We start from the raw sequence: 144,179 nt of genomic DNA on the forward strand, positions 1-144,179 counted from the left end.
TGGGCCGACCGACCAGCGGTATGGTTCGCCCAGGCAGAGGCACAATTTCATTTGGCAGGAATTAAGGCAGACATGACAAAATTCAGTCATGTCATCAGCATAATTGACCAACGACTAATCGGAGAGATTGAAGACATTATCATGAGCCCGCCGGAACATGATAAGTATAAAATATTAAAAGAAGAATTGATCCGGCGGCTTTCTGTCTCCGAGCAGCAGCGGGTTGAGCGTCTGTTAAGCAGTGAGGAACTCGGTACCCGAAAGCCCTCTGCTTTCCTCCGCCACCTACAGTCTCTTGCAGGCTCATCTAAAGATGACAGCATCTTAAGGCAGTTATGGATGAGACGGCTACCAGGGCAAGTCCAAGCGATTTTGACTGCTCAGTCCGATATCAGCTTAGACAAACTGGCAGAGCTACAAAATAATGGAAGTCACTCCTGGTCCACAACAAGCATGTCAGGTAACTAATAATTCGGGACAGCCTGATCTCAATGCTGTAATGGCCCGCCTCGAGCAGCTCACACAGCAGGTTGCTGCCATGACTACAAGAGGGCAGCGTGGCAGATCCCGGAACAGGTCATCCTCGCGCAGCAGAAGCCGAACCAACTCCCCGGCTAGCGGCGCGAGTCGGCTGTGCTGGTACCATAAAAAATTTAATACAAGAGCTACCAAATGCAACCCGCCTTGCAACTGGAACAACTCGGAAAACTCGAACAGCGGTCAGTAATGGCGGGCTCTGACTGCTCCACGGAATCACTCAGCCGCCGCCTTTTCGTCACCGATAAGGTAACAAAACACCAGTTCTTGATTGACACAGGGTCAGACTTGTGCTGCTATCCATACCGCTGGCTCAGGGAGCAGCGGAGCCCTACAGAGTGGGACCTTAGAGCAGCGAATGGCAGTACAATTTTGACCTACGGAACAGTCCATCTTAGACTTGATTTTGGACTGCGGCGCGACTTCACCTGGCAGTTTGTGGTGGCAGAAGTTAATTCAGCCATCATCGGTTCAGATTTTTTGGCCCATTACCATCTTCTACCAGATTGCTACACTCAACGCCTTGTGGACGGTAAGACTGGACTTAAGGCCATTTGCTCAACTGCTACTGTCACGCAGCCTAGCATCAAATCTATCAGTCTACGGGACTCTCCTTTTGCACAAGTGCTCGCTGAGTTCCCTGACATCACTAAGCCTCCTGGATTCCAGCGGTTAGTCAAGCACAACACTGTGCACCATATTAGGACCACCGAAGGCCCACCCATCTCCTGCCGTCCCCGACGCTTGGCACCTCAGAAGCTATCTGCTGCCAAGACCGAACTAGAGGACATGGTGCGGACTGGGGTGGCTCGGCCATCCGAGAGTGCTTGGTCCTCTCCCTTGCACATGACAACTAAGAAAGACCAGTCTTGGCGTCCCTGCGGGGATTATCGCGCCCTGAACGCGAGGACCATTCCCGACCGCTATCCAGTGCGCCACATCAACGACTACGCGAATAACCTCGCTGGTGCTACCATCTTTAGCACCCTTGATCTGGTGAAAGCCTATCACCAGATCCCAGTAGCTGAGGACGACATACCCAAGACCGCCATCGTCACCCCGTTTGGCCTCTTCGAATACCCTTTCATGACATTTGGGTTACGAAATGCCGGTCAAACCTTTCAAAGGTTTATCGATGAGGTCACACGGGGTCTCGATTTTGTTTTTCCATATATAGATGACATCCTCGTCTACTCAGCTGACGAGACTCTACACAAGGAACATCTGCGTATCCTATTCAAGCGGTTGCAGGAGTATGGGCTCGTTCTTAACCCTTCCAAGTGTGTTTTAGGCGCAAGGGAAGTAGTGTTCCTGGGATACCACGTGAGTGCTGAAGGCACTCGCCCTCCTCAGGACCGCATTCAAGCTCTCATTGACTTTCCTCCTCCAAAGGACGTCCAAGGCGTGCGTCGTTTCCTCGGCATGATGAATTACTATCGCCGTTTTATTCCCCACGCCGCGAAATGTCAAGCGCCTCTCGTAGATGCAGTAGTCGCCATCAATGGTAAGGGTGCCAAACCATTTCCATGGACACCCGAGCTTCTGGCGCACTTCGAGGCGTGCAAGTCAAGCTTGTCCAACGCTACCCTACTCCAACACCCGGTCAACGACGCACCTCTGGGACTTTTCACGGATGCCTCCAGCGTCCACGTCGGATCCTGCATCCAGCAGTTCGTGAACAACCAATGGTGCCCTCTTGCCTTTTTCAGCAAAAAGTTGACCCCCCAGCAAGCTGAGTGGCCAGCATACTACCGAGAACTCTTCGCGGTGTACGAAAGCGTACAACACTTCCGCCATATTCTCGAGGTCCAACATGTGACCATCTATACTAGGGCTTCCAAATACCGGACTTCTTTCAATACCGGTATTAATACCGTAATTGTCTGCATCAATACCGGGATCCCGGGATCCCGGTATTGACTATGAATCGCTTAAAATTTTTGAGTTTTATTAAAAAAGCCAACAGCCAGCCAGTTGTTTTTGTTGGCTCAGAAATCCAAACTCAAGGTTTGTCAGCGAGCCATGGAACGTAGTATTCTGAGCGTGAAATTAACCGATCGCATTAAAAATACAATACTACGTTCCAAAACTGGAATAACTGATGTGGCTGAAACTGCCGCCAAGCTCAAATGGGATTGGGCAGGACACGTCAGCCGTATGCCAGAAGACCTGTGGGCCAAAACAGCCACCCGTTGGGTACCACAAATTGTAAGGCGTCACGGTAGACCTCGTCGGAGATGGCGGGACGAGCTTGACGCTTTTGACAGAGACTGGTGGGAGACTTCTGAGGATAGGGATACGTGGAAGAATAAGAGGGAGGCCTTTGCCCAACAGTGGGACAATATGGGCTCATAATAATAATAATATTAAAAAAAGTCTCACTGTACACCAGATATGTATGGCCTTAGCTTAGGATATTAAACAATATTCGCCATCTGCAATAATTATCATTTCACTCTCCAGGTTGGCAATCATTAATCCGCCTTGTTGACTTGGCCAGTCACATTTTCAGTTCAACATAATAAACCAGCCAATATATATTCAAATGTGCCACCAAAAATTCTACAATTACTACAATTTATTTCTTTCTACTTTTTGATATAATTTTAAGAACTAATTATATTAATATTATATCCTGAACATCAGAATTCATCACCAAATATTTATCTAACGCATATGCACAGATCTTGTTTCATTTAAATGATCTTCTTTAATTAAATGGGCAAGTAATCTTCTTGATACAGCCGAATTTGATAATTTTAATGGATTTTGAACGTTATAATCGGCACATTTTCCTTGTTTTTGAAAATACCGGGATCCCGGTATTGCATTAAAAAATACCGGTATTGAAAAATGCGTTTAAACAGACGGGATCCCGGTATTTCGGGATCCCGGGATCCCGGTATTGGAAGCCCTAATCTATACTGACCACAAGCCGCTGTTGTACGCTTTCGTACAACGCAGAGAAAAACTCCCGCCATCGCAACTGAACCAGCTATCGTTTATTGGCCAGTTTACAACGGACATCCGCTACATAAAAGGAGAGGACAACGTTGTAGCCGATGCGATGTCGCGGATCGAGGCCGTCTCGTTAGAAGAAGATTACGAGGCCCTCGCTAAAGCACAACTAGAGGACCAAGAGCTTGCCGACTTACGTCAAGGTAACTCCAGCCTTCAGCTCTCACGCATCGCTGTACCTGGCACAGACGTCTACATCTTTTGCGACGTCTCCACTGGTAAGCCTCGCCCTTATCTGACCCCTTCTTTTCGTCGTGCGGTGTTTGACAAGTTGCACAACTTGAGTCACCCCGGCGTCAGAGCCACCACACGACTGTTGGTAAGTCGTTATGTATGGCCCTCCATGCGGAAGGACTGTCGTAGATGGGCCCAGTCTTGCCTTGCGTGCCAGCGCAGTAAGGTTTCAAGGCATACCTCGTCACCTCTAGGTACGTTCGAGCAACCATCTGGACGTTTCATGCATGTTCACATCGATATCGTTGGTCCCCTTCCTGTTTGTGACGACTATCGTTATTGTCTCACAGCCATCGACAGGGTTTCCAGGTGGCCAGAGGTGTGGCCGATGCGTTCCATCACTGCCGATGAGGTGGCCGATACTTTCGTCCAGGGATGGATATCCCGCTTCGGTGTCCCTACTACAATAACTACTGACCAGGGCACGCAGTTTGAGTCTGATCTTTTCAGACGTTTAATGCAGACTTGCGCCACCAAGCGCATTCGTACAACCGCGTACCATCCCTGCGCGAACGGAATGATCGAGCGCGTGCACCGCCAGCTCAAGGCCGCACTTATGTGCCACTCTGGCTCCTGGACGCGCGCTCTACCACTCGTCCTACTCGGCATGCGTACCGCCTACAAGGAAGACTTGAAGGCCACAGCTGCTGAGATGGTATATGGCGAATCTCTCCGCCTACCCGGTGAGATGTTAGTCTCGGCGCCGGACGAAAGCAGACTCGACGATCCCGCTGATTTCGTCGTCCAGCTGCGACGCAAAATGTCGTCTTTTCGCCCAGCTCCAGTTTCTCGCCACTCGACTCGTCCCATCTTTGTCTCTAAAAATTTGCCTACAGCAACACACGTGTTCCTACGTGACGACACCGTACGACGCTCATTGCAACCTCCTTATACAGGTCCTTTTGCCGTAGTGAGGCGTTCCACGGACGGGAAAACCCTGACCCTGGACATTAAGAACAAAGAGGTTGTAGTGAGCGTCGATCGTGTCAAACCAGCTTTCGTGGACTCAGATGAAATCCTTAGTTCTGGTACACCTGCTCCAGCGGCTCTGCAGCCTCAGGACGTACCTCAGGCGCAGCCGGCTAAGCCCGCTCCTCCTATTACTATACCTGCGGATACCACAAGCAATTCACGACCTTACACCACACGGTCAGGTCGTAACGTTAGGTTTAAGGACAGCGACGAATACTGTTATTTTTAAATTGTAGTTTTACTAACGTCATTGTTTGTTATCTTTCTCCGTGGGGGGGTGGTGTGGCGTGTGAACACCTAGCTCAAATAGTTTATCTCAGGCTGGCAACACCACCCCCTACACGCCATATTGAATACTGAGACTAGCACCGGCGTACACGCCGCTCTCTGATCTTTTATTTCTAATTGTTTAAATTAAGTACTACACCGTAATCTTATTATGTGAAACGTGCAAGGATATTACACGAAGTATACAAAGTGACTGCAGTTCTCATTCATCTCCCACGTCATCCCTGCCCGGTGACGGGAAAGTCTAATAAAACATGGTCTTCTATTCCCAGAGTGACACGGGCCTACGTCACAATAACATTGCCACTTTATTTCAACATAACATGTTACATGGGTACATTATACCTATGGTTAATAAGTTAAAATATTTCTTTATAATTTTATAATTTACATTTATAATGTATTTTATCTTAAATTTTACAATAACACGTCATTTTTAATTATTCGTTAGCAATATCTTCCGATTCACGAAAGAAATTTCAGACGTTCGGGTAATTCTGTTTACATTACTGGCAACACAGGATAGCGCTGTCACATTTGACAATTCGGATCTAGATAACTTCATGCCCTGACCGTCATCCTTGTCGAACGCGTGTTAATTGTTATTTCCTTCTCGCTCAGTGTCAGCAGTCGCAGTGTTTTCCAAACTCTTCACGTCGTAAGCTTGGTAATTAATGTGTAACTGTGAATTAGTTTTTTAAACGTTTGTCTTGTATAGATAAATAAAGTTTAATTTAATACATTAGATTTGTTTTATTTTACTATGTTTCTACATGAATAACTTAAAATTAATGCCATTAAAATAATTTTCACCGTTGGTTAAAATTCTCCCACATTTTAAAGTTTGAGAACCTGTAAACAGCATGATGACGTAGGCCCGTGTCAGTTAGGTCATACGCGAATCTCGGAATAGAGTACCAGGCGGAGTATATTATTATACCATGATTTAAAGTAAGTAAACAAGATTACCTACTTTGAGAAGAGTACTGTGTTGTGTCCCGCTGAGTTTCTTGCCGGTCCCATATTCGGATAACCATTTCATTAGATATGCTACTTCTAACTCTTCCTCATTCACTAGCTACAATCACTGCAATAATAAATAAAATTATAATATCCTGTCTTTCCCGATGCCTGGAAAATGGCATTAGTAACGCCTCTTCCCAAAAAAGTAACGTCAGTAGTTTTAAAGATTTGCGACCAATAAGCATTTGTATATACACAGTTATCTGCTTTTCTTGAAAAACAAGAAGTTCTTCCTGTTCTACAATCTGGGTTTCGTAAATCGCATAGCACGGCAACTGCACTTCTTGATGTAGTAGACAATATACTATCTGCACAAGATAATTATGGGCAGGGGAACTACCTATAATGGCACTTCTTGATTTCTCTCGTGCCTTTGATGCCATAAATACAAACTTATTGTTATCCAAAATTTAATTTGTTTTTAAAAGTTTTTAAGATTTTATGTTTAAATGCTGTTTAAATACATTAGATCTATGTTCAAATGTACCATTAACGTGATGTTTGTGATGTTAAATAAAGTTTTTCTATGTCTATGGATACCCTCCTCAATTTGAGCCTCCTCAATCGCACAGCAATGCTTTAGTTGTACTCGTATGTGTATTGGTCAAACTGCATGTGATTAGGGCTATCGCTATAGGGACCGTGCGCGTTGAAGGGTCTGCCACATTGACGTATTATATCTATGGACTGGCCTTACGGGCACTAAAAATGGTACTAGTTCAGCGGTGTGACTCACCAATTCAAGCCAATCGCGCAGCCTAACGCAGCTAGTTGCGACCAATCGCGCGCGTGATGCGAACTCATCAACCAATCGCGTGCGTGATGCGAACTCATCAACCAATCGCGTGCGTGATGCGAACTCATCAACCAATCGCGTTGTAGCGGTGTCACACCGCTGTACTGGCCCCATTCTTATTGCCCGTAAGGCCAGTCCTGAGATTTTATAAGTCAATGGTCTGCCATCTTTTGCCCTGAATCGGAAACATATGTGCACATGTACATTGCCAAAGCAAGTGCTACCATCTACCGTTCTCGTAGGCACGTTTCATTGTGCGTAATAGGTTCTGCCATCTTGTCGGCTACATCGGAAGCGTAAACGACACAATTACGCCACGCGCCAAAAATAAATTTATATTTTATACTTTTTAGCGCATTTAAATAAAAGCTTGTTTTTAAATAAGTTTTTTTACTTTTAATTACATGTAGGTAATGTTTTTGATGGGTTGGTTTATTTTCAGGTTGTCGCAACTGTCTGTAGTAATTTTGGTGCAGTTTGATACAACCGATTAAAGAATGACTCACGCTACAACGACCCGGGTGGCCGAGGCGTTTTCCATAGAAAGCATCACGTCAGCAGTCAGCACCGATCATCCATCATAGAAAACGAAGTGTTGGGGGCTTCGGCCTTGCCCCGGACCGAACGGAATCAACAACTACTAGAAGTAGCGCAGGTCGGTCTTAAATGATGCTTTAACCCAGCGGTCGGCAACAGTGGATGTCATAGCTGTCATATACTATTTTGTTAAGGCAGCGTTACACTGTGTCTATTAAGGTGGCTTTATCCTACCTCCAAAAATCTAAAAGTCCTCAACTCCGTGTATCTTCCACTGAGTTACGAAGACAAATGGGGCATTATTTATGAAAAGGGACCTTATTGTCGATGGCGCTTACGACGCACAGAGTCGCGCGGCATTGTATTTATATCGGAGCATTGTTAATAATGGCGTAAGCGCCATCGACAATAAGGTCCCTTTTCATCACAAATGGTGTCTCACTTCTCATGCTCAAAAAGTGCACCTTTATGTCGTGCGTAGACGACATAAAATCGCATTTTATGCTCTAGAGCATAAAGTAAAATCATCTATTACGACCCTTATTGACTTAGCAATAAAGTCCAAATTCTGCCATACAAACTGCCAGCCCTGCCGGCGCGCCCCCGACCGGCGCTCTCCCGATCGGCGTGCCCCGCGCCTCTGACCGGCCCAAGAACAATTTTCTTTAGTCTTGAATAAATACGTTAAAATAAACTAAAATATTTGATTTTTTGTATATTTTCCCCGCAATCGAAGTGAAAAGCAGAGTGTACAACAAGGGCATAAATGTCCATTTTTACCCTCGTCTACTATTTTGGTCTTCGCTTCGCTCAGACCAAAAAATTGCCTCGGGTATAAATGGGTCACTTTATGCCCTTGTTGTACAATCTACTATTTCAAGTAAACGCAAGAGTACATATAGTATACTTTTAGTAACATATTGGGATTTATTTATAGTCATTCCACCCAGAATGGAATGGAATGAGGAGCTCTTCAACTTCAAACTAGCAAAATATCTTGCAAATCTAACGAAAAAAATCGGCCCTAATGTAGGGAACGTGCGCGTTGGAGGGCCTGCCATATTTTGGCCTGAATCGGAAACATATGTGCACATGTACATTGCCAAAGCAAGTGCTACCATCTACCGTTCTCGTAGGTACGTTTCCTTGTGCATAGTACGTTCTGCCATCTTGTGGGCTACATCGGAAGCATAAATGTCACATTTACGCCTGGCGCCTAAAATCTGACGGCTCCTATGCTGCCCCTATAGTTCATGCACGCCCTAATAATATTGCAATTTAAGGTGCTGATAGGGGAGAGGGGAGAATGCATAAAAAATAGCATAACCGTATTTAAATAAACCAATCACAATGCTAGCTAAAATTCATAATTGGAAGGCAGACACCGGTACCGGTCTGAGTGCTTTCCGGTGTAAGTAGCGGCAAACGTCAAAACTCGCGCTAACTGCATTCTATGATCCAGAGCTTCCGGTTAAGGGGAAGTGGGAAATTATTACAGATTTTATTGATAAAAGATGCGTGAATTGCAAGAAATTGTACATATAAAGAAACCAATTCGAAAAATATTAAATTTAACAATCGCGATGTATTCATTTAGGTTTAGGTATTCATTCATAATGGAAATATAAACAAACAATAAAATTAAAAACTAGGCTAAAAAATAAACTAAATATACTTACATAAAAAATTTGCCTAGATGATACAGTAGCACCTCTTATCTTTTTACTGAGGTGTGCCAATAAAGAGTATTCTAACTACATATTATCATCTGGTAGGCTAGAAACCTTTCTGCAATTCAAAAATAGCAGTATTTTTTAGGTCAAGCAGTTGGCCATAAATTCGACTAAAAATCTTTTACAACTGCTTCGCCTTAAAAGCTCCATCGCCAGTCACATTACCTAGTAATTAATATGGATTAAATCCGTCCCCCATATGTTATTGCACTGAAAGTCGTAACCGACACGTTTTATCTAAACACATATTATCTCATTACACAGTAAGCATGAAGTCTAGACTTGGTTTATGAATTTTTTATCAAGATCTGATTTTAGAATTGAGTTATTCAATTTGTAACAGTATATATATATTTAGTATTTGTAACATTATGGACGCAACTGTATAGACAGAAGACAGTTCTGGTTGGGTTATCCGTAGATGGTCTAAAACGCAAAATGACTAGTGAGTTGTTTTGCCTAAATCGCAATTAGTCTATATCGCAAACGGTCTAGAACGCAAAATGCTCGAATTATTTTTTCCGTTTTATCTTAACTTTATAGCGATGTCGACGGAGCCCCGCTTCCGCGGGGCTCCTATTCTTTGCTGTTTGGCCATTTGAAGATACCTAACGAACCTAACCTACCTATGTAAAATGTGGTGATATAAAAATTGGGCATTTTGCGTTCTAGACCGTTTGCGATGTAGACTAATTGCGATTTAGGCAAAACAACACACTAGTCATTCTGCGTTTTAGACCATCTGCGGATAACCCAAAAAACATTTCTTGAATTTGAAAGCTGAAGTAGACAGAGTTAGACCAAGAAAAGTCTGCAACGATTTTGTAGCACACGCAGTGTTATTTTAAACGTCAAACTTCTATGAAATTATGACGTATAAATAACACTAGGCTTGCACTGCGTGTGCTAACGAAATCGTTGCAGACTTCTCGTGGTCTAGCTCTAGATACGGCGATATAGGTATACCGAAATACTATATAGCTTCTGCCCGCGAATTCATCTGCGTTCCACAGTAAAAGAGATAATCTCTCGATCTCCGAGATAAAAACTATCCTATCCTTTCCCAAGACTCAAGCAATCTCCATACCAAAGCTCATCTAAATCGGTTAACGGTTTAAGCGTTCATAATACAAGCTTCATTGAGTTAAAATAAAAGGTCTTCTATAATATATGTATAGCGCAACTTTATTTCATTGTTTTCATAACTGCACATAGGCAGCCATATTGGCGACGCCACATCTGTTGAAGCCCCTCCGTATCCTGAAAATAATAAAGATGGTAATTTTACTTAAACATTTTCGTTGTTTTTGTTGCTACTGAATTGATGGTGAGTGCCCGAGGTCCCAATAATATCTATTTATTATTTGACGTTGACAGTATTAAAAGAACCTCACCTCATATACCCATCCTCCCCCCAATTCTTCCCCCACCAGTTGAGCAGTATCCAGTACTCCTGGGTGTACCCAACGAGTAACATGGCATGGTTAAGTTGCCACGGCGTACAGAACAGATCGTCGTACACGCCACCCCTGGAATAAACCAGATTTTGATTAGACTGCAATCTTCTTTCTACAGATTTATACCACTTTATAGTCTGGTGATTAATAAACATAGGTACCAGACCTGCGGGCGCAGCAAGGTTCCATTTTTATCGCTTGTCGATATGCCCGTTCCTTTCACACTTACATACTTGTTAGAACGTGACAGGCATGGTGACAAGCGATAAAAATGGAACCGTGCTGCGCCCGCTGCTAGCTTGAGTTGCGCTTTCGCGCGCGACTCATTACTTCTTGCACGACTTCAAGTATGAACTCGCGCGCGAGAACGCAACTCATACGAGACGGTCAGAAGTTCATCTGCGATTTAATCATTATCCATTAGGTCATACATCTGGGGGCCCTGGTGCCGTGTGACGTTGTAATAATATCCAGAGCTGATTAGGCTAGGCGTATGCCGAGATGAAGGCGACGCATTTCACGCAGAGCAAAATTTTGTAAAGTATGGAATGTCCTAACGATGCAGCGTGCGTGGCGATCTATACTTTACAAAATCTACTCTGCGCTGCGCTGCGTGGACTGCGTCGCCTGCGTCTCAGCATACTATTAGCCTTAATGATGCCACGGAGAGTGGTCAAAAGAAATCCTCGCAGAATAAACTGCTTTCGTATCAATTTTGTCTTCTCTAAGGTTTCGAGAAGTAATCAATAAGTAAGTAATTAGTAGTGCAAAAGACATGAGTCAGCCATTAGACTTCTCCCCTTCTTCTTCCTCGCGTTATCCCGGCATTTTGCCACGGCTCATGAGAGCTTGACAACTAATCCCAAGGATTGATGTAGGCACTAGTTTTTACGAAAGCGACTGCCATCTGACCTTCCAACCCAGAGGGGAAACTAGGTCTTATTGGGAAAAGCAACTTGTAAATATCAAATGATATTTCGTACATAAGTTCCGAAAAACTCATTGGTACGAGCCCGGGTTTGAACCCGCGACCAGTCGGACGCTCTTACCGCTAGGCCACCAGCGCTTCCACACACATACAGCACACAGTCAGCCATACTTATAGAGTTGGAACGTAAACGGCGCAGCATTGACAGCAACGGCAAGGGGCCCGATGGCAGCCAGGGCTAGTTCCATCGCGTCTTCGTCGCCGGCCGGCAGGAGAGCCCAGCGCCGCGGCCTGGCCCGCACGAGCAGTCTACTGTAGTGGCAGCGGCTTTTCTGGAACAGAATTAGGTCTTAGAGACATTAATACTGGGCAAAGACGGGCGATCCTTCAAGCGTCAAGGTTGCACCGTGACAATTGCAGGCCAATTTTATAAATATAAGTATTAAATAAAAATAAACACTTGGCCTCGATAAATATTGATTTTGTTTATCTATAAACATTTTTGTTTCATATGAAAAAGAGCAAATAAGCATACATTCAACTCAAAAACTGGATGACAGGTTAAGATGCCACTTTTTGAGAATTACTCTATAGTAGATGATGATACGGTAGATGTAGTAGATGAGTCAATCTCCTTTGCCATTAGAGCACAAACCTTTCCCTTATAAGGGTAGTACTTCTCCATGATGAGTCCTTCTCTGGCGACGTATCGCATGGCCGCATTCAGGGAACCCCCGTCGCAGCCCTCGTTGCCGTCGGGGTAGCTGCAGTCGATTATTTGTTGGGGGCTGAAAATAAAAACATGACCACAGAATAAATAATAGTACTAATAGGTAGGTTCACTCTCTAATAAAACGCGTATTACGACAGATATGACCGCTAGGTGGCGCAAGCGCGAGCAGGCGTCCGTTCCGTAGCGGTGTGCGGCAACTACTGCTAGACACCAAAATTGGTGTGGGCCGCATGTACTTGTTAGACCCGACGAAATCGCGGAGTGAGCCACGCCTGACATGACCATTATATGTTTTTTAAAATTAAAAAATTAAAATTCATTTATTTCGAGTAACGAGGACTCATAATCACAATAATATACAATTACATTAAAATTACATTAAACAAAATAAATAACATTAACATACACTATATATTCTAAATACTACTCACAGCACAACAAAAATTATTTTAAAACATGCCGGTCGCAACAATGCCGCATGTAGGGGCAGTCGACTCTGTCGGCAATCATGGCCAGGACGGCATTGGGGCTAGCTCGCACCCTACGGACCAAGGCGGCACCGCGCGCGCGCATGCTCGCGGAGAAACACGCCGTGCGCGCCTCCGCGAACATGCCCGACGCGCTGCAGTAGCGAGGCAGCCCCATCAGCGCCCTGAACGCATTGTTAAACTGCACACGGAGGGTGTTGTAGGCTTTCTGAGTGTAGTTCGCCCACAGGCTGCACGTGTACAGAGACGTGCAGTACGCTCTAAAAAGCGTTACTTTCACGTCCCAGGAACACCTTGCAAACCTCCGGGCGATCATGTTAGCTCTAACACATAAAGCCCTCCGCTCACGCTCGATGTCAGCACTGTCCTTGAGGTCGGTCGTAACGATATGGCCAAGATACAGTGGAAACTGGATAAGTGGAATCGCAAGGGACCGGCTGTTTAGTCCCGCTTATCCAGGTTTTCCATTTATCCAGTTTTCCACTAAACCAGGTTCAAATAAAACATTTTCTCACTTACAGAGGCTCTCGCTAACAGAGGTTGTGGATGCTAGTAATGTCGCTTATAGAGGTCACGTATGGTATGATCAAGACTTAAATAATCATCTTTTATTAAATATGTATGTAGATATGTATGTATTAACAAAAATAGGTATGTAATCCTGACTTTAAAAAAAGCAATACTGTAAATAATCCACAGTACCTACTCGTATACAATTTTCAAAATTACAAAAACTAAATCACTTATAATATTTATTTATGCACGAGAAACCAGTATGGTTAAATAAATCAATGTACCGATTGTACTTTAATGCAAAAAAAACTGAACGATGTGTGATCTCATACAAAATACGTAGTTAAAACACGAACCATAATGAACGAAACAAACTACCCTCCTTGTGACGGTTTATTAAAAATACAAATTTTATAACGCCGAGCTATTCCACTCATAGAGGTTTCGGAGACGGCTGCTTCCAGTTACAGAGGTAAAAATAAGAAATTTTCGAAAAAATGGATTCCGCTTATAGAGGTCCCAAAATTCCACTTATAGAGGTAATTCGTTGCCAAGGGACTGGAACCGAGAACTTGGGTCCACTTAAAGAGGTTTTCCACTAACCCAGGTTCCACTTATCCAGTTTCCACTGTATTTAAATTGTTGTACTCTTTCCAGAGGTACGCCATTCAGATATATAGGGGGCACGTCCAATACTCGTTTAGACCCAACCTCAAAGACCATATACTGGCTTTTAACAGCATTGTACATTAAACCGTGGTCACTAACGTACTCCTCACAGGTTTTAAGTAAGGTGCGAAGGCCACACATTGACGCGCTCAGCAGGACCATATCGTCTGCATAACTCAAGTTATTTACGCAAATACCATCCACATGACAGCCGATATGCCGACTGCTGAGCTCGACAATAAGTGCATTCATGTACAAGTTGAAGAGTGAGGGAGACGTTAGACCTCCCTGTCTCATACCACACTCCAGCCTGTACTCCTCCGACATCTCTCCTGCCCATCTGACGCTGTTGACCTGGTGTCCGTACCAGTGCCTGAAAATGTTAACTAGTTCCTGAGGCAAATTAATGCTCTCAAGCTTTCTCCATAAACGCTCGTAGGACACCATGTCAAACGCTTTGGATAAATCCAAAAAACAAGCGTAGACAGGGGTTTTACGGTCCGTGTAGTATCTGATGACATGCTTAAGCGACAGTATTGCACTTTCAGTAGACAACCGAGGTCTGAAACCAAATTGGTTATCATGGAGAGAATTTTATCTAACTGCATATTAAGCATGCCATCAAACACCTTGGCAATGATGGTCGCAAGAGAGATAGGCCTGTAGTTGTTTGTATCTGACATGTCTCCAGTTTTGTTTTTCACTACAGGTACAACTACAGTCCTCATAAGGTCGGGGGGAAGATACGAGTGACTCACGCATAAAGAAAATAACATTGCAAGAACTCTAGAAATGTGCGGCCCGGCATGTTGGAGGTGTTCAACACTGAGGCCATCATGGCCAGGGGACTTGCCTCTCGTTATTGAATGAATCACTTTGGCTACTTCTTTCGCTGTAAATCTCACCAGTGTCCCCTCCAATTTGGCCTCAGTGCCAAATGAACTCACCTCGGTACGTGCTAGTGCTTGGACATGAAAGTGCTTTCTAAAAACGTCCGCGATGTCCTTTGGCTTACTTATTCCATTGACGCTCGCCGGGAGGCCAGGCCGAACGTTTACCTTATTTGTACCCTGCCAGAAACCCTTAAAATTACCTCTGTCATGTTGTTTAGCAAGAGCATCCATTTTTATTTGGTCCTGATGATCCTGGCACCATTTTAATCGGGATTTGAAATTCTCCTACTTTCAACCATCTCATTGTATATGTACCCAGAGTTAGGCTTTCCGTAGAATACCCATTCAGCAAACTTGGACCTAGCCACGCGATGAGCGCCACTCACGTGTTTGTTCCATCCCATGATACTCGGACCTTTTTTACGCCCCCTAGATGTATTACGTCCAAGCACAGCAGACTCACTTAATGCGCCCACAATGTTAGCATATAGTCGGTCAATAACGCGGTGGTGACCAGGATCGTGACAATAATGGTCCGCACATATAGTAAAGTCATCACTAAAATCTACATTTCGGAAACGCTTATGACATTCCCGACTATACAACTTTATATCATCGTCTGTTTTATTCCCCCATACTACCTTATTATAGTTATTACTAATTATATTACTATTTAATTGTTTAGGTTGTAGTATTTTTAAATTACACTCGATAATAAGGGGAAAATGATCAGACCATAAACAATTATATTTAATATAAACATTATGAACAGCTGACGCAGCGGACTGCGTGACAAGACAATGATCTAACCACCTACATGACCCACAAGCCTCGCTTACAAAGGTGTAGGTATCGGAGTCCGAACCCAATATATCCACGTCAATGCACGCCCAGCACTGTTCATTGCAAAAATCGGTAAGTTCATTATAAAATAGTTCTTGTGGATGCGCGTTAAAATCACCCAAAATAAATACAGAGTCAACGTTATGGTCATTTATAATGGCACTTACCGCACTGAGACATTCCGTAAAGTCCGGCAAATTTACTAACGCGTTTGTTGGCATATATACGCTCATCACTATTATGGGTCGATCAGCTGTTTCAATTTTAATCGCGCACACACGATTGTTGTCACACTTTATTACCGACACATTCCGAAAAACACTTGTTTTCCACAACAGGGCCACTCCTCCAAACGGCCTTCCACGCAATATTCCCACAGACGTATCCACCGCAGATGTACCTGTACCTGTGTAGGTACCCAAATCCGTCATCGATTGTACTCAAGTACGGTAAATCATCCGGGAGAATCCAGGTCTCTTGAAGGGCTATTAAATCACACGTTCTGCATAACTCTCTGATACCGTCCACGGACCGCTTAACACTTTTACAATTAAAACTAGCGAAGGTGTAACTGCTTTGCATGTTATCTGTTTCCATTGTTATTTGTTTACAACGCCGTCTACAGAGCTAACTCCGTTCGAGTTTTTATATTAAAAGTTAACAAAACGCCTAAAGATAACTCCACGGGGCCATAAACTCTGATCCAAGTATACGTCCAACTTATTTTGTGGTACAAACATTTTAAAAGCAATATGATCCCTTTTAGTGTTCATATTTATCTCCTGCATTTGCACCGTATCCTGAGTCTTTGAAAATATGTATTTAATTATGTCTTCCTTTGTAGTACTCTTGTTGACGTTTGAAATAAATATCGCAGTCGATCGATTTGCCGCTTTAAAATTGCACTCTAAATCCCTCGCTATACCGGCTTTGCCTTGAAAACGATACTTAGGTCTCGGTTTTCTGTGATAAGTGACCTTTTTCCACTCCGAAACCTCGTCATTTGTAGTTTCAGTTCGTTTATTCGTAGAATCATTGTTGTTTGTATTAGCGCATAGATCTAGCGTGGTTGTATCAACTGATAACGTTTTGTTTAGGCCGGTCTCGCTCGGCGTTAGCACATGACTCATCGCGCTGCCGTTATCGTTACCAGCTGACCGTTGCTGCATACTCGATTCAAAAACCAGTTTTTGCGCACCTACCTCCAACATTTTACTGCAATTTGGTTGTTGATGTACGTATGTTTCTTGCGTCTTATCATTACAGGATTTGTTTACAAGCGTCGAATTATGCAATAAACCCATTGGTCCACTATCCATCGTATTAGAAGCCCAGGCTCCTCTTTTATTATTGACTTTGCATACTGACTGGGGTAGCAGAGATCCGTTTTTGATTTCCATCAACTCTATTTGTAAGTCGTTCAGTTGATTTCGAGTGACATAGTTTGCTTTAATTTCGTCTATCTGAGCCTGTACACGTACAAGATCTTTTAAAAGTTTAGTGCAATCCAGATGGTCAAATAAAACCGGCGGTAATTTTTCCAACTGCCGGGCCACAAATACAGGGATGTCGTCTGGTTCAGTAGATTTAAACAAATTCACTATATCAGCCAAATCACGCTCCTCCTTTCCTTTATTTTTTCGGGTGACTTTTCTCGTACCCGCGGAGACTGCATCAAATAGCAGTGTCTTCGATTTCTTGATTTCATCGCTCGTGAAAGCCGACGTACATATCCGCATCAGTGTCACATCGTCAATCACCGAAACTTTATTCTGCACATACGCGAGAAGTTCGTCCACCACAAGACGACACGAATTACATTTAAGTATGTTCGACATTTTAAATTATCACGACACAATGGGAGCGCCGTAAGCGAAAGTGCACACCCACCCTTAACGGATGCGCGCGCGCGACTCTTTTTGTAGGGTTAGGGTCTTTAAAGGGTTTTTCCAATTGGCCTGATGACAAATTTTGAAATCCCTTTTATTATTATCGGTACACTTGTACTGATTCCGAAAAACACAATATTTCAGCTATACTCATAAGATTTAACATAAATAATTGCATTTTTTTATAGCTAGTTTAAACCTCGCGCGACAACGCCTCGCAAGCCATTTGTGACGTCATTAATTAGTTGGTGGAAGGGTGATAGACATTGTTTACATACTTACAGTTACGAATTTTCCCTTGAATCCGAATCATATTGTAAATTCAGCACCATATATTATGATTAGGGATGATAAATACATTACAAACATTAATCACAATAACTCATTTTATACAAAAACTCTCACACGGTTGCAATTTAAGATGAATTATTTAGATACATGCAAATTCTGAGTGAAAATCACCGAGCGCCGGTTTTACTTTTTCATTTTTCATTTTTTCTGGTTACGTCAGCCAACATGGCAATGATAGTTCCATTCAGCCAAATAATTAAAAAAGTTTTTTGGTGAAATATTATATTATTTAGCATTTTATTTATTTAATAACAAATAAATATTTACTTTACATCGTGTAATAATATTTTCTGGACGTAATAAATGTTTAGTGGCGAAATAACATTTTTTTGAACCTCCAAACTCTTTGGTGAGGATGTATGGATTACGGTCAATGAGGTTGTCTATGCTGCTCTAAGAAATACGTCATGGATTGATGACGTCACTCCTTAGGTCGCTTCTGATTGGCGTTTCAGTCAAAATGGCTGATTGGAGAATTTTGCAATTTTATTTTATTGAATATATTAATAATCCTAATGTTTATACTGAGATTGGGCCATGTTTTAGAACCATATTAACATATATGTTTCTTTGAAACTATTATTTCCATGATTCTTTGTTACTGTCATCAGGCCAATTGTACGTACCTTTTCACTTGATGTAGGTATAATGAAGCAAGGGACTACATTGAATGGCGGCAAGAGACCGAGGACTTGAAACCCAGCCGACCAATCACAACTGACTTAAACTCCATGCCCTGCCAACCGACCAATCACCTCACCTCAGCTCGCTCCAGTCACCATGCCGCTTGTAAAGTTGCGCTTGCAGCGCATGCGCGACAGCAAACGCGTAGCACGCGCCGCACGCGTGCTGTTGCTCCCGCGCAGGCTTAAAGCCCGCCGCGCGCCAGTCTACCTGCCAATCAATCATAAATAATTGTGTTCAGACTCCTGAAGATTATCTTTGTCTCCGAGTTTAGTTCGCAGAGAACTATTATGATATGCAGGGTAACGATTATCAATTGAAAATACTTAAATGAAAATTAGTTATAGGTCTGGTCTGTTATAGCCTGTCCGATTCCTAGCAAAACGGACACTATACCGTATGCAGGTACCATTTTTTTTTTCTACAGCTCATACAATCTCAAAAGTACAAAAACAAGTTTAATTGCATTAATTGCATGTAAAAAATACGCAAGTAAGTATAACGGGTTAGCACTGATTGACTAGCACGTTATCTTTTCGCAGACTAGCAAAGTAATATTTTGGTTTTAATTTTTTTTAAACAAGTTTACCCTTTTCGACGCAGTGTCAAACACAAAAGCTGTCACGCTGACGCCACGTCACCGAAATGTCAAAACTGAAATTGAACTTTATGCATATGCACGTAAGTCTATGTTGCTCTGTGGTCTTTGACCGATTAATTGGTCTTTGGTGTTGAACCTACGGTGCGCATATATCGGTCATTGGCAAAAGTTGACGTTTGACAATTCAGTGGCCGTAAAACATGTGGCGCACTACAGCGCCATCTGTTTTGGATGTCAAACTAAGGGGCACGTTTTTTCCTTAGACTTTACCTCTCTATTACAATCAATTCTCTTTGGCTTGATGTAGGATATTCGCCGGTCGTAACAGCGCCATCTACCTAGATATTGGGTAAACACATCAGACGTTTTATACAGAATGATTTGTCTGTTTATCGGTTCACAAACCTGCCTAGGCGCTCTCTTGTGGGCATGTTTATGGAAATCTCGTCTGAGAGGGTCGTGCGCAGGATCGAAGAGGTGCGGAGTCTTTTTCAGTTTCAGGATCTTTGTGGCAAATTCTACTGGAGCCTGGAATTACAGAGGATATCATCAGGATATCATATTTATAGGATTTTAAAATATAAAATAGGGTAAGAAAAAGAAGGATGTAGGTAATTATTGTTTTGCTCGGGGTCCAACGAACACTAATTATGACGATGTTCATCTTACCCCTTATCACCTCATATGGGGCATTATCTATGAAAAGGGACCTTATTGTCGATGGCGCTTACGCCGCGCGACGCTCGTGCTCGTGCTCGTGCGGCGTAAGCGCCATCGACAATAAGGTCCCGATAACGACACATATAAGTATGTTGGACTGGTGGGGAGTTTACAACATTGAATTTCTTCCTGCATGCATCAATGAAGAGTTACTTACGAAGTTTTCTCAGCCAATAATCAAATAGCGAATATGTAGGTACCTATCAGAAGATATTTCGTATACTTATTCCTAAATATCGCGGACTCACTGTTTCAAACAAAAAACACTTGGTCCAGTTGCGAATAATTATTTAAAAAAAATCCCCATGATTTGAGGAACCTTTCTTTCAAAGTTCTCGAAAGTATATTTTGATTATTGGTATCGGTACTTACAAAATCTCCAAAATGATTGAGGTGCAGCGAGTAACTATGTTTTCCAGAGATATATCCTTGATTATGCGAAACGACTCTTCGTAAATTCTGCCGCCATTTCTGTAGTGCCGCCATCTCGTGGTGGGGGGACTCAAACTCCTTATTGTATACTGCCTATAAAACGGCTAATATGATAATGACGAGCAAAAGTTAAACTTAATGTGGTTCGGTCTCCATACAAAAAACAATTGCGTTTTATTAAGTCATTACACACTATCTACTAGATAAATATGTGCACATTTATCTAGTTTCGAATATTCGTTTGCGCTAAATTGGTAGAAAAACATTGTTAAATACAAAAATCACGCAAAAAACGTTATGTTTTTTATTACGTAACATCAAAAATAACGTTTTTCGCGTAATTTCTGTAAATAAATATTTTTTTAGGGTTCCGTACCCAAAGGGTAAAAACTTGACCCTATTACTAAGGGGTTGTGCACAAATCACGCGAGGTGTTTTCGGCTACTTTTTGACCCCTCCCTCCCCCTTGGTGATATTTGGTGAGGTTTTCGGGTACCCCCTAATTGTGATTTGTGCACAAGCCCTAAGACTCCGCTTTCCGTCTGTCCGTCCGTCCGTCTGTCTATCTGTCACCAGGCTGTATTTCACGAACCGTGATAGCTAGGCAGTTTAAACTTTCACAAATGATGTATTTAAATTCTGTTGGCGCTATAACAACAAATCGTCCTCTTCCCCTCTTCTCCCACTTAACTGATGACATCTGCCTTAATCCTCTGATATTTTTCACTGTAGCTATAGGAATATGGTGTTAATTAGTTTGTAATATTTCCGCTCAATTGTAAAACATGCTGTGTACACTTGTTTTGGATCTCGTGCTAGATTTAAGCCATAATGTGCAATTGTATTACTTACCCATGATATTGTACGATGTCTGTTTAGTGTACCTAATAAAGTAAAATAAAATAAAAATAAATATGTACCTACTAAAAACAGAATATAATAAATATTAAAATGGGGCTCCCATACAACAAACGTGATTTTTTTGCCGTTTTTTGCGTAATGGTATATACGGAACCCTTCGTGCGCGAGTCCGATTCGCACTTGGCCGGCTTTTTTTATCAATTTAGGGCAAACGAATATTTGGACTTCCAGCCTCTCGGACAGTAGTAGTAGTAGTAGTAATCACTTTATTGTACACAACACAGGTTTACAAAAATAAATTACAGTAATGGAAGTACAAAGGCGAACTTATCCCTATAAGGGATCTCTTCCAGCTAACCTGACAGCCAGACAGCTGCTTAAAAAATAAAGCATGGCTTACCTTGTATTCATGCCAATGTGATTCAGGAACTTCGTGGCTTGTCAAAAGACCACCCACAATATGCTCACGAACGTAACTAGAACTGTAGTCTCCATCTCCACAACCACTTACATTGACAGTCTTTAAGAATTCTCCATAACTGTCCGTCCTATGAAGAAAACTTATAGCATTGTTTAAAAATACATCCGTATGACTATCCACACATTTCTTGTGTCTATTATTGAGTATGAATTTTATTTTTTGCACAGTGTCGTTTAAATGTAACTCTGATTGGATTAAAGATAGCTGAAGAACGATTATAAGTAAATTGTACATATTTATTTTAAATCTAAGTACGAGTTGAACAAACCAAAGTTGAGTTGAGTTATAAACTTAGTTGTCTCAATGAATATGTAAGATACCTAATGAATTTGTACAATCAAGTGTAATTTGATAATGCTTGATGCAGCATAAGGTTTTCACGTGTCAGGTCTAACTTACCGTTTACGTAGAATATTTACACATTACTATGTTTATTACTCACGATGGTGGCTACCAAGCGCACTAACCGCCATTCCCGCCAAGATAGCTTGCAATTGCAGAGGACACATGAGCGTTACCGAATCTTATAGTTCGTTTTTTTGCATTAGAAAGAAGGTAAGCGATCTTGACATATCTTTTAACGGGTACGTATTGCAATGTCTAAAATTAAAAAAACTAACGTTAAATAACCTACGTCCAAAATCACTAAAATCTAAATACGTAATGATTAAATACCAAAAGCTAAAAATGTCTAATGGTATGTTTGGTTTTACTTCAGCGTAACCTGTTTGGCAGAAATCATTTTCAATGAATGTTTAATTTGCAGAATACTTCAGTTTGCATAGTATACAACTCACCACATACAATATTTGCAAGTCCGAATCTTAAGTAGACTATTGTTAACCTGGCCGATTTTTGTAAACCTTAAACAAACAAATCCGATTCGGAGCACCCCACTATCCACGTGGTCTTGTCTGTCCTACCCCTAGAGTGTATGTCAAAAGCCGGAGGCGCGGAGGGGAAGCAGCCCTCGCCCGCCTTCGCAGCTTCGGCTTGCTGGTCGCCTTCGGCGACCAGCCTCAGCCGCTCCGGCTCGCATTAGTGCCTGCGCTTTGATACGCAAGGGCGAAAGGGCTGCTTTGCCCGCAGCGCCGGAGCAGATGCGGAGTGCGAAGATATGACGGCGCGTCGGAGCCATCCAGAGCTTCAATATCAAGTCGGAATGCGCATCTGCTCCGGCGCTGCGGGCAAAGCAGCCCTTTCGCCCTTGCGTATCAAAAGCCTTCGCAGCTTCGGCTTGCTGGTCGCCTTCGGCGACCAGCCTCAGCCGCTGCGGCTCCCATTGTGCTCTGCGCTTTGCTACGGCGGGCGAGGGTTGCTTCCCCTGCGCGCCTCCGGCTTTTGACATACACTCTAGGGGTAGGACAGATAAGACCACGTGGATAGTGGGGTGCTCCGATTCGGATCTACCTTTGATTCGGATTTTGGTTAATTAAGGCTTTTTTTTTAATTTTTACGTATCAATGAATATCTCATCGTTGTGCAATCTAGTGGGTGACTAACAACTAACAGAAAATAATTCAACTTTGTTCAATCTACCCTCTTTTACGCTCGCGGAACCTACCCTACTACTTCGTACAAATAGCTAGCAAATGAATCATTTTAGGTATTTTGACCATAGGGTATTTCAAATGTTGGTGTATCAAATTTAGGTGACATATCTTTTGGTATTTCAAACATTAGATATTTAGTCCAATAGGTATTTTAAGCTTAGGTAATTCGTAGGTGGGTGTTACTTGCTTAGGTATTTAAAATCATGAGGTATTTAGATTTTAGGTATTTTGAACGTAGGTTATTTAACGTTAGTTTTTTTTAATTTTAAACATTGTAATACGTACCCCTTTTAACTGAAAAACGCTTTTTAAAAATCAGTAACTATTACCAAAGAGAATAGATAGTATAGAGGGGTCCTGTCATAGTAAATTTTGTAGTCACAGTAAATTTACTGCCATCTATCGACACACGACTAAAACTCAAAATGAAAACGTATAAAATTATCAATAAAATGTATATATATGGATAAATCATTTATTATTTTTATATCATTTTGACCCATGTTCATTCACTGACATCTATGTGTTAAAATTGTTAAATATGAAACGGTGTCGTCACGCCATCTAGCCGACCATAGGCCAAAGGTGTGTGCGCCATCTATCCGAGAATGACTTTTTCTTGATTTCCGAGGTAAGTTTTTTCCTTAGACTTTATTCATCTTATACGGAGTTACATATGTCTTTGCTAATAGCAATTTGCTTATGAAAGCAGAAGAATATTAATGATCGTATTAGATTCATAATTCACGTCTGGTCTCATAGGAAATATACTAAGGGCTTTGCCCACAAACTGTGAGATCGCGGGCTCTGAGGACGCCAAAAATGCTTTATAATTGCTTGCCCAGGCAAACAATTTCCAGACAACCCAAATTCACAAAGGAGTTGGGATAATGTTTACTGTGATTTAACTTACAATACTCTCCTAAACAACTGTACAGGTCCAGACCGCGCGAGGCTTTTGGCGGTCGGAGCCCGGGAAGCCGGTTACTGGCTACATGCCCATCCTTCGCCCAATACTGGTGCTTTCCTGGATCCGGCCTCCCTTAGACTGGCGACTGGTTTGCGACTCGTGTCTTTGGTTCCTTGGAGCTTGGGACGGATGTTGGTGTGGGATGCTACCTGCGTAGACACACTGGCACCGTCCCACCTCCAACGGACTACTGTAAAAGCGGGCGGAGCGGCGGAAAGCGCCGAAATTCTAAAACGTAACAAATATAAGAGCCTCGGTAGAGAGTACCATTTTGTACCATTTGGAGTTGAAACTCTAGGTCCATGGGGTCCCAGCGCGCATAAGTTGTTCGCAGAAATCGCGAAGCGTCTGGTTGACGTAACTGGTGACCGAAGAGCTGGCGGCTACCTCGCACAACGTATCATTGCATTGCGATACAGCGAGGAAATGCCGCCAGCATCCTTGGTACAATGCCTCAAGGGCCTATTTTAGATTTAAGCTAGTTATTAATTTCGTTTAGTAGTACCTCTGTATATATATTGTACGTAAATAAATGATTTTGAACATTGTACATATTTGCCGTGACTTATTTTTAAAACGTGTTTTTCAATTAAAAGACACATCAAGATTGTTTACCTTTTTTGTAATGCTAAAAAAACGAACCATAAGAAATTTACAAAAAATCTGTGTTTAAAAATAGTGAATAGAATCAGGCGTTACTTTGCGGAAATCCATACTAATTAAAACCAAAATATTACTTTGCTAATCCGCGAAAAGATAACGTGCTAGTCAATCAGTGCTAACCCGTTATACTTACTTGCGTATTTTTACATGCAATTAATATTCCCACCCTCCCACCTCCTATATTTATTTGCGTATTTATTTTTGCGGTGGGAGGGTGGGAATATTAATTGCATGTAAAAATACGCAAGTAAGTATAACGGGTTAGCACTGATTGACTAGCACGTTATCTTTTCGCGGATTAGCAAAGTAATATTTTGGTTTTAATTAATCTGTGTTTATAATGCAGATGTGCAAGTTTGCGGAAAGTTTATATTTAAATAAGTAGTTGGAAAATATATCGGGTATTTCAGGAAAATTTCGTAAATAAGGAAAATTTCATATTGAAAACGCTAAATTTCGATCCTCATACAAAAATATGAGAAGTTCTGATATTATTCAATGTGGAAATTTCGCAATTTTGGAAACATTCCGACGGCATATATCGGTAGTTGATACATTCAATGAGGCAAAAATGTGTATGCAAAAATGAATTATCGTATTAGATATGTAAAATCTGTGCTTTATGCTCACAACTAATGTAGATGGCGCTGTACAGCTCCTTACATTATGCCAAAGAGAATTGAGTATAGAAGCGTATTGTCAAAAGTAAATTTTGTAGTCATAAATAGTAAATTTACTGCCATCTTTTGACACAGGATTAAAACTTTTAGAACGCCATTTGTTCTTTCACTAATATATCTTTCGTTGGTTAGGATGGTACCTACCTAATATACTTTTGATTTGGTTGAATGGTCGATCGGTTGCCTCTGATTCGAAATAAATACCTAGTAATATATATAGTTACTTGATTTTTATTCACAATTGTATTGGTTTTTCTAATTTTATTAGCTACTAGCCAATTTACAATCGCAAAGTCTCACTCAGTAGATACCTTCCTCTAATGATGCGCGGCATCGCTCTTCGGAAGCAATTCTGAGGGCCAACCGCGAACCACGTTCGACGTGTTGCCTCTCTGTCGCACTTGTAAATTCGTACGTAAGTATGATAGGGAGGCAACACGTCGAACATGGTTCGCGGTAGGCCCTCTGTTCTTCAGTGTGGTCACAGTCAGTACACGTTGTTTTAGCCTCTCCATCGCATGTCAGCGTTTAATTTTGTTTCTGACTAGTTTTACTGAACTGGTTTTCCATTCGACAAATTTTCATCAAATTCTCTTAACGGTTCCTTTTTCGTAGCATTATCTTCAGTGTCTGTGAGCTGTGCGGTGTTTTTTTTATCTACACCATTCGGCTTCTCATTCAAAAGGACTGACTCCCTAACGTGAGCCTCAAGATCCGGGAGCGGAGCCCCCCTGAAGTGTTCCTCAATCTGCTGCAAAGTCCGTCCGCTCGTCTCCGGCAGCAGCACCCACGCCACAGCCAGACACGCCGCTATAACCCCAGAGTACACAGCGTATGTTCCTTCCAGACCCATGGAAGATAGCAGACCAGGAAATGTCTTCAGAACTATAAGTACAGACAGACACTGCGTTACTAACCCGAAACTTCCTGCTAGACCCCTGTTCTGCAATGGGAATACCTCACCAGCGATCACGGCCGGCAGCGGCTGCATTCCCAACGACAGAGCCATCATTTGAACGCTGACCAATATACCAGGGATCCACAAAGAATCGAAGGGCAAATAACCGTTGGTTCTAGCGAACACGTAAACACCCATCAGCAGCTGGCTACCACCATTGAGAGCTCCTATAATAAACAGCAATTTTCTTCTCCTTACTTTGTTAATTAGATAAATAGCCGCACCACCTGCCAACAGTCTCAGGAAGTCTAAAGCCACCATCCAGAAATTGGCGTTAACTTCGGGACCCATGAGCAATCCTAGAACCGTTACCGCGTATACCCCCATAATTGGTCCACCGGATAAATTCTGCATAATAAATAAGGCAGACACCAAGAAAACTGGCTTGAAGAATTCTTTCTTCTTGACAACCGTGATAATTTGTCGGAATTTATTGTTTTGATTAGTTTCTTGCGGATCTAAATGCTTTAGTGTTTGTATCAACTTGTCTAGTTCCGGTATTTCATCGTCTCCTCTCAACCATATGAAGTTCTTTCTGCACCTATCGTATTGTCCTCGAGTCGCCAGCCAACTTGGAGACTCTGGTGAATATATAGTCAAGAGAAGGCTGATGAAAGGGAAGGATAAGCAGCAGAGGGCAGTTATTTGGTAGCTGAGGAGTGATCCGGTGAGATGAACGAAGCATAAACCAACGGCTAGTGCGAGGGTGGTGGTGGAAAGGAATCCAGCTCGGTAGAGCGGGCTGGAGCACTCGCCGATGAAGATGGAGCGGACTGGCATGTACATGCCAAACGAGAAGCCTTGGAGCATCCTGCCTATTAGCAGACACTGGAAAAGATTAAGCGAATTGAAAAATTTGTTACTTCTCATACCACAAGTGTAAGACAAAGTATATTTTTAACAAGTAACTGGCAATTTCTTTTTATGATACTCTTTTATTGCTGACTGTTCTCGAGTACTGCTTGAGCCTTTCTAATGAGCCTAAACTCAATGTCTTTTTCTATCGAGGAGTTCCTTTGGGTTGGTGTTACCGACTGCATCAGCAGATCACCTCCATTTTAGAATATTATTGCATTGTCACCGGAATTACGACAATCCATCAACTGAATCAGATACCGGGAAGTGGTACAAATTTAGTTCAGTTGGTTTAGTTCAGATAAGTACATACTGTATACGCAATGAAGCTAAATAAGTGTGTAAAAATATCGAATATTAGTCGTTATGGAACCTCCAGGATAGGATAAGTGACAATCATATACATATAATAGTGGCATAAAGAGTAAAGACACCACATCACTTCTCCTTCGCCCACTACTTTCATTATAACAGTTAATGTTCTTACATTCAGCTTATTTCAAATAGCTAATTCTTCCACCTAGAGGGAATCCCTGTCAGATTGGTAGAACAGGGGGCTTGGCCAAGCTGACAATCGTACAAAATCAAACGTAAATGAATAGAAAAAAATCGGGACGATAGATGTTACGAAAAGTCACGTGACTAATCAGTAGCGGCGGCTTCATACAACCCGATTCCCACCGGCTTGCCTAAAATTTATTGCTACATATATATCCATAACGAAAACACTACGTATTACCTTGTAATCGATAACACGATTTACTAAAGCTTCACTATTGATTAAATTTCAACTAATCATAGCGGGCGCGCGGGCGACTAAGTTTAAGCTTGAGTATTCATTCATGAGCCACCACACACATACGAAAACTCACGCACACGCTCATAAAGTTCGCTAAAGAAAGTCCGCGTATTTACGCATCAAAATAACACGGTTTTGTATCGAGTTATTCATTTAAATAAAAACCTTAAACGTAACATGATAAGGTTTATATTGGAAAAATGCACGCACACAGTCAAAGTCCGCGAGTGGCGAAGTGCTGTACACCATGCTTCATTTGAATTTAAACCTTAAATACAAATAGGTAAGATTTATATTGGAGTGTAATGTTTCACAATTTTGAATCGAGTCGCGTTTGCCGCTCGTGTGGTTAATGTTGCCGTACCAAAAAATTGAATTGAATTAATGGGTAAATTTTTTTTGTATTTTGCTATCATTTTTCAAAAATTTTCAAAAAACCTTTAAAAAAAGAAATTTTATTACAAAATCTAAGAATATTATGGAGTCGCAAGTTTAGTTAAGGTAATTTGATAACGAGGGTTTCTTCGAAGAAAGTACTGTTTATAAATTTGTAGTAATAGGTTTTGGAAGTCCGTAGGTCGTGGGTGAAAATGGAATAATATTATGACAACACTTCCGTTCCGGTTATTGCCAAGATTTGTTGTTATTGTTGTTTTTATTAGAGTTTTATAGGTTTTAATGAGATTTTACTTAGTTGTGTGCATATATGTGACGTCCCACGGTCAAAGGTACCTTATGGCGGGTATGGAGTTATGCATACCCCAGTAATCTACAATAGATAAGCTATCGATAACACAAAAGATCAACCTTCTAGGTTGCGTAGTTACAGAGATATGATTTTTTGAAAATAATGTTGTGAAATGAGCAACTTTACGATAGAGAAGTTTTAAGTTTAGCCGCCTAAAAAACTATGTTCCTGAAGTAAGTTACATAGTTGACTACAAATAATAATACCTTATATATCTGAGATTTAAAAAATATTGCGACTTGTTCTGTAATGCAAATAGAAACTTTTGATATCGACTGATTTATGTGTATACTAACCAATCTCTTGAAAATAAAGTTTTATTTCATTTTCACGATTGATTGCAATGAGCTCTCAAGATTTAAATTTTATCTATTAGAAAACGACACTGACAGACAGTTTAAGCAAAAAACAATACCGATTTAGAGGTGAAAATGTATTTTCTGACTTTTTCATATAAAATCACAAAATTGAATATTTTTACTTTTAATGTGACACACAATCAATTTTTCTGAGCACATATGAAAGAAATTCTGTCATTCAAATGAAATAAATCCTAAAACCCCAACTAAATACTATATTTAACCCCTTATGCCACTTTAAACTTACATAACAATAACAGTATTTGCTCCATACATTTACAAAAAGGTACCTTATGGAAATAAATCTAATACTACATCACTACAAAATATCAATCATATTACAGTTTATCTTTTATGAATAGAAAATATTAATTTACATTAAACTGCCCCAAATTTAATTAGTTCTTCGTCATAATAATCTTAAAAAAGACCAATAATTTGTATGTAATGAAAAGGTACCTTGTGATTAAGTTACATGATGAGGCATGATGATGATGATGGAACAGTTAGGATAAACTAATAATATTTTGGGGTTAACCTGGTATAAATCGTCTATTTCTTATCAATAATATATTTCGGTTGCTATTGAAGATAAGCGGCATTGAGGTTCAATGACCTCAGATATTCCATAAGGTAATGCGTCGGGTATTGGCATTTTTCAGCAAACCAATGGCTGATTTACTGCATGCGACCAAACCAAATGAAGATTATTCTAGTTAAGAAAGACTTGACGAGAGTAACTTTGGTATAATAGCAGGCTACTTGGATTTGTGATGTCGGTCGATGTACGGTTATAATATTTGCGAGGCCCCCCAACCAGAACTGAAATTATCAAATTAGTTTTGCAGAATGCTAATACAGTTCTCTACCAAACTTCTTTTCCCGTATTGACTAGTTTTTTTGGGAATTTTCAATCTTTTTTCCATAAGGTACCTTTTCTACTAAACTCTGAGACGACATTACTAGGCTTATAACTAACTTATAACAAAAATAAAAACAGGTAAACAAAGGTTACGCATTAAGGTTTCAGATCACACAATAAAAAAAAATTGAGCATTTTTTCACCTCTTTACAAAACATTTCATATCTCCGAAACTAGAAACCCTCATAAGGTACCTTTTCCCGTGGAACGTCACATATTTATATATAAAGACTAAAGCAGTGAATTTTTTAGTGTTATTAGTGTTGCGTATTGTTCGTGCAGGTGTTTCAAGGTCAGTCCTTGTTTTTAACAAGCTTTTATTAGGACGATCTGTATGTAACTAATGTAATGGAATCTAAGGTAACTAATTTAAACATCTTCCAAGGATCGTAGCGTCATGAAAATTGGCAGCTGTATGTAGTTCTGCTGACAATACAATAATATCATACTGTCGAACTGATCTGATGATGGAGACAGGAGGTCGCCATAAGAACTCTGTGATGAAACAACGCAACCTAATTGTGTTAGGGGTTTTCAGAATTGTCTCGATGAGTATTAGTTGTCTGTCGTAAGAAAAGTATAGTCAGCGATAAAAGCTTGTACCAAAATTGAAATTTTTGCAAAAAACTTATTAGTTAGGATTGTTAGGAATTTAGGAGTAGGAATCCGCTTTTGTCATACACGACATAGTTACACTGTTTATGTGACGTCAGTGATGACAAGTATGGCAAAGGTGGTTATACACTAACTGCAAAAGAACGAACTCAAGGACACACCTAGCGCTTTACTTTACCTTCGCTTATCATGAAAAAATAAGTACATAATGTAGGTGTTTCATGTAGGTGTTTTTTTTTTTGCTCCGAGTTGTCTAGCGAAAAATTCCACGCGCCGCCACTGTGACTATTTCCATATGTTTAAGTTTCGATTGGAGTTTTCTATCAAGATTGTCAGCTTGGCTGGACCCACAGGAAACCTCGCTCTGTCTAGTGTAATCTGGCCGTCCAGAAGTAATGAGAGCTGCGTTATCGAGGGCAGACGTTAAGGGTGTCACCAGCTGATGTGCTTGGGGGTGGGGGTAGTTAATGTTAATATGGCCGACGACCAAAGGGAGGAGGGGGGCATACATTTAGTTACAAATTTTATCCTCTAGGCTAGGGGGCGACGCCCTTGACAGACGTGGAAACATAATCTCAGGGATACCCATTCCGTCCCGTGCATACCTCATAGCTAGTAGCGAGAGTGAGGGTGAACCAGCTCAGAATTAGGATCAGGATCACACAGTAGATTGCCACTTTGCGTCCCGCGCGCGTCATAATCGATGGGACCAAGAAATTGCCGACGATCATAGGAATTGACCCCACAGAAGCTGAAAGTAGTAAAAACCAAAAGTCAAATCGGTATAGGTATCGGTATGTATCGGTGTAGGTGTAGCTGCAGAAAGAGGTGACCCCCCCCCCCCTGCATACAATCAGTATATGCCGGGGGGGTCACGTCTCTCGTTTCTGCAGCAGACTGTACATATGTAAACGAGCACATGGAACTGACGAGCACATGGATCGGCTTCGCACGGGTTAGCAAATTATACACGTAAACCTTCATCAAGAATCACTCTAAGTATTGCTAGGTGAAAACCACATGAAAATCCATTCAGTAGATCCGTTTTTGAGTTTATCGCGAACATACAAACACACAAAAAGACAGACGCGGCGGGGGACTTTGTTTTATAAGGTGTAAGTGAAAGTACCTAGCCAAGATGCCTGGTTCTCAGTCATGCTGATGAGCGACCCTGGGCCCTGCAGCTGCGGTAACACGATCCCTGGGAAGCCGAAGAAGGCACCGCAGCCGATCATGTTGATACTCACTCCTGCAGTCACCAGGCACTGAGGAAAACGGATTGCTGTTCTAAAATGTGTACTGCGTAAAAAACCGGACAAGTGTGAGTCGGACTCGCCCACTGAGGGTTCCGTACTTTTTAATATTTGTTGTTATAGCGGCAACATAAATACATGATCTGTGAAAATTTCAACTGTCTATCGCGGTTCATGAGATACAGCCTGGTGACAGACAGACAAACAGACGGACAGTGGAGTCTTAGTAATAGGGTCCCATTTTTTACCCTTTGGGTACGGAACCCTAAAAAGGCATGGTCAAGGCGGAAACAGTCTGCCAAATAGGCGATATCTCGTGTTGAAATTAGGTTGAGTGAGCCACTGTACCCGGCCTGTTTTTACCGAGCCACTGTTCCCTCCTTGACCCTACGTTCGTTTGTTTACATGATTTAAGAGTCACACAAACGTGAGATCCTTAAACTTTCTATCCGTCCAAACCACTGTTTTTAATTTATCATAATTATGTATGGTAATAAAAACTTACTTGTTTCATAAATGGAGTAGACCTACTTTTCTTGTCCGTCATTTTGAAATTTTCAGATTTTTTCCAGTCTGCACTCGTAATTCTTCAAATATACTTTAATATTTTATTATTATAAATACAACTCACGCACTTATACATACTTTAACTATAGTCTAATGAAGTATAAATATTGAGAGTAGATATGTTGATAACAGTTCTTTAGATAGATCTGTTAGATACAGAGCAACCTTGGCTGTATCTCTGGTTGATAGCATTACTTACACAGACATGCAGGGCCGTCTTAAACTATGCTGGGGCCCTTGGGCACATAAGAATTTGGGGCCCTTATTTTGGAAAGTAAAGAAAGCTAATTAAACTAACATTTTTCTACTATGATCTTCTATTTATTATGGGTACTGTTACTGCCTGTCCTTCGGGGCCCCCTGAGGATGGGGGCCCTGGGCACGGGCCCCGTGTGCCCTTTTGGTAAGGTACTGCATGCACATTGCACAGACGTTTACAAAGAGCTCGAAGTTACCACCCCTAGGTGCGAATTTACTTAGTAAAATGCTACGATTCGAGCATCACAACTAAGTTGTATTCTACGCCATTTTATACTAAAATACACGCGCCAATAGAGTTTCAACCTTAGCAATACGATTTAAGGTTCAATTAGATCTTTAGGGAAATGTCACTTCTTCACAAATGAATCATCAAAGCTGGATTAATTGGAATATGTGTGGATTTTTTGGAAAAATCTTCGAAAGCCTGACCAGGAATAAATGATCACGCGCCATGTTGCGGAATTTCACTGGAACTATTTTTTTCATACTCGTACTATACTGAATTGTCATCCTATAGATGAGAATAACAGCGCCCTCCTGACAATGATCATGATCAGATTACGGTCAGACTTCATACTCTGTATCTTTAGGTATTTAAATAAAAGTAAACACATAATTTTTATAAACAAATAACTACATTTTCGGGTAGTTACGACATTTATTGGTTGACCAACCAAATACAAAACCGCCTTGTCCTGTCACTGAACGACCTGACTTTAACCTACATTATTTCATCATGTAATGTTTTCAACTACCCGCAACTGGCTGAACCCTTTATAAGGCAGAGACGATTTTGGAAACCACTTAGTTAATAAACATTTACGGAGAAGAACATCCTCTTCTTTATTTAACTATAATGATATTATATAGCGAGTATATCAGGCTTTCTTTCCTCATTCATACTTTTTCGGTCAGTATTTAATTTTAGTGTAATTAATTAATTTATAGTATGTGGTCAATTTGTGCACTATGCCTGTCAAGGGAAGCAAGCTATCGTCATTGTTTCCATTATACTATTAAAAATATACACGTCGCTGTATCTAATAATTTGAATTATAGCTCTTGCAATTCACGATGGCGAGTGGCGAGACTCTTATTGGTATGATGACAAGGTCTAATTTTGATAAATCCACTCTCCATCGTGAATTGCAATAACTGGACTACGTTGTTTGTAGTGTCAGGAAGGTGTATCATTTGCCACTTAAGATTAATAAAATTATAAAAGGTTACATGCTACATCGATAAGTATTGTAATTAGAACTTTTTGCGGAAGTCTGTTTCTAACTCCTTGATAGAAAGAGACTTCCGCTTGTAAATTGTATCGTGAAACGGGCCACAGATTATATTTTTTTCAGTGATATTCGTATATTAATCCTACCCACTACAAGATACACAATAATGTTCGATTTACCGTATGTAGTCAATTAAACGCCAGTCTGTACAGAGCACGTTATGTTTGTAATGTCAATGTCAATGAATAGGTGTATTGGAAACAGATCATCTGAAAACTCAAGTGCACTAACAGGCTGAGTGCATATATTGACCACATGTTTTTCTTAATGATTTCGTTTTTTTTTTGCCGTAGATGTGTTCCCCAGTGCATTACAAACATGGTAGTGTATTTAACTTTCGCGTAGCATATCTGTATAACTGGGGCCTTATAAAGGGTTAAGGAGGCATTTGAGTTTAGATTTTGTTTACTTTTATTTAAATACCTAAAGATACCGACCATAGATTGTTCCGGCCTGGAAAAGGGTTAAAGGGTAACATAAAAACTTCAATAAGTATTATTTGACTTTATTACGATCTACAATTTTTATAAATTTTATCTTTTTTTTAATTTATTCGTAATTTAGCCTATTTACAGTGATTCCAAGGTGGGACTGGTGTGAAAATATAATGTCTTTTGAATGAATGACGTTTTAATGAACTATATAATTGGAACAGATATATTTTAAGGCATTAAAATCAAAATAAGGTCAATTTAGGGAAAGATATAATATGAAATTTATTATAAAAGACGGTCATATGACTCTTGTTGTCTTCGCCATATTGACCTATATTAACATCCAATTATATAGTACATTAAAACTGTTTTAAAATTGATGCATGTGGATTTTATACGCGAAAATGACATAGCTGTCAAAAACCTTAAATATACAATTCTTAGCCTGACAGATTTTATTTAATTCCGATAACCGTAGGTATAGACAACCAATTTGACTCCCAGACCACTATAGAACCTTGTCGCTTTAATTACTAGATACATATATACATGACATACATATGACATCTGTTCATCACTCGTTTTTGGCGCTCCAATATCAAGTCCAATATCAAGTCAGATTTTTGGCGCGAGGCTTAAAAGTGAAGTTTATGCTTCCGATATAGCCCACAAGATGGCAGAACCTACTATGCACAAGAAAACTTACGAGAACTAGATGGTAGCACTTGCTTTGACAATGTACATGTTTATGTTTCCGATTCAGGCCACAAGATGGCAGACCCTGCAACACGCACGGTCCCTAATGTCTCTATACTGCCCGCCTAAGCTAAAAGGACGTATTTTCAATGAAAATTGAATACAAATACCGCTTTTTAGCTTAGGAGGGCAGTATAAGCAATTGATTCAATATGACATGGTTCTACAGTGGCCTTGGAAGCAAAGTGGTTGACTGTACACATAGTGTTACAATTCATTTCAAAAGTGCGGGTAGTAGTCAATTTGAGTAAATCTGTCAGATTAAAATAACAATTTATAATTTAGACACATTTATAAGTAGAAAAGCGAATTACAAAACGAATCAGATCTAATTATAATAGAAAAAATATAATTTCCTAGAATTCGTATAAAATGTCAATGTTTATTTATGTCAATTTCATATTTTTATATTTTTTTAGTCAGTATGTTTATATATTTTTTTTGTTTTAATGAAAAATCTGGTTGCACTTTAACTTGGCCAAAATGTGTCGAAGTCTAGTCAAAGGTCCCACTTTGTCGGTTACCATAAGGACGAGATTTGCTTGTATCTTATACGAATAACCTGTAAAGGCATCCTTATGGCAAGCGAAAAAGTGGGAGTTTTTGCTTGGAAACGACACAAATGACTAGGATAATTCGCCAGTAACTAGCCACTGTTAGGAATTGGCCACAATGGCCACCCTAAACTAAAAATGAATTCTATTCACCTATAAACAGAATTCATTTTAGTATAATGTAGGTAGCTAGTTATTGAAGGCTGGCCAGTTATTGAAACCTTATACTAAAATGAATTCTGTTTATCGGTGAACAGAATTCATTTTTAGTTTAGGGTGGCCAATTACTAACAGTGGCCAGTTACTGGCAAATTACCCTATTATATTATAATTAATGATGTCTGATATACCTATTTAATGACAGGTAATTAAAGAATAAGCTATAATTATATTAGTGTATCAACATAATTGTATATTCATACCACAGCGAAATATACCTACATAAAGGCCACAAGGTTATAGATTCAAAACATAAAATTGCGAATAGGGTAATTCGCCAGTAACCGGCCACCGGCCAATAACTGGCCACCCTAAACTAAAAATGAATTCTATTCAGCTATAAACAGAATTCATTTTAGTATAATGCGGCTAATTATTGAAGGCTGGCCAGTTATTGAAACCTTATACTAAAATGAATTCTGTTTATAGGTGAATATAATTCATTTTTAGTTTAGGGTGGCCAGTTACTAACAGGTGGCCAGTTACTGGCGATTACCCTAGAACATTTAATTCCACACATTAATACTATTCTGGAACAACCAATAACAGAAACGCTTCATATTTAAGTATTAAAGTCAAAAATATTCTTAAAAGTATAAGAAGAATGATATAGTTAGACCAAGACAAGTCTGCAACGATTTTGATAGCACACGCAGTGCAAGTGTTATTTTAAACGTACAACTTCTATGACATTATGACGTATTATAACACTTGCACTGCGTATGCTATCAATATCGTTGCAGACTTTTCTTGGTCTAACCTTATAGTATTTTTGAAATAGCTTGGGTCCAATGTCAGCTGTCATCTCAATACATATTTTGCATAGATAGATAGAATACTCTTGATTCGCACACCTCAGAAAAAGGTACAGCTTAATGAAAAACAATAGGGGATATTACTGCAATGTTCTGCCGCCAGAGTGCAGCACTACCGACTCAGTAAATTCATAGACTAACTTATACATACTGTGCCTTAAACTGTTTTTGACAAGTTTTCAGAGACAATAAAATATGACATTGATGCATCAAGGCGGTTTGTTAACAAGGGCCTACCGGTACCGGTAAAAGCGAAAATAAAAATTTAGTTATCTGCCTCTTTATCGCTCGAATATGCAAGAGTGATAGAGAGATTAGATAACGAAATTTCGATTTTCTTGTTTCGCGGTAGGCCATGTGTCAATGTGGTTTGTTTACTGTATGTGCCACAAAGGTGCCACCTACGCAGAGCTTTGCCTAATATTGCCTATTAATTACATAAAGATAGAGGCAGACAGCAGGCGACCTAATCGCTAAAAAGCGATCTCTTCCAGACAACCTTACACATATTTTGTATTTTAAGGTTATAAATTGTATGGAAATGACGGCTGTCACCGTACCCAAGCTATGTGTAAAATACTATAGTGTGGTATCACATAGACAAGACAGAAACCCACACACCCACAACACATATTGGTCCGTGCTACATACTTTATATATAAAATATACACCTAATTGTCCGTCTACCACAGTATATTGCACAAATATATTTTGATGGTGTATTCTAGTTTATTAGTATACTTACTAAATCTAATTTCAATTGTGAAGTTTTGTAAAAAAGAATATTATGCCCTGCATATGTGAAAATACGAAAAATTTATTACGTATAATAGAAAAAAAAATACTTTTCGAAATGAATACATCAAAATTCGTAGATGGAATTTAACTCTAATAGATATTATGCTTTTTTGCATTGTCCCGGCCAGACTTAATTTTAAATTAAGTTTACAAAAAATGTAAATAAAAATGTACGTACTCGTACGTATAAAGTCAGCGACAACATTGCCCACTTGTTTTACCTTTGCCCACTCAAACTTTAATAAAATACAATTTTAACATAAATGTGTGATCAACGTGATAGAACATACATTAGAAAGAGAGATGCTTTGTCACATCTTCATAATGGGGTTACAATATAGTCATTCTTTCTAAACCGTGTACGCTGTAGTGAATTGTAGGGCATAATTGTTATGCATCGTATTTTATCGGAAACGTTCGTATTTGTCAGAATGCTAGTCCAGTCAAACTCAGTACCTACTTTTTGTCCGAAACTGACTGAAATAGCAAGACACGTTCGTACGTTTCCGTGAAAATACGATGAAAAATAATTATGTACTCCATCTGGCACTTTAGTGGGCAAAGTTGACACCAAAATATTAACATTTAACATACTAAAAAAATACAAAATAATGAATAATTAGAATCAATCTGTGACGTTCCACGGCAAAAGGTACCTTATGGCGGCTGGCGCTTACGTCGCATAGCGCCGCAATAATATTGGAGCGACGTTAATAATAGCGTAAGCGGCAACCGCCATAAGGTACCTTTACCCGTGGGACGTCACAATTCTAAGCTAACTTTACACCGAAAAACAAAATGTAAGTGCCATTATAACCGTCAAATTTTCATGGTTTTAAATTCGACGAATCGTGATACTCCTACACTCTGTTACTGCAAAGTCTGTTAGTTAATTTGGTTCGACTCTCATACATTCTAGACAGTACAGTCAAAGTTAACACAAAAAAAATGTAAGTTTGGCATGAACCATGGTATAATAATATACTCCGCCTGGTACTCTCTTCCGACCACGTGACTGACACGAGCCTACGTCATCATGCGACAGCGCTATATAATAGTATGCAATAGCGCTATACAAAGTGGCAATGTTATTGTGACGTAGGCTTGTGTCACTCTGGGAAGAGAAGACCATGTTTTATTAGACTATGGCATGAACGAAAACCGGTATATATTTGTGCATCATACCGATCGCCGACGTCACTGTGGCTAGAGCTATAAGCTAATATATCATTTTGTGTATCTTGAGGATCTTGCCTAGGCGCTGCTTCGCCGTCTTCATACCCTTTTTCAGTCTTGAATCTATAAAAGACAATATAAATTTAAACAATTATTAGTAGTAGCAAAGACATATGTATCTTCGTATAAGACGAATAAAGTCTAAGGAAAAAACGTGCCTCGGAATTCAAGTAAAAGTCATTCTCGGATAGATGGCGCACACACCTTTGGCCTATGCTCGGCTAGATGGCGTGACGACACCGTGTCATATTTAACCATTTTAACACATATATCAGTGAATGAACATGGATCAAAATGATATAAAAATAATAAAATCATTTATCCATATATATACATTTTTTGATAACTTTATACGTTTTCATTTTGAGTTTTAGTCGTGTGTCGATAGATGGCAGTAAATTTACAGTGACTACAAAATTTACAATGACAGGACCCCTCTATACTATCTATTCTTTTTGGTAGTAGTCAACCGGGACAAAAGCGTGGTTATGCATTTATAATATTCTAATCAAAGGAACAAGATGCACTGACGACCTGGTAAAGGTCGCGGGAGTCCGCTGGATGCGGGTGGCGCAAGACCGGTCATTGTGGCACTCTTTGGGGGAGGCCTATGTCCAGCAGTGGACGTCCTCTGGCTGATATGATGATGATGAATCAAAGGAACGGCTATAGGGGATAGGTAATTCAAAATATTCAATACCTACCTTCAGCGTATTTATTCATGTTTACAAATAAAAATAGATATACTTCATTGCTTACTCTTGTTATTTGGCGTATTGTGTACCGGCGGCGGGGGCCGCCTACTTTTTGTGGCCAGCACCGCTCGTTTCGCGTTCTGAAACAATAATTCGATGAAATTCAATTTAGGGTTTTTCGTCAGTAACTGGCCACCGGCCAATAACTGGCCACCCTACACTAAAAATGTATCATATTCACCTATAAACAGAATTCATTTTAGTATAGGGTTTCAATAACTGGCCAGCCTTCAATAACTAATAGCTACCTTATACTAAAATGAATTATGTTTATAGGTGAATAGAATTCATTTTTAGTTTAGGGTGGCTAGTTACTAACAGGTGGCCAGTTACTGGCGAATTACCCTAGATTAAAGGTAAGTATTTTGTATTATTTTAGGTATATTTTTAATTGCAAGGTTTTTTGAAGCATATAATTTATTTTATATTGGAATTTGTAACTTAGGATTTAGGATGTTATGGCTGGCTACGTCGCATCGGTATGACGTAATTATACGATTTATATAATTAAAAATCTCATTCCCCTGGCCATACATATTCGCAAATTCGTAGGAGATTCCGCATTATTAGCGTCTCATTTTTGGCGATTGCGTAACCCGTGCTAAGTTTCATCTAAAACCAAAACTGCTTAGCGGAATCTCTTGGGAATTTGCGAACGGGTATATAGCCAGGGGAATGAGGTTGTTGAGGAACAAATGGACTCGTCAGAAGATCAGCACTGACTCTCGGGTCGGCATTATGCTGAGCGAGCCCATTTCGTGGTAAACAATATGTGAATCTGTTTTAAATGTAGATTTCCTTATAATGTTACTTTTGTATGTACATACATATGTTAGTTTATCACGATATAAATGAAAAAAAAAAGAATGACCCTGTGTCCTTGTACAGGCCATGTGTGATAGCGACACAGGGTACAATCAGCTGCAGAGAAAAGTGACCCCCCACTTTTACTCTGACTGTACCCTGTGTGCATAGAAGTTTGTATGTAAAGGTGGTACCTTTTTCTTCTTCGTTACACTCTTGACAGAGTGGCTGTGGCCATTATGTAGACTTTTGAGCGACTCGTTTAACGACACGTCGCCATTCCTTCCATAGAGCTGCTTTCCGTGAGCATTCGCTTACTGTGGCCGACACACCGGCTTTGATTAGGTCGGTCCGTCTCATTGGCGATTCCTCTAGACCCGTCACCTCCCACTCTTCCTTGCACAACTCGACGTTCTATGGATGTTCCGCCTCGCCGAGATGCGTGTTCAAAGACGTTGAGGATCAGAGTTTTGAACGTAGAAAGCAACCGTTCTAAAGCCTACTTGCACCATCCTATTAACCCGGGGTTAAACGGTTAAACCGTTAATCCTGTGTCAAATTGTACCGGTAATAGGGTGATTCACTTTTGTATGGAGAAAAAAAAGTTGTAATATTTTTCCTGACTTTGCTCACCAATGGAGTCTCCCCACACTAAAAACTATCTATTTCAATTTTCAAAAGAATCGAATAACGTTTAGAGGTTGCACAAGTTGAAAAGGTAGAGTGAGAACCCCATACATTGCGTGAAAATGAACTATGTTCTAAAATGACAAAATATAATGAACTGATACTAAAATCGAATGAGAAAACTGAATTTTGCGTCTAAAACACGATAAAAGCACTTTTCCTTTGGAAACAGGTGGAAAAACTGAAAAATCTTAATTAGAACATTTATCTAGTAACCAAAATCGAAGTTTACTACTAATTTTAAAATTTATTTATATGTAGAAGGTTCAGTATCACACTACTCTCCGTTTTGATGGTAGCCGCTTAAACCATTTTCTACCCTCCGATGTAGAGTCGTTGGTTATTTGAAAAATCTTTGTTGATGTTGTGCAACCTCTAAATGTTGACCGATTTTAATTTTTTTTTAACGTATAATATTTTTTTATCAGTTAGAACAAGAATTCGAGCAAAGTCAGATGAAAATCGAAAATTCGGAAAAATGAAACACCCTAACCGGTAACCATGGGAACTCCAGGTTTAACCGGTTAATCCCGGGTTAGTGGAATGGTGCAGGTGGGGCTAAAGGTGCTAAGCGATTAGTGTTGTTGAGTGTACCTGGTCTCTCCGCTGCTGCGCGACGGCGACGGCGGGCGCGGGCTGGTGCGCGGCGGCGTGTAGTGCCGCGCGCACACACTCGCGCCGCACGCCCGCGCGCGCCGGCCCGCGCAGCCGCGGCACCAGCCGCCCCAGCCGCGCGCGCGGCGACCACGACTCGTCCCTGGGATAACAAGAAAGCGTTATTGTTGAGACGAGGAAGGTGATCGCTAGCTTGAGGGCTCATTTAGACGATGCGAATTTTATTACATTGCGGATTTTGATCGATCTGTTGAATCGAACGTAACCGACAGTCCGCAATGTAACTAAAATCGCATGCGAGTTCGCGCGCCGTCTAAATCAGCCCCCTCGAATGTCCTCCTGGTTAGGAAGAAAAAAAAAGAATCAAAAAGTTATTCAATTTTAATTTAGGTACATTGCAAATTAAAAAAATAAACTCCCTTAGGAGTACAGTAGTGTACGCAAAGGACCTGATCGCCGACGAGAGTGATGTTATCTTTAGGTATTTCAATAAAATTAAATAAACAATTTGTACATCTTCTAGCTGATTTGTTAGTGCACGACACCTTGCATTTTGAGACTATGCGCTGAAACTTGGCACAGTTGATTGTTAGCTGGTCTTGAGCAGATACAGACCGGGAGCCGTCGAGAGCCACCTCTCATTTAGTGGGGGGGAGGGGGGAAAGATCGACGCTGCGGCGCTTCACTTGGAGCAACATTTCTCTAAAACTATACCTATTAAGGCATGTAATACATCATTTTCGGATAAATTGAGGATGAAGAATCTATTTTAAGAACAAAAACAATGCACTTACTAACAAAAAAAAGAATAAAGTAGAAAAGACTACAAAACGTAGTTTTTATTTTTTTATAATCACCAATTTTCTTTTAAAATGTAGCAGGAATCTGAAAACAAAAAATACAGTCGTAAAGCTACACTTAATACGTTTAAAAAAATATATAGTTTATTATACTAAACTGTTGATAAATGGGAGATAAAAAATAATATATAGCGTGAGTCAGACAAATCACGGACGCGATACAAAATATTATTAAGGTGAGAAGGTTACTTATAATTTGTTCTACATTCGTTCATTTTTTTTAGTTTTTCGTAAATAACTCGTAAACGGTAGCCCACAGCAATAAAATATCTTTTACGTAAATAATCTGTTTCAGATTTCTTATAATATAAGTGCTACTTTTTTTCGCTAGGATCAATATAAAAAAAAATATTGAAGGGAGAAAATAAATTCTAAGGTCCCCTTTTTTAGTAATTCGTAAATAACTGGCCAATAGCAAAAAATGTTTTGTTACATTAACAATTTAGATAAAGTTTCCTACAAAAAAGGTTATTCAAACTTTTTCGCTAGGATCAATATTTAAAAAGGGGACCTTAGATTTTATTTTCTCTCTTTGATTTCATTTTTAATATTCATCCTAGCGAAAAAGTTTGAATGCTCTTTTTTGTAGGAAATTTTATGCACATTATTCATGTAATAAAATATTGTGGGCTACCGTTTACGAGTTATTTACGAAAAACTAAAAAAAAATAAATGATTGTAGAACAAATTATAAGTAACCTTCTCACCTTCATATGAGATCACTCTGACCCACGCTTAATATTATTTTTTATCTCCCATTTATCAACAGATTTGTATAATAAACCATATATTTTTTAAACGTAATAAATGTAGCTTACGACAAATTTTTTTGTTTAATTCAGACTCCTGCAACGCTTTAAAAAAAAAATGGTAATTATAAAAAAATCAAAAATACGTTTTTTAGTCTTTTCTACTTTATGCTTTTTTTTTTGTTAGAAAGTGCATTGTTTTTGTTCTAAAAATAGATTTTTCATCCTTAATTTATCCGAAAATGATATATCATATGCCCTAATAGGTATAGTTTTAGAGATATGTTGCTCCAAGTGAAGCGCAGCAGCGTCGAACGTCCCCCCCTCCCCCCCCCCCACTAAATGAGAGGTGGCTCTCGATGTCTCCCGGTCTGTATCTGCTCAAGACCAGCTAAGAACCAACTGTGCCAAGTTTCAGCGCATAGTCTCAAAGTGCAAGGTCCCCATACAACGGTGTGCACTAACAAACCAGCTATTCGGGTAGTTCTAACATTTATTAGTTAACCAACCAAATACAAAAACACCTGATTCACTGAACGACTTCACTTTAACATACATTATTTGATCATGTAATGTTTGCATCTACCCTCAACTGGCTTAAAAAGCCATTTGAGGGTAGATTTTGTTTACTTTTATTTAAATACCTAAAGATACAGACTATAGGTATCCGCTTAAGGCTGGAGTGTCACGCGGACCGTCCGTGCGGATCGGTCCGCACCGCCAAATTGTATGAGAAAGCTGTTCGTAACGGACCGGACGACAGTCCGCGCGGCCCCGTCAGCTTTACTCTGAAACGCTCCCTGAACTTAATACATATTGGTCCGGTGCGGAGTGATCCGCACGGACGGTCCGCGTGACACTAAAACAAGCCTAATATAATACGAAGCCGACGAAACCATTTCGAGCGGGTCAAATAGTGTTCGACTAAAGAACGAATCGAATTATTATAATAAATATTTAGTTTTTTTTTTCTAAGAAAAAGTAGCCAAGCCCTCCGATGACTGAAGTGAGGTGGGTGATGGGTGGCTGAATATTTCAGCTTATAACTCACCACCGTAACCGAAATGGTAAAAACAGGACCCTTATAGCTACGTCATGTCCATCTGTCCATCCACCCGTTTGTCCGTATGTCACAGCCATTTATCTTAAAACTTATAAAATACATATATATATTTGAATGAAATTTTGAACATATAGTTCATTTTTTTTAGCATTAGCATTGGTTTTGATTAGAAAGAAGGTAAGCGAACTTGACATATCTTTTAATTGAAAAACGCTTTTTAAAAATCAGTAACTATTACTTATGAAAGCAGAAGAATATAAATGATCGTGTTAGATTCATAATTGTTACATACTTGCCGTGACTTATTTTTAAAACGTGTTTTTCAATTTAAAGACACATCAAGCATCCATTATTTCTAATGCTAAAAAAAACGAACTATAGGTGTATTTTGTCTATGTTTTTTAAAGCATCCATGTAACAAAAAGTGTCAAAACGAAAAAATTCATAAGTATTTATTTATACATTACATATATCGTTAACGTTTCTAAAAACAATGAAATGAATATTTTTAAAAAGTCGTCCAGACTAATGTCCCGTACATAATCAACCTTGCCGGACTTGAAAATATACTTACTTATCCCCCTTAGACCTAGAATCCACCCTGTTTCTGGAGTTCCGCCGCCGCCGAGACGACGACCAATCCTCGTCTTCGTCGGAGCTCATCTCCAACGATGGGTACACTGTAAACAATATACACGGTTAATAAAGCTTTATTTCCAACTCTTTCGCCCTTCAGGCTGCTCGTCTTTGGAATGATCTCCCTCTTCCCTTAAGGCAAGCACAGAGCAAATTTTCTTTTAAAAGCAAGTTACGTAAACACCTCTCTAACTCGCTTAAAGATAAATGATCCGCATTTTACTTGTATTCTTGGGTACATAAACATAATATAACATATTTATTTATATATGTATGTATGCATGTTTGTATATATGTAGGTTTATATTGCTATTATCTTTATATGTGTAATTTATAATTAGAATATTGTTTAGAATAACCTGATTTGTGATTCATAATTCTTCTCGTTGTCTACAATCCTGCACTAAGTACAAGTTTTCTGTTTGACCCAATGGTTGACTGGTAGAGAATGCCTCAAGGCATTAAGTTCGCCATTTGTACATTTTGTTATCGTGCAATAAAGTTTAAATAAATAAAATAAATAAAGGTTTCCTCATTATTATATTATATAAGCCTATACGGCGTCCCACTGCTGGGCAAAGGCCTCCCCCCTCGATTTCCATTCGTCTCGGCAAAGAGAATAGATAGTATAGAGGGGTCCTGTCATACTAAATTTTGTAGTCACAGTAAATTTACTGCCATCTATCGACACACGACTAAAACTCAAAATGAAAACGTATAAAATTATCAAAAAAAAGTATATATATGAATAAATGATTTTATTATTTTTATATCATTTTGACCCATGTTCATTCACTGATATCTATGTGTTAAAATTGTTAAATATGAAACGGTGTCGTCAACGCCATCTAGCCGAGCATAGGCCAAAGGTGTGTGCGCCATCTATCCGAGAATGACTTTTTCTTGATTTCCGAGGCACGTTTTTTCCTTAGACTTTATTCATCTTATACGAAGTTACATGTCTTTGGTCTCGGTTTTGAGCAATCTCCGGCTAGTCTCAGGTCGTCCCGCCATCTCCGTCTGGGCCTACCAGATCCTCGCCCGTCTTGCGGCTCCCATACCGTGGTTATCTTGGCCCACCTCTGTGGGTGCATGCGGCAGACATGGCCGACCCAGTCCCATTTCAGCTTTTCAGGTTTTTCATCATTATTTCACAATTTTTTATGGTTCCATACCCAAAGGGTAACAACGGGACCCTATTACTAAGACTCCACTGTCCGTTCGTCTGGTCTGTCCGTCTGTCTGTCTGTCACCAGACTGTATCTCATGAACCGTGATAGCTAGACAGTTAAAATTTTCACAGATGATGCATTTCTGTTGCCGCTAACAACAAATACTAAAAACAATAAAATAAATGTAATTATTTAAGTGGGGCTCCCATACAACAAACGTGATTTTTGAACGAAGTTAAGCAACGTCGGGCGGGGTCAGTACTTGGATGGGTGACCGTTTTTATAGATAATGGAACGGGACCCTTCGTTTGCGAGTCCGACTCGCACTTGGCCGGTTTTGTTTTTTACTAGATATGTAGCTATATTTAATTTAACTTGACCAGTTAAATGTTTAATATGAGAAACTGAATCAATGTTTTAAGCATATGTTTTAAGATGAGACTGTTTACCTTCCCCGGCACTCTAGACCAGCGGTCGGCAACCTTTTAGCAGCCAAGGGCCACATAGTAGTTAACAAAGTTGACGCGGGCCGCAGTTTGGTAATATTTGTGACTTTAGCAGACATTATCGTTTGTCAATATTACATACAAAATAGCCAGGGAGGCTCGCGGGGCGCTGGTTGCCGACCGCTGCTCTAGACGGAGTTTAGAGCAATTATTTCATGAAACCGATGCTGCCAAAAATACGGGGTTGCGGGAGACGAGGCGAGCGAGGTCCCGTGGTCTTGGTATTGGTCCGTTCAAAGACACGGACGTCACACAAAGACACTTTCGACTCGAAAATGGAGTAAAACTACCGTATTTGTGGCAGAGGGGGTAGAGGTACTATGCTCAGTCTGGAGGATGCCTTGTCTGTGCTTACCATATTCCTCGTCTCGATGCACCTCCTTGATGACGTCTTCGTCGTCCAGGGGGTCTTCAACGCGCGGCGCGGGCTTGCGGACTCGCTTCTTGCCAGTCTTAGTAATAGGGTCCCGTTGTTACCCTTCGGGTACGGAACTTAATAAAAGAGGCAATATTCCTCACACTTACCATATTCCTCGTCTCGATGCACCTCCTTGATGACGTCTTCGTCGTCCAGGGGGTCTTCGACGCGCGGCGCGGGCTTGCGGACTCGCTTATTGCCAGTCTTAGTAATAGGGTCCCGTTGTTACCCTTCGGGTACGGAACTTAATAAAAGAGGCAATATTCCTCACACTTACCATATTCCTCGTCTCGATGCACCTCCTTGATGACGTCTTCGTCGTCCAGAGGGTCTTCGACGCGCGGCGCGGGCTTGCGAACTCGCTTATTGCCAGTCTTAGTAATAGGGTCCCGTTGTTACCCTTCGGGTACGGAACTCTAATAAAAGAGGCAATATTCCTCACACTTACCATATTCCTCGTCTCGATGCACCTCCTTGATGACGTCTTCGTCGTCCAGGGGGTCTTCAACGCGCGGCGCGGGCTTGCGGACTCGCTTATTGCCAGTCTTAGTAATAGGGTCCCGTTGTTACCCTTCGGGTACGGAACTCTAATAAAAGAGGCAATATTCCTCACACTTACCATATTCCTCGTCTCGATGCACCTCCTTGATGACGTCTTCGTCGTCCAGGGGGGTCTTCAACGCGCGGCGCGGGCTTGCGGACTCGCTTCTTGCCAGTCTTAGTAATAGGGTCCCGTTGTTACCCTTCGGGTACGGAACTCTAATAAAAGAGGCAATATTCCTCACACTTACCATATTCCTCGTCTCGATGCACCTCCTTGATGACGTCTTCGTCGTCCAGGGGGTCTTCGACGCGCGGCGCGGGCTTGCGGACTCGCTTATTGCCGCGCGCGCTCGCGCTGTTGATATATTAAATAACAATTAGCATTAAGCCGCAGGGCTTACCGTAGCATTAAGGGGCCCACTGATTAACAGTCCGCCGGACGGTATCGGCCTGTCAGTTAGAACAACATTTTGACAGTTCCGGACAACTGACAGGCCGATACCGTCCGGCGGACTGTTAATCAGTGGGCCCTTTTACGCTGAGTGGGGGTCCTATTTAACGGTCATGTGTCGATGTATAATTTGTAATTTAACTGGTTGGTTGTCGTAAATAAATGTATTTTCTTTCTTTCAATTTATCCGTATTGCTAAATTGACTTGAAAGTGCAAATTGAGGGGTGAGGGGAGGGGGGAGGGATCTAAAGAATGCTGTTCTTGTATCGTTGCTTGTGGGCGAGTTTTTTTTAACTTTTTAAGGTTAAATAATATTTTGAAACAATAATTTCCTCGTAGGTGATGTGAAAAGCAGTAATTATGTGTCACATTACTGTACGACGGTACATGAGTAAATGTAATGACTAATGACATATGTCAAAAGGTCACATTCAATACCGAACTGACCTCGTATCTAAGCATAAGCGTTAACGGTACATGAACCTAAAATACATGTGTTTGTGTAATGTAGTACATAGTTAGAAGAGTGGAAAAATAGTTCTTTATTTTATATATAAAATATGTTTCATTAGTGCCTGCCATATTTTTAGTCATTCGGACACGATTATGTCGATTATAATGGTTGCCCCTAAACAGGAGATTTGTGAAAATTAATTCCACCTTGGGCTGGGCGTTAACACTTGAATCCCGCACTACGATCAGGATTCTATTTAATTTAATTATAGAACCCTTCACTTCGTTCAGGATTCTATTTAGACCTAAGCCGTATACAACGTTTCCCAAAATTCAACGATAAGCTGGCACCAGAAGATGGACCTGGGGCCTATTGCATAACAAACTACAACTAATATTACAAGCGGAACTCCTTTTCTAATTTCACTTATTAAATAAGGAGTTCCGCTTGTAATATTAGTTGTAGTTTGTTATGCAATAGGCCCCTGCTCATGACTACTCGAGGAAAAATAATAAAAAAAAATGAAAAGAAAAAATAATTGAAAAATTGTAGACATGGGGCTGATTGCATAACAAACTACAACTAATATTACAAGCGGAACTCCTTTTCTAATTTCACTTATTAAATAAGGAGTTCCGCTTGTAATATTAGTTGTAGTTTGTTATGCAATCGGCCCCTGGTCGTTAAACATACCACTAGGAGTGTCGATTTCAATTTTTTTGTAATCCCATAATAAATTGAGAATTTTTTTTTCTCTTTTTTTTCCTCGAGTAGTCCTGAGCAGGTCCATCTTCTGGTGCCAGCTTAACGTTGAATTTTGGGACACGTGGTATAGGTACAGTGAAGTCCGGTTAGTACGACTTCGCATATAACAACCAACCGCTTTAAGCGACATAAGTATAGGCACATGTTTGGTTTTAGCACAGTCAATAAAACAATACAGTCATTAGATGAAGCCGTCTAGACAGGGCGATCGTGCGGGGTGCGAAGGGCGAGGAGGATACCTTTGTATGAAAAGGTTTACTTTAGTCTTAACCGTGTTAACGATGGTACAGTAAGCTGCAGAAGTTAAGTGGACACATTGCAAAGAAATTTGTTTGCAGGGGGGTCCCCTGCAAACAAATTTCTTTGCAATGTGTCCACTTAACTTCTGCAGCTTACTGTTCGTATACTTAGTTACCAATTAGCATGGCACGTTGGGCGGACAGAATAACGTCAGTGACAAACACCACATTGCAGGCTAGCATGCACTGGGCCCAGGAGGCTTGGAGATCACTGGTGAAGTGTCCACAACCGTCACGTCTCAGCCATGAGGTTACGACAAGGAAGAAGGGAAACAGTTCGAACGCCTTAGCGCTGTCTAGGAACCAACTGCGCAACTTGGTAAGGGTGCTTACTGGGCATTGCGGCCTAAATAAGCACATGCACACTATGGGGAAACGTGAGATAGGGCGGTGCAGACTCTGCATGGAGGCAGAGGAGACGCCCTTGCACATCCTCACAGTGCCCTTGACTAATGCGTACTCGTGACTTAATCCTGGGCGGACACATATTGCGCCCGGAGGAGTTAAAGTCTCTCGAGAACAAAAAGATCCTGCAGCTATTTGAAGTTGCAGGTTTGGATCGAGAGTTGTAGTAGGTGGCGATCACAATAGTTCAGGGATGGTCGCAGTGATACATAGGCTTTGGAGCCTTATATAGCCCCTAACCTAGTCGAGGGAACAAGAAGTAGAGGCAGAGCTCCAACTCGCTGGACGGATCCTCTCCTGGAGGCAATTAATAGTGGCACACAGTCCGCACTTCATCAGGCTCAGAACAGAGCAGCCTGGAGACTTCTTATAGATAGAGCTACTTATGGTGGTCACGACCCTCAGCTGTGAGGATAGCGACGAAGAAGAAGAAGATAGCCCCTAACACGAAGAAGAAGAAGAAGAAGAGAATTAGTTACCTCTCCGTGGGTGCCTCCGGCTCGTCACTGGCCAGTCCGAACGTCCGAGGTGGCGCTTCATATCGCTCGCTAATACTTAGCATCCCCGCCACTGCTACCGCCGCGTCTTCCCTGAAACATATTGTTTTTGTAATACTGAAACTAGATTGATTAATGAGACTTTCAAAAAAGTCAAGTGTCGGCGGCTAAAAGATAGACATAATTATTTTTGTAAATAAAATAATATATGTATGTATATAATCAATGTATAGCCGTCGTATGGTTTTTGAATTAGAAAGATGTGCCCAAGCCTACTGGGGACTGCCAGCTTAAAGTGTTGGGTCTAAGGGTGGTATTCCATCTGTCCAATTTCTTAGTCTAATCACAGAATAACTAATAGTACTACCGTACAGAAAATTCACTCCTTCACAAAAGTCAGATTTAGGTATAAAATTATACCTTACTCGCCGCCTCCAACAAAATTGAAACTTATAACCGCGCACGGACCGTGAATCTTCTTTGCGCGAGCGCCACGTGACACGACTATCGTGCGAGCCGAGCGGCCTGCACTGCCATACACCTACCCGGGAGGAGCGCCGGCCAAATGTACCTAAACTGCGTAGTGACACCCCCCTGGTCTAATGTCATTGCCTTTCACTCTCTTATTAAAGCAAAACGTGATACGCAATACAGATTGGACAAAGAAATTGAATAGGTGGAATACTACCCTATGACCCCTGTTAAACAGGGGGTATTACTGCAATATTCTGCCGCCAGAGTGCAGCACTAGCACAAACTGTAAACCATAGAGTAACTTAATACATACTATGCCTTAAACAGTTTTTTGACAAGTTTTCACTGATAATAAAATATGACATTGATGCATCAAGGCGGTTTGATTACAAATAGCCTATCGAGAAAAAAATTGGTATTTCGTTATCTGCCTCTTTATAGATCAAATACGCAAGAGTGATAGATAGGTTAATAACGAAATTTAGATTTTCTTGTTTCACGGTAGTCCCCCAGATTGTGCTAGTGGAGTGCCCCCTACGTAAAGTTTTGCGTAATATTCCCTATTTGGAAAATGTTACGTTATTATTAGGGTTCCGTACCTCAAAAGGAAAAAACGGAACCCTTATAGAATCACTCTTGCGTCTGTCTGTCCGTCTGTCACAGGCTATTTTCTCGGAAACTACTGGACCAATTAAGTTGAAATTTGGTACACATATGTAAATTAATGACCCAAAGATGGATATGTTTTTTTTTATAATTTTAAAATATATAGGTTCGAAGTTATTTAAGAAAATAACCAAAAAATAACCATTCCCCCCTTTATCTCCGAAACTACTGGGTCTAAAATTTTGAAAAAAATACACAAAATAGTTCTTTACCTATAGATGACAGGAAAACCTATTAGAAATGTGCAGTCAAGCGTGAGTCGAACTTATGTACGGAACCCTAGAAACGCGAGTCCGACTCGCACTTGGCCGATTTTATTAAGAACGGGTCACTCACGTATTTTAAGTCGATAAAGGCTTGACATGTTTCACTCCGTACCGAGGAGTGTCTGGCGGAGCTTGCGTTGACGGTGACGGACCGGGTAGTATTTGATAATTAGTGTGTTTTGAGTATAGTGTCGCATGCACCGGAATGGCGAGAAACTACCCTCGTTTATGGCATTATTGTCAAACGACGGGTTTGATGACACTCCTCGGTACGGAGTGAAACTTGTCGAGCGTTATTCGACTTAAATTACGTGAGTGAGCCATTCTTAATATATTGAATATGTCTGTCTCACGGAAGTTTTGTTATGTTACGTTATTTCTAGTTTATTTAATCGTATGGCAAGATTCGAGTCGCTTAAAGTATTATATCCAATATCTTGGCCCATAGGGCTGCGTCTTCACTAGGAGCGAGCAAGTCTTCATGGTTGCCATGGTTATTTCTAGTAAAACTTACGTGGTGTGGTCGGGAGGGTCCTCCTCCGCTAGTACGGAGGCCTGGATGAGGGACTCGATGCCATTAGCAGGCCGTGGAGGGGCCACGGCTGGTGCTCGGTATGAGTTGGATTCTGTAAATAAAAGTTATTTTAGGGTGGTATTCCATTTATCCAATATCTTTGTCTAATGTCTACGCCTCACTCTCTCATTAAGCAAAGTGTGAGACAAAATACACATTGGACAAAGAAATTGGACAGATGGAATACCACCTATAAACATGACATCTATTTAGGTGCACACAACCTAAGTTTGAGAATTTTACCAGTATCCGACCCCGACCTAAGCGCTGCTGTCCTTACTATACTTACGTTGGTACGGTTTGGGGCGATAATTTCATCCTGACTAACTGCACTACACTAACTGCAGTCATCAAAATTCCTGGGTACTTCCAAAACACCCTTCCTTCCAAACTTCCTTGTTTTGTGTCATAGAACCAGGTCTTATGCTACAAGTCTGGAAATAAATCCTCAAAGCACAATAATAATAATAACTCCAGGGCCGACTTCGACCACGGCGACTGCTGTCAACTCCGTTGCTGTCGCTGGTGTGTTCGCAAGTGGCTGATGTAGCCGATCTTGTAAAAGTACAATAAAACAGAGATAGATATAGTAAACTCACGTTGGTTGTAAGGTTTGGGTCGGTGTTTGCGCCGGCGGGGTGTGGGTGTTTCGTCGATATACAAGTCCCCGTCCTCGTAGTCGTATGTGTGCGACACGCGGCGCCGCACGGGACGCTCTGAGCGGCGCACGGGCGTTGGGGCTGCGGGCTTTTGCTCTTCTATCACCTGCAGATGAAAAACGCTTGTTAAGTGTAACAAGCCCTTGATAATCGTTTGTCCTTATCCCTTATTTTGATATTTGTGATTGTTAGAAAAGGACAAAATTTAACAAAGATTCGCTAAGTTTTTATGATTACGGGGGTTAGAATTTACGGCGAAAGATAAAGATATAAGGGTCTGGCTGTCACTCTGAACTTTACTCGGATGTACCTTTCTAAATCACCGTCGCAGGATATTAATGTACGAATTGTTACCTATGTGTCAAGCGACTACACTATCGACTAGATTGTCGGCAACAAGCGGCCCGCGAACCTCTCTTGCGGCCCGCGAGCCCTCCTGGCTATTTTGTATGTAATATTGTCAAACAACAACGTCTGATAAAGTCACACATGTTAACAAAGTGCGGCCCGCGTCAACTTCCTAAACTACTATGTGGCCCTTGGCTGCTAAAAGGTTGCCGACCGCTGGACTAGAAGATCGACGCTAACTGATCCCCGTAGCATCTTTCATTATTAATGAATAAAGTATATAAGACGCTTTAAAACTGCGTATTGCGTTATCGATTATTTCAAAAATGAAAAAAAAAAAAACGTTTATTACCAGAACACAAAAACAGTACAGTAGTGAAAGAAACAGAACAGTATGGTAACTTAAAACTAAAGTATGATACATTTTTAGTGTTTGGTAAAAGGATACCAGTCTCAACATATGCTAGGTGAGCTGGTGATGCTCAACGTTGATTTTCAGACTATCCTTTTGCCAGGCCAAAGAGAACAGAGTCTATAGAGACGGATTGTCAAAGTAAATTATGTAGCCACTGTAAATTTACAGCCATCTTTCGGCAGAACATAAAACTGTTAGAACGCCATTTGATTTTGATCCTTATTCTTTCACAGATATGTGTTAACTTATTAAATATTAATATAAACGCCATCTACTCGACTATAGGCCAAAGGTATGGTGCAATATATGTTTTCGAGCGATGGCGCCATAACCTTCAGCCTATGCTCGAGTAGATGGCGTTAATATTAATATTTAACAAGTTAACACATATCAGTGAAAGAATAAGGACCAAAGTCAAATGGCGTTCAGTGTTAATATTCTGTCGAAAGATGGCAGTAAATGAACTGTAGCTACATAATTTTCCATGACAGTAACTCTCTACTTCAAATTCTCTTTTGCCAGGCTATATATCCTAATTTCTAATTTCAAAGTACATAAATTAATGGGGTTGGCCGGTGGAAGTTTTTAGCAGATGGCGCCATCATAGCTTGCCCCGTCAATCCCTAGAATTATGTCAAATATTTGTTTTTTTAATACCCTGGATGCCAGCTCTTTAAGCCAAATCTCATAGAAAAAGGGGCAAGCTATGATGGCGCCATCTAGGCAAACCTTTGACAGTTGCCAACCCCATTGTGCGTCGGTAAACTTACATAGTTATTGGCGGGATATTGCTGCGCTATGGCAGCGTCGTATGAAGGTAGCGCGTGGTAACCATTCATGTCGGGTACCATGGGCGCGTAGCTCGCCGCCTGCTGTCAATTTATATTTAAGTACATGATTATTAGAGATGCAACGGATAGTTGTTTGGCCGGATACCGGATATTCGGCCTGACCATCGGCCGAATATTCGGTATCCGGCCGCCGAATATTCGGCCGGCGGAATTATACCTACATTTCGGTTTTTCAGGTGCGCATTATGCAGGTTTTGACCTGTTTCGTAGTGAACGTTCGCGCAGCGCGCAAGTGAGTGCAGTGTTGGACATTCAAGAATAAAATCATTATTTGAATAAGAATTCGTAGGAATAAAATCACCTCGATTTTATTCCCGTCAAAAATATTCAAATAATTTTGGTCGGGAATAATTCGTATGAGAAAAATTTGAATGAGAATAACTTATTCTTAATCAAATAAATATAATCATGATTTTTAATGGAAATAATATTCCACGAATAAAAATGTAGTCCGGGTGTATAGGTACTAATTACGTATAGTTAGGCAGATGTAATAGTAGTTAGTCTCTTGTCTAATTTATACCTATTTTATGGAATAAAATCTTACAAATTGACAGTCGCATAACGCATAGTTTCAGTAACCGTATTATTTTTAATTTACTAACCAAATCATTAGGTTCAATTTAGCTGGTCTAGGGGCCTAGCCAAGATGCCAATCGTTTCCGCTCCGACAACGAAGCGCTTTGTCTCTATCACTCTTACATATTAGTGCGATAGAGAGACAGAGATAGCGTTTCGTTGTCGTAGCGCAAACGATTGGCATGTTGGCTACGCTCCCAATGTGCCTAGCCAAGTTGCCAATTTTTGTTTTTATTTTAATAACCAAATCATTAGGTAAATTTTGCTGTTCTGGGGGCTAGCCAACATGCCAATCGCTTGCGCTCCGACAACGAAGCGCTTTCTGTCTCTATCACTCTTACATATTAGTGCGATAGAGAGACAGAGATAGCGTTTCGTTGTCGTACTGCAAACGATTGGCATGTTGGCTATGCACCCAAGGTGCCTAGCCAAGATGACAATTTTTGTTTTTAATTTAATAACCAAATCTTTGGGTACAATTTAGCTGTTCGTTTGCGCTCCGACAACGAAGCGCTCTCTCTGTCTCTCTATCGCACTAATATGTAAGAGTGATAGAGAGAGACTATGCGCAACTCTACGGAGCGTCAACGTTTGGCATGTTGGCTAAGCACCCTGATCGGATGATAGAACTAGATAGTGTATAGCGGAACTCTTCAATGTGTACTATACCTAAACTAAAGTAACAAATATCAAATCAATCCGAGTTTTAAATAGAAGGGTGAAAATCAACTTACAAAATATAAAACTAACTTAATTCTAAATAACATTTTAATTGAATAAAACCTTAGTTAGAATAGCCCCACTTCTGGAATAATTATTCTGTTTTTTATTCCGCATTTAAAATAAAAGTCACATGAATTATTCACCTTAATTTTATTCTAAAATAACTAGTGCAAGAATTATTCTAATTCAAATCGATTTGAATAAGAATAAAATTTCTGTTTTTATTCTTATTCTTATTCCAGTTAATTTTTGCCCAACTCTGAGTGAGTGGAATGTTTAAATTGTTTTAAAATAATGAACGAGTACGATTATAACCGTGACTGTTTCTTATTCCAATTTTATTTACTCCGAAATCAAGCAATGTTACTATCCGGTATCCGGCCGGATAGTAGGCCACTATCCGATATCCGGCCGGATGTTAAAATAATGGCCGGTAAGGCCGGATACCGGATAGTAACCGAATATCCGGTGCATCTCTAATGATTATACACAACACAAAAGGGTAGGAACCAGTTTTTTTACCGGTTTTGTTTTTGGGATCATTTGTGAACATCATTTGCGGTGATCAACTAATTATGTTAATAAATTTAACACATTCAGTGCCAGCGCGCGTAGCCGATTACATGCGAAAACTCGTATGTAGCAAAAAGCGATTATAGAGACAAACAGACAGCGCCTGCCCACCATGCTGGCAGTGAATGCGTTGAAACATACCTGATCGTCTGAAGTTAGATTTAATTGATTGACTATAGTGCAAAAACTTTAGCAAGTAGATCCGATGACATGACATGTGTCAATTTAAAATGTAGGTAAGAACTTTGTAGGCTTGTCAACTTGTCACTGATATAAAAATATTTCATTTTAATGATTTTGTTTTATTTTTAATCCAGCTTTACGATTATAATAACTCGATTGTAGATCACTTAAACAACACTATCCTTTCAGCTCGGTCTCTAGAAATATTCCACCCTGTATGTGCCTTGCTCGAAGGATATCGGGTAATATGTGTTAAAATTGATATTTAAATATCCAATTTAGTTCGTAGATATAAACGTACCTGCACAGTTTGCATAGGAGCTTCGAGCCTTGAATAAGCCGCTGTGGGGTATCCATATTCCGGCTGGTATGAGCCCGGTTTAGCCGCCTCTGAGTATTGGTAGTCTTGTTGGATGTCCTCTGCTGAATACATGCCTGTGAACAATGTTTTAGTTCAAAAATGTGGCTTTCCATTAGAGAAGGGTCCTTCAAGTGCAATACGGAACATTACTTATCAGAATTTCTGTAGGAATTTCAGATAAAAAGTAGGGATGTACCGACTAGTCGCCGACTAGTCGGGAAAGCCGACTATCCGGCCACATTTGTAGTCGGCGATTAGTCGGCGACTAGTCGGCAAAAATGGCCGATTAGTCGGCACTTTATTAGTGAAAGAAAAACAGAAAAAAAAACATCAGTCAATATTTACCATATGTTTTATGTTTATTTTACTAAAATTCCTATTCAGGGTGCATACGAAAACTATTGTTCATATAATTGAGCGTTTGATCGTTATCATATGTTGGTGGGATGGTGTTTTCCTCTACAGGGGGCCGATTTTTGAATTTCGACCGCTAGATTTCGTGTATTTCGTTCAATAATATCTCCACTACTAGGCATTTAAATTCTACGAATAGAATTGAAAACGAGTGGTCAATACCACTCGATTCCAAATTTCTATCGCTCGCAAAAAGGAACGGTTTACAGAAGACGACCCAAACATAGAAAATTTCTCAGTCGTCTCCATTTATCCTTTGACTTCCATACAAATAGCTGTATTTAAGCGCACACATAGACAGACGTTGAAGGTGGTTTTCAATGGATTGATTACTTGGGAAAGTTTGACAGACGAAAAGTAAGTATTTTTCGTGTTTTGTGTTTTTTATAGTCTCAATGTGTGCGATAGGCCATGTGCTCAGGCGACTTTACGGTAGGTATTAATAAAAGTGCTGGAATTCACCTTTGACGCACTAAGCGGTAGAAATACAGGTAGGTATTAGGTCATTACCTATGAAATTGGCGTTTTGTTCGGAGAATTTCAACGAAACACGAATTTCCATACAATTAATTTTGCGGATATTTTTTTGATGGCTAATTCAAACCAAACAAAATTTTTCCAGTAATTTTTGACACCTTTAAGGTATGTTTTCAATATCTCCATTTCTTGAAAATTGGTACCATTAGAAAAATATAAGTAATTTTAATACTCGAACCGACAGCACATGAAAAGACCTATTTTCAAGGCTTAATTCTGAACACTTAACAATAAAAAATAACAATTAATTGTATGTAAAATCGTTGTTTATTGAGTGCACTGTAGTTTTATTGTAATTGTGTATGTACTTTTGTAAAAAAAAAAAAACTAGGATCAGACTTATATCTATGAACAAAAACGCCAATTTCATAGGTAAGGACCGAATATCAGTGAAACATTATAATAAAAATACCTACTCCAAAGTTTCTACTCCATACTAATTATGGTGTATTAGCATTTCGCCGTTTTCCACCGATTTTCGAGTGACGAAGTCGAGCAATCGAAATTCAAAAATCGCTCCCCAGTTCGATCTCAAGTGATTCTCGTGTAATTTCATGTGCAAGTTCGATAGTAATTTTTTTTATTATTATTATTCAGTTTTTTTTTAATGGTGGACATGAGGAACTAATAAAGTTATTGCTAAATTTAGAGACTTAGTCAGGGCACGTTGCTCGTAAAGATGCTGACCACAGGGGATGGTTCTTAACTGGCGACTACTTACTGGAAATAGAGCCTTGGAAATATACAAGCTGGCCTGCTCAGGATCGCAAAATAAAAGAACTAAAGACAGAAATTGAACGAGGATTCTTGTGATAGGTCTTTGAACGTGTAGAGAACACCTTTTAGCCAAGCTAAATTATGACGAATAGCGCAACCAAAGGAGCAAAACTATTGTTTTTCACCTGAACTTATACGAAACTAATGATCTGGCCGACTAGCCGACTAGTCGGCCGACTAATCGGCCATTCGAGCGCCGATTAGTCGGCTAGTCGGCCAAATCAATAGTCGGTACATCACTAATAAAAAGGTCCTTATTGCACTTGCACCATAAGGACCTTTCTGTGATGGAAAGCCACAAACGAGCCCCTTTCATGAGCAGTGAACTTTATTTATTTGTGATAAGGTTCTATGGCAACACAGACGCACTTCGGAATAATTCGCAAAAAAACGGCCAAGACCATTTTGTGTATATAAACGTCAGCTTTTAAAGCCTTTTGTATTGTTTGAGGACTATGGAGTGCTCTGCTGAGCTACCGCGAACACCGAAGTTCGCAAGTTGCGGGCATCTTTCTCATTCACTACAATTAAGGCGTAATTAGAGTGACAGGGAAAGATGTCTGCTCCTCCTGATAGCCCAGGTCCTTGGAGATGGTCCACTGGTGTATGGGTTTGCCGGTCGGTCCGTCCGTATGAGGTGACTTGATTGGTTTACCCGATATCCCGTTAGATGGCGCCGTTATAACCAGCGAGAATCGTACATCGCGCTAACGTTTGTTCAACTTAGATTTATAAGGTGTTGGTATAACTTACCAGGTCCATAATTGATATCCTGCTCAACCCTCATATTTGCCTGCAGGTTCTCGTTAGTGAAGAGTATCTGTTCCTCCTGATATCCCATGTCCTTCTTGGAGATGGTCCACTGGTGTATGGGCTTGAGCGCGGGTCTGTCCGTCCGTACGAGGTGTGACTTGAGGATGGAGTGCTCGGGGAGGGTGTAGGGGGGAGGGGGCTGATCCTCGCGGGGTGGGGAGGCGCTGTAAAATGGAAATTTGTTAAGTTTATTTTGGACGACCGACGACCTAGTGGGTAGTGACCCTGCCTGTGAAGCTGATGGTCCTGGGTTCGAATACCAATAAGGGCATTTTCACCACACCAGCTCGGAAAGGCTTACTTTGCACTTTAAAAACTGATACATATAATATAACATTCATTTGAATTTGATTTTGTTTGATATTTAATATTTGCTTCGGGTTGGTGTGGTGAAAAATTTTGTGTTTCACTCGGAGGCAAATTTTGTTTAACCAGGGTGACCACTCTTTACTATAACCAAAATTCCCTGACTTTTCCCGGTTTTCCAGGCGTTTTTTCAAGTTTTTCCCTGACCATAATCTTAAATGTAATAAATATAAAATATATAATTGGAATACATTTTTGAGTTTTTGCAGAATTATCTGATAGCAAATTACAATTTATCAATACAATGAAATAATACAAAAACGGAAATAATAAGAAGTACCTAGTATCTGAATAGCTCAGTTGGTAAGAGCGAAAGCATAGTTAGACGGAAGTCGTGGGTTCACATCCTACGTCAGGTGACTTTTTTGTACTGTTTCATTGTATTTATAAATTGTAATTTGCTATCACAGTTCATACAACAGTTCATACAATTACCCAATAATTTATTTATTTTTATTGAAAGCTGTACAGGAAAAACCAATTGAAACGGTACAGAGGACTACTGAATTTATTGGATATTAAATGTATCATATAATATAATCCAGCGAGAAATACTAAAGGGAACACTTTATACCGACCTTAATCGTATTAGTAAGTACTAGACTTCAACGTTTTGCGTATTATGGTACCAAAGCGACGAATTGAGAAACCTAATCTTTTGAAGTCGGTTAAAAATCTTTAGTGTCCGACCGAAACATGTTTTTTTGTCGAAACCGAAAATTTTGTAGACTTGTTAAAATCGTGGAAAAAATGAAATAAAACCGCTTTTATACACAAATTAAGGGGCTTTCAACACCCAATGTCCTTGAAATTGATGTTACTTAATACTTAAGCAGTTTATTAAGAAAAACTATTTGTTTTAATAAAGCAAAATAAAAAAGAAATTAAAATTCAGTATATATTAAAGACCGTGGTCGTACTCGATACATGATTGAACGAAATAGCCCGATAAAAAATAATAGGGAGTACTTATTACTGCAATGTTTTGCCGCCAGAGTGCAGCACTAGTGCACATACTAAACCATAAGCGTAACTTATACATACAAGGCCTTAAACAATTTTTTGATATAAAATAATAACAAAATCTATTGCAACTTGGTAATCTGTTTTTCCAATAACGCTTCTTTGGCAGCTCCTTCGAGAATTTTTCGCCTTTTTGTTTCTAGTTCTCTGACCATTTCCGCAGTTTTTCTTTTTTCTGCTCTGATTTTCGCCTCTGGACTTAAATCTTCCATCCTTTTGTGTAGCTGCTCCGTGTACAAGGAGTGAGCATTACGAGCCGCGTGGATCATTTTTTTTTAATATTTATTTTGTCTATACTGCCGTGGTAGGATATAGCGTTATCTATTATTAACCTATTTAGCGTCAGACGTACGACCCCAATATCATAGAAAACCGCCAATCGATGTACAGGTTAGCCGTTTGGCACACGCATACTAGAGGTAAAAATAAAATTTTTGACCCGCAGTTCCTAAAAAAATTTGCTGAGACATTGTTTTTTTTATGGGATAAAAAAAAAATTTAGAGACAGATACGATATGGCTTATTATTTTTTTGTACAATATACCACTGATACGTGATATCGATATCCTCATATCTAACCCCAAAAAACCAATTTTAAAAATAATTTCATTTAGTTTTGTTTTTAATTTTTCATTATTACAGTGACACGGTACTACTTCAGTGCCTATTTTACGAGACTTATTTAACTGTAGTAGAGAGGTATTTCCCGTTGGATATATGGATATTACGTATCATTTTATGATTAATATGCACCGTATCTGCAGTACAGTTCCATTAAGTTTCGTAAAATAGGTACTGAAGTAGGACTGTATTCACTTAGTATTATTGAAAAATAAAAATAAAAACTAAATGAAATTATTTTCAAAATTGCTTTATTAGGGTTAGATGTGAGGATATCACGTATCATTTGTGGTATATTATACAAAAAAAAAATCAGCCATATCGTATCTGGAGAAGCTCAACCTTGGTATGTTTTGAAAATTATTATTGTTTTAATCATAAAAAAATGGCTGAAATGTAATGATGTGGTATAGTTTTAGAATCGCCTCAAAAAGCTCTTTCATATGATACCACACACAATAAGTTTGTGAAAAAAAAAAATTTTCTTTCCCATACAAAAAAACAATGACTCAGCACTCCCCTCCTAAGGGAAATATTTTTAGGAACTGCGGGTCAAAAATTTTGTTTTGACCTCTAGTAGGTATGCGTGTGCCAAACGGCTTATCTGTACATCGTTTGCGGGTTTTTAAAGTGAACAGGTTAGCACATTCACTGCCCCCGACGCAAATGTGCGTCCACCGTCATACAAGTTTGTTCCTAGGCCACGCCCCCTGGCAGTGAATGCGTTAGACTAATTATAGTAGATATAATATAATGTTTGCAGATGGTAAAATTAATATTTTTTTATTATTTTATTATGTACTTATATTATGTACATACAGAGACAATTTTTATTCCCTGACCTCCATTAAATTTCCCTGACAATTCCCTGACTTTTCCATGACTAGCGAAATTCCCTGACTTTTCCCGGTTTTCCCGGTTTTCCAGAAAGTGGCCACCCTGTTAACCCTCGTGCTTTGAAACCCTCGCAACGCTCGAGATTCCATTTTTCGAACCACTCGCTACGCTCGTGTTCAATTTTGGAATCTTTCGCTTGCTCGGGTATCAACATTAGCACAAACTTTGCCCTAACAACCTTTGCTAAACAACAACTTTGCCCCCTTGTAAAACAAATAACTATTATTTGTGTGATGACACAGATATTTGTTCCTGAGTCATGGTTGTTTTCTATGTATTTAAGTATTTATATATTATATATATCCTTGTCTGAGTACCCACAACACAAGCCTTCTTGAGCTTACTGTGGGGCTTAGTCAATTTGTGTAAATACGATATTTACTTATTTATTATTTTAAAACTGGTACCTGATCTTCATCATCTTCTTATCCTGCCTGTCGTAAGCCGGGTCGTGGTAAACGGGTTCCTCGTAATGTTGGAACGTGTATTTCTCGGGGAGGGGTTCCTTGCTCTCCACGATGTACTTCGTGTCTTGGAGACCGTTGGCGTACTTTATACCTGCGAAACATAACTAGACTGAGAGACCTTAAATTTATTAGAGTAACTGATATGATATTATCCTTAGAGCATTTAATAACTGGAGTCGCCTTTAAAAGCTTACCCCTCTGCCGAAAACCTTGCTCAATACCGTATTCAAAAAACCGGCCAAGTGCGAGTCGGACTCGCGTTCCAAGGGTTCCGTATATTACACAATTTTTAACAATCAGTGCCGGATTAAGATATTTTGATGCCCTAAGCATTTCTAGGTGCCCCCTCTCCCTAGGGTCATCAAGATTACATTGATTTTTTTGTAAATTGAGAGAAGTTCATTGCCGCATTACAGCTGAGAATGGAAATCAGTCACATCATTTTATCACGAAAATTGACAGTGCCGCAGCAGTAATGTTGCAACAGAGTACCTAATGCTGTTGCAGTCGCTACCCGAATGTCACCTTTATCATAGAGTAGAAAGTAATAGAAACGCGAGCGAAGCGAGCGCGGAAATTTTTCGATATAAAAACGCAATATGATAGACAGTTGTACATTTTTACTTTTAGTATGGAAATCAGTCACATCATTTTATCACGGAAGTTGACAGTACTGCAGCAGTAACGTTGCAACAGAGTAATGTTGCTGCAGTCGCCACCCGAATGTCACCTTTATCATATATCCTTATAAAGTAATTGAAAACGCGAGCGAAGCGAGCGCGAAAATTTTTCGATATAAAAACGCAATTTTAATTTTAGTCCCAACCAGGCGCGAATCCAGGATTTCATACAGAGAAGGGATGGGACAGTTTTCTATCAGCCTAGCTTCACATAGGGCTCGATATTTAAGGGTCTCAGCGAGGTTGTTTTCATGCATAAAATATGCAAGAAAGCAGAGAGCTTGGAATTGAATTGGCGAAGTGTGAGAAAGGCAGTAGGCCCAGCTGCGAAAGAGGAAAGCTTGGATTTGGATCCACGCCCAAGTGTAATTAAGGCAGAAGATCAACTTTGCCGTAAGGCAGAAGGCCTCGCATAAGACCTAACGCCGAACCGCAAAAGAGTGGGTTGAAATCGAATCTATGCATGTAATCACGACTCTTCTACTGCTACCGATTGTTTCCCAAAGAATTACGCGCCATTATTTTTGCAAATTAGCTTTTGGACAGCTAAAAAAATCGTGTGGTAAAAACGATGTGTCTGTCCCTAATTTTAAAATTTGTTCACCTTTTTCAACCTGGCATTTTGGTGCCGTCCCTGAACGTGGTGCCGTAAGCACGTGCTTGTTTTGCTTATTGGTTACAAAGTCTTTATTAATTCAACCATTAAAGTCGACGAGTACAAAAAACTTTAAGCTAGCTCTCAATTTAACATTTTTTTTAAACATTATTTTTAATTTGACCTTACAATTACTCGTAAGTAGGTAAGACCGTTAAATATTTAAAATGATTATCTTATCAGAAAATTATCACCAATTACTCTAAGAAAACTACTACTCTAAGTAATCCGGCACTGTTAACAATGTATTTTTTATGTGAAACGTGAGTGAAATCTCTTTAAAAAATCCGTAGGGGTCGGATTAAAAACTGTAATTAAGTCCGACTCACGCTTGACTGTACATTTCTAATAGGTTTTCCTGTCATCTATAGGTATAGACCTATTTTATGTATTTTTTTCAAAATTTTAGACCTAGTAGTTTCGGAGATAAGGGGGGGGGAATGGTAATTTTTTGCCTATTTTCTTGAATAACTTCTAAACTGTTGATTCGAAAATTATAAAAAAAAAGTATTTGAAATCCTTACAATAAGCTCTTTCATTTGATATGTAACATGATATAGTTTGAAAAATTTTTTTTTTCATTTTTTCATTTACCCCCCAAAAGTGGCCCCCATGTTTAAAATTCATTTGTTTACGTTACATGTCCGTATTCGGGTCACAAACTTACATATGTGTACCAAATTTCAACTTGATTGGTCCAGTAGGTCCGGAGAAAATCGGCTGTGACAGACGGACAGACAGACAGACAGACAGACAGACAGACAGACAGACAGACAGACAGACAGACAGACGCACGAGTGATCCTATAAGGGTTCCGTTTTTTCCTTTTGAGGTACGGAACCCTAATAAATAATTATAACGTAATTATACTGTATTCGAAATAAATAAAGCACCAGATAATTATTAGAAAAACACATATAGGAGTTATTTTTAAACACATGTTCTATTTAATGAATCAGATAGAAATATAAAAATGTTTCATATAAATTCCATATTAGCAAATCGTTTTGACAGTTTCATTTCATTTCATTTCATTTATTTCATGCGAAAAACCATGGATATAGAGGTGTTACATATAGTTCTAAAAAAGTAACTGATTTGACTAGTAGGAAAATACCCTATTCAAGTAAGTGTTGTTGTTTGTTTTGTAATGACCAATTTCCTTTTAAATTTGTCGATGCGTGTTGCGGATGACATATGTGAAAATATACGTTTTATTTTGACGAAACCTGAGGTGGGTGACCTATTTGTATGATGACGAAGCCTGCGCTGTGGTTCTGAAGGTACCTATGCTGTTATTTTATGTTGGGGGAGGCTGGGGGGGACTTTGTTTTATAAGGTGTAGTGATAATAGGGAATATTACGCGAAACTCTGCGTAAGGGGCGTTACTACCACAAACCATCAGAATCTGGGAGTCTACCGCGAAACAAGAAAATCTAAATTTCGTTATCTAACCTCTCTTTCATCCTTGCATATTGGCAGATAACTAAATTTCGATTTGCGCGTTTCCCGGTAGGCTCTTGTTAACAATCCGCCTTGATGCATCAATGTCCTATTTTATTGTCTGTGAAAACTTGTCAAATACAGTTTAAGGCACAATATGTATAAGTTACTCTATGGTTTACTAGATAGCTTAGTGCTGCACTCTGGCGGCAGAACATTGCAGTGATACCACAGGGCGGACACGCCATACATCAAAAATCATTTGCGTTTACTTGTGTGCGCGGCACGTCTGTACACGCGTCATTGTGTATGTGTGGGTAAGTCGTTTTACTGAGAAGAAGTCCGCCAGATTCATGTCGCGGCCAGTCGCGGGGCGAGGTAATGCGAGTCGGGGCGAGGCGGTGCGTGGCCGTTCTGTATGATAATACTATTATTACTTATTCTGTGGTAATACACCCTATTCGCTTACCTTGCGGGTACCTGCTGTCATAGACAACCTCTTTATTCTCTATATAGAACTTGTCCGCGTATATTTTCTCCTCGACGAACTCGTCAGGCTGTGCCATGTGCATGATCGGCTTGGGCAGCGTCAGTTTCAGCGATTTCTTTGGCGCCGGCTGCTTTTTGGCCATCGCTTTGTTGGGCGATACGTGGTTCTTTATTTTGAAGTCCTGGAAAAAAGTTAATTTTTATATCACGTCGGTGGCAAACAAGCATACGGCCCACCTGATGGTCAGCAGTCCCCGTAGCCTATGGACGCCTGCAACTACAATCGTTGTAATACAAAACAAGGGAAGGATAGTTTGGAAGAGAGGTAACTTCACACAAGTGACAAGAGACGGAATCTATCCAATAGCTTATTTTTGATATGACTCAATTATTGTATGTATGTAAAAATCGGTACAAATCAAGACCTTATCGCCAGGTGACAACCAAAACTCACTAATTACATAAAAGTATTTAAACAAAAAGCTTGTAAAAATCAACCTTGTTTTGTTATTAGTACGGTTCACTATGGCTCTGAATTCGTGGTAGTAATAGGGAATATTACGCAAAAATATGAGTAGAGGGCGTCACTAAGCCATTCACATGGCCTACCGTGAAACACGACAGTCGAAAGTTCGGTTTCTGCCTCTCTATCACTCTTGCCTATTCGATCGATAGAGAGGCAGATAAAGAAATTTAGATTTTCGCGTTTCGCGGTAGGCCACTTAAACCGCCTTGATGCATCAATGTCATAGTGAAAACTTGTCAAAAAACTGTTTAAGGCCTGGTATGTATAAGTTACTCTATGGTTTACTAAATAAATTAGTGCTGCACTCTGGCGGCAGAACGTTGCAGTAATACTCCCTATTACTGAATTATACTAGTCACCTGACGACATAAGGCAGTAAATAGAATAGAACCTGAACTGTAACAAACGCGAGTTAGTTGTTTCTCCGCATACTATAACATTATTATTATTATAAGCCTATAAGGTGTCCCACCGCTGGGCAAAGGCCTCCCCCCTCGATTTCCATTCGTCTCGGTTTTGAGCAATCTCCGGCCAGTTGTTAAAGTATGCGTCCAGGTCGTCCCGCCATCTCCGTCTGGGCCTACCAGATCCTCGCCCGTCTTGCGGCACCCATACCGTGGTTATCTTGGCCCACCTCTGTGGGTGCATGGAGCAAACGTGGCCGCCCAGTCCCATTTCAGCTTGGCGGTCTTAGTTCCAACATCAGTAATGCGTTTTGAACGCAGCGTAGAGTTACGGATTCGCTCAATCCGTTTTACCCCTAGAATGCTGAGCTCCATAGGTCCTTGGCAAATATAACAATATGGCATACTATAACAATTTACCTTTATTTTTGCCAGAAGTTCTTTCTAATCATAACAAAAACTGAGTATAATACTTACCTTATCTTTGTTGGCCGCGCTGGCAGACCGTTTCTCGAGAGTGCGCAGTTCTTTGCATAACTCTCTAACTAGCTGACCCGAATTGAGGCACTTCGGTACGTTGTCGCGCTTCGCCGAGTCGGTCTGCAAGTAAATTGATTTTTAATACAACTAGTTTTTAACACACTAAGCATCATCCACTGGGTTAATTGCACATCACACGGGGTTAACCGGTTAAGCCGTTTACCCAGTGTCAAATTGTACTGGTAACCATGGTGACTCCAGGTTTAACCGGTTAACCCCGGATTAGTGCTCTAAGTGAACAAGCTAGCAACAAGCGAACACCTTATAGCAGCACTATTGCGTCGCGTTGAAACAGTCAGTCTCGAATTCGGTTTGAGGATCAACCGACTGAAAACCAAGATGATGGTTGTGAACCGTAACATCGTAAAGAAACCAAAAGCGATTGGAAACTGTGAAGTTGTATCATCATACATATACTTGGGGTCATTGATCTCAGACAGCGGAGGCTCCGTAGATGAAATCAAGCGACGCATAGCCATTACTAGGTCTGCAATGGAGAAACTCTGCAAGATATGGAGAGACCGTAACATCACAAAGGCAACGAAGACTCGCCTCGTAAGATCTCTCGTTTTCCCAATGTTGCTTTACGGTGCTGAAACGTGGACAGTGAGAGAGAGTGAACGAAAACGCATTGATGCTTTGGAAATGTGGTGCTGGAGAAGGATGCTGCGGATATCATGGACTCAGCGTCGCACTAATATATCCATTCTCCAGGAGCTCAAAGTTACACAAAGACTTTCGGCAATCGTTCACTCTCGTATCCTTAGCTACTACGGTCACGTTACGCGCAGGGAAGACGACGCCATGGAGAGGCTTGTAGTTCAGGGCAGAGTGGATGGCACAAGACCCAGATTGCGGCCTTCAATGCGATGGACCGACCAAATTAAAGCTCTCACCGGGTCACCTTTAAATCTGTGCGTGCGGAATGCAATAAATAGAGAAGCATGGCGGGAAACAACGAAAAAGGCCGTACAACGACCTCAATGACCACGACTGCTCTGACAAGAGTATCCGACTAAGAAGAAGAGAGTGCTCTAAGTTTAATAAAGTTTATTCAGGTATGATGATAATAATAATAAATAAATATTATGGGACAGATCAACCTAGCCCCAAACTAAGCAAAGCTTGTACTATGGGTGTTAGGCGACGATATACATACCTATATACATAGAAAACACCCATGACCCAGGAATAAATATTTGTGTTCATCACACAAATAAATGCCCTTACTGGGATTCGAACTCAGGACCATCGGCTTCACAGACAGGGTCACTATCCACTAGGCCAGACCGGTCTCAATGATACTTACGCTCTTAAGCGCGTGCCACTCCTTGAGCGCGGTGGCGAGGATCCTCACCCCGCGCAGCAGCAGCGGGGGGAGCGGCGCCGGCGTGCGCGCTCCCACCTCGTGCAGGGTGAAGTCTTCATCCTGACAAGACAATTCATTATTATTTCATTAATTCATAATTATTTTTATTCATAATACAAGTTTTTGTCAAAAATTTCATTTTTGGTACAAGCAGTGGGGCGACCCTCCTCCATTCGGGCATTATTAGGGTTGGCACAACTTGACGTCCCTTTGCGTGCACGACCACAGATAAGATAATGACTTTGACAACCCTAAATAGCCGAAAGGGATAGTGCCATCCATTATAAAGGGACAGCATGATTCGTCCCTGAATCGCTGTGAAACTTCGGTTTTGTAGGAAGTGTCTTTTCTGTACGGTAGTACTATTATTTATTCTGTGGTACAAGCTTTTATCGCTGAGTTTTCTTTCCACGGGCAACTAATAGTCATGGTGACAATTCTAACAATCCCAAACACAATCAGTTTGCGTTGTTTCATCACTGAGATAAAAACCATTCCACCACCACTCTGTCACGCTTGTATTTCCGTCTTCTATCGTGTCTCCGTAACATGGTGAGAAGGTGCGCTCCCGCGTACCAATGCATCGGCTCGAATAATGGATACCGGAGCATTATCGGCGTCTCCACTATTCGTGTATCCTACAGTCAATACCTGCGTCTCCTCGTTGTGTCTCCGTAACATGGTGAGAAGGTGCGCTCCCGCGTACCAATGCATCGGCTCGAATAATGGATACCGGAGCATTATCGGCGTCTCCACTATTCGTGTATCCTACAGTCAATACCTGCGTCTCCTCGTTGTGTCTCCGTAACATGGTGAGAAGGTGCGCTCCCGCGTACCAATGCATCGGCTCGAATAATGGATACCGGAGCATTATCGGCGTCTCCACTCGCCTCTCGATCTCGTATATCCTGAACACAAATACAAGTTCAGATTTTAAATTTAAATTTATATAAATATTATAGGGACATTCTTATACAAATTGACTAAGTCCCACGGTAAGCTTAAGAAAGCTTGTGTTGTGGGTACTCAGACAACGATATATATAATATATAAATACTTAAATACATAGAAAACAACCATGACTCAGGAACAAATATCTGTATCATCATACAAATAAATGCCCTTACCAGGATTCGAACCCGGGACCATCGGCTTCATAGGCAGGGTCACTACCCACTAGGCCAGACCGGTCGTCAAATTGTCAGATTGTATATTGATTGTTGTACTAAACTTGACTTATTGGGCATTTCTATTTAAAGTTGTACCAAAATTTTTTGTTAGAATTGGGAATTTTTATATTATTTCCACGTGTCGTTTATTTTTTTTTTATTAAAACGGACAAAAAATGTTTGTATGCAATTTTGGGGACACCTTTTTTCTTGTATTAGGATCGTGAGAGCTCGTGATTCTGAGTGGAAATAATATAAAAAATCCAAAATGCAAGTTGGTGGTACCACTTTAAATAGAAATGCCCTATTACGCAAGTAAGTGTAGGTACAGTCGCCATCAGATATCAATCGAATCAAATCAGATATATAGGAATAACCACAAAATAACGGCGGACAGAATTAGGTCAGTGACAAACGCCACATCGCAGGCTAGCATGCACTGGGCCCGGGACAGAGCGGCTTGGAGAGCACTGGTGAAGAGTGTCCACACTCGTCACGTCCCTCAGCTATGAGGTTACGACAAGGAAGAACCACCAAAAACTCAAAAGGAACTAAATTTATCCTCTCAAAGGTATCCAATACTTTAACAGTCTCGTAAAAACGAATCGAGTTCTTCAAATTTAGACTTGGGTGTATTCTTGTGCTACTAGCGTACTTTTAACTTAATGCACGACAATAGCTGGACTCTTTTTAGGGTTCCGTACCCAAAGGGTAAAAACGGGACCCTATTACTAAGACTCCGCTGTCCGTCCGTCTGTCTGTCCGTCACCAGGCTGTACTCATGAACCGCGATAGCTAGACAGTTGAAATTTTCAAAGATGTATTTCTGTTGCCGCTATAACAACAAATACTAAAAACAGAATAAAATAAATATTTTAATTTGGATTCCCATACAACAAACGTGATGATTTTTTTGCCGTTTTTGCGTAATGGTACGTAACCCTTCGTGCGCGAGTCCGACTCGCACTTGTCCGGTTTTCTGTACTCACTGCAGCTGCATCTCAATGCTGTAGGAGTGGAGCATGTTGCCCCCGAACACTAAGGTGTCCTGCGGGGTCAGAACGGCGTGGATCCACCCGCCGGGGATGCAGAGCGACTGACCCGCGCACAGCTCCGCCGTGCCGTACCATTCCACCTGAGAACAACATGTCTTACTATATTATCTGTTATAATATTATATAACTTTAGGGAATAAGTTTTTGGCAAAAATTGCTGACTGTACTTTTCTTTCCACAGGCAACTAATAATCACAGAGTTCCTATGGCCACCTCCTGTCTCCACAGACACAGGCGTGTCACTTCAGATTGAATCGGGAAGTGGGTCAAATTTAGCCTCCAAAATTTGAACTAACAGGGCAAGTTAACCCTTTATAAGGCATAAGGAACGCAAAATTAAACCTTATCGCTTTAATATAAAGTTCAGTTCTGACTTATAGAGGCTTAAATAAAAATTAGCATATATATGAAGAATATTAAATTGATTTCACCAATAAATTTTATTTACATTCATTAATTAAAGGGGAAGAGACATTTTTGACAATAAATAAATATAATAAGGATGTCCTTACACAAATGACTAAGTTCCACGGTAAGCTCAAGAAGGCTTGTGTCGTGGGTTTTTTTTTTTTATTGAAAATTTAACAGAAAAAATACAATATTTAGTACCTTAATCTAATGTTTCGCCAAACTGTGAGACAGTTTGTTGGCGGTGCGCTCTAAACTAATCTTAAGCTAAATAGGTATCACTAATTATTAAGTGACAAGTTAAGTTATCATTAAGAACATATAAATTTACCTATATGTATGTATCCTAAATCTATCTTGCGATAATCTAACATAGTACTAATAGTGACATTTCATAACACGAACATAACAGGAAGAATTATTATAATATTATAGCGGCACAAACGCTTTGTTAACACAAGAAAGTAGGTAGCTAGGTTAAATTTTCATATTTGTGTAGTAAAATTTGTTTAAATTTCGACTTCAATCTACCTATGTTCAATTTAGGTGTTTCAAGTAAAAGAGGGTACTCGTTATAAATTTTGGGGATCAAGTATTCTTTTGTTCTTCGACCATAATAGTTTTTTGCTGACGGTTGTGTCAATATTATTCTCTTAGCAGACCTAGTGTCACGCTTACTTATTCTTGGTATTTTACAATCATCAGTGTCAGGGGCGTATTTACCCTAGGGCCAAGGGGGCCATGGCCCGGGGCGGCAGGCCGCAGGGGGGCGGCGAAGCCGCCCCCTTGCGGCTTTTTCTTGGCGCCTTTTATAATCAAACTTAGCTATATTTTTTATTATATTTTAATTGACATTTAAATTAATAAACAAACGAACGCTTCAAACCCCACCAATTGCTAAAAATATCTACCAACAAGTCCCTAAATTAAGCAACATTTTCGTTCAAGAAGTATGTATTAGTACGGCGCAGTGCCGGATTTACCACTAGGCTGAGTAGGCTGAAGCCTAGGGCGGCAGATTTTAGGGGGCGGCAAATTTGGGTCAAAAAAATATTTTATTTGCTGTTCAGATAGGGTCGACCAGAATTTTGTCGCTCCCCTAATTATTTGTAAAATTTAAATAACAAGCCTTGTCGGTTTTGCCGCCCTCTGTCATGTCAAGACCCTTTATATTGAGACAGACAGACGGCCGGACGGACAACAAAGTGATCTTATATGGGTTCCGTTTTTTTCCTTTTGAAGTACGGAACCCTAAAAATTTACCTACTATTTTCTCAAAAAAATTTCGCGCTCGCTACGCTCGCGTTTTCACTTACGTACCTAACATTATTTGTGACCCCATCTGACTATATACATACGGGCGGTTCTTGTGTCTTCGTGGTATTGAATCTCACTAAATTGTTCCGATCCCATGCCGAAACTCAGTACATATAGAGTGCTCTCGATATCTGATACAAATACAATACTTTTGATGACTTTCCAGCACCACAGAATGAGGGATAATGGTACGGCCTGTGTAATACGCATCCCTACTACTGTCGTCTGCATATCAATGATTATCATTGATATGCAGCAATGACAGCACAGAACCTAGTGCAACGCCAGCGGTAATGTCCACACTATCGGAGCAGCTTCCGTCTACTATACGGCTCATGTGCGTCTACCGGAAAAAAAGCTAGCGATCCATTTGTATAACATAGTCCCTCGAGCAGACTCGATGCCAGACCCGACCGAACTCCTTAGCTATATCCAGCCTGACTGCCAATGTCTCACCTTGATTCTCAATGGCCAAAACCCAGCAGTACCCACCGGTCACCGATCAGATCAGGCAAATATAACGAGGTCGCATCGTCATTGAGTGACAAAAACGGCCCATATAAATCTGTATCTAGAATAGTGACATTAGTGACGTCACCTTTCTGCACTCAAAAGAATAAAAAATTATCTACGTTCCACTATCAGCGAAGAGCGCCTGAATAGCTTAGCTCTTCTTAATATAGAAGCTGAGCTGACAAACGTTTTAAATTACGACAGCGTTATTGATGATTTTGTCAACCAATTTGTACATGGGAAAACAATCTAAATGCCTATGTGAGTAAATGGTAAATGTTTAGTTTTTTTTTATTTCACACCCCAAAGGTACTTGTTGCAGGTTTTTTTTTCTTTAATATAATACTTTATCGTCACTGATGAAGGGGGGCGGCAAATCAAAATGGCCCGGGGCGCCAAATTTGTAAATACGCCTCTGATCAGTGTAGTAACTATGTAACACATTTAAATATACAACCTTACAATGCACAGGAAGTATCTTACAAGTTGAGAAAAGTGTATCATAATTATGTCTGTGCTTTTTCCTAGTTTTATAACCGACCAAATATTTAATTAATCTTATCTGGAGTAGCTTTATTTTATCTAAATAAGTTTTAAAGGTAAGTCCGTAACAGCTGAGTCCATAGGTTAATAATGCGTCAGCAAGGGTGCTCAGACAATGATATATAATACTTATACAAATACTTAAATACATAGAAAATATCCATGACTCGGGAACAAATATCTGTGCTCATCACACAAATAAATGCCCTTACCGGGATTTGAACCCAGGGCCATCGGCTTCACAGGCAGGGTCACTACCCACTAGGCCAGACCGGTCGTCTTTTAACAACTATTTATTTGGACATAAATTAAACTTACCATGTCCCCGAAGAATCTTTCGTTCTGATTGTTGGAAGCGCTCCATTGCTGATAGAGAGCCAGGTTTGTGGATGTAGGAGGTATTAGGTAGAATATCTGCAAAAGAAAATGATTTTAGTAGTAGTAGTAGTAAAACACTTTAGACGAGCGCCTCGACTGCCCGCTCATTAAGTACTGGGCAGAACTAGTCACCGGTAGGTCTAAGTAGATATAGGTTACTAACATAGTGTTAAGTCTAAAATGTTACTAACAAAATATGGATCGCTGTTGGTCTGAAATAAAGTTTTTTTTTTTATTGCACAGTACCCCTAGGGGCTATTCATAAATTACGTCATTTCAAATTAGGGGGGGGGGGGGTCTGGACATCGGATGATGGTAGCATGGCGTAGGAGGAAACGGGGTCATTCGAAGCATGATTTTTGGATGATTTTAGGGGGGGGGGGGGGGGGGGTCAAAAATCGTCAAAAAACGATGACGTAATTTATGGACAGCCCCCTAGTGTAAAATTGATCATGTAATGTTTTCATCTACCCTCAACTTAGGGTAGATTTTGTTTACTTTTATTTAAATACCTAAAGATACAGACTATAGAACTTTACTTTTGTGTGATATAACACGCACCTTCCCCCCGTGCATGACATGGTACCAGACGGCGGTGCCGCCGAAATCCACGTGAAAGTCCGTGTAGGAGCCGGCGGCAGACATGAGGCAGTACTTCTGCACGGCTGGCCGTGGTGGGGACTCCGCTGACGGCCACACGCTGTTCGCCCAGTCCAGACGCCGTATCGTGGCAGGGGGCTCCACTAGCGGTGCCATACTGTGAAAACATTAATTGTTTAAGGCGCTCTTATACTCGAGTTTTACGTTTTCAAGGGGGTGAAGCAGACGCGTGGTAGAACGGGTAGGCGGGCGCCCCGCGCGGCGCACCGCACCATTCCCGCGCAACACGTCTACGTCCTTATTCTGACGACATCGGTATTCTGAATTGTCAGTTCCGGGATTTTTAGTTCGGCAATTAATATTGAATAAGATTTATTAGTAAATTCGAATTTTGATGAGTACTTAATGAAATTAAAAACCGGACAAGTGCGAGTCGGACTCGCCCACCGAGCCCGCCGAGGGTTCCGTACCTTTTAGTATTTGTTGTTATAGCGGCAACAGAAATACATCATCTGTGAAAATTTCAACTGTCTAGCTATCACGGTTCGTGAGATACAGCCTGGTGACAGACGGACGTACGGACGGACGGACGGACAGCGGAGTCTTACTAATAGGGTTCCGTTTTACCCTTTGGGTGGGGAACCCTAAAAATGGTAGGTAAGACGGTGAGTGTACCTAAATAATTATTAATTATATACAATATGAGTGTGTACTTGACTGATCATGTTTTTGTAAAAATCGATTTCGACTGGCAAAACATATTATTTTTTGACAACCGGGTTTTTTAACCTAATTAGACCCCGCTGCATCCGACATTGCCGGTTGCTTGATCGAATTCTTGACTGGAAGTGAGATAGTTGATATTAAAGGTCCCTTTTTTTAGTTTTTCGTAAATAACGGTGGCGCATGGCAAAGAAATTCTTAAACATAAGTAATCTGCATAAAATTGGCTACAAGAAAGATTCCGTAAAATTTTTCGCTGGGATCAATATTCAAAGAGATATTAAGGCGGGAAAGTTAATTATAGTCACTTCTAAGGTCTCTTTTTTTAGTTTTTCGTAAATAACTCGTAAACGGTGGCCAATTAAAAAAAAGTTGTTAAACGTTAATAATCTACACAACATTTTCAATAAAAAAAGATTTAGTACATTTTTAGCAGGGATCAATATTTAAAAAGATAATAAAGAGGGAAAGTTAATTATAATAAATTCTAAGGTTCCTTGTTTTTATTTTTTCGTTAATAATTTGAAAAGTATGACTCATAGCAAAAACAAATTTTACACAAATAATAAACATAAAATTTCCTACAAGAAACATGTAGAACACTTTTCGCTAGGATTAATATTTAAAAAGACAAAGCATCCGGTAAGTCAATTATAATCAATTTTAAAGTCCCTTTTTAGTTTTTTGTAAATATCTCGTAAACGGTGTCCCATAGCAAAATAGGTTTTTATGAATAAATAATCTCCATAAAATTTTCTGCAAAAAACATCTGAACACTTTTCTCTAGGATCAATATTTAAAACGATATTAAAGGAAGAAAGTTAATCACAATCAGTTCACAGGTCGCTTTTTTTTCGTAAAAAATATTATACATAAATATTGAACATAAAATTGTCCACAAAAAAGGTTTTGTACACTTTTTCGCTACGATCAATATTTAATGAGGTTATAAGGGGGTAAGTTAATTATAATCAATTTCCAGGTCCCTATTTTAAGTTTTTCGTAAATGACTCGTAAACAGTGGCCCATAGCAAAATAGGTTCTTAATGTTAATTAACCCCCCTTGGCTAAAAAGTGCCCTCCATGTTTAAAATTCATTTGTTTACGTAAGATGTCCGTCTTTGGGTCACGAATTTACATGTGTGTACCAAATTTCAACTTAATTGGTCCAGTACTTTTGAAGAAAATGGGCTGTGACAGACGGACAGACAGACAGACAGTCGCACGAGTGATCCTATAAGGGTTCCGTTTTTTCCTTTTAAGGTACGGGACCCTAAAAACTAAAAAAAGTGACATGTGAGTTGATTGTAATGAACTTTTTCCTTTGATATCGTTTTAAATATTGATCCTAGAGAAAAGTGTTCAGATGTTTTTTGCAGGAAATTTTATGTAGATTATTTATTAATAAAAACCTATTTTGCTATGGGACACCGTTTACGAGTTATTTACAAAAAACTAAAAAGGGACTTTAAAATTGATTGTAATTAACTTACCGGCTGCTTTGTCTTTTTAAATATTGATCCTAGCGAAAAGTGTTCTACATGTTTTTTGTAGGAAATTTTATGTTTATCATTTATGTGTAAGATATGTTTTTGCTATGAGTCATACTTTTCAAATTATTAACGAAAAAATAAAAACAAGGAACCTTAGAATTTATTATAATTAACTTTCCCTCTTTATTATCTTTTTAAATATTGATCCTTGCTAAAAATGTACTGAATCTTTTTTATTGAAAATTTTGTGTAGGTTATTACTGTTTACAACATTTTTTTTATATTGGCCACCGTTTACGAGTTATTTACGAAAAACTAAAAAAGGGACCGTTAATATCAAATATCTCACTTCCAGTCAAGAATTCGATCAAGCAACCGGCAAATTCGGATTCAGCGGGGTCTAATTAGGTTAAAAAACCTGGTTGCCAAGAAGTAATATGTTTTGCCAATAGAAATCGATTTTTACAAAAATGTGACCAGTCTAAATTATTCAATTTGATTAATTTTATAGCCTTTTAAAATATGGTTACACAATTTATCAATCGTGACTGAATTCCGGATTGGTTAGATGGGTGTGTGCCTTTGCTGCCCAACTTGTTATAAAATGACAATATGACGGACGAATGTCTGAAATGTCACCGTATTTAAGAATTATTTTGCTTTTCTTCGCAAGTATGTTGAAAAACATTGTGTGTATAACATATTTGCATATTTATACTGTGATTACCCATTTTATGAAACGTCCGCTAAACTAGCACAGGTCCGACGCTGACAGTGGTCACGGGCGTACTGGCGTGAGGAATAGGCGCAAGGTATTGCCGCGTAGGGTGTAATTTAGTAGGCAAAATGTTGAATTCATCAAATGATGAATGAAAAAATTAACGTATCGATAAAAGGACAAGCAATGATGAAGATTTACTTAAAAGCTATCGACTGAAGTAAGTTTCATATACATTTTCGTCCTAGTACTTCTAACATAAGGAAATAAAGACAGTGTTAGGCATGTTTTCAACTTAAGATTCTATCGAGAAAATAATGAGCCGTCGTGTTTCTGACAAGCAATAACGTAGTTCAAGGACTGAAGTTATACATACTAGAAAATAATGCATGAAATCCTTGTAAAAGTCTGTAAATATGGTGACAAAAAAGTGCATTTTACTACACACCGCGCCTTAAAAGAAGGTCTGCCAGGCATTGGAGGGTCTGCCGTCTTATGGCATAAATCACATACTTAAACTTATTATGCTTATTAACGGGTACTAACTAATTGGGGCGGAACGGATGCACTTTTAGCTACCTGTAGCAAAGCGACGAAATCGCGGAGTGAGCCACGCCTGGCATTGCTCTATTGTATTTTTTTTTAGATTTTAAGACATTACCTATCGGTACTATATTTCCCCAAAAGATTACCCCATATCTCAAAACAGACGCTACAATAGCATGATGTGATGATAAGACAAATTCTACATTTTCTATTCTCTCTAGTCTCTATGTCTTTTGAGTTTTGGTAGTTTGTTGGTAGTTTTGAGCAAATTTTGAGCTTTTTCGAGGGGCTACAGAATGTGATTCTTCAAACAAGGAGTGTACAGCTTTTTAAAGGATCGGCAACTCGAAATAATCCATGAAGTCACAAGTAAATAAATAATTAACAAAACTCCCACTTACTTGGTATCACTAAATTCTAGGCTGAGTACATTGAGCACCCTCTCCCCCCTCAAGTCCGGGGGGGTCTCGAAATACTCCACGAAGTCACCCAAAGGCATCCTCAGTGTGGTCTGCCGCCGGACGTCTATCACTTCCACCTATAAGAAAAAAGTAGGATTATTTACCTTTGGAAATTGTGAATTGGATTCCCACATTGAAAGAAATTCTCAATTACATTTTTGAATGATTCACGGTTAGTTTCACTAGACTAATGGGGCCCACTGATTAACAGTCCGCCGGACGGTATCGGCCTGTCAGTTGTCGGAACTGTCAATATTTTGTTCTAACTGACACCGTCCGGCGGACTCTTAATCAGAGGGTACCTTAATATCGACCGTGACACCCGACCCCCGTGACCCGTGGATATGATTCGTGCAGCCGACGCGCACGGATGAGGGTAGACCGAGCGTGGTCTACACAAGTTAGACACCCACCCGCTATCATCATTTACCCGGGAACAAGATGCATGTGGGTGGATCAACTATTTCTTCTTGTTATTTTGTCCGATCAGCCAAGAGACAAGAATGAGTTTATAAGTGTCACAAAAAAGCGTGTTTGGTGAATTTAAATCCCTAAAAATCAGGTCAGAGTGACCCAGGAGAACGTAACCATGGCAGCGAGTGACAAGGAAAAGTTGATTCACCCATGTAACTGCCTCGAAATATCGGGAACTCGAAAACAATACAAAAGGTCATCACGGTTCATATCCCGGTCGATAGTCTAGTGAAATTCTCAATTCATTGTGAATTCTCACATTGAAAGATGCGATTTCGCCCACGGATAGTTCAAGCTACGCTACTGCTAGCCGTAATGTGTTACCTCATGGTTCTTCCCACAGAACCGGAGCACGGAACGGGCGCTGAAGGTAGCGGGGTTCGGGGTTTCCATCTCCAGACCCTCGGACGTGGTGAATAAGATCGGCCGGGTGAAGCCTGTTCACAAAAGAAAAAGTTTTTTTTTAGGTAAACAAACAGCCTCTACAAATAATACTTACTAAACTAATTAGTATAATGTCTACAATGTGTGTGGCCCACACCGCGTAAAAAAAAATAGATAGATAGATTCCTTGAAACTAACCGTGACTTGACTTTCTCTTGTTGGGTATACTCATCATAAGGATCAAAAACGTTTTCACTGGAAATCCTAAAAATAAATTCCTTGCAAATTTTTCATTATATACCTTTCCATTGTTAAATGTTAGAGATCGACTTTTTTGTATGCCATCTCACACGAAACACGGTCGTCCTAAATTTACTTGGCGTCGTTCCGTGGAGCAGTTGGGACGTTGGGTGTATTGGGATGGGGGGAGGAGGTTACCCAAACTGCCCAGGACTGGAGTCAGTGGAAGAATATGATTCAAACCTCAGCAGGGGGTACAAACAGCAACACGTGTGGGTGCTGGCAACAGGATGAAAAGAAGATCTCACCATTATCGCGGACGAACTCCTCGGTGAACTGTCTGGGTTGCAGCCGGGCCAGCGCCGGCGGTGCGGGCCGCAGCGGCCTCGCGGCCAGCGCGCGCACCCAGGCCGGGGACCCGGTCTGCGAGGGCCGAGTCTCGGCCCCGAGCTCGTAGCGATCCGCTCGATGGTTGTTTGTAGGGATTTTCACTGGAAATTAACTAGATTTTAGACTGTTATAAGTAGTATAAATGGGTAGTAATAGTGAGAAACTGGTGATTAGCATAATACATTGGACATGTTAGACTCTGTTTATGACAATCTGTGTAGGACAATGTATTTTAATCATACACATTTTAGGTGTTCGGGATGAAAAATCTAAAAGACTGACTATTGGACAGAGTTATACTATCCAAAGTAATTTTTACCTACTCTTACTTACTTAGACAGTATTTAAAATTCTCTCATAAAGGAATAAAATATTGAATGAGTAGCTAAGGAGCACCTCAGTCCCCAATCATACAAATCAAAATCAGCATGTAGAGTAAGGACTTATGCAAAGTATATGATGTATTTCCTACCATTAGGGTGGCCCAAAAAACATTTTTTTTTATTTTCCTACGAGGCACCCCCTTATTTTGTTACACTTATTATGCTGATAAAATACACCAAGTTTCGTAATTTGATCTCAACTACAAGGGGATGCTCAACCACTTTGAAAATTTTCAAAGTTGTATGAAACCAAAAAAAAAAGTATTTATTATTCAGAATTTTATTTAAGTATCTGGTTTCACACTATTTGCACATGTGATTTATAAGTTTTTAAGTAGAAAAACATTTTTTTTCTATTTTTTATAATATTTCAAAAGTAAGATTTTTTGAATTTCACCTAAAAAAATCATAAAAAATAGAAATAAAAATTTTTTTTTACTTAATAACTTTAAATCACACTTTCAAATAATGTGAAAACCACTACTTACATAAAAATCTAAAAAATAATAACTTGATTTTTTTGGATTTCATACAACTTTGAAAAATTTCAAAGTGTTTGAGCACCCCCTTGTAGTTGAGATAAGATTACAAAACTTGGCGTATTTTGTCAACATAACAAGTCTAACAAAATGAGGGGGTGCCGCTTCTTCTAACTAGAGTTTGAATTTTTCCCATACAAACGTGAACCACCCTACCTACCATCTTACCCACAAATAAAAATAGAAAATGTTTATTCATGCACTCATTTAGAGCAAATTATTCATTATGGTAATTTATTCAGTTTTCTTCATAGAATGATATGGAGTACATTGTTAACAAAACTAAAGGTTAAACATATGCAGTGGAGTTGCTATTTACTACAAGCTAAAGAGATTTGGGAAAGTATTGAACATGTTTGGAAGTAACTGTACTTTTCAATTTTCTATGCCTATGAAATACAGTAAAATCCTACTTAAGATGAAATGGGAAATAACTGTGAAACAATGTATTAAAACTAGTTGCCAATTCCAGTGTAAAATGGCATATCTCATGGAAAAACATATTAAACATGATTGTATTAAGCAGATTCCACTATATTAAAACATGATAATAAAAATCTTCCTTCTGATTCAACATTTCTATGTTACTAAAAATGTACTTACACACTGACGGTCCATAGGTTTGTGCACATTTTGGACAGTGGTACTTGTCTATGTCATCTGATTGGTATATCTTAACATCAACGCAGCTGTAACAACAAATTATTTACTCCATTGAAACTAGCTAGCGAAGGGTAAACTCGTTTAAAGTCAGATTTACATAAAAATTGTGGTAAATTGCCTTCCAGTTGGCCACCACAAGAACCTATGAACAATTGTCAGACCCACATTATATTGATATAGTAATAACCAAGATATGCAGAACACAGCTAACAAAAAAAATTGAAACCTTTGCTGAAAATCAGTGGCGGATTTGCCCTAAGGCCCAGTAAGCCCGGGCCAAGGGCGGGAAGATATCAGAGGCGGCAGCAAGGCAGCTTTCTATATAATGGGTGCTGAGAACAGGAGCGGCTAGTAGTTACTATAGGGCCTGGGGCCAAGGGAGGCCAAGACTGCAAATCCGCCACTGATAATAATTTGACAATATAAGATTTTTTTAGTAGCCTATATTGTGTCCCACTGCTGGGTAAAGGCCTCCCCTGTCTTACGCCACTCATCACGGCTCTGCTACAGGTTTTTTATTGCGGGTAATATAGGATTAAAGTATTAAAATGGCTAAGATGCATTGTAAATGTCTTAGCAAGGCAATGCCAGTTTCTCACAGGTACAACAGTTTTTGTTGACATAGTTCTGCGAACACAAGTCATTTTTCAAAAGAACTTAATTTTAGACAAGTTTTGGTTGCTGTGTTAGTCACTGTATTGGTATGTCTCAAAAATAACCACTACCTAGTTAATCAATGTTTCAACCATAAAAACTGCCTCCACATTAGACCAAGGTCATCATTAGTTTCCAAGTTTTTTACCACAGAAAAAATGCCTTAATCACACTAAATTCAATGATTGTGCAATATGTCAAGATATACAGTTGTTTCTAAAGTCAAATTAAATAACAAATTAAAATTAGGAATTCAATTAGTAGTTTTGGTACTGATAACTTGATATTTATTTGAAAGACTTTGATATCGACATAAATTTTAGTATATGTTACTGCTACAAAAAAAAACTAATGATTTTCGTGTACATTTCCTTGCGTTACAGTTTGAATACGGTATCCAGAAGAGAATAGGATGTTCATCACAATATTTATCTGTCTCAACAGGTGATTACATTTAAATCACCAGGCAGATTCAACTATAAAAAACTATTAAAGCGACTATTGAGGACTACAATACCTCTGGCTAACAGAGCACCTAACATAGGTCAATAATAAGCCTTAATTTGAACACAAAGAATATGATGCGGGCTCGAGAGCTTGCACTGAACGCAGGCCCCATGACGACGGGCCATGTAAACAAATGTTATGCACTACGTTCTGGGCAAAAACAACTCGGAATATTTAGCTTAGTGCAATATATCGTTAATCCAAGACCAAAGGACTTAATGAAGCCGAATTAAACATGAAAAATTCACTAAAACATCACAAGTGTGATGGCCGAACTGTGGTGCACTGTCAAACGAAACACAATTTTTTTAACACACATGCACGTTTTCACTAGGATATTTATATTTTTTTCACATTACCTGCCGTGAAACCACTCACGACAGCAGTCACATTCTATCATAAATTGTCCAATATTATATGGTTGACCACACAAACAATAGGTTTCCTTCGATGACGCCATCTTGATGGCGAATAGACAACAATTGCAATTTTTTCTCCACGTCGCTTTCGGGTGACCATGGTACAAAACATAAGTCTATCTAAACCATAGACAATACTTTAAATAAAAAATACAGGATGTGTGTTGTTATAAATATAATTATTTATTATAATGAAAATTATTGTTTATTTACTTATGCGAAGAACAGGGAGTAAATATTATTTCAACGAGTCAAAAATGAAAACGTTATTAATGTTGCCTGTTGATAAATTATAGCAATCACTCTTTGGCAAGCAATTTCCATCAATAGAAAAAGGCGGCATAGAAAAAATGTAGGCGCGAAAAGCAAATAGAGTTATAGTTTGTCAAAGGACTGTCTCATTTCAATCATAGAAAGAGATAATCATACTATCTTTGTCTTACACTAGTACTAGCACCCAAAAGAAAAGGATGATTAATTCATAAGAAATTTAATTATACTTCTTCGCGTCTATTCATTATACCTATAGTGTAAACAACGTTATTTACGGTATTTGACGTCTGTCACTCACTACAGCAACACTACGTAAAATGTTTTGCACATCGAAATCACAAAGGAAAACAACTGCACTGCGAACGTTTACGTTCTACGTCTTTTTTTTTTTAATTTTAGGGTTGGCCGAACACCATCGTTATGAATCGGTAGTCGTCTAAGTAAATCGATATGAATTTTTCATTTTTCTTTTAATAAAAATAAGGAAAAGGTGGATAATTAACTGTAAATATGGATATATTTATCGTCACTTAACAGACAACAAATTTGACACAGAAATAACATAAATAAACTTTAAAATAGATCCCCAGTTAGTTTCAATTTTGACAATGGGTGCGACCTACTCGGTCGGTGTATTAAATACACCGACCGACCGGTAGCTTGCGGGAAAACCATATAATTCTAGCTTTATTTAAATCTCAAATAAAAATTCATTATACGTCACAATTCGATACCTCAGTCTACGTGCCATCCAATCGTAATCGCTTGCTGTGACAATCGATTTGCGTTAGTTACATCTCTATATACGTCAGTCATAATGTGTCAAATACCGTAAATAAAGTTGTTTACACTATAATTGAACAAATCAAATGACAAATGAAAATAATTTAAAATCTCAGAATAATTAGTCATTATTCTGAGTTTAAAATGACGCAAAAGGAATGGAAATATTGCGGATTAATACTTAATAAAAATCAAGACTGGTTTTTTTATAATTAAGTTAGCAATTAAACAATTAACGCCCGCCATATCTAGTCTAGACGATTAAAAATATGAATATCAATGAATTATTAAATAACAATCAATATAATTTAATTACTAAAAGGAATAGATCGTGATCGACGTAATATTTATATTATTATGTCATAAATGTTCACGGAGATGTTTTTATTTTTTAGGGGGTCTTCATATTAATGATAAAACCATCGCCTGACCCACCTGACCCATTCATGTAAGAAAACCATAATGTTGATCTATTGTTTTACAATTGCTTTACGTGCTCGGGGGCCCGTTTCTCAAAAGCTTGTAACTTGTAATGCAAGCGGATGTCACTTTTTGACAGCTTTTGTTAGAAAGGGACTTCCAATTGTATTACAAGTTACTAGCTTTCGCTCCATGTAAGCTCTATCCTCGTAAGATCCAGGGCAATAATATATTATTATGTGCTTTAGAGTTGGGAACTTTCTTTTGTTTCTGTAAAAAATCAAAACTCGAATTTAAATTGTAATACTGCTTTTAGTTAAGCATGTCAGGTTGAAACTGAACCCTTCACATTGCCAATAATTTAATGGGCATTTTAAAAGAAAAAACACGCGGTTAGAGCAGAATGACAAAAAAAAACAATCAATCTGCACCAATGATTGATACGACCTTCAGGGCCCAGTTTTATAAAGTTACAAGTTACAGGTTACAAGAGTACAGGCTACAGGCACCTGTAATGCACTGTGAACGGCTACAGGTGTTTTATAAATACACATAGATAATTACAGTTGTAAAGAACCACGGTCAATCTCGATTACATGTGAAATCTACAGGTGTGAAGGACATCACTATTTTAAAAAAAACGTCTGTCATAGATACTCTGTGCTCTACTCACGCTCTACTAAATGCTGTCTTATTGTTTGTTGTAAAATATTAATTATTGGAAAAATGCCCAGAAATGAAGGAAAAATCGAGTGGTTGAGAGCGGTGTTCGATGCCAAGGATATACTTTTCGGGCCTTTTTCAGATTCAGATTAAGTTAGATTTCATGAAATATTTACCTAATAAGTAAATAAATACTGTTTCACATTACATTATAAAATGTATCGTTTCGGTAGCGGCTCAAAGATAAGTACGCTGTGTATCGAAAATGATGAATAGTACACTTTACCATAATGTGAATTGTGAATGCACTATACTTAAATAAAGAGACGAATGCTAATAAATCAACGACAAATATCGGCACCAATCCCTTTCCGTTTCCTAGTAGATAAAATAAAACGATATCATCAATAAAATCAATATCAAACATATTGTCACTTTATTTCCTATTTACACATAGGTAATTACATTAACAAAAACTGATAAGGTCAGTGCATGGAAAAGTATGCATGCCCTGGCAAAATCGTTCGCGTTGGTGCCTAACAATAAAGAGTAAAGTTTAAAATCGCTCAGAAAACGAATAATTTTAATTAAAACTTAAGAATTACAGGACTCAAGACGTATGTCAGTTTTTGTTACAAGTGTATCAATCTACACTTGTAATTTACAATATTTTTATAAAACGCTTGTTCGATTATGAGTTTAAAACTATTAAACTCCCATATTTTCGTCTATGGTTGAGCTACAGGCACTTGTACCTGTAACCTGTAAAATTGTAACACAGTACTTTTATAAAACGCAAATTGTAAAAAACGGAGCAAGTGTTGCCAGTAAACGCCTGTACACTTGTAACTTGTAACTTTATAAAACTGGGCCCAGGTATCAATTATAGGTATGACGTTTCCGCATATGTATCTTTGTTTCGTTTTGCATTCATCATAATAGGTTAACCTGTCGTCTACCCAGGCCGGAGATCTCTCTTCGTTGCCCTTGTCGGGAGAGAATATGGGGCATTATCTATGAAAAGGGACCTTATTGTCGATGGCGCTTACGCCGCACAGCGTCGCGTGGCATTGTATTTATATATGAGCATCGTTAATAATGGCGTAAGCACCATCGACAATAAGGTCCCTTTTCATAGATAACGTCACGTATAACCAAAAGTGAGACCAAAAGGAGTGGTCATTAAAGGCCGTAACACACTATCGCACCGCACCAAGGTCATTGTGCGACGCACCGTTAAGTAAGAGCGAGAAAGAGATATCGCTTTCTCGCTCTCACTTATGGGTGCGTCGCACAATGACCTTGGTGTGGTGCGATAGTGTGTTACCACTATAACAGGCGTTCCCCTCTGTCGTAAATAGGCGGCCAATGGTCAACCACGTGTCAACCACATGGATGGACTGACGTTTATCTGACATGGCTATGTCTAAGTTACGTACCTATATATTTGATGTGCCCCTCCCCCGCAAAAAACGGCAGACCGAAAATTATAGACATGGCGTCTCCGTTGGTTATATCCTCTAAGTTGTCTCCCGCTTCCCACACGCGCCGGCCTCTCCGATTTGTTACGATTACGACCGATTTTTTAGGGTTCCGTACCCAAAGGGTAAAACGGGACCCTATTACTAAGACTTCGCTGTCCGTCCGTCCGTCCGTCCGTCCGTCTGTCACCAGGCTGTATCTCACGAACCGTGATAGCTAGACAGTTGAAATTTTCACAGATGATGTATTTCTGTTGCCGCTATAACAACAAATACTAAAAACAGAATAAAATAAAGATTTAAATGGGGCTCCCATACAACAAACGTGATTTTTGACCAAAGTTAAGCAACGTCGGGAGTGGTCAGTACTTGGATGGGTGACCGTTTTTTTTTTGCTTTTTTTTCGTTTTTTTTTTTTTGCATTATGGTACGGAACCCTTCGTGCGCGAGTCCGACTCGCACTTGCCCGGTTTTTTGTTGTACCCGAGATAATTGGCAGGTGAAAATTAAGCAGCTTTAATTTGATAAAAAAAACTGCTTTTCGACTGGGGTTGAAATGGCCGGAGATCTCCGTCCGTAACAAATACGGGGTACAGAATAATTGACGGAGATCTCCGGCCGGGGTCTACCCCACCTCTATCTATAGAGGGGTGTTTTTTTTGACAGATTGGTAGACATGTTAAGGTGCCTTTTATAAATAAATAGATAAAATAAATTATATCTCTATTTATTATATAATTATAATTATATGCAAATGTTAAGAAACGGTTAGAAATGCTTTAGCTATTGAGAATAAATTAAGTGGTAAATATTGCGAATGGCAGAAATAGCAAATTGCAAAAAACGATTTCCGGAAAATACAGCACCGACTGAAATTATTGGAACAAATTTAATATTTGCTCTAACGCCTTGACAATAGAGGTGTGGTCAGATATTCGTGAGCGCCTTGGCCGCTCCGATATATCTGATGGCGACTGTACATACTCCCATATTTCTAGGTAATCACATGTTTAACCTGGCTAAGAAAGTCGGCTGCACTAATTAGTAATTAACCTAATTGGACTAATAGCCTATTAAAATATCGTTAAAGAGCGAATAAGGGCCACTTGCACCATCCAACTAACCCGGGATTACCCGGTTAAACCTGGAGCTACCATGGTTACCAGTACAATTTGACACTGGGTTGACGGTTTAACCGGTTAACTCCGGGCTAGTGGGATGGTGCAAGTGGCACTAAGCATACCTACTATATGCAATGATTTGGCAAGAGAGGGCCACCCCACGCTAGCGTCTCCCGAGCGTCGGCGTCTAGTCTACTCTATGGCTGCTGCTCGACGCAACGTTGGCGCAACTGCGCAGCGACGCCATTTTCCATAGCGCTGATTATACAGGTTGGCCAAAAAATAAGTGCATTCCCGTTGCCAGGGAGGTTTTGGGATTATACTGAGCAACTTTTACTATGGGACCAATCACGAAAACGCAAAAAAAAGTTACCCTCCCATAGAAAATGGACCAGCCAAAATGTATGAAACAGCCAAAATTTTTTTTCGCGATTTCGGGGTTGGTCCCATTGTAAAAGTTGCTCAGTATAATCCCAAAACCTCCCTGGCAACGGGAATGCACTTATTTTTTGGCCACCGTGTATAGACACCGGCGCTCATAATACGCTAATTAGTTTATGAAAATGTGAGGTTTATAGCATGGCGCTGCCATACTTTGTTGCTGCAGTCAAAGTCAATTATATAAATATTGACATCTAATACCTTTAAAGGGCGAGCAATTCTTGTTCATTTATTATTTATATAGGTATAGATCTCGGAAACGGCTCTAACGATTTCGATGAAATTTGCTATATGGGGGTTTTCGGGGGCGATGAATCGATCTAGCTAGATCTTATCTCTGAGAAAACGTGCATTTTTGAGTTTTTATATGTTTTCCGGGCAAAGAGGTCCCGAAGGTCTAATTGAAAAACACGTTTGTAAAAATAAGTTACGGCAAATATGTAACAATTATGAATCTAATACGATCATTTATATTCTTCTGCTTTCATAAGTAATAGTTACTGATTTTTAAAAAGCGTTTTACAATTAAAAGACATGTCAAGATCGCTTACCTTCTTTCAAATGCTAAAAAAAACGAACTATAATCTCCGCTATCCTCTGCTTCAGTGGAAAGGCAACCTTAAAGATAACTCATGCTAGACCGGGCCAGGCCCGGGTCGAGGCGTCCGACATGTCATTTTCTATGACGACTGACCGGTGATCACGTGGTGCTTTCCATAGAAAACGGAAGCTCCAGCCCGGCCCCGGCCCAGTCTAGCGTGAGTCATCCTTCATCCTTTAAGGTACCTACTTCCGTAAATAATGGCACAATCGGAGACGCACGGGCCTAGCACAGGCAGTCAAGCGACGCGGACTACGTCCGACTTTGGCCTTCATACAGTCGACGTCAAAGATATGTTTACACTTTTGCACCTTACTGCTTTGTAATAAGGCGAAAATTGTAAACATATCTTTGACGCCAACCATTTAGCTTGTAACTTCGGAAATCTAGGTTTGCTTCCGTTTTTTAATTAGGTCACGAGTCAGATAATTCTATCCATCAAGGGTAGGGTGCGGTAGGGCGTACCGCAAAAACCGAAATTCGCAAATTGCGGGGATCTTTCTCTTTACTCCAACTGAAGGCGTAATAAAGATTGACAGAGAAAGATGCTCGCAATTTGCGAATTTAGATTTTCGTGGTTATAGCCCAGGGCTATTATTATATTTAAGCCCACTTGCACCATCCCACTAACCCGTGGTTAAGCGGTTAAACCTAATAACCTAATGTCAAATTGTACTGGTAACCATGGTAACTCCAGGTTTAACCGGTTATCCCCGGGTTAGTAGAATGGTGCAAGTGGGCCTTATTATAATGGCGATTCTTTGGTCATTTTCCTTTCTATGCTCCAATGTGCAGGCCAGAGCGTTATAATAGGGGGCAGATAATTTTCGCGTTTCTCAGGACTCGGGAGTCTATCGCGCAAATCGAATTTTGTTATTTGCCTCTCTATTGCCCGAATACACAAGAGTGATAGAGGGAGATAACGAAATTTCGGTTTTTGACTTTTGATGTAGAGTGTAGAATTGTAGACCCTTCACGGACACACTTAATAAAATTTGCTTAGGGACGTACCGTTACCAATTTTCGGTAATATGTATTCCCACGGGCAATATTTCCGGGAGAAACCTTTTGTTTGTTCGTAATTATATTTACTAATTATTTTCCCGAACATTTATTTTGATTGTGGCAACATTGTTGTAAATACCCGTGGTTTCTTTGCGCTCTTACCACGGTTTATCGTAATAATTATTATTATTTATTTATTAAATTAAATACAGAGGTATTCTTAAAAGATGTCATTCGCGCAAAACTCATAATGTAATTGATAGTGTCCGACCGAAACATGTTTTTTTGCCGAAACCGAAACCGAATGTTCGGCTTTGGCTCTAGTTTCGGCCGAAACCAAAACCGAAACCGAACATTTTGTAGACTTGTTAAAATCGTTGAAAAAATGTCATAAAACCGCTTTTACACACATATTATGGGGCTGTCAACACCCAATGCCCTTGAAATTGATGTTACTTAAGCAGTTTTTTAAGATAATTACTAGAGTTAGACCAAGATAATTCTGCAACGATTTTGATAACACACGCAATGCAAGTGTTATTTTAAACGTCTAAACTTCTATGAAATTATGACGTATAAATAACATTTGCACTAGTTGCACTGCGCATACGCAAAATAATTGCAGAATTTTCTTGGTCTAACTCTATTCATTCAGAGCGCTATTACATTTCGGCGTTGAGCGAGTTTAGGTATTTTACGCGCTGCGGCAGGCCGTGCGAGCTCAGTACGCCGATCCCTTCTACCACACTCGCACTACAATGATGGATTAAACATTCTTGATCCTTCGCGAAGCATATTGAAATCAACCATAACAACACTAACTGTACTTAACTTTTAAAGTTCTAAAACTGTTATTTGGTAAGTACGAAAATACTAAATGCAGTGCAGATGTACATAGGGGCTGTTCATAAATTACGTCATCTATTTTTGACGATTTTTTGACCCCCCCCCACCCCTCAAATCATCCAAAAATCAAGCTTCGGATGAATCTGTTTCCTCCTACGTCATGTTACCATCATCCGATGTCCAGACCCCCCCCCACTCCTCCCATTTGAAACGACGTAATTTATGAATAGCCCCATACTTGTACTTATGAAGGTATATTACTCGAAAGAAATTATAGGTACCTACTCGCTTATTTACATGTTTCGTCATTGCATTTGGTACCTATAGGTTGTAAAGTTTGTATCAACGAGGGTTTAAAAACGAACTGGTACTGAGGATCTGATGATGATTAAGGTGGTCACGGATACCAATCAACCATGTAGTAACATGATTAGGCTCGTTTGATTCGTCTCAACAAGATCTTTGACACTGAAGATACACAGGGTCTGATGATGGAGCTTGAAGGTGGCCACGGGTACCAGTCTATTATGTAACTAAACAACTTCGTGTTTGGGCTCGTTTGATTCGTCTCAACAAGATCTTTGACACAAGACAGTACTCAGGGTCTGATGATGGAGCTGGAAGGTACCATTACTAATCAACCATGCAACTAAACCACATCGTGTTTAGGATCGTTTGATTCGTCTCAACAAGATCTTTGACACTAGGTGATACTCAGAGTCTGATGATGGAGCTGGAAGGTGGTCACCGGTACCAATCAACCATGCAACTAAACCATTTCGTGTTTAGGCTCGTTTTATTCATTTCAACAAGATCTTTGACATAAGATAGTACTCAGGGTCTGATGTTGGAGCCGGAAGGTGGTCACCGGTACCAATCAACCATGCAACTAAACCATTTCGTGTTTAGGCACGTTTTATTCATCTCAACAAGATCTTTGACACAAGGTAGTACTCAGGGTCTGATGATGGAGCGCGAAGGTGGCGACGGGTACCTGTTTGTCATGATCAGCTCCATCATCAGACCCTGAGTAGTATCTTGTGTCAAACATCTTATTGCGACGAATCGAACGAAGCCAAACACGAAGTGGTTTAGTTGCATGGTTGATTGGTACCGGTCACCACCTTCCGGATCCATCATCAGACCCTCAGTACTACCTTGTGTCAAAGATCTTGTTGCGACGAATCAAACGAGCCCAAACACGAAGTGGTTCAGTTACACGGTAGACTGGTACCCGTGGCCACCTTCCAGCTCCATCATCAGATCCTGAGTACTATCTTGTGTCCAAGGTCTTGTTGAGACGAATCAAACGAGCCTAAACACGAAGTGGTTTAGTTGCATGGTTGATTGGTACCGGTGACCACCTTCCGGCTCCAACATCAGACCCTGAGTACTATCTTGTGTCAAAGATCTTATAGAAATGAATAAAACGAGCCTAAACACGAAGTGGTTTAGTGGCATGGTTGATTGGTACCGGTGACCACCTGCCGGCTCCATGATCAGACCCTGAGTACTATCTTGTGTCAAAGATCTTGTTGAGACGAATCAAACGAGCCTAAACACGAAGTGGTTTAGTTGCATGGTTGATTGGTACCGGTGACCACCTTCCGGCTCCATCATCAGACCCTGAGTATTATCTTGTGCCAAAGATCTTGTTGAGACGAATCAAACGAGCCCAAAAACGAAGTGGTTTAGTTGCATGGTTGATTGGTACCGGTGACCACCTTCCGGCTCCATCATCAGACCCTGAATACTATCTTAAGTCAAAGATCTTGTTGAGATGAATAAAACGAGCCTAAACACGAAGTGGTTTAGTTGCATTGTTGATTGGTACTGGTGACCACCTTCCGGCTCCATCATCAGACCCTGAGTACTATCTTAAGTCAAAGATCTTGTTGAGCCGAATCAAACGAGCCCAAACACGAAGTGGTTTAGTTGCATGGTTGATTGGTACCGGTGACCACCTTCCGGCTCCATCATCAGACCCTGAGTACTATCTTGTGTCAAAGATCTTGTTGAGATGAATAAAACGAGCCTAAACACGAAGTGGTTTAGTTGCATGGTTGATTGGTACCGGTGACCACCTTCCGGCTCCATCATCAGACCCTGAGTACTATCTTGAGTCAAATAAATACATATAGAATGTCAGGTCGTTTCAAATATTTTTAATCCTGTCCGGTAGTTTATTAAACTGTACCATTATAAATTATAATACTATAAAAACGGTGCTAGGATCAAAGTCTCTCGTTGCGGTTTACACGCACACAGTATAGCGTTTTACACGGCGCCCGCCGCACACAATGATAAAAAACCTCGTCGTCGCCGTTGAAAATGTGCGGAGCCGACCGACACACGTCCTGCCTCTACAAGCTCTGCCGCGGCACTGAGCTGGCGCAGCGCGCGTCATCGGTAATATAGAGTAGTTTTCAAAAAATTGCCAAAAAATTATAGTAGAATTTCATAAACACTAATGTATACCAACAGTATAAGCAAACGTTGCAGATTGCTTGAGTATGAAAATGACTTCGATATTAAGTAGATTTTCGTAGGAATTGACACTTGTTTCGGAGAGAAAATCGAGTTCGTTTTACTTTGATTTTCTCTTTCTCAAAGGTATGTAGGAAAAATATAGTTTGATATGCCTAAAGTACAGTGTATTAGTAATACAAAATAGCCAGGTTTAGCAGAGTAAAATTCTCAACATTTCCAAATAAGAGCTCGCCATTCAGTGCTTCACGGGGTTTTTCGGAAACGACCATCAGAAAAAAAATCATTACTAATTTAATAAGTCCTTTTTCTAATATTTACAACGATATTTATAAAGATAAGAAGACGCTTTTACTGGAACAAGTACTCATTGTTTCTAATAATGAGCGCAAAGTCCTGAATTTCGTTGACTAGTATCATCAATTTTGCATTATTTCGACTTTTCTTGTAAGAGCGCTCTTCAGCAGTCAAGCCAACAGGATTGTAGATACAGGGTGAAACAAAAACGCGAGCGCAGCGAGCGCGAATTTTTTGTTGACAATATCGCAAGGCCGGGTACCGATCTTCACCTGCGCCTAAACGTCCGAAGTGCCCTAGTGAGGCGAACTTTCATGCGAAGTCAAAGCCGTGCTTCAGGCTTCAGGATAAGTAGTTGAGCACAGACTCCAAGCAATGTCCATTGTGTTAAAAAGCGAGATATTTCCTTGAGCGCTGGTGCGACTTTCAATCCGAAGGTCACACAGGTACAAACCCCGGCCACGTACTCTTGACGTACTCGTACCAATGAGTTTTTCGGAACTTATATACGAAATATCATTTTGATATTTACCTACTATTTGCGTTTCGGTAAAGGAAAAACATCGTGAGGAAGCCGGACTAGTCCCGATAAGGCCTAGTTTACTCTCTGAGTTCGAAGATCAGTCTGATGGCAGTCGCTTTCGTAAAAACTAGTGCCTACGACAATTCTTGGGATTAGTTGTCAATTGGACCCCAGGCTCCCATGAGCCGTGGCAAAAATTCCGGTACTACGCGAGGAAGATAATGTTTTCTTATTATTCCTTTGCCCAATCCCAGTAACATGCGACAGTACTAATCTCATTTACTCCGATACAATTAGACAGTTAAAAAAAAAAAAAAAAAAAAGGGAACCCAGCTGATGTGAGTGACTACAGACCGATTAGTTTGATGTCTTCTTTATACAAATTATTTTCGTCGTGTATTGATTCCAGAATAAGCCCAATTTTAGAAACCTACCAACCACCTGAACAAGCAGGATTTAGGAAAAATTACAGTACTGTCGACCATATACACGTTCTCGATCAAATCATAGAAAAATATCAAAAATTTAATAACCCACTCTACTTAGCCTTCGTAGACTACGCCAAAGCGTTCGACTCGATTTCCCACCAAAGCATATGGGACGCTTTATTAGCACAGTCGATTCCAAGGACATATATCACTATCCTAAAGGACATTTACAGCAGAACATCAAGTAGAGTCAGGTTAGATCGCACGGGGCCGCCTATAAAGATAGCTAGAGGCGTGAGACAAGGTGATCCGCTCTCACCGAAAATATTCATTGCAGTGTTGCATAATATTATGGAAAAATTACCTTGGTCTAGGAAAGGAATATGGATGAACGGCAAACGCTTAAATCACCTCCGTTTCGCGGACGACATAGTTCTACTATCTGAATCACCATCTGAACTTCAAACGATGCTAATAGAATTATCCACAATAAGCTCAAACATTGGCCTAGAGATGAATACGAATAAGACCAAAGTAATGACAAATACCTCAACTATTCCCATAAAACTTCAAGGAAAACCAATAGAATATGTCAACGAATATATTTATCTGGGAAAATTAATGACTTTTAGGAAGGAAAGGCACAAAGACGAATTAAATAGACGCATAAAAATTACGTGGAATAAATACTGGAGCCACAAAGAAATCTTCAAATCCAACATCCCGATGCCCCTGAAAAAGAAGGTTGCAGATTCTTGTCTTTTGCCTTGCCTAACTTATGGATGTCAAACTTGGGTACTCAACAATACAGCAAGAAATAAAATACAGGTATGCCAAAGAAGTATAGAGAGAAGCATGTCGGGTTTAAAATTAAAAGACAAGGTCAGAAATACTACCATACGAAACAACACAAAGGTAATAGATGCTTTAGAACATGCACAAAAGCTCAAATGGAAATGGGCTGGCCATGTGGCTCGAATGGACAGGTCTAAGTGGACAAATATAGCCACCTTCTGGAAAGGCCCTGAAGGCCAGCGAAGGTCGGGCAAACCGACAGAACGATGGGTTGACGAGATCAGGCGGATAGGAGGAGACAGATGGAGACAGAAGGCGCAAGATAGAGACAAATGGAGACAACTGGAGGAGGCCTTCACCCTAAGAGGGGTCCTTAAATAATTTTGATTAATTGATAATAATAAAAATAAATATTAAATTTAATTTAAATTACCTATATTGACAAATGATATACCTAAGTGATAATTTAATTGTTGATAAAATAACCAATAATGAATGCATGCAAAATTATGTACTTCAATTAAGGAATTAAAAGGCTTTTTATTTATTATTTATTTATTTATTAGACAGTGTGCGCGTTATATGTATTAACAGCCTCTTAAGACTGCGTCAACCGTCTAGTAGCGCCCTCATTAGTAGAATTGTGTTTTATAATAAACCAATTAATTTCTGTACCTATACATGAATCAGTATATGTAGGTACATATTAATAAATATTGTTGTCCTACTTATTCCCCAACTTTTGGTCTTTGTCACATAGTTTAGTTTCATAGTACGAAGTACCATTTCGTAAGTTTCGGCCCGGCCGAAAGGTTCGGCCGTTTTTTGGCCGAAACCGAAACTACAGCCGAAACATGATTTTTTGGCCGAAACTGGCCGAAACCGAAACCGAAACCGAACCTTCGGTCGGACACTAGTAATTGATCAAGCTCGAGCTGTTTATTTAAACTTATTTTTGCAGGATTTACTGACATATTTTTAAATCAGTTAAATAATGATATTCTTAATATGATTCACGAGAGTCGCGAGGGATTCAATTCGATTGATTTCGCAGATAGCAACAGTTGCAAACTGCGGAAACGTAAACCGGTATTTTTAATTCTTTACCAGTCTTGTTCTTGACCGACATTTTGACTGACGCGCCCATAAAGCAGTCAATACATGTCTCGGCCCATCCATAGACAAAGTTATATTTTCTGTTAACTTTGGCGCTGTTTACCGTAGTTGGTAATTTTGTTTCATGAATTAAACCCATTTAATGAAAAAAACCCTAATGTATTTGACCTAGGTATCAAATGGGTAATTGATTTTTTACAAAATAACCTGTAAATTTGGAGTAAATTTAAATGTAAGTTAGTGTAGTTCCATATTTACCCACAGTTTTTTATAAGTTTGCGCATATAATGAGGCAGTATTTCATAGTTCTGTTATATCACTAGTGTCGTTGCAAAAATATGACGCTGCCAGTTGCACAATGCAATGACGTGACGTGCCGGATAAACAAATAGTGCATAATAGAGCCGTAGTGATGGGAAAACGGATTAATTGCATGTAATCGATAATTAATAATTTACAATAGTTGTAAAACAAAACTATTTTATATCGTGAGAAAACTACGACTACCGCCAACATTCAGCTCAAAAGCAGTGTGAAGAACATGGAAAAAAAAGTCCAATTAAGGTTTAGGTACATACGAGATAGTGCTGCGTTGAGGATGAGGGATTGAGGGACTGGTGGAAATAGGAAGGCGAATGTATAATATAGTCTAACAATTTTGTAATGTATACATTGGCATTAGATTGCTCTAAATTAAATACGACTAACTTCTTATTCGCTAGAAAAATCTTACAAAATACACTAGTTTCGCAGTTTTAAGCATCATTGGCTGACAAAACCGCATAAACAAATAGTAAGTAAAACAATGAAATAAAAACGATCCCTGTGTCTTATGCGTCAGGAAAAAAATAAAATGTTAGGTAACTTAATAACTTTACTAACTGTCTGACGAAATCTCTGTCTGATGTCTGTCTAATGAAATTAGTAATTTTATGTAGGCTGTTGTAACACTTGTAACTTAAACGTCTATTGTAACACTGCCTAAGGCTACAGAAGATATTATAAGGCTTAATATACTCCATATTTTATGAGCACATTGAGTATGTTATAATTGATCAGACTGCTAGAAATCATCGCCTCGAGGCAACAGAGCAAACAAAGTTGAAGACATTGCCATAACAACTAAGGCGGACCTCACACTGGATGCGGATCCGTACGCCGTTCCGGTGTGCGAGCGGGTCAACATTATATACGTGCATAGCTCTATCTTGCTTACACCTAAAGTGGATACGAATCCGCATCAGTGTGACATCAGCGTTACGGTGACATAATGTTTGCGCAAGAAATGCTTAGAAGACCAAATTTGATGTACAGTCGCAATCAGATATATCGGAGCGACCAAGGAGCCCACAAATATTTGAACACGCCTTTATTGTCAAGGCGTTAGAGTGCATGTTCAGATTTTTTTGAGCACCTTGGCCGCTTCGATATATCTGATGGCGACTGTACAAGACCTAGTCTCCGTGTATTTACTTTTTTCAAGTGGGTTTTTGACGGTCAAATAAGGATAGTGCTAGGGTAATAAAGAAATATTCAGTTTTCTAAATTTATTTATCCTCTTAACGCTCAACTAACTAATGAATATCATAGTCTAATAAAACATGGTCTTCCATTCCCAGAGTGACACGGGCCTACGTCACAACAACATGGCCCCTATATATAGCGCTATCGCATATTATCATATAGCGCTGTCGCATGATGACGTAGGCCCGTGTCAGTTAGGGGTCATTCTCGCATTTCGTGCAAATCGGTATTATTTGCAATTTACCAAAAATGTGATGGTGTTTTCGAATATCTGTTAATGCAAGGTTGTAACATAGGACCTAAAGTATATTGGCCCGCCATGAACAATTCTAAAAAGGTGGTTATTTTCTTTATATTTACAATTAACCCCCACTATTTTCATTCCTCTCTGCATGTAACGCGTGAAGTTAAACTTTGACCTCCATTTGAACCTTAAGATACTAAAAATAGAAAACTTGTTGTTGGTTCAGTAAACAAGTAATATAGTTATGTTTTATATCCTATAATATTATACGCTAAGAAATTAACAATAAAACTATACAGCCTTATAAGTGATGGTCCAAGCAATTTCTTCATTACCGACGCGAGAAATGGATTAGCTATATTTTGCTATATAGCAACCCATATAACCATTCCAGTCGCAGAATCACAAAGTGGTAACTAAATGTCAGATGTGTCGTAACAGAGTCCACACAATGTGTCTAGAATTGTTTCGAAACAAAGTGTCGTCGCCGTGTCTACACTTTTCCGTAACAAGGTGTCGACACATTTGTGTGCACTTTGCGTGCGGTTTGCGACTAAATCTGACAGCAAATTTGTGACAGCAAATGTCAATATAAAATACCTCTTGAAAACCAAGGTTTGTCAAACTACTATTAGTGTCTCGTGTGCTCGTAATTCTAGTAAGTCATCATGGGCAATGCAAATGATAATAATCGACCGAAACCATATAAACACCCAACACCCGTCAACCTTTTACAGAAAAGTTTTTAAAGAAATTCAATAAGCTACTTAGGTCAGGCAACGAATGCTCCAAAAGTTGTAGAGGGAAATGCTCGGAACACAATTTTTGACTCCGTAACTCGGTTTGACAAGTTAGGAGGTGAACATATCAAAAGTCCCCGGCCGTAGCCCTTGAGCGGGGGGGAGAGAGAGGGCTTTGAAGGTCCCATTTTCCAGTTTTTCGATTATATCTCGGAAACTATGCATCTCAGCGACATGGCCACTTATACAAAATGAAAGTTAATTTAATTTGTTAAAAGTTTATTCAGTCAATTTTTTCGATATGTTGAATAGTTTTTGAGATATCCGCTCTTGAAAGTTTATTTAGGGCTCTCAATTTTATCTTGATATATCTATATTCGAAATAAATATTATTCTTATTCTTATTCTTATTCTTATTCTTATTCTTATTCTTATTCTTATTCTTATTCTTATATCAGTGAAGGTGCTAGGCCGTGTTTGGTATCGTTTTCGTATAAATCTGGGGTGCTGAATCCATTTAAGATATCACATTGACACCATTCCACAAAATAAAAATAAATCTTTTTAGGGTTCCGTACCTCAAAAGGAAAAAACGGAACCCTTATAGGATCACTCGTGCGTCTGTATGTATGTCCGTCTGAATACACAAAATAGTTCTTTACCTATAGATGACAGGAAAACCTATTAGAAATGTGCAGTCAAGCGCGAGTCGGACTTAATGTACGGAACCCTTAATACGCGAGTCCGACTCGCACTTGGCCGGTTTTTTTGAAACTCTTCTTGACGCTTAACCGCTGAACCGATTTCGTTGAAATTTGGTATAGAAATAGTTTGCGTCCCGGAACAGGACATAGGATAGATCTTATAACCAAAATCATCTTTTGAAGGTGTGAAAAGTGGCGTGGAAATTTGTACGGGAAATCAATAACCGCTGAACCGATTTATATGAAATTTGGGATGGTCTACATCTTTGATTTAGTTAAAAATGATGAAAAAACATGACTTCAAACCTAAACTTAAACAGTATTAACTTCAAGAAGTCAATTCTGAATTCCCCCCTACACCTCATTTCACACCTTTAAAGGATGATTTTTGAGATAACTTATTATATCCTGTCTCGGGACTCAAAATATATGTGTACCAAATTTAAATTAAAACTGTTCAGCAGTTTAAGCGTCAAGAGGAGTTTAAAAGAAAGTATTTTAATAAGTTTATATGTTTTTACTTCGGAATGGTGTCAATGTGATACCTTAACTAAATTTGGTACTGCGAATTTATACGAAAACGATACCAAACATGGCCTCGTAGCTTTACTGTTGTAGAAGTCAAAATAAAATTGAGAGCCCTAAATTCTTATTACTTGGCCAAACTTGTGTAGAAGGAAAAGGTAAAATAAAAGTCTTCGGCAGGAATATAAGACACAAATATATTTTTTTTTTGCGTTACTATTTCATTCATCAAATATAAACATACCTTGATTATACTATTCTAGTGAGATCCTCATAGATAAACAAAAACATTTACTTAAAAAATTACAAGGTCGAAATGTCACGGAACTTGTGAGAGTAATATGTGAAAAATATAAACTTTTATGACAAAAAAGATCTGGACACAATTTAAGAATCACCCAATTGCGTCGAGGAATCATCTGTATTTTTGCTTGTTTCATTACCTCCTCGCTTCTTTTTTGTCCTTTGTATTCTGTAGCAATTTGTTAGATCTGAAAATAAAGATAACTTGCGTCGTCACGGATGTCGATTTATAGGTTTTAGGGAGTGCAGAATTCGAAAACGATGATCATTTTATAATCCAAGATGGCGGCTACGTATTTTGTCATAAAAGTGGAATCCAAAATAGTCATCATTTTCGAAATCTGCGCCCCCTAAAACCTATAAAATGACATCCATGACGACTTTTATGACATAGTGCATGGCCGCCATCTTGGAATCCAAAATAGTCATCATTTTCGAAATCTGCGCCCCCTAAAACCTATAAAACGATATCCATGACGACTTTTATGACATAGTGCATACCCGCCATTTTTAAATTGAAAATGTTATCAATTTCGAAATCTGCGCCCCTCAAAACCTATAAAACGACACCCATGACGACTTTTATGACATAGTGCATGGCCGCCATTTTGGATTCCAAAATGGTCATCATTTTCGAAAGCTGGGCCCCCTAAAACCTATAAAACGACATACATGACGACTTTTATGACATAGTGCATGGCCGCCATCTTGGAATCCAAAATGGTCATCATTTTCGAAATCTGCGCCCCCTAAAACCTATAAAACGACACCCATGACGACTTTTATGACATAGTGCATGGCCGCCATTTTGGAATCCAAAATGGTTATCATTTTCTAAATCTGCGCCCCCCAAAACCTATAAAACGACACCCATGACGACTTTTATGACATAGTGCATGGCCGCCATTTTGGATTTCAAAATGGTCATCATTTTCTAAATCGGGGCCCCCTAAAACCTATAAAACGACATCCATGACGACTTTTATGACATAGTGCATGGCCGCCATCTTGGAATCCAAAATGGTTATCATTTTCGAAATCTGCGCCCCCTAAAACCTATAAAACGACACCCATGACGACTTTTATGGCATAGTGCATGGCCGCCATTTTGGATTCCAAAATGGTCATCATTTTCAAAATTGGGGCCCCCTAAAACGTATAAAACGACATCCATGACGACTTTTATGACACAGTGCATGGCCGCCATTTCGGATTCCAAAATGGTCATTATTTTCGAAATCGGCACTCCCTAAAACCTATATATCGACACCCATCTCGACTTTTATGACAAAGTGTTTTGCTACCATCTGCATGCAAGACATTTCTATTATTTTTACGTACAAAAATGGCCCCCTGTCAACTTTCAATCGAGATTTAATCGATAATTTATTCGATTAATATTCAGATTAATTCAATTTCAATCTATGTTAGGTCGACTAAACTAATCGCGATTAAAATTTGAGAATTAACTTTTTTTATTCCATTAATTAGTCGAATAAACAGTTAATCGATTAATGCCCATCTCTGACCACGGCATTTTTACACTTTGAGAATATCTGAAAACAAATCAACACAAGGAGCCATTTTGCAAATCCAGTAACATACCAGTAACTTTGTTATTACTTTTGACAGCGCGTGTCATGTGTCAACACAGAGTCGACACAAAGTCGAAACATTGCAACTACTTTGTGACTGCAATATTTCTCAGCCTTAAACCATATTTTATACATCATAATTAACAAGTTTCGTAGTATGTAAAGCGTTATTTCTGTTATTTAAGTATAGTATACGCATCTAAGTACTAAAAATGCTTCAAATAATATAGTTATGAACACAGGCACTGAGAAGTAAACAATTTCATTTCCGGCTAAACTAAAACAATGTGGTGGCGCGTTGATTATATTACACTTAGTTTATCAAATCACTCGAGCAGTTTAATTCCCCATAATAATTTAAGTCATATTGTAATATAAATGCAAACAATATATAATTACGTCTTGTAATCCGTTTTAGAGATGGCGTATTAATGTCACTTATTTTTATTTAAGTATTTTTCCATCTGACAGTTTTCATTTGACAGGAACAAAATGAACGAATGAACGAATGATTTTGGCATAAAGTAGTCGCAAACCCGAAACAATGTGTGCACACGGCGACCACACTTTATGTCACTTTGTGTCATGTGTCGACCCTTCCCCATTTCTGGTAACTGTGTCGACACGGCGACGACTCTGCGACTGGAATTGTGACCGAAACAGACGGTGTCGACACAAGATGTGTCAACACCGCGTCGTAACGGCGACTGGAAATGGTTGTATGGGAAGGGTATATAGCACTTCCCGCGGATACAACACATTGTTCGTCAGTCAGTTGGCCGCGTGCTACCACAGCGGACGTCCGTATGTTGCTTTTGACGAAAATACCTACGTTCTCTCGTGTCGGGAAGGAGTGTGGTTCAGATAAATCTTCATCGCCATCTAGTGATTTATACAGTAAGCACCAATTGTACATTATTAAAATTATACCTAATTGATGTGTTTTAGGGTTGCCTTTCGTGTGGCTTATTCTGCGAAATCAAGGTCTGATATCAACCGACCTAGGCGACGAAAACTTCCAAAACTTCATTCATATCTGTTTCATTCATTTCTTTTCCTTCCAATTTTGCCAGGGAAGGTAATGAACGAATTTAGAAGGTAATGATAATGTATATGAGGCAGTGCATTTAATGGAAAGAGGGTTAAGTTATTATAAATAGAATGTTGGTATAAACATTTAAAACTATGTAATAATATATAGGGGAGCCCAACTGGTGATTTTTTGGATTTAACTAGAGCGCAGTAGATTAACATAATCTGCCGCTCTATATATAATACCAGACCGCACTCAAGGACTGTGCTGAGAAATTTGACACGTTACTAAGAGACTAAGTGAGTTGGAATCATCTGATACCTGTCGACGATAAGGTAGAGAACGGGGCAAATGTTTGGAATAAAGGGCAGAAACTACAGAAACATAAACACAGGCCGATAAACAATAATAGTGCCTCCGCCGTCAAAAGCGACAATTCCCAATCCGTGCGTGATAAATCTCAGAAAACTGATACCAGCAGTAAAAAGCGGTGTAAAATCCCTCTCAGGGCGGTGGACCATCGCAAGTTCATCCATCTGTGGAATATAGCTTGAGGATCGGAGGACATACGGGCATACCTGCTGTTATTCATGGTGCACTGTCGATGAACTTAAGCTCAAAGGGGACTCCAAGACTTTCAAAATAGGAGTACCCTCGACAATGTATGAATCCTGTTTATTTCCAACTATGTAGCCCGATAATCGTGGTCATTTCGTAAATCCAACGTCAATGGGAGTCAGACAAAAACCAACCAGTAATACTTAGTTCGGAATCCTGATTTGAAACCTTCACTGGATCTAATTTACCAAAATGTAAGGGTTCTTAACACCAAAGTAAGTTTTTCGGGCTTCTATGCTGTTGGTCCAGACTACTTAGGTACCTGCATATATCTTAAAGGGGTGTTTAGAGCATTTGAATGGTCCAATACACTCCATGCTTAATCTGGTACCTACTCTCCACAAGTACATATCATTTCCATTGGAAGATTTCACGGGTAAGACCGATCCCAAAGTCAAGGTATTCTTTTCTTTCAGCTTTAGCAAAGCTGTTTGAGTCCATACTCCATGGCACGTTGTCGAAACAAGTGAACATTATGCCTGTGCAACACTCAGCTTGGTTTCAGAGTGAAACGGTCTGTGAAAACTAACCTGACCTTGGTTGACAGTGACACCATCTCAGAGCATCTGGATATGGGTATCCTGATAGACGTCCTGTATTATGATTTCCGAAAAGCCTTCAATCGTGTGGGTAACGATGTATTCCTACACAAACTAGACGCTATTGGGTTCAATCCACATTTGCTTAACATTTTTGCCAGTTATCTGCGTGATAAACCGCAGCACGCAACGACCAGCATGGCAACTTCGTACCAGATCCGTACCATACTCGTTCTGGTGACAGCCAAGATTCAATCTTGGGGCCTTTCCTATTTAGAATAATGGTCAATGACCTGCCCTCGGTTATCCATAACGCTCGTTGTCTACTCTACGCCGACGATCTTAAATTGGTATATTGAGTTGAGAAGGAGGAGGATTGTAAGTTGCTGCAGGAGGATGTTTCATCATCTCTGTGCCAATGGAGTCGGGGTAACAAACTGACTTTCAATGCGGCTAAGTGTCAAGTGTGTAGTTTTAATCAAACCCTATTTCCTACACATGCTCAAGAGTCGTCTCAGTAAAGGATCTTGCGGTCATATTCGATACGCGGCTAACATTTCACGACCATATCAAAGCACTTGGTACTGTAGCTTCAGTAGATTAGGCTTTGTCACTCGCATTGTCAGAGAATTCCATGACCCTTGCCCCATAAAAGTTTTTTACAATGTTCTGGTCAGAAGCAAGTTGGAGGCGTCAGCATTAGCCTGGATCCCTTACGAGTCAAGATAAGATAAGATAAGATAATGATTTATTTGCTTAAACATGGTACATAAGTTGACATAATTGGTATAAGTAGGCAGTATCACATATTTAGCCAAGGGCAGCATGCAAATATTGATCTTAAAATTAAACTATTTACATTATGTACATTAACAATCAATTATTTACTTAACATCCATTTTCCATTACAACTATAAATTAAATTGAATATACATTTTATCACCATTTTACATAAATTACACATTATAAATATTTAAATGTCCAAATTCATTAATCAAATTATAATACCTACTTACATCATTCGTCCAAAAATTCTTTTATTGTATAAAAACATTTATTTATCAGCCATTTCTTTAATTTTGTCATAAATAATGTGTCGTGCAGTTTACGCAATTCTTCTGGTAACTTATTATATACAGTGATGCTCATGCCGTAACAGTTATTTTTAAATAAAGCAGTTGAGCATGATGGCATTAGCAATTTACTCTCATCTTTTTGCCTAAGTCGTTGATTGCGATTTAGTGTTGTATATGATGAGAGCTCTTTCCGTACATAACATGCTAATTCAAAAATGTATAGGCCAGTTAGTGTAAGCAGTCCTAGTTTTTGGAATAAGGGTTTACAGGAGTCCCTGGGTCCGTAGCCACATACTGCTCTTACACATTTTTTCTGTATAAGAAAAGTTTTAATAAAATCTGTTGAATTGCCCCATATAAGAATACCATATTTTAAGACTGATGTTACATAGCCGTGATATGCGAGCAGTGCTGTCTTTTCTCCTGCGACCAACCTCACTTGTTTAAGAGCAAAAACAAATTTTCCGAGTTTATCACATACAACTTTTATGTGCGCTTTCCAAGAACAGTGTTGGTCTAATGTAATTCCTAGAAATTTCGTTTCATCTACTCGTTGTATTTCTTCACATTGACATAATATCTTAAGGTCTACTTTTTGTGTTTTGTAGTTATGGAATTGAATGTAACAGGTTTTTGAGACATTGGCTTTTAAATTATTTTTATTTAACCACATGTCAATAGATTTTATGGTGTCATTTATTTTATCATCATATGAGTTTGTCTTGTCTTCGTCTGGTATGATAACAGCTATGTCGTCAGCAAAGAGGGACATCGGATAAGATATCTCTTTAGGAAGATCGTTAATATAGATAAGGAATAAGAGGGGCCCCAGCACGCTCCCTTGTGGGACTCCACTTTTATTTTGTCTATATGTTGACCGATAAACTGCAATTTCGTTATTTTCGTTGATTTTATCTAGTTCGACACACTGTACTCTATTGTTTAGGTAACTCTCGATCCATTTTAGAGCATTGCCTCTTATTCCATAGCATTCACATTTACGGAGCAATATTGTATGGTTCACAAAGTCAAAAGCCTTGCACATATCGAAAAACGTCGCTACAACTGTGATCTTTTTATCAATATATTGTGTAATGTCCCGAATAAGAGAGAAGGCAGCGTGTGCAGTTGACTTTTGCTTTTGAAAACCATTTTGTTCTTTGGCAATAATATTATGCTTAGTTAAAAATTGCGAAACCCTGTTCATAAAAGCTTTCTCGAATGCTTTAGAGAGAATGGGCACCAAAGTTATAGGACGATAATTGGGTAGGTGTTGTTTATCTCCCTTCTTATGTAGGGGTTTTACTACGGAGTTTTTTAGGCGTTCAGGAAAGGTACCCTGTAAAAATGACAAGTTAATAAGGTGGGTAAGGACAGAAGCTAATTCCTCAGCACATTCTTTTAATATTTTAGTTGCTATTTGATCAAATCCCACAGAGTTCGTGTTATTCAGTGACTTAATTATCTTTATAATTTCGTCTTCTGTACATGGCATTAAGAATAAACTATTACTTATGCTTTGAATTTTTGAGACAATATCTTTACGATTAAGGGCACTGCAGTTTTGTACATTAGTAGAGTCTATGAGAAAGTCATTGAATCGATTAGCTATTTGTAACGGATCACTCACAATGGCACCATCAACATTAATGCATTCGATATCCTGCCTAGTGATGTTTCCGTCATTTTTGTCCTTAATTATATCCCAAACAGCTTTACATTTGTTGTTTGCCTTACATACATACTTGCTATTAATTAATTGCTTCGATTTTAGTACACAAACCTTTAATAATTTGGTGTATGATTTATAAGCTAATTTGTTTTCCGTTGACCGAACTCTGTAACATATGGCTTTCAGTTTTCTTTTTGTTCTACTCGACTGCATAAGACCTTTCGTAATCCATCTGGGTCCCAAATTATTAGCTTTAATTTTTATATTAAACTCAGGGAAGCAGAGCCTGTATAGAAGAGTCAAGAAGTCATGAAATGTCTCAAACGCTATGTTTAAATCATTCTCTAAAAAAACATCATACCAAGATAGACTCGAGGCATATTGCTTGAATTTTAGAACATTTTCCTTACACAAATCTCTTCTTTTTATGTACCAATGATCTTGACTTTTCTTTTTGATATTTACGACTGGAAAGTGAAGGACTTGACATGTGTCATGATCGGATAAATGCACCGGGTATACATCACCTTTCGCATCACTTATATTGCTAGCTATGTGATCTATACAGGATGTTAAGCGAGTGGGCTGTTTAATATGTAAAGTTAAATTGTAATTATTTAGTAGTTCTGTTAACATATTAGAATACTTAGTCTCTTGAATGGTATTTATATTAAGATCTCCTGCAATTATTAATCTACGTTTGGATTTAGAAGTTAATTTATGAAGGACATTATCTAAGTATCGGAAGAATGTATGTATTAGTTCATTTGTTGGAACTCTATAGATACAAAGGACTATACAATTAAAACTAGGTACATCTATACCACAACATTCGAAAACACGTTCCAATGACGATTCTTGGCATAACGGTTTCAGTTTAAATTCTATCCCTTTTCTCAAAAGGATGCAAACTCCGCCTCTTTTCTTATTTTCTCTAGAATAACTTGCAGCAACATTAAAGTTTTTTAAGACAATGTTACTTTCGCTGCCACGTCTTACAAATGTTTCAGTTAGGCACAATATATCAATTGGCATACTTTTATTAGACAATTCAGCCAGGCATAGTTCCAAAAGGTTTAATTTTGACAGTAACCCTTGAATATTTTGATGTAGCAAATGGATGGTTGTATTGTTTCTTTCATGATCTTTGCTCTCGAAAAAACTCTACATTTACACTTTTAGCATCAACACTGACATTATCATTATTAGTATTGAATGTTTCTTTATTTATAATAGGGAAATAATAAGTAATTTTCCCTTTTATTGGGGTAGTATTTTCAATCAGGTTATTTTCAATAGTCGTTTTTTTGTTGAATTTCATCGTCTGGTTAGTGCCATCTTTTTTAGCCACAGGTATGAATTTGTTATCGTAGTCAATACTATCGATAATTACATTAATTTTTTTACATATAGTTTTTAAATAATTTTCTTGGTTCAGAAATTTATTATAGTAGTTTAAAAATGTACAGTGTGGAAGCTGATTACATAACAATCGAATAACCCTGTTAAGTTTCCACTTATTTAGAAATTGGTTCTCGCTGACTTTTAACATGATAATGTTAGTGTTTTCTAATCGTTTAATAGCGGCTGATAGTTCATACAATAACATTCCTGGGTTTGAGTCATTTTCCCCAGCACAGATTATTATGTGATCTTGCTTTGACACATTTAAGTCATGACATGATTTAAGAACTTCTTTTGCCGACGCAAATGGTTTAGTAATAGAAAATATTTTGTATTGTTCGTATTGGGTATTAAGTCTTGACGCAGAAAGTTTCGCAGCTAAACCTACACACTGTTGCGTGCCAAATATGTATATTTTCCGCTGGTTAATCTCGATGGAAGGTTCCACCGTATCCGAAGTTATATGATCTTGTTGTGTACTATTCTTCAATAAATTGTCAGCGCCGTCAGCTCTCGGTGAAATCGCAGAAGTTAGAAGTTCCTTTTGATCCTTCTGTATTTCTTGATCAATATTAGGCTTAGCATCTTTTTTATTTTTGCTACGATTCTTCATAGGGGTATTTTTCTTAATTAACGTCGATGGTGATGAAGTCAATCTGCATACATTTTTCAGCGTATCTATTTCTATTTTATATTGGGACATTTGTTCTTTAAGGGCGAAGTTTTCTGATAGAATATCTTCGATTTCTTTTTCTGCCGATAGTAAACGGGTCTGTAGGAGGGATATTTTCTCTTCCAGGTCTGAAACTTTATCGCATTCACATCTATTAATATCAGGACAACTCCTGTTCAGCCTGCTATCATCCGATGAGCTATCTGCACTTTCGTCTTCCGATGATAAGGAAGAAAAAGAGTTTTGAGTTGGTATATTTACAACGATTTCCTTATCTGGCGTGGATCGTGGAAGTTCTTCTGGCATTACTGACTTTACCTCATTCGCCTTTCCTTTCCTTTTTGCTACCGCATTTAAGTCTGTACCACCTGATGATGATGCGCTTCCCGGGGTTAAAGTCTGTTTTTTTGTGGCTGCTTGACTCAATTCACAGCAGTTCATGCATTTCCAATTTTTTTTGGTTGTAGGGTTCATCAGATTATACCTTTTTTTAGTATTTGAACATTCCAGGTCATAAAAGCGCTTACAATTAGAGCAGGTAAGAAAATGTCGCCCTTTAATAATTTTTCCGCATTTACCACACTGTTTTTCCATTGTTACCAATATTTCTATTGCAATAATTAAACGTAATGATTGAATCGTATGAACGCACCCAAAGTAATGGTTTCTGAACGAAACATGCGCAGTGTCACAGTGACAGTTGGACGTCAATTTGTCAAAACAGCTGATCGTTGACCCTTAATTATTCTATTTTTTTTATTGAAAATACGTAGTTATTTCAAATGTTTTCTATGTGTGTGTAAGCTTAAATAATAATAACTAGATGTGACTTTCGTTTTATGTGCAAAATATCCATGATTTAGCTCACCATGGTGTTGTTTCGATCTTCTTAGTATACCGGGTAACAGTGGCAGTGTTTTTGGTGATATGTAGTAAGTTTTTAATCAGTTTCTTGAGTTTTCCAATATAAATTTAAACAGAGCACTTGACAGAGGTACTGTTCACAACACACCCACACACACACCTACTATTGGAAAAGACGTACGAGGTGGTAAATCATAAGTCGCGATTGTCAAGCCGGAGTATTTGTTAAGTCGGCTTGATCGTCTGCACAGCGCTTAAGACACGTGATTTTAATGTTGTTCATTATATTAATGGTGTTAATTTTCAGTAACTAAAGTTTTTTTATTGCGATTTCATAAGTTTATTTCATTACCCTCCACTGATAAAATTACCATCCATGCCCATTTCATTACCAGCGCGTAGTTCATTACCACCAGTCTTATTAAATGAAAAGGACTAAGGTTACGAAGGTGCCTTTAGCATAAAAGTGTCAATAAATGAATCCACAATGCATGAAAACCCAAAAATTTACCATTTAAAAGAAAATTTACAAATCGAGAGAACATCACCGATTTGCACGAAATGAGAGAACGACCCTTAGGTGACCTAGAAAAGACGGGAATGGAGTACCAGGCGGAGTATATTATTATACCATGATGAATATGCATATCTGACAGAAGAAAGGCGTTAATTTCGTAAGTAAACTTTTTTGTTTTCGTATCCATTGCCTACTTGTTAAAGATACCTCACATTACTCCACTTTTTACAGTTCTCTCTATAACCCGTATCACACATTTTTTTACTGAGTCATTCTTAACATTAATATATAATGTAAATAATATTTTAATAACTCCACTGCGTCCCTTAACTTATAAACCCGTAAGTAAAATGACCTTGAGGAAAATGGAAAGTGAACGAAGAAAGAGCACGTGAACAAATGACCGCGTAAGTCACATCACTAGCTTTACGTAACCACCATCGATGCACCGACTCAGTCGCCAGTACGCCGGGGAGAAATCGACCGACTCGATTATGTACTTTCCCCTCACTATTTTGGCGCGAATTTGAAGTTTTGTATGTGGTTGCGAATCAAAATAAATCAATTCAGTGACTAATTTTATTGTGAATTAATTTTAATTGGTGACTGAAGTGCTTGTAGTGTGGCGCAAACAATGGATTATATTACTACGTGATTTTAACTGTAAGCATGATTTTTATTTAAATACAAAATAAAAAGAAGAACGGGAATATGTTGCTAAATGCCATCCTAATAAAATAAGACATTTTTTTTCTAATAGAGTAAGGATAAAAATGCACTGCGGTGGCCTGTTTTCATTTTTTTTCCTTTCGGTAATAATTTCGTAGGCAGTATTACTGGAAATATTCTTATTTTGGCCGTTTTTTATAACGTTTTTGCAAATGGCTATCGGAACCAAAAGTGCCTTTTAATATGAATAATGTTGGAGATATTAAAACGTCACACAAAACGAAATTTAGCAATATGATCGTCCTCTAATACTAGGATACTTATACATATTAAAAAAAAAACGTACGTAGTGTTGGTGACGAAAATGGGACCAACGATTGTATTTTATTTTAAAATTATATTGGTTGCCCAATGCAATTTCAATCTAATCATTCGTTTGTTTGACAGGGGTTTAAGTAATTGATGAGAATAAGCCTTGGTTTTATACGATATATGAGCAAAAGGTTTATAATTAAGTACCTACTTAAAATTAATATTCTTAAGGAAGTCAAATATACAAGTTCCATTAAAATGTGTCTTTGCAGCTAGTAAACACATTAAAAAAATAGGTCGTGTTTAACCAATGACAGTCATAATAACTTAACGAAGCTAACTTAACTGAACTTAGTTTTTTAACTTTAACGAAAGAACCAACAGTGCCACTCGCACCCGAAAATTTCCGCATCATATCATTATATAGATTAGATTAGTGTATATGTATGTATTATTATATGACTACTAAATTGAAAATACGAGACGTGTGAATACTTTTTAGGGTTCCGTAGCCAACATGGCAAAAAGGTCTTAAAAATCCATATTACATTTACAAAATAAAATAAAATTATATAAAACATTGATAAAAAATTAAATATAAAATACATTAACAAATTAGGTACGCTACAAACTTTTACTAATAATAGCTTTTAAGATGTTTATTATTGGATTTATATATGTTAGTTTGGAAGATTTGTATCTATGGGCCTTAGTTGTATTTAATATTTACACACGTTGCAACAAATGGCATCCAATTTCAGATAATTATCGCCTATTAGTAGGTGCAAAGAATTCAATCGATTGATAAAATGCCGCAAAGTATCGCAAATCGCATGCGACTATCGGCGAATTTTGTTTAAGCCTTAAAGACTGCGAAGAAGTATGACTTTTAACACACTGCTCCGTACTGGACGCATGTTTGTACGTAGACGCGATTCATCGCCCATCGCAGTTTCGGACGAAGATACGGAGAAAATCGTACCGTCGTCGCCACACGCGAATTCGTCGCTTCGCATTTCGCAACGGCATGCGACGGCAGTGTGTTATGCCCTACTAAGTAATTAAAACTGCTAATTTTCTTCACAATTAACAGATGCGTCTGTCTGTCAGTAGATCTCCGGTAGACAAACATGTGTTTAAAAGTATACATACAGATAAACGTATACGTATATTATGTATTTTCTTAGTGCATTCTAAGAGTTCATTATTTTTGATAAAATCAACTTTGTACAGCATTGTGACGTAAACTCACTTCTCGACATATTATTTATTCAAATAATATTCAATCAATGCTTGCTTGGTGTTACTATAGGATTTTTTCTACACCTTATATCGTTAACTCCTTTTAAATTGGAAATAATGCCTAAGCACAACTTTATACAAAAAAATAAATTAGTCCAACCGAATCTAATTAATTGGCACCTTTTTGCAACAAAACCTTTCCTGCTCTTATAATAATTATTTCCTTAAAAACATAAAAGGTTTTGTCGATTTCCCATAATCACGACGTGATGTTATTTGTAGGCAACAACCAGGAAATCTAGGTCCTTCTACGAGTTCAAACTATTCGCGAAGAAAGGTTAAGATATCATTGTCACGGTTGTTGAACCTAACAGTCTACCACCAGGTTCACTAGAATTATAATAACGTGCGAATAATTGGTAGATAAAGATCACGATAAGGTGGTTTTGACTAGCATTCAAGGTCAAGTTCGGCTGAAGAAGTTTATAACAGAAACGAGCTGGTTGTTCTGGTTTAGTAGTGCAGTGGTGTCCAGTGAGTGAAGTGAATCAGATGAGACAATTTGTGAGTGATCGAGTTATTTATTTTGAGGTTATAAGGTTTGGCAATATTCCCGGTCTTAGGAAAATGATCATAGGCAATATTTCCGCCTTTAATTAATTACTGTATTGCAATAAAATCTTCGAAGTAAGTACCTTAATAAATTAATAAATCCCATATTAGTATGGAAAGTAAATTGAAAAACTCGCGGAATAGGGGGCTGTCCATAAATTACGTCATCGATTTTTGACCCCCCCCCCCCCTATAATCATCCAAAAATCATGCTTCAAATGACCCCATTTCCTCCTACTTCATGCTACCGTCATCCGATGTCCAGACCCCCCCCTAATTTGAAATGACGTAATTTATGAATAGCCCCTAGGGAGAGGAAGAAGGAAGGAAAGGGAAAATTATTAGGGAGGCTTTCGAAGTATAAGAAATATTTACATCACTACACCTTATAAAATAAATTCCCCAGCCGCGTCTGTCTGTTTGTGTGTATGACGTATGTATGTTCGAACGGAAGAATATATGTTGCAGAACATGAAAAAAGAATGAACACGTATTTTGTTACTTTGGCTCAAAGTTATATTTTACAAAAAAAAACACACTTCAATGTTTCATATATTCAAATCAGTAATTAACTAGCAATTTGCTTGAACAAAACTCTACAGAAGTTAGAGCGTTTTGTCAATTTTCAGTACTTTGGACGCCAATTTCTCCCAGTAGGTTGAGTATGGGCAGCTAAAAAAAATACGTGTTTGTTATTTTATACTAATATACAGGGTGTCCCTAGCCATTGGACAAAGCCAAAATGTACATATGCATTAGGGTATTTAGAACCAGTATACAAAGTATCATAACAATCGGTGTAGCGGTTACGAAGAAATTAACAAATTACGATTTTTTTTACTTTGGAGCAACCTGTATGTGTTAGTAGCTCCTGAGGTAATAAATAGTATGAAACCTTCTTCGACCGTTTCGATTATCTTTTTTATTTATGACATTACTAAGATTCTGACTTGTGACAAATGTCATCATTGCCGCACATTTTCAAACAAATTGTCAAAAGCACTGCCAATGATTAATACAGTATGTTTCTTTTTGTTGTCGATTATTGGAAATAACTTTTGTTTGGTAATTTATTTTTTTATTTTTTGTTCTAATTTAAAAAATATTACCGTTAGAGCATTTCTGAGAAGTAAACCCTACGTGGGATTTCAGGGTTTGTCCAATGGCTAAGGTCACGTTGTATAACATGTATCAAAATAAATCAGATCGGAGCCGGACAGTTGGGTACCCTTCCTTGTTAGTTATTATCTTGGTCTCCCTTTTGTAATCGCTTTCTTACTAATTTTAATTGTTTTCATCTAAAGTCTAATGACAATTTATCGTCGAACTATCAGATGTCATAAGCTGGTCAAGAGCAGGTCAAATCCCTTTTAATTTCCTATCTATAGAAAAAACTACTAGCATGGTTAGGATGGTCGGGCTTATCGACGCGATAGCGTGATAATGACAGTGCCCGTCCTTTTCAAATGCCTTGTGTTAAAAAGTGATGCCCTGTTTGTCGCGAGGATAACTTAGTCCATTATACACCTATAGGAAAACATGAATAGCATGTAGACAATGCTGTAATTGTTTAATTATTTTTTCACAATCTTGTTCATCGGCAGCCGCGCAGAGTCATTCTATTGTTATTTAATCACAGCAATTAGTGCTGATTTATAAATCATTATAACGATAAATTATGGAAGCAGCAGCCAATCGTCTATTGCAAATGCTTCCAGAACCAAGATCTAGGATAACAGCAAAGACAGCTGTTGAGAAAAGTGGCCCACCACCGCGGACGCGGGTGTGCGCTTAAACTGCGTTCAAGCAAAAGAAATAGATCGAAATGTCATCTCGCTCGAATCTGGAGCAGCCCAACTGGGGAAGTACCTCCTTAAGTCCTTACAAAAGATAACAGCCTTAATAGCACTGCTACTTACTCTGTAGAGTGTAGGTATACTACTAATATTAAGAGGGCCTGGCCCTCTGTCGCTGCAGCATTTTCCATTCCAGCCTATTCTGGGCCTTCGTTTTTACTTCTTGATATGAGTGGCTACAGCACCATTATTTTATCTGTGTCATGTATGATATTCTTGGTCTTCCTCTTCCTCTTTTTTCTTCATTTCTGCCCTCCAGCGGAGACAAAAAAGAACAAACGGAGAAGCTACAGTGTAGGTATGGGGTGTTTTATATCTGATAATGCAGATGGTTTCCGCACGCTTGTTTGCCACTGTCTTAGCCCGCAAATTCGTCCGCATAAAAGCTGTAAAAATTTTCAATCCCAAATCAATTTTAATTTCACGTGTTGAATTTTCAAAAATCCCTCAGTGAAGTTAACAAGTTATTTCAAAAATATAGGTTTCAAATCAAGGTCCGACCATCAATGGTTTAGGTATTGTTACGTTGTCCATACCTTTACCGGGATTCGAAGCAGCTTCGTAAGCAGGGATAGGTACTATTACGGACTAGAATACAAAGACCATTAAAATAAATAGCGTATCTATTGAAATAGTTATTTGTTTTACAAGGGGGCAAAGTTGTTGTTTAACCGCTCATAGCACAGGGGTTAAACAAAATCCATCCATCCAAATGAATGTTATTAAATGATATTTATTCTTCTTCTTTATTGATCATTCAAAATCATCTTTTAAAAGTCAATTCTACCAGCAAAAATAAGAAAACAACTCAAAATTTGCATTTGATTACTTTGCCTTAGGTTAGGTAGCCTTTTTCCAGTTGGTGTGGTGAAAATTACTATACCTGAAAGACGGAACTGTGGTATTGAGCTCTCAAAACATTATGTCAGGAAACGGAGCTAACAAAAGTAGGTAAGTAGCTGATTGTTTACCAAACTGATTTAAGTAAACAAAAAATGATTGACAAGTTAAATGTCATGCCGTATCGTTTTTTTAACCATACCCTTTGATTGAGACTGTCACAAAAACCTTTACATATGTACCTATTGAAATCTATCAGTTTTTGTGTTGTTGTCGATTGTATTATTTTCTCACATCACGCATTTTGCGCATAGGCAATGGATACCTATTTATAATAGGCTAGATCACTAGTTTTTTAATATCAGTCGCGTTTGCGTTCGCATACAGGTAGGTATAGATAGTTGCTACACAATTTATTTTTCAATAAAATATAAGGAATCAAATGGTTCCATTTTTTTCATCAATCAAGTAAAAAAAGTTACTTATATTTTGGTTATCTTAGCTTAGGTTATATGAATACGTTAGTAATAATCTAAGTGAGTATTAGTTATAATAGTTATATAAATAATTTCTCTTGTCACCATCTGTAAACTATTTACACACTAATAACTACACCATAAAAATAAAAGTAGGTACAGTCAACAACAGAGCTATGAATACAGGCAAAGTGTCAAAAATATGTATACAGTACTTTATTGCCTGTACATTAAGGTCGTGTATACATATTTTTGGCACTTTGCCTGTATTCATAGCTCTGTTGTTGACTGTACTTAAGTAATATTAACGTACCTAATTAAAATTAAATCAAAGCTATAGGCACTGATTTTTTTGTCAGTGTTGTGCTGATGTGTTCACGGCAATATTCCCCATTCAGTTGAGTAGGTACCTATTATTGCTGATCCTGGTGCGGCAATATTTCCCATTCAACTCGCGAATAGTAGCATTGGCACACCACTATTTGTCATAACTTTATCATCAAAGGATATGATGGTCGCAATTATCCATGTGCTAGCGTGATAATCGTCGTGTCTGTCTCTTTCAGTCGCGTGTTGTTAAAAATAACATTTGCTTTGTTAGCTGTACTTACTGTAAAAACGTCCGTCGTATTTTACGGTTTTAGAGGAACCTCACGGCTAAGTAATAACTGAGAAAGGGTTCAAGAGAGAGAGAGAGAGAGAGAGAGATAGAGAGAGAGAGAGATAAAGTTAGAATGAAACAATAATACATACATGCGTCTCCTAAAATATAGCTGTGAATAATTGCTGCAAAAAATTAAGTGCAAGTCATTATTACTTCCTTACGTAATCTAATCGCGTCATTATCACTTAGCTTAATTGTTTTGCTAAAAAATAAATACTTACGCTATGCCTCGCCCTCCATCGCGACGACATCATTAGGAAACTATCTCAATACAATCACAAAAAACTAGGAACGAGACTTCTAGGGCTGGCTCATTCCTAGGCCAAAGAATATTAGGAAACGCCATTCAGCGAGGGGACATAGCCAGCATCATGGGCAGGGGACATAGACATACGGGGACCATTCATAAAATACCTACCGTATTTTTACTTTGTTTTGTTACATTTAATTTGTACTCAAATGACCACAGTCACAAGCATGCAGCTACAATGAAAAAAAAATCTTCAAGTAGGTACCTAGTCTTTTACATAATCGATTTTATTGTTTATAAATTGAAAGATTAATTTTACTAATAACAGCGAAACAAAACGTCTTTCCAAAACGCCAATTCAGTAATATAGGTAAAATTTAATAAAAACCGGGCAAGTGCGAGTCGGACTCGCGCACGAAGGGTTCCGTACCATAATGCAAAAAACGGCAAAACAAAACGGTCACCCATCTAAGTACTGACCCCGCCCGACGTTGCTTAACTTCGGTCAAAAATCACGTTTGTTGTATGGGAGCCCCACTTAAATCTTTATTTTATTCTGTTTTTAGTATTTGTTGTTATAGCGGCAACAGAAATACGTCATCTGTGAAAATTTCAACTGTCTAGCTATCACGGTTCGTGAGATACAGCTTGGTGACAGACGGACGGACGGACGGACGGACGGACGGACGGACGGACGGACGGACGGACGGACGGACGGACAGCGGAGTCTTAGTAATAGGGTCCCGTTTTACCCTTTGGGTACGGAACCCTAAAAACTAGGAACGAGACTTCTAGGGCTGGCTCATTCCTAGGCCAAAGAATATTAGGAAACGCCATTCAGCGAGGGGACATAGCCAGCATCATGGGCAGGGGACATACGGGGACCATTCATAAAATACCTACCGTATTTTTACTTTGTTTTGTTACATTTAATTTGTACTCAAATGACCACAGTCACAAGCATGCAGCTACAATGAAAAAAAAATCTACAAGTAGGTACCTAGTCTTTTACATAATCGATTTTATTGTTTATAAATTGAAAGATTAATTTTACTAATAACAGCGAAACAAAACGTCTTTCCAAAACGCCAAATGCCAATTCAGTAATATAGTTAAAATTTAAAAACAAAGTGTACCTAATCGTATACCTCTTATTTGCCCACCCTGTATATTGAACCATTTACCTATTCGACACATCAGCATCGACAGGATCATGCTTAAGATAACATATCCCGCCTATACCACTTAGCATTCATTCTGCTGTCATTTTCTTATTGTTTTATTTGACTTAAGCGTGTAAACCAACTTGACTACTAATGAACAGGTATGAACAAAGAATGAGACTTAAAATAGACTTCGATAAGCCTAAAAAAGTATTACCTTTATTAGTAAAGGGTTCCGATACTGAAAAGCAACGTTGCAGTACATTTACAGCAACTAGGTATGTTTAGTCCATGCATTTTCAACATCACAGTTTTCTTTTCTTTTTGTTTGTTATTAATAAATACCAAAAAACCGGGCATAACAATAGCGGCAACAGAAATACATCATCTGTGAAAATTTCAACTGTCTAGCTATCACGGTTCGTGAGATACAGCCTGGTGACAGACGGACGGACAGCGAAGTCTTAGTAAGAGGGTCCCGTTTTACCCTTTGGGTACGGAACCCTAAAAATGCGTGTCCGGATTTAATCGTGTACAATACAATACAATACAATACAAATACTCTTTATTGCACACCTCATTACAGAAAACAATACAAATAATACAGGAAGAAGAGGTTAAACAACAGGCGGTCTTATCGCTAAAGAGCGATCTCTTCCAGACAACCTTTAGGTAGCGGAAATTAATAAATTTATGTCATGTCAGTAGGTGTTTCAAATTCAATATAAGAATTTTAGCACAGAAAAAAAACACAATACAAAACAGTATAAAAGACATACAAATAAAAATAAAATAAAATAAGATTTACATAAATACACATATCATACATACATAAAATTATATACATATACACATATATATACATATATATACGTAAAAATGCCAGCTATAGGGAAAAGGAAGCAGGTAAAAGTATTACGGAGCAGATAAAAAGTGAACTTTAACGAGTCTCTTGAAAGAATAAGGAGACTGGGCGCACCTTAAGTCTGCAGGCAGAGAATTCCATAGTCGTACAGATTGAAAAGTGAAAGAATTTGTATAGAATTTAGACGAGGATGACGGGACAGAAAGAAGCAAATTCTGGGAGGACCTAACCGAACGGAGATAGCTGAAACGGTTTTTAAGATAGCGGGGAGTTGCGGGGTTAAAAAGAATGGAATACAGAAGTGACAAAACGTGTACCTACAGTCTCTAATCCTGTTTGTCATCTTTCGTGGGTAATATGTGTGACATCACATTATTTCATGATATATGGTAGGTATGTATTTATATTATAAATTATAATACATAATAAGTAGGTATTGTCCGTTTTGACAACTGGAACCCGTGATAGACACCTGAATCGACATCGAAAACAATTTACGCTTCTAAGCAGGTGCTGCCCCCGCGCGGGCTTTATTTTACATAGTAGCCGGTCGGGTCTAATACCATCTAGACTAGAGGCTTAAACCGCTAAAATCTAAATAAGTTTTTGGCAAAAATTTCATTTTTGGTACAAGCTTTTATCACCGACTGTACTTTTTTTTCCACAGGCAACTAATACTCATCGAGACAATTCTAAGAACCCCAAACACAATTAGGTTTCGTTGTTTTATCACAGAGTTCCTATGGCCACCTCCGGTTTCCATCATCAGATCAGCTCGATGACATCATAATATTGCATTGTCACCTGACTTACATATGTATGCAAAATTTCAGCTCAATCGGAAACCGGGAAGTGAGTCAAATTTAACTTGCAAGATTTGATTACACACAGACAACGGTCTGAAACTAAATAAAAGCTTGTAAAATGGCAACTAAGTTGTTCGCAGAAATCGCGAAGCGTCTGGTTGACGTAACTGATGGTGACCGAAGAGCTGGCGGCTTCCTCGCACAACGCATCAGCATTGCGATACAGCGAGGAAATGCCGCCAACATCCTTAGTGCAATGCCTCAAGGGCCTATTTTAGATTTAAGCTAGTTATTAATTTATTTTAGTAATACCACTGTATATATCTTGTTTGTAAATAAACGGAGTACATAATTTAGTAAAAAAAATTGCAATTTGACATAATGCTTCTCGCCAATGAATAGGGGGCTTCTGTGTATATTTCATTTATCCTTTTGAAGTCGATTATCTTTTTTTGTCAAACAGACATGGAACTTAAACACACGGAAGATGGAATCGAAGCGATGACGCGATTGCCCCTCCTTGTTAAGTTTAAGTGGTATCACTATATACAATAACTGTGATTATGTGATGTTAATTGAAGTTTTTCTTTGTCTGTCTATATATTATGTAACGAGGTACACAAAGGAACATATATTTACATAGTAGCGGAGAATAAGCAAGAAGTAAGCAAGTGTAAACACTTTATTGTACGAAAAGAAAGGAATAATAATGTTTACATCAGATAAAACATAAACGTGTAGTACAAAGGCGAACTTATCCCTAAGAGGGATCTGTTCCAGTTAACCTATACCTAAAGGAGTAATTAAAAGCTATATACCTACCGTGATTCTTGAGAATTGGAAAGGCCCTTTAACATATACAGGGTGATCAATCCAAATGGGTCAGTATGGACAAGTCAGAAACTATAAGAGATAGCGAAATCTGTTCTTAGGAACCATGGCGTCGATTTTAGATTTAATAATAATGGCATTCAATTTTTTTCAATCTATCATACATAACCGGGATTCGAACCTGGTCAATATTCTTTATGTAATCGGGTGTAGTATTTGTTTGTATGGCAACTTTTAAACGATGCGTGATAGGTGGGGGGTGCTCGACCAAATATCGTAGAGGGTCCCGAGACAAACTACATTTCAAAAAAATTCAAAATGGCAGACATTTTTTTTTTTCTAGTTGGTCCGAGCGCGCTGAGATTTGGCATGCGGTGAGCCTGAGGGCCCAAGATTACCATGTCAAAAAAAAATTTGGAAAAATCCAAAATGGCGGCGGACACGGACAAAGCCAAATTTCCAAGTAGGTTAAGCGAGCCCGAAGGGCGAGCTTCAGGCCAGGAGGCCGAAGGCAGCATTGCTCCGAGCAATTATTAGGGTTGGCACCACTTGACTTCCTTTTGCGTGCATGACCACAGATAAGATATTCACTTGATTTTTGACAACCCTAAATAGCCGAAAGGGATAGTGCCATATATTAGAAAGGGCCAGCATGATTCGACCCTGAACCGCTGTCAAACTTCGTTTTTGTAGGAAGTTTCCTTTCTGTACGGTAGTACTATTAATTATTCTGTGCCCAGGGGCCAGGAACCAGTTTCTGTAGTTCTTTACATTTAGTTAAAGGCAAAAGACACAAATTTCATCTCTAGGCAGAATATACTAAGTGGTCCAAGTAGGTACAGTCAAGCAAAATATCTCCTTGTCGATTTCTAACTAAGGCTCGGCCTAGTTTCAAGTTTAATAAATTGTGACCGAGTGTACCTACTTTTAAAGTTCAACTCAATTTAGTCATAATTCTTTATTTTACCTTGTTTCCATGCTACGTATCTTACTTATTTAGGTAGGTACACAGACAAGACATCCTCCAGACTGAGCATAGTAGCGCTACCCCCTCTGCCACAAATATTACCTACGGTAGTTTTACTCCATTTTCGAGTCAAAGTGTCTGTGTGTGACGTCCGTGTCTTTGAACGGACCAATCACGGCACGGGACTCGCTCACTTCGTCCCCCGCACCCCAGTATTTTTGCAGCATCGGTTTCATGAAATAATTGCTCTAAACTCCGTCTAGAGGATTCCTAGTCTATGGGTAGGTACAGTAGGTACGTTTACCTAGGAACAGTCGGTAGTATACAGAGCCTCTACCATCAGTTTTGACATTGACATAACGCTCACGTCTACATAATTTACTTTCTGTACATCTCGCTTGCACTAATATGCGAGTACGAGCGAGATGCATGGAAATTAAGTTACGTAGACGTAAGCGTATATGTCAATGTAAAAACTGATGGTAGACGTACAGGACCTAAAGCGATCGCGAAAGATTTTCGCGTTCAAAAGCATTTGTTACAGTCTAATTTTCCTACATAATTACTAACATAATGTGGCTTTCTATTAGAGAAGGTTCCTTATGCTTCATGTGCAATAACAACCTTTCTTATTATGTTTTATACACTCTAAAAAAAATTTGGTTGGCCCTATCAATATTTTGATAGTCGTAATCAAGCATCTTGATTCCATACGAGCCTAACAAGGACTTCGACATTTCAAATAAGGTAATTCTGATTGATTTTACTATTGCTATGTAACTGAGCTAACTAAGATCTTGTTCAATATATACATGAAAAAGAATTATGCTAACTAATTGACCCTAGTAAGATCAACTAAGCTTGATATTTATTGAATCAACCTACGTTACATATTATAATTATGTCAACAAGTTAATAATAGATGCAAGGTATACAATTGTTAGGATTAATATGTATATCAATACCTACTTTATTAGTTCAATCACAGATACACTTAGCGCCACTTGCACCATCCCACTAGCCCGGAGTTAACCGGTTAAACCGTCAACCCAGTGTCAAATTGTACTGGTAACCATGGTAGCTCCAGGTTTAACCGGGTAATCCCGGGTTAGTTGGATGGTGCAAGTGGCCCTTATTGTTTTAAGTAATCAGCTTTCTTTGATTTATATAAGATCGTAATTGTTGTAATTAACTTAACGTCAACTAAGAAGAAACTGCTCTTAGTTGGTCTTCATTTTTTAGAGTGTATGTAAAAGCGGCGCGCCCCGCTCACGCCCCGCCCGGAAAACGCGCCTGTGTGACGAAGCCTTTATGTCGATACAGTTTTTGGATTTTGTACCTAAATGGCTGAGCTATAGGGGTATATATATATTAAGAAGTATGTATACAGCTCGCAGAACCAGCTGCTGTGCTGGTATAGGTATATTATATCCACAGCTAAGTAATTAAAACTACTTAGGGTAATTCGCCAATAACTGGCCACTTTTAGTACCTGGCCGCCCTAAACTAAAAATGAATTATATTCATTTTAGTATAAGGTTTCAATAACTGGCCACCTTATACTGAAATGAATTTTATTTATAGGTAAATAGAATTAATTTTTAGTTTAGGGCGGCCAGTTAGTCCTGTTACTGGCGTATTACCCTATGTGCTTTACTTGATTGTTTATTAATAAGCCATGCACAGTGCACATAATGTATTATCATGTTAATTACAATATTCCAAGGTTAACTACTGTTTGATCTTACTGTTAACACCTTGTATTGTTGAGCCTGCTATTAACAATACGACTATCACTCATTAATTTCCAATATTCCTTGTATGGGCCATTTTATTAAAGTCGTAAACTACTTACATCTCTTATTATACAGGATGATTCATGAGACGTGAGCAGGACTAATCCTGCACACTCAGTAACTGATAATTGATCGATCACCGTCGTATTTAGGAGAAACAACAACACTTTTTCCTATTTTTTAACTTTTTGGTGAGGGCAAATGTAATTCTCAACAATCATGGTCACCCTACAGGACCTAAATAATAAACATAAAACCTCTTTAACCGTAATGGCATTTTGATTACGAAGAAAATAAACTGTCAAACTGGAGTGAGATACGAGTTTTCAAAAGTAACCAGACCGTGATGACAGTAATGACATTCAATTTGACACTGAATATCGGTAGTTTAGTATTCTAATTTTAGGGTGACCATGCATGTCGTAAAAAAATTAATAAGGTTTTTTTACAACACAACTAGAAAATTAACGTTATCCTCACTAATACTGATACGAAACAGTTGCTTATAATTAACGATATGCGCAGTGTTAGTCCTGTCAAGTCCTGCTCAAGTCTCCTGAATCGTCCTGTATTATATTCTACTTATTTATACTACATCTATTATGTTATTTCTTTTTTTATTATAATACGAGAATAAGTGTCCCAAGATTTTGTATACTGTGTGTCTGACCATGGGGCTTTAAATCCAGGGCTCGATTCTACTCGCTAAACTTTTAACTATGACACCAACCACGAAATCCCGAAAACAATTTTTACTTTTTCATACATTTTGGCTGATCAGCCCTCGTAGCACGGTCGCATTTTTATCATTTGTCACCATGCCTGTCACGTTCTAACAAGTATGTAAGTGCGAAAGTGACGGACATAGTGATAGTCGATAAAAATGGAACCATGCTGAGCCCGCAGATGTCGACGTTTTCTATGGAAAAGCCAAAAAATTTTCCCCGAGTTTAGGGTTGGTCCCATAGTAAAAGTAGCTCAGTTTAGCGAGTAAAATCAAGCCCTGGATTTAAAGCCCCATGGTCAGACACACCATGTAGAGTTAGACCAAGAAAAGTCTGCAGCGATTTCGATAGCATACGCAGAGCAAGTGTTATTTAATAAGTACTTAGGTATATATTACTATGACATAATTTCATAGAAGTTTGACGTTTAAAATAACACTTGCACTAAGTGTGTTATCAAAATCGTTGCAGACTTTTCTTGGTCTAACTCTATCCATTACCATTTTTCATAGATTTGTATGGCGGTAACGAAATGGAGGAATCAAAAATTTGGGAAATTTTTCTCCTATAACTTCTGTCAGTTTTGGTTCCAGTTGACACCAGTATAATCTGTGGGGTTTTAACCTCGTTTTAAATAAACGATTGCAGCGCCATCTGTGTTGATCTTGGCGCGTTAATCCTTATTTTTTTAAACACAAACATTTTTCAAGTAACCCATAATTTATAAAAAATACGGAATTATTGCGCCTCCTTTTATTCTTGTGGTTTTTTTGAGATATGTTAAATCATTCATAAGGGGCAAATATATTACCTATAATTAATTTAGAACGTTTGTTTTCAGATCTCTGCATGACACTGGCACACCGGTAAAATGAAACAATTTATAAAACAGGTGCGTCCTTTCATTAAAAAAATAATAGGTAGGTACATACCTACATAAATATTTGGGGATTCGACAATCTTACACAGATGGACGTCTAGCCTCAAACTAATCAAAGCTTGTACATATGGACACCAAGCAACGAAATATATACTTATATCAACTTATATAGATAAATATAAATATAGGTACAGGGTGATTCATGAGACGTGAGCAGGACTAATCCTGCACAATCACTGATAATTGATCGATCACCGTCGTATTTAGGTGAAAACAACCACACTTTTTCCTATTTTTTTACTTTTTGGTGAGGGCAAATTTAATCCTCTTCAATCATGGTCACCCTACAAGACCTAATTAATAAGTATAAAACCTCTTTATTTTTTGATTACGAAGAAAATAAACTGTCAAACTTGAGTGAGAGAGAGTTTTCATAAGTAACCAGACCGCAATGACAGTGGTGACATTCAATTTGACACAGAATATCGGTAGTTTAGTATTCTAATTTTAGGGTGACCACGCATGTCGTAAATAAATTAATAACTTTTTTTTTTCAACACGACTCGAAAATTAACGTTAACCTCACTAATACTGATACGAAAGTGTTGCTTATCATTTACGAAATGCGCAGTATTAGTCCTGCTCACGTCTCCTGAATCACCCTGTATATTTAGATATTACAGATAACATCCATAACTCAGTAACAAATATTCGTGATAAACATAATAAATGCCATTACCGGGATTTAAACCCGGGACCTCCTGCTTCGTAGGCCGAGTCACTAACTGACTATAGGCTATACGAGTAGGTACTTCGTTTATTTAGTATTTCCCGCCCCCGCCAATATTTACAAAATGTAAGGTTCCGCCATCTTCGTTTTGGTTTTCGTTTGCCACGAAATCCATCCCGTGAGTTCCAGTCTAGTTTGGCTTAGTGTCCCGGGTAGTGATGTGCCGTGGGAATTTCCCGGGAACAAGGAATATTCCCATATGGGAAATTCCTGGGAAATTTCCCGGTGTTCCCGGGAAAATTCCCCAAACAGGGGAATATTGAAACAGATTAAGTGTATTACAATTTTATTTAAAGCTAGCTATAACGACAAGTAACTGCGTTTAGTAAAATAAAGTAGCAAAAACCGTAAAATGCAAAGTGGCTTCCCAAAAAAAACATGGAAAGTGGATTTGCTTACAACATTCAACACTTTGGATGTTTCAAAAAAATATTTGGCATCACTTTAAGCCCCCGATGTACCTGAATGCGAAGTCAGATCATTTCGAAATTTTCTCCATACAAATAGATACTTATAAAAAAAAATTAATCTCTAAAAAATTATGGCTACAGAATTTTTTTATTAGATATTTTGATAATGTAATGCAAAAACATTCACAAGAACCCGTCCTTAACACTCGTATGTAGAAGAATTTCTTGGCTTACGGAACTCCACTATTCTTATTAGTACCTAACTTATTTTGACCCTGATTAAACTGTGATGATTTGTATCGATTTTGTTGAATAATGGCGTATTATTGTAAAAAACAATATTTTGGCCGAGAAATCATTCCCAGCAACTATGGGAAATTTCCCAGGAAGAATGGGAAAATTCCCGGGAAGAATGGGAAATTTCCCGGGAAGAATGGGAAATTTCCCGGGAGTATAGGGATTTTTCGTAGGCGGATGAGATACAGTTTATAATGTTTTTAAAAAAAGTTTAAGCTGCTAAGTGTTGACTGAATTTCTGATAATAAAATAGGATATCTATGCGCCATTTCAAAATTCTCCTACTTTCCCTTCATATGGGAAATTTCCCGGGAACGTTTCCGGGAAATTTCCCAACAAGGGAATTTTCCCGGGAACGGCACATCACTAGACTCCCGGGTGCATTCGGACGTGCCCTGCCCAGCTCCACATAATCTACCACGTGAACGTAATAATCTAATTAAATTTTACAGGCGTTTGTAGTAAGTGGAGCAGCGCTGAACATCGCCGGTCATGGCTGTGCACACGGTTACCCAGCTGTGCTGTTCGCACAACTCAGCGACACGCGGCATCCACTGCACCTTACAGCACACGACATGTCATGGATAGGTCAGTATTGAACATCTTTCGCAGTTATATGGTTTTCAGCTCAGCGAGGCACACATGTCATGGATTGGTCAGTATTGAAGGTCTATCGCAGCCGTATGATTTTCCAGCTGATCGCGCAGCACAGCGACGTGATAACCATTCGTCACGATGCGCATGTAGTGGATAGGTCAGTTTGAGCATCTATCGCAGCAGCATGGTGGTCCAGCTCGGTACGCGGCACCCACTGCACTTGACGACTCACGACATATGATGGATATCGATCGATGGTATCGTCTGCTGTCTGTATTGAACATTCAACAATGCTCATGGTGGTATGGTTTCCCAGATATAGGGGAACATTCCACCAACAAACGCTACTCTTTTGTTTTTATCTAATTTTATTAGGAAGCCAAGTTTTAGTTCGACACTGTTAAATCTTTGGCCATAGAATTAAGTATTATCAACATTTATTTCAACATTTTCAGATGTAAGTAACTGCTGTATTCGAACTTCAAGATATTTACAAGAGACGACACGTACTAGATCCATTCTAGATACGTTATAGTTTAGATATCAACTAGTTCTCTTTTGCAGCGCAATTCGGGCAACCAATGTCACTTTTACCAACTTTTACTTTAGATAGAGTAAGATATCTATTAGATGTGAATTGGATCTCTAAGTCATATCCTGTGGAAATCGTTCAAGAGTATCTCCAGAATCACGCAAATGTCAAATTTTACAGGTTAGATCTTAAACATATCGTTATCGTATCTTGGTGATGTCTAAAAGATGTCTAATAGATGTCTATTTCAAAATCCGAATCGGGCCCTAAGGGTCGATTACGACGATTACTTGTTACAGTAATGTTATCTTCACTTATTGCTGAATGCTTGGTACATGTCCTGACATATCCTGAATAGGTTAGTTAACTACCTTAAGGCCTTTTAGAGCCATTTCCATTTAATCACATGCCTTGAATAGTGCTCCCGAAAACGTAGGGAATATGTAAGTATTCTAGGTTACTGTCGCCCCCATCATCTACATCGGAATAAAGCATTTTAGGTATAAAATAAAGGACACTCCTCTATATACCAAACAACACTTGTTTATAACCTATTTCCCAGACGCGACAGCTTCAAAAATATTAACGTAACACCTTTTCAATTCCAGCCTCAGCGGTAGGCGCCATGGGTATCGTCGGCAACTTCATATCACCCGTGTTGATGTCGCGTTTCGGCCGACAGAAGGCGAACCTGATCTCCATCGTACCTGCTTTACTCGGCTGGATAGTCTTCGTCCTAGCCAACAGTGTTCCCATGTTCCTCATAGCTAGGCTCCTACATGGTCTAGCTTTAGGCCTAAGGACTCCTCTAGCAGCTATCTTAGTAGCAGAATACACGGACCCGAAATACAGAGGCGCTTTCTTAGGAACGTTCGCTATATCTTTAGGTCTAGGGATATTTTTATCCCATCTTTGGGGAGCTCATTTGACATGGAAGGTGACTGCTATGGTATGTGCTGTTTTCCCAGTGATAGCTTTAGGAATTATCAGTTTGTCACCAGAATCACCAAGCTGGTTGGTGTCGAAGGGAAAATATGATGAGGCGAAGAAAGCATTTAGATGGTTAAGAGGCAGTGGCGTGGAGCAACAAGCAGAATTGGAAGCCATGATAGAGGCACAGAAAAGAGAAACGCGAGTTTCAGAAGAGAAACGCGTGGAGAAACGGTTTTTGAAGAGATTCGTCGACTCTTTAAAAGATGTGTTGAAGATCTTCAGGAAAGTGGAGTTTTATAAGCCTTCAATAATAGCTATAAGCATGTTGATAGTATTTGAGTTTGGAGGAGCTCATATGGTCCCAGCATATGGAAATGAGATCTTGAAAGCAGTTTTAGATAAGGAAGACGCTAGCGAGGTAGTCTGGCAATTCACTGTTATCGATTTACTTAGAACAGTGTGTGCATTTTTTGCTATATTCCTTTTGAAAATCTTTAAACGAAGAACAATTCTGTTCACCAGCGGGCTTATGACTGTGTTATCTTTAACTTTAATCTCAGTATTTGTATACTTAAGAAAAGCTGATGTCTTCTCAAATTCTTTGTTTTTAGACGCAGCTCCAATGACATTAATGGTTCTTTATACATTATCATTTTGTTTAGGTTTAGTTCCATTAACTTGGGTTATATGTGGTGAAGTATTTCCATTGGCTTATAGAAGTTTAGGGTCTACTTTATCTACGTCATTCTTGACTCCATCTTTCGTGGTGTCTATGAAGACAGCTCCTCATCTATATTCCTCGATTGGAGTTCAAGGAGCTTTCTTAGTATATTCAGCTCTATTATCAGTGTGCCTTATTATAATTTATGCCTTATTGCCAGAGACGAAAGATCGAACTTTGCAAGACATTGAAGATAGCTTTAAAGGCAAACGGGAAAAGGATGTAGAGTCTGAAATGAGTCTTATGCTGGGCAAAGATATGCTCAAGTGAAAGCTATAAAAAAGAAATAGTAACAACAAGACTACAAATGCTCTTATTGTATAATAACATAATAATAAGTAAATATTAGGTCTCACCACAGACATAAAAGAAATTATGTTTTCTATGAGATACATAGTCTATGTCCCTACCTGTTATGCCTATACATAAATTAAATTTAAATTGATACATGACAAGGACCTTACAGCATTTTGAACTAGTTGCTACTTAGTTTTAATTCAAACACTCAGAAAGAGTTAGGTACTTATATGTAGTATGTATAGGTATGTAATGTACCTACATACAGGGTGTCCCTAGCCATTGGACAAAGCCGAAATGTACATATGCATTAGGGTATTTAGAACCAGTATACAAAGTATCATAACAATCGGTGTATATAGCGGTTACGAAGAAATTAACAAATTTCGTTTTTTTTACTTTGGAGCAACTTGTATGTGTTAGTAGCTCCTGAGGTAATAAATAGTATGAAACCTTCGACCGTTTTGATTATCTTTTTTATTTATGACATTAATAAGATTCTGACTTTTGACAAATGTCATCATTGCTGCACATTTTCAAACAAATTGTCAAAAGCACTGCCAATGATTAATACACTATGTTTCTTTTTGTTGTCGATTATTGGAAATAACTTTTTTAATACAGTTGCTCAAAAAGTGCTACTTTACGTAGCTGTTTAGCGTGCGGAAAGTTGGTTATCTCGAACTAGTGCTTTTTACTTTTCCAATTTTTTTTAATTTATACTTGTTCCAATTCACGACTACTTATTGATGAGTGTTAATATTAGTTTCCTTTAAACGTCGTAATCAGCATAAAAACCTACTGTTAATGTAAGAATGTGAAAAATATACATATTTCATATTTTAATACTTACCTCTTCATCATTATAACACGTTTATTTTTTAATATTGAATATTGAAAATTCCGTTCTTAATAAGTTGTCTGAATGGAACGGAATAGCTGCCAAACGCCCATAGATATAATATACTTAAAGACGACGTCTAAGCGAGCTGTCACTGTTACCACTTTTGTTTAGTGTACGATTAACAATGTTTTACTTATTTTTTCGCAACTGTATTAAAAAACGTCGTTCGATACACGTGCGGAAATGTCATTCTTCACTCGTCCCGATCTTGCCACTCGCCTGCGGCTCGTGGCAAGATATCTCGGTACTCGTGAAGTAATGACATACCTTCCGCACTAGCATCGAAATGTACTATTGTTTGATAATTTATTTTTCACCACACCAGCTCGGAAAGGCTTACTTTGCACTTCAAAAACTGATAGCAAAGTTGCATTTTAGTCACATGTGAGGCAAAGTAATCAAATGCAAATTTTGAGTTGTTTTCTTATGTTCGCTAGTAGAATTGACTTTTAAATGATGATTTTGGATGATAAATATTTAATTACATTCATTTGGATTTGATTTGGTGTGATTTTGTTTGATATTTTACATTTAATATTTGCTTCGGGTTGGTGTGGTGAAAATTTTTGTGTTTCACTCGGGGGCAAATTTTGTTTAACCCTCGTGCTTTGAAACCCTCGCAACGCTCAACCACCATTCCAACCATTTTTCGAACCACTCGCTACGCTCGTGGTTCAATTTTGGAATCTTTCGCTTGCTCGGGTATCAATATTAGCACGAGCGGTTAAACAACAACTTTGCCCCCTTGTAAAACAAATAACTATTTTTATCTTTTGTTCTAATTAAAAAAATATTACCGTTAGAGCATTTCTTAGAAGTAACCCTACGTGGGATATTTCAGGGTTTGTGCAATGGCTAAGGTCACGCTGTATATTGATATAAAGCTTTGAATTGAAAAGTTGCTAAGTTGCTGCTAACAGCGTGTTTTCTATATTGAAAGTTGAGCAAAAGAAGATTCTAAAATAGTGAACCTTGAGCGTTGTGAAGGTTTCAAGATTTAAAGATTCTCTAGCTAGATGATATAAGTCTCTTTCGTACTCGTACCTATTAATTTAAATAATTAAGTACCAAGCCTCTCCAAGCCGGTAAAGTGATAATGAATATAGGTATCAATAATAAGTGACTATTTGTAGCACTTATCTCGGTGCAATAAAGTTACTATGACACGTACGAAAATGTGACGTTCCACAGATAAATGTACCTTATGGCGGTTGGCGCTTACGTCGCATCGCATAGCATCATCGCATTGGGATTGGAGCGTCGTTAATAATAATAGTCTAAGCGCAAATCGGCATAACATAACGTACCTTTACCCGTGGAACGTCACAAATATTCATTTTTTAGTTAACCAGTTAAGTTAGTTTAAGTACCAATTTTAGCTATAATCAATAAGGAACAGGAAGTTTGACACATAAGTATACTTAAAGTACTTATAAGTACTTAAGCAAATAAGCAGCAAGCATGAATACAAATACTTGTAGTCACAATAAGTCCTAAAAAACCTGCACCTAAGTAGGTAATTATTCTGTTTGCTATAATTTGTTCCGTGTAAATCACCAGAGACACGATAAAATAAAGATATAGACTGCCAACACAATACATTTGACAATACAGTCCGCGGTCTAAGCTAACGACTTAAGAGCGCTCTTACAAGAAAAGTCGAAATAATGCAAAATTGATGATACTAGTCAACGAAATTCAGGACTTTGCGCTCATTATTAGAAACAATGAGTACTTGTTCCAGTAAAAGCGTCTTCTTATCTTTATAAATATCGTTGTAAATATTAGAAAAAGGACTTATTAAATTAGTAATGATTTTTTTTCTGATGGTCGTTTCCGAAAAACCCCGTGAAGCACTGAATGGCGAGCTCTTATTTGGAAATGTTGAGAATTTTACTCTGCTAAACCTGGCTATTTTGTATTACTAATACACTGTACTTTAGGCATATCAAACTATATTTTTCCTACATACCTTTGAGAAAGAGAAAATCAAAGTAAAACGAACTCGATTTTCTCTCCGAAACAAGTGTCAATTCCTACGAAAATCTACTTAATATCGAAGTCATTTTCATACTCAAGCAATCTGCAACGTTTGCTTATACTGTTGGTATACATTAGTGTTTATGAAATTCTACTATAATTTTTTGGCAATTTTTTGAAAACTACTCTATATTACCGATGACGCGCGCTGCGCCAGCTCAGTGCCGCGGCAGAGCTTGTAGAGGCAGGACGTGTGTCGGTCGGCTCCGCACATTTTCAACGGCGACGACGAGGTTTTTTATCATTGTGTGCGGCGGGCGCCGTGTAAAACGCTATACTGTGTGCGTGTAAACCGCAACGAGAGACTTTGATCCTAGCACCGTTTTTATAGTATTATAATTTATAATGGTACAGTTTAATAAACTACCGGACAGGATTAAAAATATTTGAAACGACCTGACATTCTATATGTATTTATTTGACTCAAGATAGTACTCAGGGTCTGATGATGGAGCCGGAAGGTGGTCACCGGTACCAATCAACCATGCAACTAAACCACTTCGTGTTTAGGCTCGTTTTATTCATCTCAACAAGATCTTTGACACAAGATAGTACTCAGGGTCTGATGATGGAGCCGGAAGGTGGTCACCGGTACCAATCAACCATGCAACTAAACCACTTCGTGTTTGGGCTCGTTTGATTCGGCTCAACAAGATCTTTGACTTAAGATAGTACTCAGGGTCTGATGATGGAGCCGGAAGGTGGTCACCAGTACCAATCAACAATGCAACTAAACCACTTCGTGTTTAGGCTCGTTTTATTCATCTCAACAAGATCTTTGACTTAAGATAGTATTCAGGGTCTGATGATGGAGCCGGAAGGTGGTCACCGGTACCAATCAACCATGCAACTAAACCACTTCGTTTTTGGGCTCGTTTGATTCGTCTCAACAAGATCTTTGGCACAAGATAATACTCAGGGTCTGATGATGGAGCCGGAAGGTGGTCACCGGTACCAATCAACCATGCAACTAAACCACTTCGTGTTTAGGCTCGTTTGATTCGTCTCAACAAGATCTTTGACACAAGATAGTACTCAGGGTCTGATCATGGAGCCGGCAGGTGGTCACCGGTACCAATCAACCATGCCACTAAACCACTTCGTGTTTAGGCTCGTTTTATTCATTTCTATAAGATCTTTGACACAAGATAGTACTCAGGGTCTGATGTTGGAGCCGGAAGGTGGTCACCGGTACCAATCAACCATGCAACTAAACCACTTCGTGTTTAGGCTCGTTTGATTCGTCTCAACAAGACCTTGGACACAAGATAGTACTCAGGATCTGATGATGGAGCTGGAAGGTGGCCACGGGTACCAGTCTACCGTGTAACTGAACCACTTCGTGTTTGGGCTCGTTTGATTCGTCGCAACAAGATCTTTGACACAAGGTAGTACTGAGGGTCTGATGATGGATCCGGAAGGTGGTGACCGGTACCAATCAACCATGCAACTAAACCACTTCGTGTTTGGCTTCGTTCGATTCGTCGCAATAAGATGTTTGACACAAGATACTACTCAGGGTCTGATGATGGAGCTGATCATGACAAACAGGTACCCGTCGCCACCTTCGCGCTCCATCATCAGACCCTGAGTACTACCTTGTGTCAAAGATCTTGTTGAGATGAATAAAACGTGCCTAAACACGAAATGGTTTAGTTGCATGGTTGATTGGTACCGGTGACCACCTTCCGGCTCCAACATCAGACCCTGAGTACTATCTTGTGTCAAAGATCTTGTTGAAACGAATAAAACGAGCCTAAACACGAAATGGTTTAGTTGCATGGTTGATTGGTACCGGTGACCACCTTCCAGCTCCATCATCAGACTCTGAGTATCACCTAGTGTCAAAGATCTTGTTGAGACGAATCAAACGATCCTAAACACGATGTGGTTTAGTTGCATGGTTGATTAGTAATGGTACCTTCCAGCTCCATCATCAGACCCTGAGTACTGTCTTGTGTCAAAGATCTTGTTGAGACGAATCAAACGAGCCCAAACACGAAGTTGTTTAGTTACATAATAGACTGGTACCCGTGGCCACCTTCAAGCTCCATCATCAGACCCTGTGTATCTTCAGTGTCAAAGATCTTGTTGAGACGAATCAAACGAGCCTAATCATGTTACTACATGGTTGATTGGTATCCGTGACCACCTTAATCATCATCAGATCCTCAGTACCAGTTCGTTTTTAAACCCTCGTTGATACAAACTTTACAACCTATAGGTACCAAATGCAATGACGAAACATGTAAATAAGCGAGTAGGTACCTATAATTTCTTTCGAGTAATATACCTTCATAAGTACAAGTATGGGGCTATTCATAAATTACGTCGTTTCAAATGGGAGGAGTGGGGGGGGGTCTGGACATCGGATGATGGTAACATGACGTAGGAGGAAACAGATTCATCCGAAGCTTGATTTTTGGATGATTTGAGGGGTGGGGGGGGGGTCAAAAAATCGTCAAAAATAGATGACGTAATTTATGAACAGCCCCTATGTACATCTGCACTGCATTTAGTATTTTCGTACTTACCAAATAACAGTTTTAGAACTTTAAAAGTTAAGTACAGTTAGTGTTGTTATGGTTGATTTCAATATGCTTCGCGAAGGATCAAGAATGTTTAATCCATCATTGTAGTGCGAGTGTGGTAGAAGGGATCGGCGTACTGAGCTCGCACGGCCTGCCGCAGCGCGTAAAATACCTAAACTCGCTCAACGCCGAAATGTAATAGCGCTCTTAAACAGAGCAAGTGAGGGGTTTGAGGGAGTGTCAATATCATTATAAACGTCATAGTTTTTATTACAGAAATTTGACATTATGATGACACTTTGTCATTGATAATTAATGTCATGCAAAATTAGCTTGGTCAACTCTAGTATATTTGGCAAACGCGTGAGTGCGACTGCCGCGCTCCTGATTTGTATTTTTTTAGAACGCATATACGTTAGATGTTTCCCGAAAAATATGTACCTAACAGCTGTTGGGTCATTTACACTCATAATCACGAAAACTATTGTGAAAACAAAGAAAACAAAAATCCTCAGTTTTTAATACATAGATGTGAGTTTCGTGACGGTCCATACAAAATGTACCTACACATTTTCGGACACTTTTTTTTAATCGATAATACTCTTGATTCTGAGTAGACTAGACTATACTCTGTATCTTTAGGTATTTAAATAAAAGTAAACAAAATCTACCCTCAAATGGCTCCTTAAGCCAGGTCGTTCAGTTACAGATCCAGGCGGATTTGTAATTGGTCGCCGGTTAACCAATAAATGTTATAACCACCCGAAAATGTAGGTACCAACTGTTTGTTTACTTTTATTTAAATATGGTTTTAACTCGGGTAATTCCGAAATTCGGATAATTCCGAAATTCAGATGAAAATCACCCAAAATTCCATCGTAATAAAAGTCTCTTTTCGGAATTATCCGACAGTTTTCAACATTCGGAATTACCCGAATATACCTTACCTAAAGATACAGATTATAGTAGAGTACCTACATTTTTTTCTGAAAATGCCCTTCTTATGTTGTTTTCTATGTTTTATGAATTCGCATTTTTTCAAGAACGCAATTATTCTAATTCACTTCGTGTTATAGAATAAGAATGAAGTCATCAGAAATGATTTTATCGGACAATTTATACAGAATAATAACGAAACAATATCAACCATCACGAAATGTTTTATTTTATGCACTGCGTGCGATTAGCGACCCAGGTTGTCCCAGATACAATCTACCTACCTTTATTTCTTCTGATTTGATATGAATTTAATATTAATAATAACTAGGTATTTATATATTTTTTTTTTTTTTTTATGAATAAAACATTTATTTACATACAATATATATACAGTGGTACTACTAAACGAAATTAATAACTAGCTTAAATCTAAAATAGGCCCTTGAGGCATTGTACCAAGGTATTTATATAGATATGTACATTTATTTCGCATGTTAGTATGTAAGGAAATAATTTCAGTTTTTGTACGGAAATAATTCAAATTATATTTATTTACCGCCACTGGAATCAGTTTCACATATATATTACTCACAAATAATAAAAACACTTCAATGACTTTATTTTTTGCATATTGCGGGCTAACTGTAGGTATAATTTGGTATAATAAAGTGACCTACAGTCGCCATCAGATATATCGGAGCGGCCGAGGTGCTCAAAAATATCTGAGCACTCTAATGCCTTTACAATAGAGGCGTGTTCAGATATTTGTGAGCTCCTTGGCTGCTCCGATATGCCTGATGCCGTCTGTACATCAAAAAACTCATAGTTCTCTAGGTACTCATGAACCCTTCAATTTCAAAGGTTTTTTATACCACGTCGGTGGCAAACAAGCATATTACGGCCTGATGGTAGCAGTCACCGTAGCTTATGGACGCCTGCAACTGCAGAGATATTACAATATGCGCGTTGCCGACCCTTTAAAATCCTGTACATCTCCTTTTTTGAAGAACCCCATTCTGTAGCCCTTCGGGAAAACCTCGGGAGCTCATTCCACAGCCGGAGCGTCCGCGCGGCCGCGGGGGTTCGCAACCAATCACAACTTTTTTTAAATACCTAGCGGGAAATTGTGTACTGGGTTTAAAATTTAAAATATTGCTTTGCGCCTGAGGCAGGGGCGTATTTACCCTAGGGCCAACCGGGCCATGGCCCGGGGCGCCAACCCCCGGGGGCGGCATATGCCGCTCCTGGTGGATTTGCATTTTGTTTTTCTTCCTTGAGTTCTGGGGCGGCTAAACGTGCCAATGCCCGGGGCGCCAAATTTCAAAATACGCCCCTGGCCTGAGGGGACATTCAAAACTGCTGGCGGGGTATATTTATTGAGAAAGGTTAATCGTAACTTTTAGTGATATGTATCAAATAAGCGTCAATAGTATGGACCGTTAATTGAAGTCAAAAGTGTATTGAGAGCTTCTTTTATATATAATCCGTCGCTATCTTATCTTATACTTATGGCGTTATTCATAAACGCGTTACTGGCCTGAATTAGCTATGAATCGTTTGTCTCCACCTGTCATTTTAACTTATGTATTTGTAAGAAAGGGATAAAACACAATTTAACTAAATTAGGCCTGTAAAGTTTTATGAATAAGGGGTCATCCATTAATTACGTCACACGAATTTCTAGGTTTTTTTACCCCTCCCTCCCTCCTTGTCACACTTGCTCACATTTGGCAAATCCCTCCCCCTGTGGTGTGACGTCACATTTTATCAACGAAATCGGCAAATCTATAAATATTTATCCAAATAAAATAATTTTATAACCCAAAACTGATTGGGAAAGTAAATTAAACGAATAAAAACGATTATCATTCTCAAAAACTGGCTATTTAACTGTAGGTACAGCGAAGAAAATAATTTAAATACATTTTTGGTTACTGATGAAGTTAAAGTGACGTCACAAAGTTTGTGACTCCCCCCTACCCCTTGTCACAACATGTCACATTTTCTCAACCCCCTCCCTCCTCCTAAACGTGTGATGTAATTAATGGATGATCCCTAAGGAGGATAATAAATAACAAATTGTGATGAGATGAGCGAGATCTAGATTGTAAGAATGTCATAAATGTAAATAGATATGCGTGATAATAATTTTGTATGTGACTAAATTAAAATATACTTTTTACTAAATTAATATCATAAAATTAAAAAGTAAACATGATTCTATTTTTTTTTACCCTAGAAGCGAGGACGAACGTTGCATGTGTTTCGTACAACACCTTCACTTCACTGTTAATGTAAAAAAAAACTAAGTAGGTACATTCACGCCTGTAAATATCGGTACAGTAGGGAATGCCTTATGGCATTAAGCCCGCAATTTGTACTTTCTTGTATTGTGCAATAAAGGTTAAATAAATAAATACGGACAAAGTGCCAAAAATATGTTTAGACGACTATATTGCCGTTATATGGTAAGGTAAGGTGTATACATTTTTGGCACTTTGGTACGGGCGAACCTATCTATATTTTCAGACGTGACCGATTTTTGAATTTCGACTGCTCGATTTCGTCACTCGAAAATCTGTGGAAAAGCGAATCGATATTTTAGAAATACGAGCGATAGAAATGGGAATCTAGTTTCTATTAGTAGAACTTAAATGCCTAGTAGTGGAGAAATATTGAAGGGAGCCACACGAATACGAGCGCACGAAATTTTAAAATCGCCGCCCTGCACCTCAATTTTGAGTTTATAAGTATTCGCCCGAGATATTTTTTCTATATTAGATTGGTTGCTATGATTCTGAGTTGGTGTGAAGAAACCAAAGAGTAAAGTAAGTATAATATTCTAACCTATCATAAACCAGAGTTGCGTCATCTATTATTGTGATCTTTATATAAACATACATATCTCGGTCAAAGTCAATAATCATTGCAAAAAGAACTTATCTTTGGATTTTATTAATTCTATTGGAACAATAACATCTTATACAGGGTGCTTTTGTCACTGACCAAACTTTGTAGGGTGAATATGTAGGTCATACAATACTGAACAACTTTTACTAAAAGATGACAGCGCTCGCGCCTTTGCGCAAAGTCACTGTGTCAGTGCTCTCCGTGATTTTAAATCGATAAACTATCATTTTCCTAGTTTCTAGTAGTGTTCTATATACTAATATGTAGTGGTTAATTCGTGTTGTGTGATGGTGCAAAAACTATTGAAATCGGACGAGAAATGCATGAGCTACAAGTAAAATAGTTTCAAAAAATAATCGTTATCCGTTTCATCCCTGACCTTCGACAACCCGCACGGCTCTCGCTTCTACGCACACACGCACAGCGCACACGCACAGGCGGCAACTAAACCAGATCTGCGGGCAACGAGACAGCATACGCGCCTGCACGCACACAACCTACACCTATAAGAAGACACTCAAGCAAGTTCGCTCCTAAGCTTTATTTGTTGCGAGTTAGAGTCGTATTTCGTAGCTTGTATTTTGCAAAGCGCGCGCTTACTATTATATGAGATTAAGTTTGTTTTTACCGACCGTACGCATACAAAATGAATTGCTTAGCTTGTGATGATAAAATAGACAGAAATGAGTTGCTTACATGCTCATGTTGCCCTGGAAGATACCATTTCAGATGTTTGTGCATAACCTCTGCTCAATTCAGAGAAAATCAAGAAAGATACAATAAATATTGGACTTGTCCGGCGTGTGAAGCCATAACACGACGGCGCCGGAATGACGATACACCAGCGACACCGGCCGGTCTGAGCAGGAGTACATTACATAATAATATAACAGACGCAACGAATATGTCTTGCGATGAATTTGACGTAAGCAGTATACGCGGAGACACGATAACTTCCCCAAATACTTTGATAAGGCCGCAGATGCACCTCGGGCAAGTAGTAGAGTCTCTGTGCCACGAAAACATCACACTTGCGCATATAAGTGAATTACTTGACAAAAAACTAGATTCACAAAAAAAGTCAATTATATCTGAATTAAATGCTCAATTAAAAACAGAAATAAAGAATCTCATCCAGAAAGAAATTCAAAATTCCCTGTATAACTTTAAGTTAGAGATAAACCGTAGTATGGCGAACATAACCACAGATCAAAACGACTTGAAATTAAAAATAGAAGATTTAACATCAAAAATACAATCCTTAGAAGCTGAGTGCTCTGCATTAAAGAGCGAAAATCAAGCGCATATACCTCGAGACACAACATTACCTGAAATAAATAATGACCAACTAAAATTATTGGAAATGGAAAATAAAAGGATAGCATCAAGCTTGAGAGAACTGCAAAACCGCATTGACTACACGGACCAGAACCGAAGCGATGACCAAAGGAAATTCGTGCTATTCGGATTAGATGAGCACCGCGGAGAAACGCAAAATGAGCTTATTTATCGAATAACAAATATGTTTTCCGATATACTTATGATAGACATAAACGGATATATTGAATCGATTAGGAGAATTGGAAGATCAGGATACCGGCGCCCCATAGTGGTTGAACTCATAAACAAACGAATGACAAAGTACGTAACCGAACGACAAATGTGCTTTCGAAATAGTGGTTACGCTGTATCAGAATACTTGTCACGAGAGGCCCTCGATAAAAGAAAAAAGCTAAAAGAGCTTCAATTAGAGGCACGTCGAAATGGAAAATACGCCATTATCAGGAATAACCGGCTATATATAAATGGCGAAGAACATACTCCAGATGTTGCCCAAGAAAAACAAAGCCACTTTTCACCCTTAAGCATCAATGGAAGTGACCAAGGAACCTTGATACCAGAGCAAGCCGAGAAAGCCGAACAAACCAACACCAATCAAATTGAAACATTACAACGGGACTCCTTTCGAGAGCAACTTTAAAATCCTTTACCAAAACACACAGAGTATAAAAAATAAGACTCATATAATAGAAACATTTTTAAAAATGCAAAATATTCAAGCAGCTTGCATATCAGAGACATGGTTAACAGAGGAACAAAAAAATTACGTGCAAATAAATGGTTATCAACTCGCTACGTCGTTCTGCCGGAGTGATAAAAGTGGTGGAGGAGTAGCGATCCTACTACAGGAAGGCATCGACTATAAGGAAAGACAGGACATCAGCCAATTTTCAATAGAGAGCATTTTCGAGTGCTGCGGACTAGAAATACCTAACTTAGATCTATTAATTATTTGTATATACAGGGCACATCGTGATACGGATATATTCTACGAAGCGCTAGATAAACTTTTGAACAAGATTAATCTGAAACAACAAAAACGACATATAATATTAGGTGGAGACTTTAATATTAATGTTTCGATTAACACCCTAGCTTCATCAAAATTAATTACCACCTTAAGTTCATTTAATCTTCGGCAAATAGTCAAAGAACCGACACGAGAAATAAAAAACTCAAGCACTTGCATAGACCTCATTTTCACGAACATAGAAAATAATTATAACATTAACGTATACGATTACGGCATTTCCGACCACAAAAGCCTTATATATAATCAACAAACGACAAATTACGATACAAGAAAAGTAAACTGGTATACATTTAAACGCATATTTAGCGAGAAAAATGTCAGTTCATTTAAAGAAGCAATACACGACATAAATTGGAACGTACTTCTAATATACGACGATGTCAACAAAAACTATAATTGTTTTGCTCAGCATATAAATGAACTACTAGACTTACATATACCTAAGATTAAAGTAAAACAAAAAACAATAAAAAACAAGACTTGGCTAACCAAAGGATTGAGACAAGCTTGCAAGCACAAACGATTATTAAAATCACTTTCGAACCAAACAGATAGCGCTGTATTACGTAGCTACTATAAAAAATATGAGAGTATACTAAAAAAATGTGTTAGAACATCAAAAAAATTAGACTACTCAAAAAAAATGCAATTCTCAGACAATAAAACAAAAACAATGTGGAGCATTATAAAAGCAACAACTTCTCCTAAGCTCAAGCGATTACCACAGCACAAAAATATACGTCTAGAAAAAAATGGCGAAATTATACGTGAGCCTGAACAAATCGCTAACGTTTTTAATAACTACTTCATCTCTGTAGGCGAACCATCTACGTCACAAACAAATCACGAGAAGTGCGGCCGGCCCGTCCGCCACCCGACAACAAATTCTATTTATCTCGAACCCGTTACGACACAAGAGGTATTTAATATTATCTCTAAATTGAAAAATAAAAAAAGTTTTGGATTTGACGAAATACCTACTACCCTGTTAAAAGCATGCGCATCAGAAATGACTATACCCTTAACGAAGCTAATCAATCAATCTTTCGAAAAAGGAATATTTCCTGACAATTTAAAACAATCTAAAGTAAAACCTATTCTAAAACCCGGAGGAAATGCTAAAAATCCTGAAAAATATAGACCAATAGCGTTACTGTCATCACTGTCAAAAATATTCGAAAAGTGTATGACAAATAGGCTTTACAAATTTTTAGAAAAATATAATATATTCGATAAAAACCAACATGGATTTAGAAAGCAGCATTCGACCACACTCGCAGTATTTAAATATGTTCAAGAGGCTCTACACAACATAAATGAAAAAAAATACTCAGTGGGCTTATTTCTTGACATGACAAAAGCGTACGATAAAGTATCGCACCAAATCCTGCTAGGTAAACTCTATGGCACCGGTATCAGGGGAAATGCATACAATTGGATCAAATCCTACTTACAAGATCGGTCACAATATGTACAGATAGACCACTATAACGAAAACACTGGGGAAATACAAGCCGTGGTATCCAAATCGCGCCGCGTAGTAACATCGATACCGCAAGGGAGTGTAATTGGATGTATCCTCTTCTTAGCATACATAAATGATCTACCAAAAGAACTAGACACTACATGCATAATGTTCGCAGACGACATTTCAGTGCTTATTAACTGCGTAGAAAGTGAGGAATGTCACAAAAAACTAG

General features: G+C 38.9%; 4 protein-coding genes and 1 long non-coding RNA gene across 6 annotated transcripts; 2 read left to right on the forward strand and 3 right to left on the reverse strand.

Annotated features, from left to right (window-relative positions):
• Positions 1-10,481: 10,481 nt before the first annotated feature.
• Positions 10,482-21,940, reverse strand: LOC134801387 (cathepsin K-like). The gene is made up of 7 exons (XM_063773918.1): positions 21,601-21,940; positions 20,280-20,432; positions 19,593-19,715; positions 18,663-18,796; positions 12,179-12,311; positions 11,695-11,855; positions 10,482-10,667 (listed from the first exon to the last, which is right to left on the reverse strand). The coding sequence occupies exons 1-7, from the start codon at positions 21,913-21,915 to the stop codon at positions 10,529-10,531; spliced, it is 1,158 nt and encodes a 385-aa protein (XP_063629988.1). The 5' UTR covers positions 21,916-21,940; the 3' UTR covers positions 10,482-10,528.
• Positions 21,941-26,085: 4,145 nt separating this feature from the next.
• Positions 26,086-32,065, reverse strand: LOC134801386 (facilitated trehalose transporter Tret1-like). Its single transcript, XM_063773917.1, has 3 exons — positions 31,933-32,065; positions 31,409-31,554; positions 26,086-27,333 (listed from the first exon to the last, which is right to left on the reverse strand). The coding sequence occupies exons 1-3, from the start codon at positions 32,036-32,038 to the stop codon at positions 26,098-26,100; spliced, it is 1,488 nt and encodes a 495-aa protein (XP_063629987.1). The 5' UTR covers positions 32,039-32,065; the 3' UTR covers positions 26,086-26,097.
• A 2,578-nt stretch (positions 32,066-34,643) lies between these two features.
• LOC134801542 (uncharacterized) lies at positions 34,644-35,930 on the forward strand. The gene is made up of 2 exons (XR_010145687.1): positions 34,644-35,405; positions 35,500-35,930. It is a non-coding gene; the product is annotated as an uncharacterized LOC134801542 (long non-coding RNA).
• A 2,557-nt stretch (positions 35,931-38,487) lies between these two features.
• Positions 38,488-84,018, reverse strand: LOC134801517 (lysine-specific demethylase phf2-like). Its single transcript, XM_063774129.1, has 24 exons — positions 83,880-84,018; positions 82,300-82,385; positions 80,693-80,875; positions 80,085-80,197; positions 79,227-79,363; positions 75,307-75,502; positions 74,686-74,781; positions 71,521-71,666; positions 70,144-70,270; positions 69,303-69,422; positions 67,931-68,053; positions 66,504-66,705; positions 63,196-63,346; positions 59,822-60,045; positions 57,281-57,414; positions 54,841-54,942; positions 53,248-53,413; positions 52,589-52,700; positions 50,651-50,761; positions 48,045-48,151; positions 45,096-45,201; positions 41,829-41,991; positions 39,748-39,823; positions 38,488-39,051 (listed from the first exon to the last, which is right to left on the reverse strand). The coding sequence occupies exons 1-24, from the start codon at positions 83,978-83,980 to the stop codon at positions 38,972-38,974; spliced, it is 3,162 nt and encodes a 1,053-aa protein (XP_063630199.1). The 5' UTR covers positions 83,981-84,018; the 3' UTR covers positions 38,488-38,971.
• A 27,803-nt stretch (positions 84,019-111,821) lies between these two features.
• Positions 111,822-131,050, forward strand: LOC134801475 (facilitated trehalose transporter Tret1-like). 2 transcript variants are annotated; one of them, XM_063774081.1, is made up of 4 exons: positions 111,822-111,913; positions 126,166-126,216; positions 128,154-128,289; positions 129,439-131,050. In XM_063774081.1, exons 2-4 carry the CDS (start codon positions 126,196-126,198, stop codon positions 130,752-130,754), a joined length of 1,473 nt encoding a protein of 490 aa, XP_063630151.1. In that variant the 5' UTR covers positions 111,822-111,913; positions 126,166-126,195; the 3' UTR covers positions 130,755-131,050. The 2 variants fall into 2 exon arrangements, with proteins under 2 accessions (XP_063630151.1, XP_063630152.1); XM_063774082.1 differs by lacking the exon at positions 111,822-111,913 and adding an exon at positions 113,661-114,037.
• The last annotated feature ends 13,129 nt before the right edge of the window (positions 131,051-144,179 follow it).

This window comes from Cydia splendana, chromosome 22 (assembly GCF_910591565.1).
Source record: "Cydia splendana chromosome 22, ilCydSple1.2, whole genome shotgun sequence".
NCBI lineage: Eukaryota > Metazoa > Arthropoda > Insecta > Lepidoptera > Tortricidae > Cydia > Cydia splendana.

Excerpts from the sequence above, each read along its gene's own strand:
- LOC134801475 (XM_063774081.1), top strand. The coding sequence starts at position 126,196 with ATGAAACAATTTATAAAACAG. Across the intron at positions 126,217-128,153 it reads TGAAACAATTTATAAAACAG|GCGTTTGTAGTAAGTGGAGC; the intron begins GTGCGTCCTTTC and ends TAAATTTTACAG. Across the intron at positions 128,290-129,438 it reads ACACGACATGTCATGGATAG|CCTCAGCGGTAGGCGCCATG; the intron begins GTCAGTATTGAA and ends TTTCAATTCCAG.
- LOC134801517 (XM_063774129.1), bottom strand. The coding sequence starts at position 83,980 with ATGGCGTCATCGAAGGAAACCTATTGTTTGTGTGGTCAACCATATAAT. Across the intron at positions 54,943-57,280 it reads CTCCTATGCAAACTGTGCAG|CAGGCGGCGAGCTACGCGCC; the intron begins GTACGTTTATAT and ends ATAAATTGACAG. Across the intron at positions 50,762-52,588 it reads GACCCTCCCGACCACACCAC|GGAAGACGCGGCGGTAGCAG; the intron begins GTAAGTTTTACT and ends AATATGTTTCAG.
- LOC134801387 (XM_063773918.1), bottom strand. The coding sequence starts at position 21,915 with ATGTACAATTTACTTATAATCGTTCTTCAGCTATCTTTAATCCAATCA. Across the intron at positions 19,716-20,279 it reads TCAATCATTTTGGAGATTTT|GCTCCAGTAGAATTTGCCAC; the intron begins GTAAGTACCGAT and ends CTGTAATTCCAG. Across the intron at positions 10,668-11,694 it reads TTTACGTTCCAACTCTATAA|GGGTGGCGTGTACGACGATC; the intron begins GTATGGCTGACT and ends GGTTTATTCCAG.
- LOC134801386 (XM_063773917.1), bottom strand. The coding sequence starts at position 32,038 with ATGATCGGCTGCGGTGCCTTCTTCGGCTTCCCAGGGATCGTGTTACCG. Across the intron at positions 31,555-31,932 it reads GAACCAGGCATCTTGGCTAG|CTTCTGTGGGGTCAATTCCT; the intron begins GTACTTTCACTT and ends TACTACTTTCAG. Across the intron at positions 27,334-31,408 it reads CTCTCGCTACTAGCTATGAG|TGTCTGCTAATAGGCAGGAT; the intron begins GTATGCACGGGA and ends AATCTTTTCCAG.